Here is a 144,179-nt window from a genome sequence, read left to right as displayed (position 1 = left end):
TAACACATATTAGTCTTCATTAGCATGATTATGCCTATGTCACGGCGTTTATCACTCTTTGGTGTTAAACCAAACTGACAAAGGGTGAATTCATCCGTACATCCTTCCCTTTCAAGTCACTCTTTTACATTGTTAGTAAGTGGCAACTTTATTGATCTTTGCTGGATGCCCTTTTGTCATTTTCAAAAGAAAGGGGGCCATGCCTCCATCAATTACCCCATCCGTATCGTTAGAACAAAATAGAGTGTATGTACGATCCGAGGTATTCTCAATAGCCAGCTGTATACACTTTTTGTTTAGGATTATAGAAATCGATATCAACTTAAAGTCGTGTACTCTCTTCTAGTTTGATCTAGCTTGATCAGTTCATGAAGTTGAATATTATGACAGCCATTTTCAAGAGGCAAAATAATGCACCTAAATGAAAGAAGAAAACAAAAATCGATGTGTTATAAACTGAAACCATGATTTTTCTTCTTCCTATATTTTATCAACGGCGCCATTTTGAAACCTCACAAGCAATCTAATATAGTATCGATCGTTTTCGATCTATCGTTGATCATATCAGCGCACGCACGCAGCTCTGCGTGCGTTTTGGGTTGCATTTCGCTGCTCCCATTGTTTTCCCTCACTTTTATTGATTACGGTATATACGTGGTTCTGCGAAACTGAAAATCGTTGAAATCAAGCTTCCATCGCGGCAATGCCCACTGTACGCCAATATTGGACTCTCGTCAAAGCATAACTCGTTTTATAATGCTTTATAAACAATAGAAGCAAAAGGTATAAACGTATGACTTTCTGGAATGTGTAGTTTAGTTAATGGACATTGTAATTATAACACAGAAAAGGCAGAAACAGTATGAAATTGTATTTTTAAAGCCTGCAAATGGATGCGAGTAATAGCCTTTGGGGAACCGACTATATACGGCTCCCGTACATGAATGAGTTTTAGGGAACCGTATATAGCCGGCTCCCGTTGGCAACGGGTTAAGCAGTAAAAGGAAAAATAATGATACATATATGAATTTTGGCTAAGAACACTATTTGCATTGGATTTGTACACAAATTCACGTTTTTGAGTAATTTTGGGTCTGCATGCACTTACGAAATGTTGTGTAATTTTGGAACCGCGTACTCGGGGGTCACAATTTTGGTCTCAAAAGTTGCGCGAGACTTGAAAGTAAAAATTCAGCGAGCGACGCTGTCAAAAAATTTTGCGCAGCGGATTTATCGCGAAAAATGTCAAGGGGGGAATCAGCCCCCCCTCAGTCTTTTTAGGGTTAACCCTAAAAGGACTAGGGGCAGCCATGATGCCCCCCCCCCCCCTCAACGCTTCATGTGATATTTCCGAAACGCGAAAAGATAGCGCCGCAGAATTGAAACCAAATTCGCGACATACGGCTATAGCATCGCGACGTCAGGTGACTGGGAGGTGAAATTCATAAAAGGATGATTATTTTTCATTCTAATTGGTCTGCTCAATTAATTTAGGGTTTAATTTAGTTGTTAAATGGTCTGTAATAAATGAATAAAAGATGAAAAACAAATAAATAGATAAGAAATACATAAGGAAAAAATTGGCTTTTTCAATTTTTCTTTGTGGAAACCTTTAAATTAGATGACAAAGTTCAGATCTGCAAAAAAAGAAAATTTGAAGTGAAACTGGGTGTTGAATATGAAAATAATATTTTTCATGAATAAATTGGCATATTTCATTCCTAATAAATACAAACGAATTATGTTCAGAATTTTTTTTATTTGGTATTAAAGGAATGTGGGTGCCAAATTCTACGCGATCGCGCGAACGGCAGCCGAGATACATTTCAAATAGCCCATTTCTTTTAGGGTTAAGGCCATGTCGCGTTTTTCTGTGCAAGCCTCGCGCGTGTCTCCTGGGTGGTGTTTCATCAATATTTTCATCCGACCAGTTGTCAGATCTGACATCTTTCCCTGATTTTGATTGGCTGAGAGGCACTGTTCCTATGGTAACTGTCGGATAAAATGGGACTTGTCGGATAAAACGTCTGACAAGTCCTTTCATGAAACGCCCCCCAGGATGACTATTCCTGCTACATGCAGGTCGCCCGCATTGATAGTATCTTGCAAGTATCTAGTAGGCAGTTGAGTTGCCTGCAGGAACTCACGCATGTCTGATTTGGCCACAGAATTTTCTTCCAGATGAGTTGCATACCTGCAAGACATCCACCTTTAGACCTTACTTAACGGGGGGGGGGGCAATTTGACCCCCCCAACAAATTTCGTCACCATGCCATTGCACAAAATGTTTTGACCGCACCGCTCGATCACTGACTTTTTTACTTTTAAGTCTTGTGCATCTTTTGAGACCAAATTTGTGATGCCTGGGTACGCCGTCCCGAAATTACGCAACATTTTGTTAGAAGCTCCTTGGTTAGTGCATGTCAGACCCGAAATTGCTCAAAAACGTGATTCCGTGTACAAAATCAATGCAAATTGTGTTTTTCAACCAAAAATCATAAATGTATGATTATTTCTACTTCTTTTTGTTCAGAAAGATTTATTTCATGCTATTTACGATCGCAAAAGGGTCCCCGACAAAGTTCATCGGAAAAAGCAATAAAAAACAAAGGTTTGAAAAAACAAGGAAATACATAAGAATTTTAAAAACAATAAAATACATAAGAAATTTATTATATTTTTGCAATTTCGTTGTAGATGTTTGTTAGAAATGTAATAATTGATACTCCCACCAAAAATAAGTATTCTAGCAGCTATATAAATTGAGTTAAAGACAAAAATACTCAAAAAACAAATAGGACGATTTTCATACGCTTATTTGCATAATAAATTAATGAAAAATATAAACAATTAATTTTATTAAAATTTTACTACTCAGTCTTGTAGTTTACATCCAGCTCTGTGCGCATGCAAATTTTTGCGGCGAATGCGCGATCAGTGGCCGAGACCAGTATATAGGATGGGGGGTCGGGTGTCCGGACACTTTATCTTTTTGAAGCCTTCTTTTTGTCTTTGGATTACACTAAAAATATTAATTCAATACTGGTAATCATTTTCTATTTTGTTCTTTATAATTTTTCCTAACATTTTGTACTAAAAATTGATGAAACTTCGCTTGTAAATTTTTCAAATGACTTTCTAAAATTGATCGTCCGGACACACAACAACTGGGTAAAGTGGTCCGGCTTGCATAAGATAATGTGAAAGGGGCTCTATAATTATTTCATTGTTTATTGTTTTTATCAGTGAATAAATTATACAATTAGTAGTATTAAAATTGGTTACTGTTCCTTTTTGATAATTTAAAATATTCTAGTTTGATTAATAATACCATTTAAGTAACAATATTTGTTTATTTATGTTACTAAGTATTGTTATCTTTGATTTAGATTTTTGACTATATTTTCATGTATGATGTGATGATTATATAATATTGACTGGTCTTGAGGGGAACATCAAATATATTGCCAGCAAATGAATCATATTGGCCCGAGTCTTTAGACGAGGGCAATATGGGTCATTTAAGGGCAATATATTTGATGTTCCCCGAAAGAAGAGCCAGTCAATATTTTTATCATCATCCAAATCAGATATCTAGAGCAAAAATCATGATAATGGAGATATATTTCTTTTAAAAATAGAGTTCTATTGTGTCATGTTAATATCGGTCTAGGCTCTGCACTTTACCATTATGACGTACTTGCAAGCGCTCGGATTCAGCGTCGTCTTTATTATGACGTATATTGTTGGTGGGCGGATCCTTATGAAGCGTATTTCCTTATACGCATCCACAAATTCCCGGATGTGAGACCAGGGAAAATACAAAGGTATATTTTGCTTTGTCTCTGCATGCAAAGTAAATACGCGCATTGAGACCGAGGAAAATACAAACAATATACCTACCCTTCCCGATATTAAAAAAATGTAGGGCAATACGGTTTTGTAAATGACCAGCTCAGATGTCTGATACGGGTGATAATTTATGTTATTCTTTATGATTTCATCAGGTCATTGATGAAAAACAGTTTTATACTGATCTTTTGTACCTGATTAAATACGTTCTAATAAATAAATAATGACTTTATGCATCTTACATGTAGGTGACCCTCTCTGTAATACTTAAGAACATGTTCCAGTCATGTATATAAGTTTTTTTTAATAACCAGGGGCCCGTAACACAAAGCTAAGCAATGATCGTAGAACATCTTTCTACGATTGATTCCATTGACTACAATGTACAATCAATCGGGAAAATCAAGCATACGATTAATCGCTAAACTTTGTGTTACAGGACCCAGGTATGGAAATGTTTCCTGTTACTTAACACTTTTTATGTATTCTGCCATATCTACTTAAATGTTTTCTTTAAGTTAATCAGACTTTTTAAATTAGAACAGAAATGCCTACAAAATTGGAAGGTGTAAAAATCGTCAAGATCAATTTTTTTAAGATAACACCTAACACTGGCTACTTGCACGTTTTCTTCAGCCTTCATGTCCCTTTGAAATCAATGAATTTGAATTTATATTTAAGGAGATCCCTTGCAACTGCAGTTAAAAGCCATAATATGGCTTTTAACTGCAGTTGCAAGGTTATTTTGTCTCGTTTAAAATAATAGTTTTCTCTTTTTTTCAATTGATTTTCTTTTTGTTTATTTTTTAAGGCTGTTTCGAATGCCCAGAGTTTAATGCCTGCATACTAGATCAGTTCGTGTGTGATTACTCCAACGATTGCTACGGGGCCGCAGATGAAGCAGAAAGTCTTTGCAAGCACTCGGATTATATTAGTAAGACTCTATGGCCCGTTTTCTAAAGTCTGGTTTAACTTAGACCGTGGTCAAACTTCGTGCTAAAACTATGGGAAGCCCAAAATGTCAGAATTTGTTTACATTGTATCTTTCTTATGTTCACTGTGTTTTTTCCTAATTTTTGAATTGAGAAGACACTATCTTATTTACCCTTCCCAGGCAGTGAAGAATGATTTGAGAGCCAAATTAGCAGAAACATTGAACCTTTAACATGAGAGATTAATGCCACAATTGGCTATCCATAGTTAAACCACAACTTTAAACCAGAGTTTAAGTTAAACCTGACTTGAGAATATGGGCCCTTGAATTTATTGTACCTGTGTAGTATGCCAATAGTTTATTGTACCTTTATAGTACATGTACATGAATGCTTAATGGTGTTGCTAGAATAACAGTGGAAGATGATGCAGATGAAGCAAGTCGTTTTTCCAAGCAGTGCTCATCAAATGTAGCAGATCTTAGATATAAGCACATGAATGAAATTGTATTGGAAAGTGCATCCCTGCCTCAATGAGATTTGCCTTCCATTGCAACCAGCAAAACCAATCCAGAGCTTTCCATTGATTGTACGTGTATCACTTGTCTGTAATTATTATGTTTCCTCGACAAGATTAATGAATTTTTCTCATTTTTTAAAAGCCTATGCTTGGGATCAGCAGTACATGTACAACCAAAGAATAATCCATCAGAGAACTTTAGATAGACTAGACTAACAAAAATTAAATTTTCGAGTTTTCTAAAACAAGAATAAGGTCATTTGGGGATGAATAAACTGCCTGGTATCAACATGAAATTAACCAAAGTTCAAGATTTTGAGTTTCGAAGATAGTTTTGAAAGCATACAATCATTTTATAATTAGTGGTTATCAAGTATCAGTGAATTATTGAATGCACTTTCAGGTCCCTGGGTCAAGATCAAAAGTCATTTGGTGGTGAAGGTTAGGAAATCTGGTTATAATATAATAAGGATATAGGTATATTTACCCAGGAAAGTCACTACGGTTCTTAAAACTTTTATTCCAGCGGGCCCTGCTATTATTATTACCCCGGCTTTAGTAAGGGTGCCTAGGCGCTCAAGCATTCAAGGAATTTCTACCTACCGGGTACCTACATGTATTCACCTCATCTGGGTTGAGTGCAGCAATAATGTGGATAAATTTCTTGCTGAAGGAAATTACTCCCTGGTTTGGATTTGAACCCACGACCCTCTGTTTCAAGGTCAGAAGACTAATCCACGGGGCCATAACGCTTTGGGGATCACAGAACACAGCTTCTTGTTCCCACAGGCTGTCAGTTCCTCTCACCACTGCATACCGTCTTCCATCATCACATTTTTGTCACACCTTAGCCCCCTTACAAAGCGTAGCGATTGATCTGATCGATCTCAACTATGGAAAGGAAGAAATGCCCATCTCTAACATGCATTTTTGTTCCAGATTTTTGCTAACTATGAGGTATATTCTTACATTCATCATTTTCTTGACAATTTGGTGTGTTGGCCTTTGTTTAGAACCGACATTTTGCAAATTTTCTGTCTAAAAAAAATTAGGACACCAATGGATTTCTATGGAATTACGATTGATTGGATCAATCGTAACTCTTTGTAAGACGGGAGTTTAAGGTTTGTTATTACAAATTCCCTCTTTTTGTGGAAATTCCTCCACCCCCATGATTCCTTTTTTGATCTGCACATGGTTCGCAGCTCTGATTCACTCATCTCTCCCATGTCCTCCTCACAACTTCTTACCTGTCATAATTTTTGTCCAAAAATCTTTCTCAACTGCAGTGCGGGTGAATGTCGCAACTGACGATTGGGTCACAATCGTTCAGGAGAGGCGTTCCGAAGACCCTTTGGAAGATCGTGGCACACGAGCCAGCAAGTTCTACGACTTCTACCATTACGTCTTTGAGGCAGATCCTGGTACAATCCTCTATGTAGAACTGGAAAACATCACATGGTCTGAAAGTGAAGGTGGACTGACGCCATACTCGCGCTTCATCGCTGGAAGTGGTGATAACCCAGCAGACAGCCTGTCGAATAGAGCATACTTTTATTCCACTGGATATAATCACACTAGCACCTCATCCAACGTTTTCTCCCTAACCAACAGCACAGGCTTCGTTCTTCTTGCTTTTCCTAAGGATGCGGACGCTTATGTGGAGTTCAGAGTCACGGCTATCGGTAAAACAGAAAAGAGATTTTCACTTTCAAATCGGAAACTTAAACCAGCCTAAGCTTACATATCCTCTTATGGCAAAGAATGGCATTTCAAATGGATAGTTCACTGATGTGAAATAAAATGATTTGCTTCAATGTTAATGCTAGTTGTAATGACTTAATTCTTTATACGCTGGGCCATGAACCCCTCTGTGCGGAATCATTTTCAGGGAGGGAAACCTCGCATTGTTTGCTTGAGCGTGAAATGCGAAGTTCATGCGGCACTGGTGAAAAGTGCATGTGGAAAGGGTTAGAAGTGAGCTTGATCTGACTCCAATGAAATGACTACCGAAGTGTTTGTGTGTATAGCTAAAAAGATACGTGTACATGCAAAATGGTTTTGGAATAAAATTGTAATTGCGGAGGAATTGACAAAATAAACATTGCACTCCTGTCAGTTGTCAGGGTTTTTTTTTCCAAGCATCTGTGTTTGTGGTCTTCAGTGTGACCAGTATCAGATTGAAGGTCAAGTTCACCCCAGACAAATTTTGATTTGAATGAACAGAAAAAATCAAACTGGCGTAATGCTGAAAGTTTCATCAAAATCGGATGTAAAATAAGAAAGTTATGGTATTTTGAAGTTTCATTCATTTTTCACAAAACGGTGATATACACAACTCAGTGACACGCAAATGAGTCAGTTGATGGTGTCCATCACTCACTATTTCTTTTGCCTTTTATTGTTAGAATCATGCAATATTTCATTTTTTTACATATTTGACAATAAGGACCAACTTGACTGAATCATATAGTATGAAACAATGCTCATTCCACATGCTCAGGGAGGTGTTACTTTTTGTTTCACGTAACAATGAGGAGAAAATTAGAATATTTCATATAATAATATACGGAAAATACATAATAAACCTGTATTCTTTTGTCTTGCCTGAATGAAGTTAATGCAAGATCACCCACCTTTCCTGCTAGTCTGTTAGTATGTTTAAATATTTTCAAGTTTTTATTCAATTTGCTCTCATTTCTTTATTTATGCATGAATTATGTACATCCTTCATACCTATTATCCAAGGGTAATGCCACATATGAGCTCAAAAGAATGATGGGGTCAAAAGGAAAAGTTAAAAAAAAACACTTGCTCTCATTTCTTTATTTCTGCATCATTTGTTTTCACATTTGGTATAAATAATCATCGGATAATACCACACGTGTGATCATTGGGATGGCAAGGTCAAAGCATATCTAGGGATAAAAATATCAAATTGCATTATTTATTGATCGCGAAATCAAGCGAGACTCGTAGTTCGCGAACCACCTTGTATTTGTGTGGTATGTAAATCTGTTGTATTACTATTACTGTTTTTATAGTATGAGATAGTGGATGTGATCATGGTCTCTTTTTTTTCTTATTTCTTCATAGAATGTGAAATCTTTACTTTGCCTTGTTCTGGATCCCCTCATTGCTTTTATCTTGAGGAATGGTGTGATGGGACAGTACAATGTCTCGACAGTGGAGAGGATGAATATTGCACAAGTAAGAGGACAAGAACTACATGTATCTTAAGGCCACCGCACACCTTACGACTGTTCGCGATCCAATTTTGGAACAAATCGCATTTTGCTCATTTTGTGAAAATGTGAATGGATTTTATTTGTGGATGAAATTAATTGAAAGAATAGTAATATAACCATTTTGTAAGATTGTAAGCTTTTTTTTTGGAGTAAGGGCCAAATTAGTTTCAAATCGTAGCCAATCGTACGATTGCTATGACGTCATTATGACTGGGTATTAAATTTGCTTTTATTCTAAGAGAAGGATGAGAGCATAGTCACAGATTTGAACATAGGTATTCGGACGTTGATTTCAAACATTACACAGTAAGATATTCCAAGTATCAATATTAGCATCAAATTCTACTACGTTTTATTCCAAAATTGAGTCGCAGACCAGTTGTAAGGTCTTCCGTCTGGTCTTTATTCCAACAATAATAATACACTGTTCCACGTGTGCATATCTGTGCCGGCCGCGGGAAACGTCACGCCCGAGCACGCAAACAGCCTAGGGGGCTTTTGCGTCTAACCGAGGGTATTCAAGGGGAGCAGTCTAGGGCGTTTAGACGGGCCCGCAGTTTCCCGCGTGCTATATAATATTGGCCGTGCCCGCACTTACCCTCGGAAATCCTAGGGTACGTACATTGCACTATGTTTACATGTACATGTACTTCGATTATCTTGTGATAGACCATTATGTTTTTAAACTAGCGTGATCGGGATCTATTGTAGGTTGAATTTTTTTATTTAGATGCTATTTGTTTTCTTTTATTCTTTAATTTCTGTTTCCCTTTTCATTCTTTTCCCTTATTATTTCTTTCCTTCTTTTTTCTTTCCCTTCTTTCCTTCCCTGTTTCCTTTCCGTTTTTCTTCTGTCTTTGTTTCTTTCAAATAATGAAGGAATTATTTTTCTTTCGTTCTTCCCTTCTTTCTTTCTCTTTTTTCTTACTTTTCTCTTTTCTCTCAATATATTTTTTCTTTCACACATTCATTCATCTTCCCTTCCTTTATTTTAATTATTTCTTTCTTTATTCATTTCAAGTAATGACAGAAACCGTTATCTGTCCTTTATTCTTTCTTTCAACGTTTTAATCATACTTTTTCCTTTGAATTTTCCTTAATTTGTTCTTTCTTTCCTCTCAATTCATTTCTTGCTTCCTTCTTTCTTCCACTAACCCTCCCTTCCCTTTCTTGATATATTTTGTTAACAAGTCTAACATTGTGTGGCCTTTTTTTGTTGATTTTTTTGGCCTGGCTCGGTCGATCCTATGTAGTGCTTTGCCGATTGTCCCGTATTTAATTTTGTGAAATCTGGTCACCTCGGCTGGAACGTCGAAGCTATTATCGCAATGAATCTAAACTTTTCGACATATAGATACATGCATATACTCTCGGACGAAGGCCTTCCCCGAGTCTTGACATTTTTTCAGTGCTCATTTATCATTTCCTTTCGCTGGAATAGTCACAATGATCGTTGATATCGATACAACGTTACGACGTGTTTATGACATCGGTCATGCGCGAGGTCGACTCATGATATTTCACCGCCTCCTTTTTGTGCCACGATCTTTCTTTGATTTCTTTAAAGGGGGTTGTCGATTACGATCCGACGTTGGTGTGTTCTTTCGACATCACATCATGCACGGAAGGCAAGAGCCCCACTTATTGTCATTTTATCTCATTTCGGTATTGATATTTTATAAACCTTTATCATAATAAGCGGGGTATATAGGGGCCGGGGGGAGCAAAAAAACCCCTCTCATATCGGGGAAAATTGTTCTTTCTCACATCATAAAAAGTAGACGCGCAAAAAGCGAACCCCAGCAAAACTGGTTGTGCTCATCGATTTTTTTTTTATTTGGTTCTTTTGTTATTGTGCAGTCTGGGAGAGTCTTGCTCCCCGTCCACGCCGACCCCTCTCCTTTGATCACATCCGCTTCCCAATTTATGACAGGATGTTCTTAGAAATGGGGGGGGGGGTATTAATTATCTGATGCGTCAACAACAATGAATAAGGATATTCTTTTCAATTCGGTTCAAATCGGGTCTTTAAAACCCCCACCCTGTAAAAAGTATAAATTTACCCCAATGTTCAAGTTGCCGATTTAACAAGTTTGTCTTTTTGCTAAAACATCTGATTACATTATCTGCTCTCGATTGCAGTGTTAGTTACATCGGTAGATATTCGGATTGGGAAGATAATAATAATTAACATAATCAAAGTAAAGATTACTTGTCCAACGCATTTATTACGCGCAATTTTATAAAAAGTTATAGATGGGTTTAAAACGAATATTAATATCCTTGATACACTTATATGATGATCGTCGAAGTAATTTTTTTACGAACTGCAGTTTTTATATTGATAGATTAGTTGGATATCATTTAGGGTCTAGACATTGTTTCAATTATTTCATTTCAGTAAAACAATATTTTCCTTCGAATATATTTTGTTATATGAATTGGAAATGATAAAACGAAATCACAAAACCAAACCACAGCTTGATACAATACATAATTCAGTGTTATATGGAAGATAAAAATAATAATACATGAGATTTGTAAATCGCACTTTCCATCTTGATTAGATGCTCAATGTGCTCCAGAGCAGAACAACAAAACTATTTGCATATATGTAACTATGAAAAACTTTCCTAACGCATTTAGCTTAAATGCTTAAACCCAAGCAAAAGTATGTTTTTGAAAGCTACTGTGACGTGTTGTATGGAATGGGTACTTAACGAGTTAATTATCACTTGCCGACAAAGCAAGAATGGAGCTATACAAACCCTTCTTTTCTTTTATTAAGAATTTTAGCGGGTGCTCACGCAAACGCTAACTATCAAACCTAACTTCTTTTCGGGGAACAAAGGAGTTAGTCGAGCCAAGTTGAAGAATAAAAGCCCGTCCGGGTTCACCTCTATACAATATAGTCGAAAATCCCTTTAATCATCACGCTCGATATCCCCCGCTATATTTTCTCTTTCTCTCCCTTTCCCCTCCTTTTTACCCCCCCCCCCCATTTATTCACTCTTTTCCTTCTTGCTCCCCTTCATATTTTTCTCTTTTTCCCTCCTGCTGTCCCTCTATATATTTTTTCCCTTTCCTTCTTTTTTCCCTTTCCTTTATCCCTTCTGTTCCCTTTTCCCCCTTCCTTTTCTGTGCCCCCTTTCACTCCTTGATTTGTTTCTCCCCTTTATTTTCTATTGCTTTCCTTTCCCCTTCTTTTGTAATACCCGCTCCGTTATATTGCGAAACAACAGTTTCTTGTATTCTATAGAAATGTATAAGTAGCTTAATTTAACATAGCATTATATGTTGGGAAGAGAGAAAGAGTAGTTTTAGAGAGGGATTGAGAAAGAACTAAACGATAAATGAAAATAAATTTGATGATGAGAGGTGCATATGAAAATGATGTCCACAGATAAACATCGGGAATAGATGAGAGCTAGTGGTTGAGATAGATAAAGGTAAATCAGGAAGGGGAAAAAAATGATGAAAATTAGAGAGGGGTTCAAGTATTTTGATAAGAATAGTCGTATCCTTTTCTTTCCCTTTCCTTGTTTCTTTTCTTAGTCCCTTTCCCTCTCTCTTTTCGCCTTCAGTAACTTTTATCCCCGCTATTTCATCTTTCTCAGTTTTCCCTTCCTTTTAATTTCTCACCCCTTATTCCTTCTCTTTATCCTACTTTCTTTTATTTGCCTTCCACCTTCCCTCTTTTCTTTCTATCTCACCTTCGCTTTTTTTCATCACCTCTGTTTTCTTTCTCTCTAGGTTCTTCTTGTTTTAATTTCCCCCTTCCTTATCCCTTCTCCATTTTACCTTTCCCCTCTTTCTCTTCTTCACCCCCCCCCCCTCTATTCTCTTTCTCCCTTTCCCCTTCTCTCAGTCCGGGCTCCCAGTTTTCTATTTCTTTTATCAGCCTCTTATTACCTTTTGCTTCCGATTTGAAAGATAGTTTTCGAAAAGTTTTAGTGTTACAGTGCGGCCGCGGGAAACGTCACAGTGCCCGGGGATAGACGCGGGCGGTTCCCTAGGGCAATAATTTTCTAGGGGAGTGGACGCGGGCGTCTTCCCGCGTCCGCTCCCCTCAAATGCCCGCTACGGGCTACCGCGTCCGCCCTAGGGGCACTGTGACGTTTCCCGCGGCCGGCACTGTATATGTGTTGGTGATGTTAAGTGTGATCGTATTTCAGCTTAGATTCTATGATTTCACAAAGTACAGTTTATGTAATTGTACCATATCTAGATCCACGATGATATAGTCGTACTTAACCTTGGTTTTACAGACTTTCTCACGAAATTAGTGTTTTACTGCAACTACTTTCATTTAGATTTAAAGAATTCCAATGCTGATGCGCGCTTTTGTCACAGTGTGCGAAATTGACGCCTGTTGCCGTGGTTATCCACGCTATTTTATTCGTGAGTCCACTGTTTTAAGTCATGAGTCCACTCTTCAAACAGTAGACTCATGAATAAAATAGCGTATCTAACCATGGTAACAGGCGCCACTTTGGGTGCACTGTGACAAAAGCCGGCATCAGCATTGGACTTGTTTTATACATGCGCCTGATACATGCTAAATTTAGCATAATTTATACAGGAAATCTGCATAAACCATGGATTCAACAGTGGGTTCTCAAAACCATCTTTGTGAATTCAGGCCTACAAGTCTGAATCCTCAAAATGCCTAGTCATTCACGATGGTGTTAACAGTAGACAGTATACAGGTGTACCATAAATTAGTGACATAGGATATAGTTTTATCTGTGCTCGCAATAGATGTTACTTGCCTGAATGCAGCTAGAAGTGTCAAGACTAGATTCCTTTGCTGTTCATAGATTTCCATAGTTTTAACCATGTATGGTGATTGGTTCAAAAAGCATCATGTGACCAATTATATTCTAAGTATGATGTTGCGTGATGTCGGACCTTGTTATATTTTCCACCCTGGGAATTTCCGGTCAGATACATATGGGTTGAGTTCAGCACAATATGGATCAATTTCTTGCAAATGGAAATTAATCCATTACTGGGATTTGAATCCACAAATCTCTGCTTATAGCAATGTTAAGAAATCCTCTCTGGGCGAATAGGTTTGACCATGCCCCATTAAGCATTTGATATATTTGTGTACATCTTTCATGACTTGACATGTTTTGATTATTCTTTTATACAGCAACCACTCCTGCCACCAGTTCTACAATAAGTCATAATACAAGTTCTCCAACCAGTCCTACAACTACCCCTACTACTACATCCATTTCTCCAAGTCCTACGGACACATATGGTGAGTTGAAGGTTACGTGGCAATCTCTCTACCTTTCCCTCTTTTTCTCTTAATTTGCTGGACTTCGTTTTTTTCCATCTGTCACTCTCTGGTTTCTTTCTCTATCTCTATCCCTCTTTCTCCCTTCCCCATTCACCAATTTTCTCTCCACCCCCCCCCTCTTCCTAGCTCATTCACTCTCTCTCCCTCCCTCATTAATTCTTTCTTTCTAGATTGCTCCCTCTTTTATTGTATCTCCTCACTTTCTCTATCTTTCTTTGTTATCTTTTGATTTAATTTTTTATGTCTCTGTCCACCATAGTTGGTTGCCAGGGTCATCATGTTTTAAGGTTGTCCATCTGTCTGTCCGTCCCATTTTTTCTCTCGCAATAATTAACAAATCGTTTGACAGATAAAAAAGTATATATAAGGTAAACTTTATGTCTATGTGATTAATTTCCTTGCGAATAATCAAAATCATAGGTCATTTACCTACTTTAAATATCTCTTTCTTGCGATAACTAAAAAAGACTCCGATGGTTCATGTATGCATATAAGATGACGATGATCTGATTAGATTTGGGGTCATGAGGTCAAATGTCACAGAGGTCATTACATACTTTGAAATTTCTTGTTCTGCTGTAACTGAACCATTTCAGGGTTCAAATTCATACGTGCCAATGATCAATTCAGATTTTTTGGGTCCAAGGATAAGGATTCATTATTTGAAAATTTTGTTAGTTACATGTAAGTACGCATGATTTGGAGCACCTTGAGCACTTATCAAATTTTATATTATTATCAATCATATTTAACATATTATTGATCTAGTAATTGTTAAGGCATAAAATTAGACTCTAAGTTATCAAGAATTCATGTTTTTTTTTTATTTCTTGGGTACTGCATTGCTATTATCACAGCATATTTTATTACCATAATTTTAGGGATAATTTTCCTTGCCATTTTGGTTGTATCTGTCTCTGCTTGCTCCAGACATATAACATTTCTTGTGTTAGATCCCCCTTCAACTGCTGCAGAGTTTAATACGTTATCACTTTGCAGAAGTACTTGGAGTTCATTTCAATCTATCTCATTTCTCAAGATAATATACCAATATGTACAGGTATAATGGGGGGGTGTCACAAGGATTGATTTAGGATTTAAAGTCATGCTTAGCGCTGACATACACATGATTTGTAACACACAATCTTATTAATACGTAATTGAGCGCACCCTTTTAGCATGATTTGACCAATGAGGTGTTGCTTCTAATACAGCACGCAACTGGAAATTTAAGTGCGATTCCAAGGGATACGTATTCCTTGTGAACTACTCCCCTCAGATGTTGTAAAGCACAAGAAGTTTCTTAAGGTATTTCATTAGAAGTAGTTCATAGAAGTGAATACCCCCCCCCCCTCAAAATAAAATGCAAGTCATTACACGGTAGTAAATATTCCTGAATATGACTTAATATAATTAAATATTTATAACTAAATTTTAATAATGTATATATATATATATATATCAGGGCTCGACACTAGCGGCGGTCCAACGGTCCCAGACCGGTAAAAATCGCCGTCGGGCCAGTAGATTTTCAGAAATAGGAAGATTTACTGGTCCGACATGACCAGTAAAAATTATCATTGTCGGGCCAGTAATTTTTCCAAAATAGCAAGATGTAAGGGTCCAACATGACCAGTAATAAAAACCATTGTTGGGCCAATAACTTTTCCAGAAATGGTCAAATTCACTGCAAACCACTTCCCCTGCGTTAAATTCTGTCATTCACAGACAGAATACACACAGAATGAAGCGCACGTGTTACTAGAGTAGCATACAGTACAGTGCATGCAGTGCAGTGTACATGAAGCCAGCCACACACCCACATGGTACCTTCTCTACTGGCTGCTCAAACGAAGCTTGGCTAAAGTAAACTCTGGCAGAAATCTCTCACAGAACTATCAAAATTCACGGTTCATACTCATGGAAGGCTCTTATAATGTCCGTATTTCCTATAATTGGAATAACTCTATCATTTGTAAGCAGTAAAAGGAGATATTTTCACATCTGTTTTGGTTCAAACAGATCGGGTTTTGGGTGATATCGTCTGAAATATAGCCCCACATATGCATTTGTGTGTGTGTTGATACACTTGGTTTCTGACTTTCTTTCGTAGCTGTTTTAATCGAGCCAAAAAAGAAACTGATAAATCATTTAGGATAAAACTTTTAGCTTTCTTCCTCTGTTTTCTTCCTATCTTTCTTTCTTTTCTTCTTTTCAATCTTTCTTTGTTTCTTCCCTATTTCATTTTTTTTTTGTTACTGTCTTTTTTAATTTCCCTTTTTTTCTTTAATTAGTTCTTTCTATCCTTTTAAAAAATATTTTTTCTCTCTCTCTTTCTTTCTTTCTTTTTTTCTTCCTTTCTCTATTTCTTTCTTTCTTCCTTTCTTTCTTCCTTCCTTGTTCTTCTCTTCCTTCCTTCCTTCCTTCCTTCCTTCCTTCCTTCCTTCCTTCCTTCCTTCCTTCCTTCCTTCCTTCCTTCCTTCCTTCCTTCCTTCCTTCCTTCCTTCCTTCCTTCCTTCCTTTCTTTCTTTCTTCCTTCCTTGTTCCTTCCTTCCTTTCTTCCTTCCTTCCTTCCTTCCTTCCTTCTTTCTTTCTTTTTTAAAAATATTTTTCTTAAAGTTTATTTCTTGAGTCCATCCATCCTATATTCATCTCATCTCTTCTTCCTTTCTTTCCTCCCTTCTTTTTACCCTTTTCTTTCCTACATTGTTTGTTTCTTTCTCCCTTCCATCCATCATTTATTTACCCTTTCTTGTTTTTTTTATTTCTTCCTTCTTTCAGCCCTTTCTCTCTTACATTCATTCCTTCCTTTCTTCTGTCTTGTTCTTTCCTTTTTCCCTTTGTTAGATCTTTACCTTTCCTTTCTTTTTTTGACTGCTTGCTTCCTTTCTCTCCTTTATTCTTTCATTCCTTCCTTTCTTTGTCTCTCAGTCTTTCTTTTTTTCCTACCTTCCATCTATTCTTTTACCTTTTCTTTTTTATATTGCTTGCTTCTTTCCTTCCCTTCCCTTCCTTTTATTTCTTTCCTTCTATCATTTTACCTTTCCTTTATTTCTTCCTTAATTCCTTCTTTCAATCCTTCCTTCCTCTCTTTCTTTTGTCCTTTCCATCTCTCCTTTTACCCTTTCTTTTTTACTGCTTCTTCTTTCTTTCCTTTACAACTTTCTTGATTTGTTCTTTCTTTCTGTATTGCTTGCTTCATTTCTTTCCTTCATCTCTTTTTTCTTTTCTTTCATTTTTATTTTTGTTCCTTCTTTTTTTCCTTCCATCCTTTCCTTCTTTGGTTTGTTCTTTTTCTTCCTTCCTTCTCATCTGTCCTTTCTTTAGCTTTTCTTTTTTTTTTCCTTCTTCCTTCCTTCCTTCCTTCCTTCCTTCCTTCCTTTCTTTCTTTCTTTTTTTCTTTCTTTCTTGCTTTCTTTTTGTCCTTCATTCCTTCATTTTATTGGGGGGGGGGGGGGTAACGAAAGGCTAGAAAAATAAACTTGCACCTTTTTTTAATGTTTTCTTTAATTTTTTGGGACCAGTAGATTTTAGGTTCGGACCAGTAAAATTTGAAAAACTGGGTATCTACTGGTCCGACATGAATAGGTTGGACCAGTAGAAAAAATGGGTTAGTGTGGAGCCCTGTATATGTATATATATATATTATATATATATATACACCTATATAACCAAGTGTTAATAAATTATAAGCAAAATGTAACTAAATCAACTGATTAACTGATGGACAAGTAATTTGTATTTGAATAAAACTGAGTTTGACTGAAATGTAACCTAATGTAGCTAGTGAATAAAAACTAACATATTTTTTTATCTGTGTTGTTTATTTCCAAGTGAATGTACCAGTTGGTAGTGAGTGGCATGAAGTCAACAATGTCATTGGTGTTCTTCAGGAGAATGGTGATTACCTGGAAGCCATATGGCGATTCCACGCTCCCAGCGACTCCTACGTCCTCCTGTTTGAAGTGACTCCAGCCTATGTCCTTAGTCCTGGCTCTGAAGTCCTTTTTGGCACAGATCCATTCTTTGATCCTCATGTTGCTCAAATTATACATTTTGGGACTGATATTCCATTTGGAATATATGACTTCTATGTGCTAAATGATGAGGCTTTTGTGTCGATCATGGTACCAGTGGATTCATCAACGGACGAGACCAGTTTGCAGTTCCGCGTCAGAGCTGAACTACATGGTAAGAAAAATCCCACTTATTATTACCTGCAACTGTTAAAAAGGGGAGCCGATCCTGCCAACTTGACTTGAGTGTGAATGTAAGCAGCAAACTTTGGGAATCATTAATTAAGGTTTGATGAAAATCCTTTCAGGAAGAACAGATTGTCAGCAATTTTGGGATTTCGGGGGGAACATGTATCATGGCCTGAATTCACAAAGGTGGTTTTGAAAACCATTGATTGAACTGATGGTTAATGCAGATTTTCTGTATAAAGTACGCCTGATTTATATTTATTTATTTATACTTATTCTGATAAACTGTTTTGTCTTAGTGCACCAAATTGACGACTGTTCCCATTGTTTTGAGTGCTATTTTATTTATGAGTCCACTGTTTTTGAACAGTGAATTCATTAATTCTAAACAGTGTGACAAATGCGTGTATCACTGTATTTCATTTGGTAATTTTATGATATATGCAGTAAATTAAGCGTGATTAATACAGGAAAAACCATCGGTTCAACCAATGGTTTTTTTAATCCACCTGTTATGATTTCAGGTAAATGAAATCAACTTTAGTAAACCAGCATGAAATCAACTTTATGAATTCAGGTACATGAAATCAACTTTAGTAAACCAGCATGAACCAGCAGTTTTTTTCTTTTTTCGGTTTACAGATTGTGCAGGAGATCAAACCCCATGTGTTGAGTGCAGTGGTGAAATATGTTCTCCTGTATTGGATTGTTCTGTATCAGATGATTATCGGTGTCCAGATGTTTGACAACCTTCTCCGTGACTTTCACCATTCATGACAAGGATTTTTTTTTTCAAGGATCGTTTGATAGCCTTTTCTTCCTCAAATTGGCAACTCCATGCAGTGGTCAAAGAGTCAAAACTTCATTTTTTCCACGATGAACACACAAGCAGCTTTTCAAGTGAGCTATCCTCACATTACAACAAAGACAAAGCAGTGCAGGAAAGCTGCTTCAAATGAAAAGACGCAAAGCACCTTTATTGCCGGAGGCTTGCTGAAAGACGCAGCATGCACTTTTGACAAGGTGCCTAACACCCTTGCGTATTATCCAGTGTATATTTCACAACTGCTTTGTTTAACTTAAGTACCAGGGTTTAACACTGATGGTCATTATCACCTTTTCAATCACTGTTCTTGTAATAACCAAGTCTTAATCCTTTAGCACCCTTACTTATTGTCCAGTGTATATTTCACAACTGCTTTGTTTAACACAAGCACCAGGGTTTAACACTGATGGTCATTATCACCTTTTCAATCACTTTTCTTAGAATAACCCTGTCTTAATCCTTTGTCATGAATAAGGTAACTAATACTACACTACATTTATAAGTATGAATCAATATATTAACAATTCTTTCAGCTAATCCTGGAGATTTACTTTTGTTATTGGGCTTTGGGGATAAAAGTAGATAGTAGTTTAGATTATGTATGGCGAACTGAAATGTGTTTCATGTATTAATTTTGTTAATTGAAATAATTTTGTTAATGGGTGCTTTTTTCACAAGTAGTTGTTGAATTACATTATAGAAACTAACATTTGTCATTTAGAGTATGAGTTTTGTATTCAAAATGTAATTTAAGACATAATGGAAAGCTTATCGCACATTTTACCTGTATACAAAAATTTAAAAGAAAACAAAATGCTATTTACACTTGAGATTTTACATAGTTCTAAGAACTTTGGTTCTTTTTTTCTTCTGCTTTTTTCAATATAACATTTAATGCTTCTTAAAAAGATTGATAATAATTATACCTGTTATATAGTGTTTAACATTTACTTGATCAGAAGTCTCTAAGCACGTACTGTGTTTCAAGGAATACATTCTTACCAGGTACCCATTCACCTCACCAGGGTTGAGTGCAACACAATTCAATTTTACCATTCAAAGAATGAAAACAATAATAAAAAAAATGATTTTCTGAATTTTAGTTACATGGTGCTTGTAAACTATACCCGTATTTTATCATTTGATTTAGATTTTCTTCATTTTTATTTGTGAAATTCATGTGTGTTTGTAAACATTAACCCCGGTCTTTCAATATGTGTATGAATTGTGTTTGTATGAGAGTACTATTTAACGTTAATCAGTAAGAAAATATTCTTTTGAGATTTATTTTAAACTGAAATGTCTAGCTAAGGATTGTAAAAATTATGAATGTTTCTTGGTAGTATAAGATTGATATTTGGAACATCCTTAAAAGAAAAAAAATAATAGGAAATGCATACGTCAGAGGAAAAAGTCTTATTTTAAATTGGAAAAGTTTGGAAAACATGTGCAGTGCATATTGTTCCTGAGGTGCGTTTCATGTAAGGTCTTGTAGGACGTTTTATCCGACAGTTGCCATAGGAATTGTGCTTCTGAGCCAATCAACATCAAGGGAAGTTTTCAGATCTGACTTGTCAGACTAAATTTTGGATGAAATGCTCCCTTGTTCTTTGTAGGAATTCTGACATTTTGCACTTGCAGCTATTATCACCCATGTTCCTTTCTTAATCTGTTACCTACTTTAACCAATGTGGTGTCTTTTGCAAGGCATTTGGAAATTTGAGGAATCAGTAGTCACTGGGTTAAAATACTTTCTGGGGCCCATTTCATAAAGCTTCACAGCCATTGTAAGCTGGACTGTGATTGGCTGATGAGTCATGTTACCATGGAATTTGCCATGGTTGTAGCTCTTTATGAAACAGAACCCTTTTCTGACCAAGCCTGCCACTCTGTGATCATCAGAACAGTCTAATGTCTTGCCCAACAGGTTCACTAGTACTACATGGGTCAAGAGCCATCTATATTTCAGTGTATGCCATTGTCAGTTGGGTAATCTGTTTACGTCACCCCAACATCTTACATTTTTCATGTATCTGAAATTAAAAGATTTTTTTCATTTTATATTCTCATAATTAATGGGTATTTTTCAATTATTGCAACCCTGTTGAACCATTTCTTTCAGATGTACCAAATGTGAAAGGAGTGCATATGAGTTTGGGCTGAAAAAGAGTGGGTGTGGGAGAGAATGTGCGAGTGTGTGTACGTGTGGGGTATGGTTGTATTGAGGGAGTGTGTAGGATGTGGCAGGTGAGTGTGTGGGGGGTTAATGATGAGGGGGTGTGGGTGAGGGTGTTGTCTGTTGATCTGTGGATGAGTGTGTATGTGTGGGGGATTGATGTAAGTAGGGGTAGGGATGTGGGTGCGGTTGTTTCGGCATAGAGGATATGAGTGTGCATGGATGGGGGTGCCTGGGAGTATGGGTTTAGGTGTAGCCTACCGGGGATGCGAGGGTGTGGGTGAAATATCGACAAGGGCGAGTACAGGTTACATGTAAGGTGTGTTCAGGGTGAATGTATGGGGTATAGGTGTAGATAGGGGTGTGAAGATTGGTATGTGGAATATGGATGAGGTTCTGTGTGCGAGGTATGAAGGGGGTGCAGGGGGTATGAACTTTGTATAGACGCTGTTGTATATATTAGTGTGGATGGGTAGGCCTATATCTAGAGGATGCGAGGGTACGTGTGTGGGGAATGGAAGAGGGTGTGTAGAGGCGTGCATGCATGTGTGGGTATGGACGAGGGTGGGTGTGGTGGTAGTGAAGTTGTGTACAGGAAATGAGTGTTTGGGGTTATAGATGAGGGTGTATTTTGGACACGAGAGTGTGGGGGAATATGGGTAGAGCTGGGGTATGAGGGAGGGGATGCAAGTGTGGGTCCATGGGGAATGAGGGGGATGTGAGTGTGGATGTATAAGGGAGGGGATGTGAGTGAGGGCATGTATGGGTATGAGTTAGGGTATACAGGGGGTGTGATTGTAGGGTTATGAGGGAGAACATGTAGGATGTGAGTGTGGGGAATAATTGAGGGTATTTGAATGTGGGGTTATGAGTCAGGGGATGTGAGTGTGGGGGTATGAGTGAGGGGATGTGAGTGTGGGGTATGTAGGAGAGTATGCAGGGGATGTGAGTGTGGGTTATGAGTCAGGGGATGTGAGTGTGGGGGTATGAGTGAGGGTATGCAGGGGATGTGAGTGTGGGGCATGCAGGGGATGTGAGTGTGGGGTATGAAGGATGGTTTGCAGGGGATGTGAGTGTGGGGTATGAGTGAGAGGATGTGAGTGTGGGGTATGTAGGAGGGTATGCAGGGGATGTGAGTGTGGGGCATGCAGGGGATGTGAGTGTGGGGTATGCAGGGGATGTGAGTGTGGGGTATGCAGGGGATGTGAGTGTTGGGTATGCATGGAATGTGAGTGTGGGGTATGAGTGAGGGTATGCAGGGGATGTGAGTGTGGGGTATGAGTGAGGGTATGCAGGGGATGTGAGTGTGGGGTATGAAGGAGGGTATGCAGGGGATGTGAGTGTGGGGTATGAAGGAGGGTATGCAGGGGATGTGAGTGTGGGGTATGAAGGAGGTAATGCAGGGGATGTGAGTGTGGGGTATGAGTGAGGGTATGTAGGGGATGTTAGTGTTTTGGGGTATGAGTGAGGGTATGTAGGGGATGTGAGTGTGGGGTTATGAGTGAGGGTTTATGAGTGAGGGTATGTAGGAGATGTGAGTGTGGGGTATGAGTGAGGGTATGTAGGGGATAGTGTTTTGGGGTATGAGTGAGGGTATGTAGGGGATGTGAGTGTGGGGTATGTGTGAGGGTATGTGAGTGTGGGGTATAAGTGAGGGGATGTGAGTGTGGGGTATGAGTGAGGGTATGTAGGGGATGTTAGTGTTTTGGGGGTATGAGTGAGGGTATGTAGGGGATGTGAGTGTGGGGTATGTGTGAGGGTATGTGAGTGTGGGGTATAAGTGAGGGTATGTAGGGGATGTGAGTGTGGGGTACGAGAGAGGATATGTTGCCAAATAAACAAAAGGTAATGCACCTACTAGTAGTTGTATTTATGAACATTTTGTGTAACTATTCGAGGTTTGCATCATGTACTTAGACACAACATATGCGCCATATTATGTCTCATAATCATATACATAAAAAATGAGAGATACTTATTGAGATCAGGATGTTTCATTTTCACCGAAATGTTAACTATCCCATGACTAACACATTGGATTTATTAAGACTGTGATACGGCTAATGCATGATTTAAAAAAATACTTGTTGAAAACTTATGAGGAATTACAAAAGTTTTTTAGTACAGTAAGATCCTCTTTTATTCAGACGATAAGCCTATAAAGAGCTTACTCGTATTATTTGCTTTAGCTCGAGCCGTCGCATCTTCAGAAAAGGTATTATGAATTCGCTCTGCATTGAGTTACCACTGTGCTAGAATTTCCACCAAGAATTATAACTGTCCTTGTGATAGTTGTGATTTCTTTTTCTTCTTCCTTCTAGATCTTTTCCTAGCTTTTCTCTCGTTCGATGACATTTCTGCTCTTGGTGCATGTTTTTCTCCAGGTAAACCATTAGACATGTGACTCCCATGTGGTTCATACGAAAGTACCATTGACTCGTCTTGCGGACTTGCACTACGTATTTCAGTCTTTCTTTTCTTGTCCATCTCTTTTGTTTTGTTAGAGGTCTTCGACGATTCCTGTAGAGCCTTTCTCGAATCTCGGGAAAATAATGCTTCATATGGCGAAGTGCCGCTTATATCATCCCCACCTTGCGTATTTCCTGCAGAATGTTTATACCTCGTGCCATCTGGACGATGAAAAGCTTCGGAATGTTCATGAACACCTGTTGGATTTAGAGGGTCTAGCTTTCTAGAAATTGCAATGCTGCTGATATTATATAGTTCTCGATTTTCCTCGATGCTGTCGGGGTGTTCTATGCGCCTTTGATAATGAGGATTATTCCAAGATTGTTCTTTGGATTCTCGTTGTGTAGAATGGGAATGTTGATATTCACCGTCCAGCGTAGTTCTATGCCGCCTTGCCATGTTATGCTTTTGAGCCACTCTGCCTGTATCCTGAAATGAGTCAAACGGACGTGTAAATATATGTCTGATTATCGAGCTAGAAAAATGAAGGTTTAATTAAATTGTTTCGACTTATATTTTTAGAGTTTGTCAAGTAAGTGATAGTCATTGCAAATAATCTTTTTCTACTAACCTCTCTTTGAGAATGGGTGCTGGGGGTATGAGAACTTCTGCTAGTCCTTTTCTTATAATATCTCACGCAATGGGGGTTGCGAGAATCATGAAGGTTATCACTGTATTCTGGATTCCTATGTGACGCTGACCCCACTGGTGGAGAAACTAGTTGGGTATTTTTGGCACGTTTCCTCCCTATCTGCGACCATCCGTCCACCGTACCACCGTCATGATCGTAAGAACTAGGTCGGATCAAAGACCGATCTGTGGAAGATAGCTTCCTTGAGTTCTGCCTGCTATTCAAAAATCTTCTACCCTGTTCTTTTATCAGGGAATCGTTGCCGACCAAAGAGACCTGCCTTATTGGTTCTAGTCTCAGGTGCTCTAGGACAATGTTACCCTTTCTGAAACTTCTCTCTGTTTCGACAATACTCCCAATGTGATTCCCCGCGTGACCTGACCTAGAGGTTGACTTTGTCAGTGACCTTGTGAGTTCAAGGTCAAGGTCACTTTCTTCTATGGGTATAGACAATGTGTCCATCCTATCTCGAGGTTGAGCGGAGCCACTGCCGAGACGTCTGGAATCGGTGCCAATGGATGTAGACATTGTTCTTCGACTCTGATCCGTACTGCTCAGGTTTGTTCGCCGCCTCCAATTTTCTATTCGCCATCTGGATTTTGGGCGAGGCCTATTACAAAATCTTTCTGAAGTTATTGGTATTGAAACTCAAGGTTCCAAACTTATACATGAAAACCTTTTATTGACTAATTATCATAACCAAGTCTCCCAATATCTTAAACTTGAAGTCCCTTGTAATTCGTTCTTTAATTCACTTTCAAAACTATCGCTTGAATATTATAAATATGCAAAAGATTAAATAGATATATATTTATACAGTGCGTATCAATAAAAGGTTTACACTTTGAAAAACTCGTGGTAATTGAAAAATATACAACATTGGGATAAAGTTTGCATGTATATTATGGGATTGGGTCATCTATCAAATGAAAGTAAAAACATTTTGAAAGAATGTTACACTTGAGATGTAAAAGACTTAATCAATTTATCCTACTTTTTTATTATATTCCATTTTCATAGCTGCAATACACTCGTGGCGATCCCTGGGAGGGGGATATGTGCCTCCAACCGTTATCTCTTCTTTATTTGAAACAGGTATTTCCAATTAATATTCTAAATGCCAACCTGAATGCAGAGCTGGCACTGGTCGTTGCGTCGGATTTGATACGGCTCTGGGTATCTTCCCCCTTGGTAACGTGGCTCTTCCTGGGCTTTTTATCGTGATGATTTACGATAACATTCCTCTCACACGGTCGGATCCGAGAAGCAGACGTTGAGGTTGGTCCTGATGTTGCAGTCTGCTGTCTCTGAAAACACCAGGGGGTGGGGATGATAAATAATCGCATTACATTTATGAAACTCTTGTTGGAACGCTCCCCAGATAGTAGAGAAAGTGATTAGTTTGTGTGCGGGCATGTTAGGATCTCATGTCAGGGGCAAAAATATAAAGTGCTTAGAAACGTCGGGTTTTTCCGATGTTTTATATTGCTATATAGAAGCGGAATATAAAAAAAATAAAAATACTTTTTGATTGATTCTATAATTGAAAAATCGTGCTATTTTTATCAGACTAGATAAAAAATAATATATTCTACTCTGACACTTGTAATAGTGACATTGATAGCAATTTTTACTTTGCAATGCAAATCATAAACGTATTCTCAAAAAATGAAATCGAAAAGAAATTTTGAATGCCAAGGAATGAAATGTTTACATAACATACAGGACACAATACTGTCGTTTGATATGGTAAACAGAAGAAAGCGCCACCGACTGGTCAAGACAAATTAATAATTTCAAAATCCAGAAATTTAAACATAAGCGGACATGGTGGCTCAGTGGTAGAGCGTCCGCCTCATGAACGGGATGTCATTGTTTCGAACCTCGGCCGAGTCATACCAAAGACTTAAAAGAATAGTACCTTATGCTTCTTGCTAGGCGCTCAACATTTTGATTGGAGAAGGGTAATAATAACATGCAGTAATGTTATGCAGGGCCCGCTGGTAGAGCAGTTTCCTAACTGAAGTGGCTACACTTGGTAAAAAAAAGTTATTAGTATTATTATTATTATTAAGCAGGTTGAGTATTTTGTGGATTAAGAGTCAGTAATGACTTACCCAATTCTCTCTCGAGATATTAGAGGCATGTTTGAAGGCAGTTTTTAGTTGAGAACCAGATAAAGTTATGAGCGACAACGACCCCAAACTCTGAAAAAAAACAAAGAAATCACCTGACATTAGATTTTAATCATACATTTATTTTTATAATGATAATATTAATAATACTAGCAATCAATAAATTGGATTTATATTGCACCCAAATCCTTTCAGTTGACTGATCAAGACGCTTTGAAATATATTTGAAAGGAAATTTAAGAAAAGAATTAAAAGAAGTGCTTTATTTTTTAAGTCAGGAGTAAGACATTAGTTAATATCTTCAGGAGGGTTTTTCCATAACTTAGAAGATGAGTGCATTATGATCTCCTCCCGCTCAGTTTCGGGCGTTTTGTGGGTGAGGGGGAGAGACTGGAGGTGGAGGAACATCATGACGTTGAAGTGGAGTAGCTTTTGATTAATGAAATGAGATACTGCGGTGAAGAACTATGCATACAAAAGAAAGTAAAAAAAAAATCCTACTACTACCACTTAAACTATTTTTTTTTCTATTGGGCAGAAAACGAACTTTCTCCTGGTCTTATTCAATCAAACACGATCTACCGGAATGTCTTGGGATAGGTGAACCGGGATATTACTATCTAATGCAAATACTTCTTTAATTTAGGCCAATCTTAAAAAACTTGAGACAATGCTTGAATTCTTAAATGAAATCGTCTCGAATACCAGGGTACTAGTAATTTACAATGTATATCTTATCATGTTACTTTCCTTTTTTTTTTATCTAAGACTATCTTTTGTTTGATTGTTTGACTTTTCCTAGTTTTATAACGAGCTTTGTATCTTTTCAAAATGTAGATTCATGAATGAATACATTACTAGCATTATTCTAAGTCTTATTTTCTATCACTATCATGATCTATATGGATTTTTTCATTATAACCAAACTATTACTATCTTTTATTCGTTTTACCTGTGTTATTGCCAACGCAGAGTAGGTATATCGTAGGGGAGTCGTTTTGACTCTCGTAAGGTAGACCAGACCACATGTCCAGCATAGAATCAAAACTACGAGACAAAGGATGTTACACAGATCTCAGACCTGTATGCAATGGCGGATATTAAAGTTGGTAAGTATACTCTGTTATTGGTTGTTTCCCCCCGGAGGGGGGCCACTTACATTGACGAGTGGATACCATGCGAGACCCCAAACACATAAAAGGGATGTCTTTTTCAAGATAGGGCACGTTACGTGCGTAACGTGATAAGGGTGTCAAAAACACAAAAATAATGAAAAAATTGTATATTTCGCTAGGGAAAGTTACGTGTTTAGGGTCAAATTTGCGGGGATGATAAAACAAAATTAAAATGTTTTATAAAGGATGTCCTTTTTGCCCTGACATTTCGTGTTTAGAGTCCGATTTGCGCGAGGTGTGGAAGGTGGGGTCGTACTAAACCAAATAATGTGTATAAAGGTAAACCGACGACCGAAGGACCCGTGACATAACAATAAAATATTCCTGTACTTGTTTAGGGGTTCATTTCAGGGAATATTTGCCAAGAGTATCATTTTGTTTCCAATACTTGTTAAGGGTAGGGTTTTACACGCCAATACTTGTTAAGGGGTGCATTTTCAGAATATGAACATTACGTGTTTAGGGTGCTTTTCGAGACCCCATGGTCGCGCATGGTATCCACTCGTGAATGGAAGTGCCCCCCCCCCCCCAGCAACATACGGATGATTCAAGAACAGATAAGATGTATGGTCAAATGCCCGTCAAATGACAAAGAGCAACTAAGAAGACTTTGTCGAAAATTGGTGAACGAGAACAGCAATTTCGACCTAGCTTCAAAGCTGACAATAATTGCATTTTTTTTGTTTTAATAGAATCAAGGATTAAACTGCTGTTTTGATTCAACGGCTTTTACATAGACTTCTTTGGTGATCTTTGTCGTGAAAAGCATTTAACAAAATATTTACTCTGTTCTTGAATTCTTGGTAGGCCACTAACATGACTAAGCGGAAACTGTCTCTAATACACATCATCAATATATTATATATTAGTAAGGATAAACCTAGGAGGTGCCTTTTGAAGTGTTCTATAGGCATTTCTAATGGAAGCAAGTATATCATTACAAGTATCTTCTAAAATTGGTATGCAGTATTGAGAAAGTGATGTGGATTCTTATTTGATTAACCATCCTCATCTCAAGACCATGACAAGTCAAAATAACTAATCATGTCTAGTAATCACTACTAGTAGTGGTTCTGACTCTCGCTTTGAAAACAGGAAAACAGAGGGTCGTGTGTTCGAATCCCGCCGTGGTGTAGCATCCTTTGGCAAGGTGTTAATCCACACTTTGCCACTCTCGACCCAGGTGCTAAATGGGTACTTGAATGCGAAAGCCTATGTAGTATGCCTAGCAATTGAGTCTTGGAACTCTTGTTGGAATGCTCCCCAGGAAGTGGAGAAGGTGCATGCATTTTATGTGGGCATGCAAGGATCCGATGACCGGAGTAATAATGTGCTGTAAAGCGCTTTGTAAAAGTTTTGTAAAAGCGCTTTTTATAATAAATAGCTATTATTATATTATTAAATAATCACGTGATAGATTAGATCCAATTATGTGATCGGATCCATATCAACAATTTATAATGTATGGTTGTTATTGGAATATATTATTGCTATAAGAAATAATGATACAGTATGCACAGAGATTAAAGGAATTTTTTTCATTCATTTTTACTAAAAATCTTCTCTTCAACTGTACCTTAATCCTTTTTGGTAGGATCGTCTCCTGAAATAGCCTCTTGGAAATGTTTTTCGTGATTTTCGCAGATGAGGGTGAAGTCCGACCAACAAACAAATATTGGCCTGAGGTTAAAAAAAATTAGATACATTAAAAAATCAGTCATTTTACCGATTCTATTTCTCAATTTCATACATGAAACTCTTAAACAATAATAAAAATGCTGTACAAGGAATTATGTATACAAAATAACAATGAAAATAATAATACATCGTTGTCGTATTCTACAATGATCCTTTTAAAAACTTTTGATTTTAATGACAATAGTAGTTGAATGTTATCGTGTTAGATTACTGGAGTGGAAATAGGCTAATTTGATAGCTATAAATATAGAATAAATCAGTTCAGTTCAGTTCGTTTTTTATTTCAAATTCCATATAAAAATAACATTAAGAAAATACATATATCTACACACAATAGAAACAAGGATTAAACAATAATTTGGTATACATGGTATATACGAATAATGTTAACATATTGCAATTTACAGGAATTAGGGGGGAAAGCCAAAATAAAAGCCAGATGGCTTGTCGAGCAGGCTACCCTAGTAGGGGGAAATAAATTATTGTCAATATTGAAATAAAACCAGATATAAAACTATATTGAAATTAAATTAACAGAAGAATAGGACAGATACCACACAACCCTATACAAAGCAGCATATCTAAAATATTCAAGATGTCAGCAAATATTTCTTAAGCTTCCTTTTAAATACGTTAGTGTTTTACAAGATCGAATTTCAATTGAAAGACTGTTCCAACTTTTGGGGCACGATGTCGAAAAGATTGAAGTGTATAATTTTTTGCAACTGGGTATAAATGATAATTTTCCCTAGTTCTTGTGTTATAAGTATGTATATTACAATTTTTATTTACCATACATGAAACTGTGCTAGGAAGAATATTATTTTCATTTTTAAATATAAGTATTGCACATTGGTAATCATTTAGATTAAATATTATAAGTACATTCAGTTGAATAAAAAGATCTTTTGTATGTGCCAAATAATGAGAATGAGTGCATATTCTGACTACTTTCTTTTGGAGAAGATACAATGGTTGTAGTTTTGAATGATAAGTATTAGCCCATACAATATTGCAATAACTTAGGTAAGATAAGATTAATGTTTTATATAAAGTCAAAAGAACTCGTTGAGGGAGAATATGACGGAGTTTGCTGATAACACCAACATTTTTTGCTACCTTATTTGTAATAGTAGAAATATGAATACTCCATGATAATTTTTCATCTATTAAAACACCTAAAAACTTTGTATGATGGACACGTTCAATAATTTTATCATTCATTTTGATTTGAAAATTATCCAAAGATTGCTGTGGTGAATTTTTTGAGTTGATATGAAAATATACATAATTAGATTTTTCTGTATTCAATAAAAGTTTATTTGAAGAGAACCAAAGTGAGACTTTCTTCAGTTCAGTATTAAGTAAAATATTTAATGAAGAAAATGAATCACTGTAGATTAAAATGTTGGTGTCATCAGCAAACAAAATAAACTTGAGTTTGTCTGTGCAATATGGTAAATCATTGATAAAAATTAAAATAACAGTGGGCCAGAATGGACCTTGAGGAACGCCACATGAAATTGAACGAGAGTCAGACAGGGTTTCATTATACGATACATATTGGGATCTATCATACAAATAATGTTTGAACCAAAGTAAAGAGGTACCTCTTACACCATAACATTGCAATTTATACAATAATATTTGAAAATCTATACAGTCGAAAGCTTTACTAAGATCAAGGAATATACCAATAGTAGTTAATTTTTTATCTAAGGCATCAATAATGTAATCATGTAATTTTATAACGGCAAAGTCAGTGGAGGAATTCTTCAAAAATCCAAATTGAGACTGGTTCAAGATATTATTTTTACATAGGAAATCATACAGTCTGGAGTAAACTATTTTTTCAAGAATTTTAGAGAAAAATGGCAAAACAGATATTGGACGATAATTGGAGACATTATGTACATCATCTTTTTTATATATGGGCGTAACTCGAGCAATCTTTAAATTAGAAGGAACAATGCCTGAAGACAAAGACAAATTAAAAATATAACACAATGGTTTCAATATCAAGTATATAATTTTCTTTATGACAATAGGACTAATACCATCGATTCCACAAGAGGAAGTTGAATTTAAGTTCTTTACAACATCAAATATTTCGCTATCTGAAACAGGGTGAAGAAATAATGATTTATCACATGGTTCCGGAAGAAACTTTGTAAAAATATTTAAACCACCAAAGTTTGTAGAATTATTTGAAAGTAAACCAATGTAGCTCCTTTTTCACAAAAAATCATTAAAACATTGGCAATATTCTCATCACCATGGATTGAATCATTACCATTTATTATATAATCTGGTAACTTCTTTTTCTTTTGACCAAGTAACTCTCTAATAGCATTCCATGTTTTTTTAATATTTCCGTTGCATTCATCAAATTTGTTAACATAAAATTTCCTCCTAGCTTCTTTTAGTAATTGATTTAATTTGTTCCTGAGTATAACATGTTTCTTTTTATTATTTACAGATCTATTTTTACAATAATCTTTATAAAGTCTATGTTTTTGTCTTATCATTTTAAGTAGTGATGAATCAATCCATGGTTTTTTAGCTCTGTTTTTAGGTCTTGACTTTACATTTTTAAAAGTTGCATTATACAATAAAAGAAATTTGTTTAAGAAAATATCATATGCTTTGTTGGCATTGTCATAATCAAATAATACATTCCAATCAATATTTAATAGCTTTTCTTGAAATTCGTTTATAGTATTTTTATTAATGAGTCGTTTCACACAAACCTCATTTTTAGTATTGAGGCTATATTCTTTGGTAATCTGAAAAACTGGTAAATGGTCTGAAATGTCATTATAAAATAAGCCAGATGATATATCGCAATTTAGGTTATTGGTAAATATATTGTCTATAAGAGTATATGAGATGTTTGAAATTCTAGAAGGTTTGTCAATTAAAGGAAGAAAATTATTGGCATATAAGACATTAAGAAAATGGTTTGAACCCACACTGGTTGATTTGATAAGATCGATATTAAAATCTCCCATGATATAACAAGGTTTATTTTCACTATCAATTTTTTCTAAGCAGTTCTGAAATATGTCGTTAAAATGAGTAATGCTAGATTGTGGTTTTCTATAAATAATACCGACCAATATATTTTTTCTCTTTTTCAAATTAACTTCAATAAAAAGGGATTCATAATCATCTTCATTGGCAAGTATATCATCTCTGATAGTAATATCTAACTTATCATCAACCATCAAGGCCACACCACCACCTCTTCCATGTTTACGGTCTTTATTAATAAAATTATAACCTGTGATATTAAACAAAATGGGAGTGCTATTATTGATCCAAGTCTCAGAGAAACCATAAATAGTGAAACTCAAAGGTAATGCACTTATAAAGTCAGAAATAGCCTGAAAGTTTTTGGAGAGACTGCGTGAGTTAAAGTGTAACATACTAAAATGGTTATCAGAGCACTTATCCCTACAAAAGTCTTCAAATTCACTTTCGAGGTAGTATTTACAGTTAAAATCAAGGTCATATTGCACATCAAACTCATCAAAATCATTGGAAAAGCTATTTTTTAAGTTTTTCAAATCATTGATATGTTGATGGTTTAATAAGGCTTTAGTATCATTGAAGAATAGTTTAAATTCGTTATCATCAATACTACTAAAAGGGAATACAGAATGTACACATCTTGAAAACGTACAATTGCATAATTCTACATCACTGAAAGTTGAGTCAATACTATAAAATCGGTATGTTTTTTTTTGGCGGTTTCTGGATACTTTTGTCAAATTTCGGTTAAAAGTTATCGAAATTTACTTCCCAGACTGTTATAAAATTTGAGTACTGCAAAAACAAGGGAAAACTCAAATTGATTTCATTTGGCTATTAACCGGATTTCGCAATATATGCATACATACTCACCATAGTTACCAACGAAGTAGTAACGATTGCTGATACCTGTGCATTCCCTTGCAGCCAACAGTGACTGAAGGACAAAAAAATGAATATAATTAGAAACTTGTGTTTCAATATAACAAAATTTCGTTTCTTTTGTTTCTTTATAATTACGAAATTCTTTCATATACATGTCGGTACATTTTCAAGTAGACTAAAAAAAAACTTCAGAGTAGCTAGGCTATTCGGATCTTACTTTTTTCTTTGATTTTCACTATTCAGAATCGTTTTAATTACTTCTCACCGAGGAACATATTGTGATGTTTAGAACGTTTAAGAATACAGAACTGGCATCTTAGAAAAAACGGAAAATTGGTGTGTCTACCTTTAGCACTACTCACCCTTCTTGGCCCCCAAAATCATCGATCCAGAATGCAAGAGATACACCAATCGGTAGAAGAGGAGATACTGGATTTTTTTAAAAAGAAAACAATGGATTACCAAAAAAGTAAGGCTGTTTATTGTCATCGTGTCCACAAGAATTTTCTAAGGCAGACCTATTTAAGACATAAATATATATTGACTATTTGACGACATTACACAATATCATCCTTAAAAAAACAATATGTTTCAGTGAGATCTGATGTTGTATTGGTATTTAGGCAGATTTCTAGAAGTATTGCTCAATACGTGATATCTAGTCCCCTCAAAAAGTTTGACTCGTTACATACACCAATGAGAATAAGGGATCTTCAGTATGTATCATGCTCACCTTCAACATTTTGGCAAAAATAACATAATTCATTTCTTTACGAACTGGCGGATAAAAATGACAGAGGGAGAAACATTTAAACAATTCGAATAGCATCTGCAGTGATTATTTTGGTTTAAAAAAAATAAAATGAAAAACTTACTCCATCCAATAATTTGCCAAAGCCAATAGCGCACTGCATTCTGGCCTCCCCTTGTGGACAACTTCACACAAAGATATATTGCGCCCTCTACATTCTTGAAGAATTGGCAGATGATTCCGTAGTACGTCAGACCAGCCATTAAGTTACATGTCACCTACAACAATACATTCAGTGATTTAACATTTATTGTGTATGTCTTCAGGGAATTCAAATCATAAAAGAACAATATCATTAATTCATCTAAATAAATTATCGGGATGCATTTCTGGGACCATTCTCAATAATTTGGAGATGAACCAAGATAAACCCTTAAAGTTGGAATAATTTCTACTATGAATCAACTCGGCTCACTTGGCCCAAAAGTATGGCTTTGACTCTGGATATATAGTAAGTTTCAGAGAAAGGGAGAAGTAGAACACACGTAAACACTTTACTTTATTTAGGCTATTTTCGTTGCATTATACATTTTGCTTTATTCGTCACCAGTTTGATAATAATACTTGACTCTTATATTAAAGTGCATCGCACATAGCAGGTTGCATGTCCCTATGCGCTAAATGAGTTGTAAGAGCATAAAGTAAGAATAAAATAGCTTAGAAACAACAAGATATATGTAAATACATTTTTTTATAGAACACTGATTCAAGTTTGAAATAATTTTGTGTTGAATAAGTAGGCCTGTCTGTTTGGAAAAAAACTTTGAACGTTGACTTATTTTCGTCAACCAAACGGCACATCCGCAGACAGAATAGGAACCTTTTCTATTCGATTTTTTTTGCAATTATACTTTACTTACCCCAGTAAATATTTTGAGAGATGGCAGGATGATAGATGTGAAAGCCATGATACTGGCTATATCCTGTGAAACATGAGCACAAATTATTCCGCTATCGATGTATCTAAAGAAATACGTAGAACATTTGAAAAAAAAGACACGAAGATTTAATGAATTTAATCTGTTTATTCAATGTTTTATTTCTATTCATAATTTTCTTACTTCATACAGGGCATAGCTCTATTATCATTATTATTATCATTATTATTATTTGTTTGGTATCACCTGTGCCTGGGAGGCGAAAAGCGAACTGAATCACTATGACCCTCGGGTCTCTCCTCCCGATATAACTGATTGGGGGAGTGCAGGTGGACCACTACACCGGGGTATCCCCTTATCTTATACAAATAGTGCAGTGGGTTCTTAACGTGCAAAGGTGGTAACTCTCCTCTACACGGGGCCCATTTAATGTCCTATCCGAGGGACGGGGTGTTTTCGGAGCTTTATGTTTCATTCGAAACTAACCTAACCGGCCCAAGACATGTCAAACTACGTACGTTGTCAATGGAATACCATCGCAAATAGCGGTCGACTGGAGTTAGTTGGTACCTAACCCCTTTTGCAACCAAACTCTTCATGTGTCCAACCAATTTGGCCAGTGGTGGGGTTTACGGTCGGTATCAACTTCATATCATCAATTACCAGCTAATTTGTGCACCTCTAATGAAGCACTTGAATACCTCACAGAACGCCAATCGAGGACCCGGCTGTTAAAATATCACTCGCTTACTGCATGCTGCTGACACTTCCCCTGATGTGTGGAATTTCACTGGCAAACCGTGAACCTAACCCTGCAACATATATTTTTTTTTCTTGTTTGTTAATTTTGTACGCTATTGGCATAAATATTCGTTGTAATTAGATTTATTTGCAATACCTATAACCGAGGATAATCTGCGGTTGGAGAGTTGTCCTCGATTTGAATCCGATTGTGGGTGAAAACACACCACCTCACGCATAATCAAACACACTACACACGTAAGCCCCCACCTACGCACACTCACTTTTGCATGACCCGATGTTAGCACAAAATCTATGCCCCTTCTATTTTCTTCTTACCTGAAAACAAAATGCAGTAGAATGTCTACAACGAGAATGAAACATGCAACCCCTGACAAAGCAACATGGATGACGTCAACGCTGGTGGAAGGCGTGGCCTGCCAAGACAGAAGTAGTAGAAATAGGGGTACGTATTACGTTGCTAAAAGTTTCTTTACTACTCAATAACAAGCTCTCATGCCTACAACTACTATTTTTTATTGTTCAAAGCTGATGAAATCTTAATTTTGATTTTTTTTTTCAAATGTCTTTTTAAATGCCTATTATATTTTAATTCGAATTCAGTTCACACAGAAAGTACAAAGCATTACATAAATTGTTTTTGCATAAATGAAATATAGATCGATTCTACGAGCGTATAGGCACTTCCTGGGCTAATATTTTCTCAAGTTTGTCATGTTTGTTGACCTCGGTGCCATATTATTATTTGATTTTAATCTAGATATCATTCGACCTAGGGTTTGATTTTTTTAAATGTAATCGTTAATCGTCGGAAATTTGGTTTTACGAAATCTGCTCAGTGGCTGATGTCTTACCTGTTCTAATTCTAGAAGTGCAAAGATTGTCATGTGGTTGCAGCAACATGTTGTAGAGTGGTTGATCTTTGTTTCAAGCCAACAACCATCTGTTGACCACTCTGACTTGCCACTGGGAATATGGATATTGGAGGAAAATGATATACACTCTTATCTTTGGTTAATTAATAATTCTATCAAATCCATAACTATTTTTCCTTGCAATCATTATATTTATTTATCTATTCATTTATTTATTCATGCATGTTCACAATGTACAATGTAAAACAATACACAGATAAATATACAGTATAAATATATATAAAAACACACGTAAATAATGAACATAAAAAGGTGTTGAAACATAAGCTAAAAACTTGACTGGTTGAAACACTTTTAAACTGGCTTTGCATCCAAGAAAACAAAATAAAAAATGTAAGAATAGGGAAGAGGGGAATATAAAAGTGATAGACTGACAGGTTATAACATTTAAGTTTCAAATTTTTATATTTAGTCAGAATGACTCCTGAAAAATCTATTGAAATTAAAAGTAATGTCGAGCATTTCATTAAAAGTAAAACCGTATTCACCTCGCATTAATCTTTTTTTTTATTTTTACTGTTATTAGATGCAGTTAAACAAAATTCAATGAAATCTAAACATGATAAAGGTATAACAACTTGGTTTGAATTATAGACTTGCGGTTCTTCATTCGTTTAAAAAGTTTAAACCCTTTTGTCAACTTGAAAGCAATTTAACCTTTTTGGTTGAATTTCTTAACTTTTGACTAAAAGTTGACTAATACCTGATCAGTTGATATAGTAAAACATATAATAACTTATTCGAAACTTAGATTATTTGCCAGTGAAATTCACTGACCGCTGCTTCACTGAACGATTTGCAAAATTTTCTGTAAACATTTATGGCACCGAGATAATGTGTCAGATATTGATATGATTTAAAGAAGCCGACGTTAAAGATTTTCTTACGTAGCCGCTCTTGTAATGAATGCACACTGCCCGCTTCCATTTTGTTCCTACGAAAAGATAAATTCGATAGATGAGATTATATACATTAAAATACCAATATATTTTTCATGCAATAAAAAAATATGTAACTCATTACGAAAGATGTGTGCCTCTTTTATAAATTTCCTGAAAGCCAAAATTTACATAAGATATGAATGTGTTTTGAGTTTAAATTATTCTTAGGTCATTGATGATTTTATTTTACATGCACTATTATTTGTAAAATCATGGTAACTATTCGTTCACACATGGTTATGGTTTTCCCTTTTTTATATTTCAGATTAAAAATGTACTTTATGCATGGTATCTGTTAGAGAAATATGAGTGATTCAAACTCTACCTTACGAAACGAAGCCAATGATTTAAGTCATTGTTCATTTTCGTATTCGCTTATTATCCGTCACAATTCCAACGATATCCAGCCACAATTTCATCGTCCTTTTTTGCAATCGAAACGAGAATTTATCCCGAAGAAATCACACTTTATTTCATTTTAGAAAAAAGAAATGACGAATTGCCGCTTGTATATTTCGTCAAAGAGGAATAAATATATTAACTATTAACTAGTTAAGTAGTCATAAACAACGTGATTTGAATGTGAATGAACAACTTGCTTTTAGCTTTTAATCCATTATTGGATCTAAGGTATTGCGTTTTGTCGCGGAATTATAAATATTCTGTCCCATACTTTCGGATCCCATCTCTAGAGGTCGATAAACTATTGCCCGTAAAGGTCAATAAACTTTGAGCCTTAAAGGTCAATAAACTCAATGATTCATTTACCTGTTTGAATGTCATGCAGAATGGAGAACTGAATTGGTTGTTAAGATCACTGTTGCTCTGATGTATAGTCGAAGCGGTAACTACCGTTGAATGTAATCTAGATATGCTGGGATATAATGTAAATAATTTCTCATTGAAGAGAATCTACATCCAGAAAAAATATATACATAGATAGTAACACCTGCAACTGTGCAGTACATCACCCTGATATTGATATTATTATCATCATTATCATTATTAATATTATTATTATCATTATTAGTTTTTCATCAATTATTTATTATTTATTATCATTATTATTTATGCGGCAAAATAAATAGAAAATTGATTACAATTACAATCGAAAAAATGCATTTCCCTTTGAATACCAGGAGGGAGTTTCATAAAGCTGTTTTTTAAATTAAGAGCATATTTACGAACGACTGGTGGTTCCTTGTAGAAAATATCTCGCACCAAATATTAATTAGTTTTGATTTAGCGTGTTAGAAAGGATCACCAGTTGATAGTAAAGTCGGTCGTAATTTACGAATAGCTTTATGAAACACCCACCACAGTTTGTTTGAAGCTCCTTGGTTACACGAGACTTAATGCCCGACTGCAATATCATCTTTAGCACAAATTCCGCTAAATAGGGATATCATTAAGCACAAGAAGGGTCACCAGTCACACAAAAAATCATTCATTACTTCCGACCAGTTTAATGAGACGGGCCTGAGCTCAGGAGTATGATAACTTGCATAACATGATCGTCATAATATTTAGAGGTGTTCTGGCTCAGTGGATAAGCCTCCGGACTTTGAACCACAAGGTCCGGGTTCAAATCCCACCGCAGCACTCGCGTCCTTTGGCAAGGCGATTATCTACATTTGCTACTCTTCACCCAGGTGTAGAAAATGGGTGCCCGGTAGGAAGGAATTCCTTGAATGCTCGAGCGCCCGATTAGGGTACCCGTGCTAAAGTCGGGATAATAGTAGGCAGCGCTTAGAAACATTTGTATTAAGCGCTATATAAATGTTTCATGTCATTATTTTCATTATTATCATCATCGTCATGATTAGTTTAAACATGAATCCTTTGAATTGACAAAAGAAGATCATACCTTAGGCCAGCTTTTGTTGGAATCTGTTCCACCAAATCAGCAATAGTTGGGTAAAAAGCTATTACCAAGGTCACTGAAGAAGGAGAATTATAGAAATCTCATGATTAATATGTCAAGATAATAGTATGGGATCGCATACATTTAATCAAAACACAATCATTCGATCTCATTTGTCTTTTGACTGCATGGATGATTCCATCCGCAGAATTCCTGTTGTATATTTCAGAGGTATGTTGCAATACGCATGACTTTTATTTAACTTAACAAATTTAGTATTAATTAGAAAACTACGTTTAGTTACCATTGCGGTTTTCACTAGGAATCGATTTTTGTTGTTGCTGGAAGAAGAGAAAATCTTATTTATGTTATCAATAGAGACGCATGTCATTTTAAAGAAGTATAGACCACAATGTGAGATTTATCTATTGCAATCGATTTTGGTTTGTATTCATTAATAGCCACTCGTCTTCACGTTTACAATTTCATTCGACGAATGATCACACCTCTGGGTCCCAACAAGACGGCTTCTAGACAAGTTTCTTCATTCTCTATTTGTAGAGAAGAAGTATTTTGTAATGTAAATACTCTGAATAATTAAAGTTTGAAAAATACTTGAATATTAAAGGCTACGCTAACCACCCCCCGGACAGTGAGTTTAAGTAATCTAAATACAAACCTGTATCATTGTCTATGTAATTGAGAGAATAGAAATCAGAGTCAATAACTACTTCAGCATCGCCTCCCTTGTATTTACCACCTTCATAGGAACCCTTCTCGAATTGCATCTTTATGAAAACTGAGACAAAATAAAGAAAAGAGAATGAAGAACAAATAATCCGACTGATAACTTTACTGTGCACCCTCCCGCTGAGGCAAAGGAGTTCAGACACTGGCAAGCAAAATGAAACTTGTACCCTTTCTCCTGCTTTCAACAGCTGATATTCCAAACTTTAGTTCCACCTCCCCAAGATGTGCACCCCATTCCACTTGCACCACCTCCCCAAGATGTGCACCCCATAGTTCCACCTCCCCAAGATGTGCACCTCCCCATGCTCAAACCAGCCAACGCCTTGTTCGTCATTAAACATCACTGCATGATGAGGTCACCGTGAATGAGTTTGCTCTCTTCTTCCCCGGCCGGGTATACAAATATCTCACTTGTGTAAAGGTCATATTCTCGTCGAAATTATTATTAAAATATGACTCTTATTAACGAGCTATTGATATGCCGGATAGATAAAAAAACAATATAAAATAGCAAATATGTGATAATCAGCTTATACATTAAAAAACGCAATGGGAACCATCATGAATGAATTGTTTTGAATAATCGAATTTCCATTTTACCCTGTTTGATAATGACAATGCATGTTATTCTAGCTTGGTCACCTTTGTATTATTATACTGATGTTTTTTTTTATTACACAAACTTATATATGACGTCCCACTTTATAAGTAGGGGTGACTAAGTAGACCATTCCCGGCATCCCAAACATTAGGTTCGGTATTCGAATCCAGATAATATTCAATTGTTTTATCATCATCACATTTTTAAAAACTTGTTTTCGTAAATGAGTCATTCTTGATTCAAATGTTGTAAATACTGTTATGCGACATTATCTCTGTGTTTGAATTAAGTTGATTATTTCTGTTGATGTGCATGTTCATTTATATATGTAATCTTATTTGAAAACTTCATTTCCTATTTTCGGTATAAAGTATGAAAACTGAGGAATTCAAAACATTAAACCAGAGTTCAAGCATTAACATATAGTGATGGATATCTCATACCTATATTCTGGTAGATTCCCTCAAATGTTTTCACGGTGCCTGTAGGGTCCAGTGTGAGATGACATTCATTGCCTGAAGTTCTTGCTGCAAAGGTATCAACGGCTTCGATTAGTTTAACAGCTTCTTCTCCGGCCTGTGGAAGGAATGGTAATTCAAATATCTTATTTCAACAGTAATTGATAATTCAAGTTTATGCGTACACTAAACAATGTGGATATTTTTTTGCTCCACGACTCTAGGCGGATTCTAGAACATAGAAAATGTATTTTCAATATTCCCTTCATGACAAGAACCAGTCTTTGTTGAAGATCGGTGCAGCAGTTTCATCCAGGCCTCTGGACAAACGACACATTTGCGATTTTTTCAGCTCCGAAACCTGGAACGAAATTGTTTTCCGGATTTATTGCATGGGACTCTTTCTAATATTATTGTTAAATACATAAAAAGGTTGGATTTACATAGCTATTTCTTACATTGGATACAACGCACAACCGCTATTACCCCGGCCTTAGCTCGAGCTACCGCTTTATCAGCAGCGCTCAGTAAACTCAGCGATCAAATGAGGTACCCATTAAAGTCTGTCTCAAGTTCTTTACCCCCCCCCCAAAAAAAAAGGGGGGGGGTATTCCACTAATGTAATTCATTACGACATTACATGATAGGCTTATTGTATGTATATGTCCTAGAATTGTTATGCTGTGGATGATGTCAAATTCAAACTTTAATAACGAAGCAAATGACAAGAAAATTATTAATCATTTTACATTGTCAACATGCAGGGAACGATAGATGATACTCCAATATAATTTGTTTTTAAACCTGATTTAGGTAGGGACTGTCCATATAATAAAGATGCATGGTAGAAATAGGTTTATAGGTTTATATTGATAAATATAGCATTAAACTGAGACTCTTTTAGACAAGGATTCAGCTCTTCATCAAATTACAGGAAATATCTTCAGCTGAACTTACTTCAAGTCCTTGGCTCCATTTCTCGACGTTTGTCCTAAGTAGAAGAGCGTCAACTGCTTGCAAGAATAACTGCTCAAATAAAAATCATAAGTGGATTCAGTTTAGATATCTAATTTGCAAACAATGAGTAGTTAATTTCCTATTTAAGATCAAATACTACTTAAGAAAATATGGGTGTTTTGAATATACTAATCCATTTTCGATGGGAAATATGACAATGATATGCGAGATCACATTACGGTGTACTCTATATAACAGGGATGTTAAATTGATTCATATCTGCTGTGGCAGTGCACAGCAGTGACCAGTCCAGTTCGACATGTAATTTTAAATCTTAAGAATATGGAGTTTATCAATCTTTTATGGTTTTAATTCATTTTTTCAGCTTTAAAATGAAAATCCTTTGGGTTTTATAATGCACTACGGTTGATTTCAGAATGGCAAAATGGTGAGGTTTTGATTACTTCTTTTTCATCGGTGTTCTATGATTACATGGTAAAGTCATCTTACTTCCATCATTTCTGATTCTTTTTTCCCCTGTATTTTTGTTTTGTCATATTTTCTCCACTTTTCATTTCTTGAAAATCATAGGGATAGACCCCCTTCTCTACACACAAACACATCTACTCACAGCCCAGTGCTACCCCTGTATCCTTACATTTGCATACTCTAGCTGATGTTCAAACACACATCCATCCACCCGACTCGGTAACTCTGATAGGATCTGCATGGCTTCCACGTATGCAGGCAATAGGCTACTCCCTTCAGTGACGTCATAAGGAGAACTGAGCTCCTCGGCAGATCGTGACAGGCGATAGGCCAGTCGAGGCAGATCACGTGGTTGAACGGTTGATTGGTACGATACCGATATCAACTGGAAATCGACAATAAGGCAAGTAGCTTTTGAATCAAATTAAATACAGATGAGATAATGATCTCGCTGTTCAAAACCGTTTAAAAATACGTATTCCTATTTTGTGGTCCCCATTAACTAAAGATTATTTTCTTCTTTGCACGTCAATAATATTGTCCTTGTATATTTTATTCATATTTTTGTAGCAAGGTTTCAACTTAAACTGGGTGTTGCGGCGTGCGCCTGGAACCCAAGCTACGTTAAAGAAGTTACAAATTGACGCAGATGTTCGAGCCCTGGTCACGTCTTTTGGGTGGTGGTTCCAGACGTTTATCTGATTGATATGCGTCTGAAAAAAACTCAATTACACATACACTTGTTGTTCAATTTTCCTCATTTTGACACATTTGGAAAAATGAAATGAATCGACTATTTCAGACAATCTTTTAAATCTATTACAGAATGGATTTTCACTGGAGAATTATATGCATATTTTTACCTTAACAGCAAACTTTTTTTATTTCACGTGTCTTATTTGGCTCAATATGAATTCCTATTTCATTTATTGTACCTCAAACATTTAAAGATAAATTCCAGTTTTGGTAACGATCTCAAAATGACTTTTTACAGAATCTCATATAATGACCACCCAAGTGTCTGTATAAATAAAAAATATGTGCAAAAGGATTCTGGAAGAAAGAAATTGTGTAATTGCTGAGAAATAAGCAAAATAAGCGCGGATTCGGTCACTTCCGTCGGGTCTTTATTCGAGCAAAAAATAATACACTGTCCCACGTGTGCCTATCTGTGTTGGTGATCTTCGATCAGTGTGAACGTTTTTCAGCGTAGATTTCAAGATTTCACAAAGTTCAGTTTATGTAACTGTACCAGATCTAGATCCTCGATGATATACTGACAATTAAGCCTGGTTTTACAGACTGTCTCATGAAATCAATGTCTACTGCAACTACTGGAATTTCTCTTTAATAAACCAGAATTTCGCATGATGGATTGTGTCAATACAATGTACATTTAAAAACTCCCATGAATATGGATCTTTATATTTCGTAATAGATTAAGACGGAAAATAAGCATCTACAGATATAATAAGATAGATACATGTGTATAGATAAGTATAGACAGACCTATGAATACCTACGTTTTCAAGTTGCTGTCCAATTGGAGGTATGGCGCATGCGTGGACGTCTGGCTCCGCCCATATCCCAGATGTCCAGCATAATCGTGTAATAATTTCTGTAAAAATAATAAATTTTCTCATTTCAGGTTATATATATATATATATATATATATGTATATATATATTAAATAAACAACATTATTGAGACGGAGAATATAATGGAAGAAATGGGACATATGCAATTCACTCCGATTCAATCCGAGATATAAAATATATGGCGCAAATATATCACAGGTGGTCAGGATGAGATCTAGATGACGCCATTTTTCTTTCTAGATTCAATATTATTACAAGACCAAGACCTACTTTTCATCCTCTTTCCTTCTTTTTTATAAGTTCCTTCTTCCCTTCATATTTTTTTCACGCTTTTCCTTTCATTCTCATTTCTTATGAGGGTGGCCCACTTTAGCTACGGTCCTGACTGCGAGCGTTTTGCTTTGGTAAATGTCGGATAAAATATGACTTGTCGGATAAAACGTGTGACAAGTCCGCTCCCCAGATAAATACACAAACTTAAAATGTTGGGCAGCATACTGTCCACTCTGTCGGGTAATGTATGTTTGTAAAAAATACATATATTATGGGCAGTTATTATCCAATTGAGCAAATCTATTTCCCAATTATTAGTTTTTATTACCCAATCAGGACAGATTTAACCAATAGTCATGTAGGCAGTATGCTGCCCAGTGATGGTTAAAAACTCAGCCTTTTTTGCCAAACCTATTTAAAGGTCAAGTCCACCTCAGAAAAATGTTAATTTGAATCAATAGAGAAAAATCAGACAAGCACAATGCTGAAAATTTCATCAAAATCGGATGTAAAATAAGAAAGTTATGACATTTCAATGTTTCGCTTATTTTCAACAAAATAGTTATATGAACGAGCCAGTTACATCCAAATGAGAGTCGATGATGTCACTCACTCACTATTTCTTTTGTTTTTTATTGTTTGAATTATACAATATTTCAATTTTTACGAATTTGACGATTAGGACCTCCTTGCCTGAAGCACAAAATGTTAAAATAATGGAATTCCACGTGTTCAGGGAGGAATGAAACTTCATTTCACATGACAATGACGAAAAAATAAAAATATTTCATATTTCATATAATAAAATACAAAAGAAATAATGAGTGAGTGATGTCTTCAACTTTTTTGTTGAAGCTTTAAAATGCCATAACTTTCTTATTTTACATCCGATTTTGATGAAATTTTCAGTGTTATCTTTGTAGAACTTTTCTCTTTTTATTCAAATAAAGATTTGTTGGAGTGGACATGTCCTTTAAGGGCGCACAATAACCTACCGTATGGATTATCAAGACACTGTGTAGTTGCTGTATGGCCCATCAGAGTTTCCTCCCATCGCTGTCCTGCATATATCTCAGCCATGCATACCACTAAAAAGCAAAAATAATTAATGAATTCATCACTGTAACTTTCGTAATTCTATTTCACTATATTTATCAATTTCTTATTTACCTATCAGATGTTAAGATGTTAATGATATTTTTGTCGTTAATACTTTGCTGATATTGCTTTTATTATTTTTCTTCTCTTTTCTCATCATCCTTGCAGTTATCATTGTTGGTATCATTTTAATCGACAATGTTTTGTGTTAGAAGTGTTGTTGTAATCGAATCAGCATTATCGTCGCCATCATTGTCATAGTCGTCATCATCGAAATTCCTATTTTTAAGATCCGTCCTAAGCAACAGATTATTGATTATATATTACCCCTCTCCTTATCCCTGTAAAGTCTAAGTTCATTTTTCTTTAACTTATATTTTTTTCAAAGTTTATCACAGTCCTACCTCAAATATCATTTACTGTTTTTGTGAAATCCAATACAGAATGCAATTTTATGAACTTAGATATGTTCAGTGAATCATTTTTTATTGCGGTGAACCTCCTACCCCTCCAAAAATAATGATGATAAAATTTAATAAATGTATATAAATTGGAAAATAAATTATTTAATGACATAAAGTAGAATAAAGAATTGAAATAAATAAATATGTAAATACGAAAATAATTTATGAAATAAATAAATAAAAGAAATGAATAATGAAGTAAAATAAATAACAAATATATGATAATATAATATAAAGCATAAATATTTTAACTTACCATTCTGTGCAGTGGTGCTGATCAAAGGATCCTTTGTAGGGACCTCGTGTATGGCAGTTGATGTGCAGGTAGTTGGAAGTGTTTTACCAGGAGTGTAAGGATTGCAGTTGACGTTATTGGTGCTTGTGCTAGAAGGTATGGTGGTTAGAGTTGCCATAGTGGTAAGCCTTTGAGGGATAGAAGTGCTCAACTGAACTGCACTTTGAATTGATACTGTCTTTGAGTAAGGCGTCCCCCTGCTGTTTTGGTCTGGTGCTACTGTAAGAGACGGCGTCTGTGACCGATTCCTGATGACACCGGAAGTGCTAAAAGCGTGAGGGTTTGATGTAAATATTGTTGCCTCACTTGTAAGGAAGTCACTATATTGGGGAGAAGAAGGGACCGATAAACCTCCAGTATCCACCATGGAAGAGCTAATCAGACCAGACTGAGAGTTGCTGACAACTGTCTCCATACTCGGGCTAAGAAGTCCTCTTGTCCTGGAGGGTGCATCTGTCAAAGAATGTGCCATAGTGTCTTGCAGACTCTCTTCCACTCCGGAATAGTCGGTTGGAAATTCCAATTTCGACTGGGTGTCTGATATATCTATGAGTGATTCAGCTTGGATGAAAGAAGAGGATATCGTTGGTATTATGTCGCTTGAAGTGTTGAAGATCAAAGAATGTTCGAAGTTACTCTCTGAAATCTTTTGACTTACGATAACTGTGCTAGAGAAAAATCCTGATGCGTCATTACTTGATGAATCTATTAAGGATAAAGGGTCGTGTGCAGTGAGTGATGAATGTTCCACTAAAGGGATAATATCAGAAGTGTAGTGAATGCTTGAAGAGACTGCAAAGAGTGAACTATGTGACCAAAGTGGATAAATGCTAGTCCGACTTGACTTTAGATCTATAGATTCTGTTAAAATGATATTTCTTGCAGTCAAGGTGGCGGAAATCTCAATTTCCGTCTTAGAACCGTCGCTTGACAAGTGCATTGGTGAGTCTAATGGCGAAGAAGAAAGCCTGGTGGTCGTGAGCGAGCGTTGGGGAGTGATGTGCAGTTGCGTCTTTTGAGAATGTGCATGAATTTTTGTGGGTGTTAAATTAGAGATCAGAGGATCAGTAGAAAGTGTATTCGGTATCCCCAGGAACCTACCGTTTGTGGACGTTGATGGAGGTGTAGTAAAATGGAGGCTCGGGGTAGGTGTCCATGATGACGTCACCGGAAGCGAATACGACGGGGATATGTACAACGGTGTCGATTGTTCTGTCGACCAATCTACGGTTGTCGAAGTTGCGGAGAAAGCTGATGACGACATGGACAATTTAGGGTATGATGATGAGGGGGATGAGGGTGCCAGAGATGAAGTCATAGCTGGCATAGAAGTTGTCGGATCAGGGACGACTGATGTTGTGCTTTGAGATGCTTTCGGAAGTGAAGTCGTTGTTGACCGCTCCAAGGAGACGGCTATCGATGTTGTCATCGTGTCTTTAGTGGATTTGACTGTCGACGTGTTGTTTTCTGGTGGAAAAGCAGTAAGGACATAGCTATGTACTGAACGATTCTCATGTGTTGTAGGTACTGTTGAGATGGATGGGTATTTAGAAGTGGAAACGGAAACTGCTAATGTGCGTGTAGGAGAAATACAGGTCGACGGGTATTCCAGAGTCTGAAGGCTATCTCCTGAAGCTACTATAGAATGTGATATTTTCGAGCCAGACGGTATTGTGATCCAAGAAGTGGTTTTCAAGTTTGGCCCACCAAAGCTTGATGCACCGGAAGTAAGTTCAGGGATGGTGACCAAGGTTGTAACGGATGGTGCTCCCGAAGAGGAAAGCAGAGAGGTGGCAGAGAGATAGAAATCCTGGGCAGATTGGGTTGTGCTTACAAAAGTTGACAGAGGCCTAGCTGTCTTACCGCCGGAATCAAATTCACTTAGTGCCTTCGTACTCTGCAGAACGGTTGATCCAACTGATGTATTCAACGAACTCCCAATCCGTCCGGACGTTGCAATTGGTGGCAGCGGTGGACTCGTTTTTACCATTGTATGGATGACGTCAGACGTGGTACCGGATGGTCGTTGGGTGGATGGACTGGATAGGAAGCTGGATAGGTCACTCGTTAGGAACACAATAAGTGATGATAGATCAGTTATCGTTGATAGCTCATCTGTGGATGTAATAACAACATAACATTACTTTAGTCCTAAAATATGTCAAGGTGATTTTGGAGGAATTATATCCTATGCGTTTATGAAGAATAATGTAAGAAAGTAACAAACTTCATGATAACGTAATTGAAAAACTCTTCTTAAATTAATTTAGATTCATCTTCTGCTTAGGCCTCTGTATTATTTGGGTTCACCCCCGTTTCTTCCCCATCGATAATTATGCAAATCTTCAATGTATATTTCATTATGATAGAACACTGGAAAAACTGATATCATCTTACCTGCCATGCGGTATACCAATAGAAAAACATCATCAAATAAAAATATCCTAATGGATCTCCAAAAGGAATAATTAGGTGTAACGTTTTGAACATAAAAAAGTTGCTTACTACCTACAACTTCTTACTAGTTTCCTCGTTCCATATTTCTATTGACCTTAAATAGGGCCTATGTGATGATACTGGTATTGAATAAGTGCGTAGGCTCAGACTCTTCCCTTTTAATTGTTAAGAAAATATTCATTATCCTACCTGATCGCTGCTTTGATAGCCCCGCACCTGAGACAGGTGTAAAGACAGAAGTGATGTGCTTTGATCGTGTGGTTTGGAAACTGACAGAAAGTGTTATGTGCCTTGATAGAGTGTTTGGTGTTGGTGCCACGGTGTTTTGACCTTTGGGTGTTTCCGGGCTACTCAATGTCAATAATGTACTTTCGAAATTTCTAGATGGTGTTGAATGAAATGCGATTGCAGTGCTTTTGCTAGTGTTAAATGTCACCGGATGTGACGTATCAGCAGTTCCTTCGCCATACCCAGATGAATCCCTGGTCCCATCATAGCTTGGTGTTGGAAAGGTGTTTCCATCAACCCACGATGCTGGTACACTTGAACCATAAATGTTTACGATTGATGTGCTTATGATTTGTTTTGGTGATACTAATGTGCTTCCTGTTATGATGGTGCTATAGAATGGTACCTCAGGTTCGTTGTTAGTATGTCGATATGTTACCAAGGTGCTTCTACTATTACGTGGTTCATGTGATGTGGTGCTGGTGCTATATCCTGGTACCACCCCAAAACTGTTGTCAATATAGCTTGGTATAACTGAGGTGGTTCTCATATCTCGTGGTTCGCCTTTGCTGGTGCTATATATTGGTACAACACCAAGTTTGCTATCAGTATGCATTGGTCGTACTGATGTGATTCCACTATATTGTGGTTCCTCTTTGTTGCTGGTATCATATTGTGGTACCATCTGAATTGTGCTGTCCGTATACCATGTATACCGTGATGGTACTGTGGTGGTTCCATCATAATACAGCGTGTCTGGGTTTATGGTACTAGATCCTACTACTGGAGACGTATTCCTACCATAGGTTGGTGCGAGTTTGGTACTCTCAAGGCTACTCTCAAGGTTCCAATTGTTCTCACTATACCCTGGTAGTACGGATGTGCTTTTAGTGACATATGGGGTCAAAAGAGTTCTTTCAAGTAATGTTGGTGTGGCAAGGGTGCTGAGCATGGTTCCAGGTGTCAGAAAAGTGTGATGGTTCGATTCCTCAGTGCTTGGTGCAATTGTGGTGCTGACTGAAGTTTCTGTAATATCATACGCAATAAAGCAATGTCATCAATGTATGTATATACACCAATGGCGGCAGCACATGGGAGAAAGGGGCGGTGCCACAATGTTTGTTTTTTTCTTCAAGTAGTATTAATAAAGGGGAACGGGGGGACAGGGAGAAAATGGATGAAAGATTTAAGAAGAGTATAAAAAGGAGATATATGTGCCGTTTAACTTTTTAAATACCCGATAATTCAATCATTCAAGAAAAAATTACGTCAAAGTCGCCTTGCGCCACCCCTTCCCCGAAAACTATCCTAGCGCCGCGCCTTTAATAGGCTCAACATGATGAATATGACAATATCTATTAAAAAAATATACTTATATTCAAGGAATATTCTATCTGCACTATAAACGTGACGAATTAAGCAATATAAAGATAATTGTATTCAACATACCGTCAAGTAACATTTAAATACTGCGTAAATATAGTGAGCGTTTAATAGAATGTCACTATTCAAGTGTGTGGACTGAACTCTATTTAAAATCCTGGCGTCGGCGTTATACATTATTCAGGGTTGACAAGAGTCCCTGACAAGAGTGTGAATGTATAGAACTTAGAAAGAGTGAAAAGATTTATTAGCCGGTATTGTAATCAGAAGCATGTTGAATGATGTTTTGATCATACAAAACGATTGCCTCATGTCGTGTACAGTCGAAGTCAAAAGAAAATAATTGATGAACTGGAGAATCATGCACGGAGATCTCCACTTTTCTCTTATTTTCCTACCTCGTTCCTTTTCGCATATGAAGCCTTGTCTGGCTCCACACCATACATCCCTCCACACACCATGGGCCTTGTAATCACCTGCTAGTAAATCGACGCAGTGCTCCATCCCTGGCAAAATTGAATGCAGATAATTATGGCATATGCAATGACATAAAAAAAAATGTAATCATAATTCATAATTTCAGTCATAATCACGATTATGATTGTAATCATTAATGTGATTATTATAATCTTGATCATAATTGTAAACACATTTTACAATCATGATCTTGATAATAATCATAATTATAATCACAACTGTAATCACAATTACGGTCTTAATCGTAATGATAACCCTTTGCTATTAAATCGAAATAATGCTCTAGTCCTGGAAAAATGAACGAATATAAATTATGTAAGGATATGATCATATTTATAATTGCAATCAGAATCATGATTATGATCATTACAATCTTGATGATAATCATGATTATCATCATGCTCTTTATCATAATCATAACGATAGTCAATATCTTGATCTCGATCATAATCATAACTACAATTATGATTGGAAGTGGGATATTTATCATAACGATAACAATCAAAGTCATAAGCATGATCATAATCACGTGCTAGTAAATCGAAACAATTCCCCATTCCTAAAAAATGAATGCAGATATGAATTATGCTAGGATATAATCAATATTCAATTTCATTATTCATATTCTTAATCATGATCATGATTATAATCTTGATCATAATCATAATCCTATTCATCGCAATCAGGATCTTGATCTCGCTCATAATCATAGTTATTATCTTTATCATAATCACAATGATACTGTAATCAGGATCATATTCATGATCGCAATATTAATCGCAATCATGACCATGATTATACTGATTATAAAATCGTTATATTATTCATAATCACCTGCTATTAAATTGAAAAAAAAAATGTTCCTTTGCCGGTAAATTAATGCAGACAAAAAATAATAATATCATATTCATAATCAGAATTCTCACTCAATTCGTTATCGTAAACATGATGATAATCAAAATGTTATAACTAAAATGATTATACTCATTGCCATGATCATAATGAAAATAATGATAAAAATTATAACCTCATCTTTAATATCACTTTAATCATACATGTAATCATTATTATAATCACATGTTAGTAAAGTAAAACGGCACAAAGCTCCTATACCTGAAAATGTGAATAGACATGTATCAGACAAGGGTAATATAATAATCATATTCAAAATCATGTTCATGATCAGAATCAGAATCAAATAATCATCTCACAATCACAATAGAACTGATCGTTTGTTTATAAACGCCATGTATGTATATATCTGGGTATTTCCTGTATGAATGATATGGTAAAATGTGTTTTATGTCGCAGAACCTTTATCAAATTGGAGAAACACGTTTTTTCATTGGGATTTATTAACCTCATGAAAGAATAAACTCACCGAAATAGTTATTTGGCTGCCCATACTCCCAGTACGATACATTGTCGAGTAACTCCACCCCCGTTATCCAGTAATATCGTCCATCGGAGTCATAGTTACCGGTGAGACCGATCCAAAGGTACGCTAGCGGAAAGGGGGGACTTATTATCCCATTGATGAACCTTTAAAATGCAAGATACAAAAATATTAACATATATTAAGTATGAAATCATAGGCGGGCTATGCTAATTGAACTATTTCTACACTCTTAAAATGTTGGGCAATATACTGTCCACACAACAATTGGTTAAAACTTTATCAAATTCTGGGTAGTTTTAAGCCAATAATGTGTGCCTTGGGTGAAAACTACACAGTACTGCTTGAAAACTACCCAGAGTTGGATAAACTGTTTAACCAATTGTTGTGCTGACAGTATTTTGCCCAATAATTAAAGAGTGTAGTCAATTTCAGGTTGCCTGTGTGTTTGCCATGGCTATTATAAAATTAAGGCTTGTCCAAGGACGATAGAGTATGTTTAAGAATTTGTCGCAACTTTTGTTATGGAAAATGGTGAAAATTATTCTTTAATTTTGAAATATCCTACATATAATTTTAGTTAACTTTTGATAGGTAGGGCGATAGTATAGATTGCCAAACCTACTAATAGGCAACATAAATCCAATCACATCCCAACCATTGAAAATTTTTATCTTCCATGGTATAATGATTTTGTCTTATTAATATGTAATAAACCTCATACTGACAAGATATTAACATCTATAGATATCGAATAACTCGAAAGATGGATAAAAAACACGGAAGATATCACTTAGAATAAATCCCATACGCACTGAGACACACAGCAACAAATAATAACTCTCGAGTTTTGTTTAGGTAATTCCTCGTGTAAAGGAAATATGCAATCATGCACTTCAATTCTCTTTCGTTTCCTGTGTGAAATTCGATACCATTTTTTTACACAGGTTCGTAGAAAAATCGTTTTCAATATAGAGAGCACATTCGATTCGAATACGCGAAAGTTTAAATATGTAATATGACTGAAGGCACTTATTTGCCTTTTTTATATAAATCTGAGCTGCACGGTTCCATTTTTTATCTCTGCCTGTCATATGTTGTAAAAATGAAGCCCTGAATAAAAAAACATTAAAGGGATGGTCCAGACTAAAATATTTATTTCTCAATAAATAGAGTATAATTCACAAAGCAAAATGCTGAAAATTTGATCAAAATCGGACGATAAATAACACAGTTATTGAATTTTAAAGATTTGCATTATTCCAGTGAAATAGTTCTAAGCATGTCTTTATGAATATTCATTAGATGGGCTGGTGATGTCATATCCACATTTGTTCTTTTATATTTTATTATATCAAATTAGGTATATTCAAAATGTTTCTACCAAGAACTTAACCAATTCGATTGACAACTGATTAAGTGCATTAGTTATTTATTGCCGCAGCTTATTTCATCACAATGGAGCACATCATTTACACATGTATGATAAAATCAATTATGATTTAATGTAATAACATAAGAAAAATTAAAGTGGGGATGTGACATCATTAGCCCACCTAATGAATATTCATGACGATGTGCATATAACTGTTTCCCAAAATATTGATAAATTTTAAAATCAAATAACTTCGTTATTTGTTATCCGATTTTGATGAAAAAATTATCATTATGCTCAGTGAATCATATTCCATTTATTTACATGTAGATATAAATATTTTCAGCCAAGGCCATCCTTTTAATCATTCAATTAAAACGTGACACATACAGAGGCCGGAAATACTATCTGGAGGCCGCACTCTGCAAGCTCCGCTTTTAGCAGACACCTCCATTGCCAACCTGCTTGTCTGATAACCTTGAGTATATATTTTTTTTCTTGACTATAAATTGTGAAAACCTTTTTATGTTTAATACTGCTTAAATTATTGCTTGTATCGTTTGATTGCTTATATATTGTTATTGCATGATGTAAAGGTTGTAAATGGAAATAAATGAAATGAAAATGAAATGTACTAATATTAATCTCGCCATTAGATTCATTAAATTCTATTTGTTACGGATATCTCGATAGTGCCTGTGCGATTTCTTTTCCATTTTGGGTGTTTTAATCCAAAGTATGTTAGTATAGACCTTTGTAATGTTGATCAATGTTTTTTTCGTGTTGTCCAATTAATAATGATAATAATGATGATGATGATGATGAATGATTATAACAATAATAATGATAATGAATGATAATAATAACGTCATTATCATTATAATTATTATTTTCTTATCTCATCATATCCTGTTATCATCCATCTTCATTTGTCTATTAAGGGGTCGATATGTTAGAAATGGTTATCAATATATTTAAAAGACATTATATCGTTTTACATGAGGAAAGATATGAATAATTTGAATATAATAGATGTTTTGAATTATGTAACACTGAAACTTACTCATTTATTAAAGGAAACATTCATCAACAAGCCATATATTTTTCAGAATGTTCTCATATCCATTCATTATGTTGTACTGTTTTTCGATTTACTCTTATTTAGTTGTTGAAAAATATAAATGATATAAATTATTTATCAATCAATCATTCGATGTCTAAAATAAACCGTTTCATACATTGGATTACCACTTACATCAGTTCCCCCTCCGTTTCCATGACAAGCAAATCGGCCCCAGCAACATCCAGCCCACATTGGTTTCGTGCCTCACTCCAGTTAACAGATGTGTTAAAATCGAAGAAATAGCAATGGGAGTTAAACTCGAGCCAGTTCGATGGACATTCTTCCAGCCATTGTGGGCGAGTTACATCTGGACGATAAGGGATGATTTAATGTCACTGCAGATTTAGCATTACCTCTTTAGAACATTAGATTATTCAAGAGAATTACCGTTAGATACTCACAAAAATGCTAAGCAAAACTTACTTTTTAAAGTAATCATAAATGCATTTCACATACAAAGGAATGATTAACGTGTATATTTAAGTACGTGCCCTCTTTTATGGAAAGGGGTAATATTTCAAATAAAAAGGAATGATTAACATGTATATTTATATACGTGCCTTCTTTATGGAGAGGGGTAATATTTTCTACTTATCGCAAAGTAAAAGTGAAAATATCATTGTAGGCGATGCAAAATGAAACATGCTCAAGGGTGTGTTACTTATTTAGAAGTAAGATGTATCTAATTTGTGATTGATTTTGATGGGGTAAATTATTGATAAAATATTATTGTTTTTTGTGAGATTTGATCATCTAATTTTCTCGTTTTCTGTAAGGAAGCATCGATAAATGTCTTATTTTCCCCGAATCTTATCTAATCTTACTCGGGTTTTATAGCATCCTGACTTTTTGACAGGCTCGCCCATAATTTGCGCAATTAATCCTTCTACTCATCTCCTCTAATACATGTAACTGCTTCTTCTAAATCTTGCTCGACTGTTAAATCTTCATTAATCTTCCTTAATCTGCCTTAATCTGCCTTAAACTCAAACCTTTGAACAAAACATTCCCTTCTCAATTCATTTTGATAGATTTGTAATAAATTTCGTCTGGGGGCAACATTTTTATACTATCAAAGCAAAAGTAAATCAAGATATCAAGTCAGTGCAGTTTATAAATATTGAACATCCCTGGAAGAATCAATGAACCAAAAATAAAATTTCATCCGCACATGCATAAGATATCCATGTACCTTAACCCATACCCACAAATAAAGACTTTAACAAAGTATCAATACATGAAAAAGGAAACAAATAAAATAATATACACTCTTAAAATAGTTGGGCAAAAAATACCCAACTTTAAACCAATCCCGGGCAACAAGAAACCGATTCCTCAGATCACTTCCTAGTCCATAAGATTCGACTTAAGACGCATACATTTTCTTTGGGTTGAATTCCACTGCCAGTTTGAGGATTGAATGCACTTTCAAAACTTCTCTGACTTCATCAGTAGTGAAACAACGTACTGTCCACACAATTATTGGTTAAGATCTGCCCAAATTTGGAAATAAAACCAATAATAGGATTTTTTTTAAATTGCTGTATTGGAAATTTTTTTACCAACATACATTACCCAACACAGTGGACAGTGTGTTGCCCAACATCCTAAGTGTGTACATGTATTAATTAATGAATAATGAAACAAACCTGTAAGTATTTGGAGAAAAAGCACAGTCGAAAAAAAGCTCCTCATTCTATAGGAAATTATCTCCATGCTGCATCTACTGATGTGCATGCATAGTCGGTGATTACAACCTGGTTTTGATGGTGGTGGTGGTGGCAGCGGTGGTGGTGGTGGTGGTAATGCTGGTGATGCGATGAGATGATAATGATGATGACGATGACTGGATTGATGGTAATAGCAGTGATTACGATGATGATTTAGGATGACGACGGTTTTTTGGAGAGTAGAATCTATTGCAAAGCGCTTTGAGCATGTTCAATGGGAAAGCGCTACATAAATGCTCAATGTATGGATGTATGTATGATGACGATGATTGTTGATGATTAAGATGATGACGACGACGATGATTACAGTCGTGATGGTGGTCGTGGTGGTGGGGATGATGACGCGATGATCCCGCATTTACATTCCGTCTTTATTTCAGGAAAATCCTCAGCCAACCGAACCCATCCATATGTTACTTAATTCAGGGCTTTAAAAGTAATTAGGCATGTGCAGATTTCATTTTTTAAGATCACCATGATCACAATATATGCTAAGTACCTCACATCATTATGCTAATCAGCTGAAAATTTGTGAATTCCTATCGCATTTCTCCGTGGTTTTCTTGGGCGTTCATCTTCATCTTATGCTCGATTCGCGATTAAACTTTTTCCCAAGGAGATCGATGGCGACGAACGTTGTGACGCTAACTGATCCTCTCTTCTAAAATTAAATACACACTTTCTGATGATGCAGCAGAAAGAATGAAATCTGCTTTTAAGATGTTAGGTAGTGCAGAATAACAAGGTGTAAACACATCACCAGGATGAATTAAGTAGAGTATGGTATAGTCTAAATTGGCAATCCTGTATACTCCTGCCTGTTTCCAATGATTTGCTTCTCTCTACTGGTGGCTTGGAGGACTGATGATGGAAACTATAGTATCAGCCCTTTGCTTCAGGTCAGTCACACCAAACACATCATATATTAAAACGATGAATACTAAAATGGATGAAACTGAAGTTCGCTTTATACTGCTAGTACAAAGCATACTTCAGCGACGACGACAGCAATTGCCGCTGCAGTACTGCAACAGTATTATGCAACTTGGCAATATCATCAGTTACATACGACTACGATTCTTTAAGATTTTCATTACTATTGTCCTCCTCAACATCATCCGCTTTCTTATATTTCATCATCGTCATCATCATCATAAACATCATCATTATCATCACCATCATCATCGCTACCACCACCATCTTCTCTTTCATTATCACTGTTTTAAAGAAAGAAAGAAAGAAAGAAGGACAGACAAAAAAGAAAAAAATGAAGAAAATTCTTTACTTTGCTCTTATCGGAGATGTACAACACTGTCAAGTTTCATTTGAAAGTATTTTGAATAAGATACGAATTGAAATTTAAAATTTAATATATATATATATATATATATATATATATATATATATATACTTTTATTTATTTCAATCCATATTTTATTAAAAAAGAAAGGATATGTGTGTGTGTTCGTGGGTCCGTGTTTTATACTCGGATATTACTAGTAGTGTTATGAATGGGGGGTTTTCTTCCGGTTATTTTAATATAAAGCGAGGGGTAAGACAGGGGGATCCCCTCTCCCCATATTTATTTCTGCTTTGTATTGAAATACTTGCTCTGGCAATAAGGAAAGACAGACAGGTTGAAGGAATTCAATTTCAGAACCATGAAATAAAGCAAATTTTGTATGCTGATGATATATCATTGTTTGTTAAAAATACACACTCTTTAGATCGTCTTCAATACCTTTTTGAAGAATTCGAGAAAATTAGTGGTCTAAAAATAAACAAAGGAAAAACTAATATTTTGTGGATGGGTCGGGATAATGACAGACCTCAGACACAGTTGTTTGGGAATTTTGTTCAGCATATTAAAATTTTAGGTGTTTACTTTTCTCTTAATGTTATAATAAAAGAAGACATGAATTACAAAGAAATACTTAGTAAAATAAAAAGACTGTTGGGATGGTGGAAACAAAGGGATCTTACACTTATGGGGAAAATTCACTTGTTAAAGACATATGCATTGTCAAGGCTAAACTTTGTTTCGTCACTAATATTGGTTCCTCAGCGGTTGTATGCTGAGGTTGAAAAGATCACATTTGAATTTTTATGGTCGGGAAAAGATCGGATAAAGAGAATTATAATGTACCAGGATTACTCACAAGGGGTTTATAAATGATGAATTTTAAGTTGTTTGTAAAGTCTCAACGTTTAATGTTGCTTAAACGATTACTTTACGGAGAACGGGATGCAGGATGGAAATTGTATTTTGATTTTTGTTTTCGATCAGTTGGGGGAGATTTCTGTTTCTATGTGACTTTGACACTTCAAAATTAAATATAAAAATGTCCCCATTTTATTCAGAAATGATGAAGGCTTGGCAAGACTTAAAGAAATTTCGTTATTCTGAAGAGGAAGTTAACCCTATTATATTCAATAATCAACATATTTGTATAAAAGGTAAAACAATTTTTGACAATGATCTTTTCCATAAAGGAATATTTAGTGTTGATCAAATCTTTGAAAATGGACACTTAAAGCCTGTGACTTTTTTTTAAATCTCGGTATTACCGCAAATCAACTTCTCCAAATAATAGATATTGTGCACGTTATACCAGCAAGCTGGAAAATTTTTAATAGTTCAATAGAGTTTTAAAAAATTGATTTCGTAGACTTTGGGATAAGTATGAATATAGGAAAACATGAAACAGCTTTTGAAGTAATTAAATCAAAAACAATTTATAACTTGTTTATTACTAAGCTACAAGAGCTCTACAAATTAACACTCAAGGATGGTCACAGTGATTTTTATTTTACTGATGTAGAAATTTGTAAATTATTTGAATATATCAGGAGTACAACTCTTATAAGAAAACAAAGGGAATTTCAATTTATGCTTCTACATGGAGCAATATATACAAAAGAACATTTGATGAGATTTGGTTTCGTGGGAGATAATTATTGTTCGTTTTGTTGTACAAAAACTGAATCATACTTTCATATACTCATGGATTGCATAAAAGTTAAACCTCTTTGGCAATTTTGTATTGATCACATTTGTTTATTGAATTGAATTGAATTGAGCTGGTTTATTAAAAAAACAAAACATGCAGCCCCAAGGCTGATACTGCTTGCTTTACAAATAACAAAATCAGCATGTCATACAGAAACTGAATCATAATATAATACAACACAATTAAATGACACATTACTTAAAAAGTTACAAAATTAAAAATTTAGTTGTTGTGTTAAGGAGAAGGGAGGAGAATAGACTGAGAATAAGGGACAGGAAAGAAAAGAATATAGAAAGGGAAGTATGGGAAAGATAAGAATAAGCAGCATTCATTGATAATAAAATGTAAAAATAGAGACGTGCATAAATATTACATCCATATAAAAATTGACATTACAGTCTACATATTGCACATAAGCATGATAAAAATAATTATAACTATAACTGGTTAAGAAGACGCACTACAGAGGGGATAGTTGAGGAGCGGTATCTTTCAGTTCTACACCGAGGCACAGTGATGTGTTGTGAGTTCCTAAGCTCACGGCAAGAGGTTTGGCGACGCGTTGGAGGTAGAAGATCACAATGTCGTGCTGATTGAACCAGTTTAAGAGAAAAAGATTCAAGAAGGGTGAGACGGCGAGAAGAAAGACTCTGGAGATTGAGGTGAGTAAGAGCGCTTTCATACGAGTACTGGTATCCAAGGATGATACGGCACACGCGTTTCTGCACTTTCTCCAGACTGGAAGCCAACTGTTGAGAGATTGATGTGGACCAAGCTGGAGAAGCATATTCTAGTAGAGGTCGGATGTAAATCGAATAGATGAGAGCCAGATCATCACATGAAACAACCATTTAGCTGAATTAAGAACTTTAAATTGGAGGGAAATATTCTTAGGATTACCTGGAAATTCTAGTAGAATTAAATGTGTCAATTCTGTTATTCTTTTCATTAAATATGCAATTTTTAATTCCAGAGCTGAAGGCCGGGTACCGTCATTTATTAAAATACACAAATATATTACGGGTTGTATAGAAGAAGAAAGACGCCTGGCAACGAAGTCAGGCAAGTTAAGTTTACATTTACAGAAATGGGATGAACTGAAGGTGAAAAGGGATTTGAATGTGAACAGGTAGGATGTGTCTAGTGTGGTGCGAGTGTGAATCCTGGTGTGAATGTTGATGATTTTCTGTTTTTTCTTCTTTTTACTAGTTCTTTTCAATTTCCCCTTCTCTTGTATTAATATGATTGGCAGGTTTTTTTTTCTTTCTGTATCCTATTGCGCCAAAACGTTAAAGTTCATTATGCAGATTTGTATATATTATTTTGTTTACGTATGCATGGTATGTGCATGGTTGTATGGGTGTTAAGGTGGGTGTGTGTATGTGTGTATGATTATGTAAAGTTATGTTGAAGATTGATTTAAAATGGGATACAATAATAATATATTTAGGTTGATTTCTGTTTTCCTGCAAATCATTTATATAGCCATTTAATATTAATCATTATCAAAATACATAGAGGGTTGGGGACTTTTTTTGGAGTTTCATTCCGTCCTTATTTGCTTCAGTTCTTGGTAAATATATATGTACTTTTTTTGCATATCCTTGTTGATATGAAATGAAGATTTGTACTTTGTATTTTTTTGTATTTACCTGTAATTTATGTACATGTTATTCATTTGAATGAAATCCTAATAAAAACATGTTGAAAAAAAGTGTGTGTGTATTAATACATATAAAGGCATATGTATTAATTTGCAATTTTGGCGGGAGTGTGACTGTGCCTCGGCTGCATTCACTGAGCACACGCACTGAGCATGCTGAGTTTGATGGAGAGGAGGCGCCAAGAACACCTGCTCGCCAGGAAATAGGCGCTCCCGCTATTCAAAGAGCTTTCCATTCAAAAGATGAGCTACTTCCAACAGCCTTCGGAAAATTAGTAACATGTCACTTTTATCAATAGCATCTTATTTTTTTTTCTTTTATGCATCCAAGTTTCATATGGGCCATCTATATGAGGCTACGCAGTGAGGTAATATCCACCTCAAATATAACTATTTTAGGGAAGAAAACCGTTATCAAATTATCTTCGGATATGTAAGTTTAAACGTACATAGACATTGATAAGCCTGTCTTATTTTCTTTTCCATTCGCAATAAGTATAAAACGTGAATAAAAAGCACATGCGTTACAAAAAGTATACATGTTGACATTAGATGATACGGTAAAACAAATATAAGTTTTTAATCACAAATACAGCCCAAAGGGTAAAATCAAATTCTATGTGAATTTTTTTATAACAATTATATCATGAGAGGGAGACGTGGAGAGAGGAAGATAAAGAAAGAGATACTATACACATGAAAATAGAAAGAGAGATAGATAGATAGATAGATAGATAGATGGATGGATGGATGGATGGATGGATGGATGGATAGATAGATAGATAGATAAATAGATATGTAGGTAGATAGATAGATAGATGGATAGATGGATGGATGGATGGATGGATAGATAGATAGATAGATGGATAAGAAAGAAAACATGAAGAATAGAGAAATTAGACATAATGAAGATAGAAAGAAAAATAGTGTTTATGCTGCATACATGTGAATGTAATATGATGCGAAATTCCTTACCTTTAGATCATTCAGAAGATTATTGAATTGCAAATTTTAAATCAAATGTAGATAAAAATGAAAAAGTATTTGCAACATGATACATGTGTGAAAGATGTGCTCTGAATTATAACATAAATTCATAAACCCAGACGTCAAATTAATGTTAACCAACACCTTAAAGAATAAGTTTAAGAGAAAAGGTTCATGAGATATGCAAAAGCGAAAATATGCGCATTTTTTCAGTAAATATCAAGGTCACATGAGAAAATCGCTAATTGCCTGATACTATTTACCGATTTGAGTAAGTAAATTAAACGTGTCGGCCTTTGAACAGAGTAAACGAAACTAACCACTGGAAGTTTGATCCGGATTGTAAGACTTCATTGTTTAATCTAATATCAAATATTTACATGAGAGGGACCGCTGAAACTTAATGGGCGGATATAATTGGGCATATTTGTGATTACTTTTGTTTAAACTTCTTTGTTTTCAGCTCTGGTTAAAGACAGGTTCTCTAATTAATGGGTTGTATGTACATCTTTTTATGTGGTTATAATATCTGTTCAGTTTATTATTTCTATTATAGTTTAGCAGAAATGTCATGATCTTATCCATTGCACGAAATACACAATAATCCTTCATGATCCAATTTTAAGATATTAATGCCACACCTTCCCCTACAACAATGCACACATACACAATGAATGAATGTATATCTACTTAAATATTGATCAATGAATTCATAAATACATAACAAGCAATAAAGGCTTGAAATCAATCCCGAGAGCAAAAATAGAATAAGTAAATAAATAATGAAAATTTAGTCAACCGAGACCATTGACATAAATACGTTACACTGCGGTTCTTTTCATATCATTAAACAAAATAAGAAAGCATATATCATATAGTTACCATTTCATTAGCAAATTTGATATCCCTTCATCATTTTTATGAGTATCATTTGATTTGATCTGATATATAGATTTTTTTTCCAAAGAGGTCCTCGACCGTCGTGACGTTGTGTATGGCCTTTACTCAAAAAGCGGAACTACTTATACGAAATTGCTTTATCTGCATAATACGATTATCTTTACATCGAACTATACTGCACGTGACATACTCGTTGGAGTGTTGATGGGTGTGGAGATGTCCTAAATTGTGCCCCAAACGCATAGGCAGCGGAAGCGGGGGGGGGGCGGGGGGAAGTGTCCCCCCTTAATTTGAGGTGGGGGACGACCCCCCCCCTAAATTTTTTGTTGATGACCGTTTTTTTTATTAATTGTTTTGCTTGTTTGTCCAAAATTTAGGTTGTTCCCTCTCTGAAATTTAGGAATTTTGGTTAACCTTTTATTTTTTTTGCTTGTCAATTTCGTTTCCCGCCCCCCCCCCCCGAAAATTTTTGGCTTCCGCCGCCAATGCCCAAATGTACATTTTTGATAAATTATATCATTATTTCCTGCTCTTCAACTATGCAAAGCAAATTATTATCATCAAATCGTAGGTTTAATCTACAGGGAAGTCAAGACATGACTGAATTTTGAATTTCTTTCTCTAGCTTTCCGATTTGTTTCAAAATGAATATCAAATGCTCATCAAACTCAACCCTCTCAAAAATCTTAGTTAGAAATATCATGGGTTAAATCGCCATTAATGTTTATTCTACAGCAGTTTATCTAATGTATTGATTAAAAATTGACATTTGCCTATGGTGTTGTAACCTAGATAATTTTGACACTGCCACGAGGGCGGTGAGGGGGGGGCGACCACCCCTCGTATTATTTTTTTCATATTTCAATTCAAATATAAATTAATTCTCTTCCATTTCACAATTTTTTACACTATTTCAAACATTAATTCATACAAAAATCAGTATGTCGTGAAGAATATAAATATATACATGTTATGATAAGTTTATATATAGAAGAATGAGTAAGGCCCCAAAGGCAAAAGCTTATGACGGGATACGCCTGTATATATACATGAATACAAAACAGTAAACAATAGAAAGAAAGGACGAAGCGCTAGGATTTAATATGCACGTGTACTTTTTTCCCGTTTCAAGTAGGCCAATTGAAAGAGGGGGAAAGTGGGGAAAAAACGGAGGAGAAAAAAAGAAGAAAGAATAAAAGGTGTGTTATAAGCCGTACAATAACATGCATGTATTACCCTTGAAAATTCGATTGAGAAAAGGTTGGTCGTCTAGCCCCCCCCCCCCGCCCCGAATGAAAATACAATACCATGACCCCCGCCGCCTCTGTACTGCCATGAAGTGGTGCGCAAAGGTTATCTACTGTACTTGCCCTCGGTATGGGGGAGCATTTGATTTTTCGGGTTTCTTTTACCCCTCGGACTATATAGTACACTCATCGACGCAACATGCAGGCCTAATCGTCTAAAATTTCGGTAAAATATCCCACAGTTTGAGCCATAATAAAGCATGGTACTACTACCAACTCTAATTACACCAAATTGTAATGAGTGTTTCGTTATTTTTTATTGATGAATTGTGTGTGGAATTGTAATGACCAAATCCCGTGGTAACAAATATGTTGTCATCCTATGGTAAGATAAATAGTTTTATTAGGTCGAATCAGGGGCGGAAATCTCTCCCAAAAGGTAGGGGGACAAGGGTCTGGAAAATGTGACGAGCCCAAAAAGGGTATTACCTAAAATTAAAGGTCATTTCGACGAAAATATATTTGACAAGCAAAAAAAAAAAAAAAAAAAGTCATCTCGTCCCAAAACGCGCGTTTTATTCCCATTTTCAGGGATATATTTCTTAGCATCACCAAAGACCCAAAATAGTAGGGGGGACATTTGATATTGTTCAATCCCATGTTTCAGATGTGAATTAATTCTCCCAAGAATAGTACAATTATTTACACTATTTTTGCATTAAGGCTTACAGACACAAAGCGACAGGTCATGCATGTGACTCGGCCATTTCCATTTTTCTTGTAATTACTATTTTTATTATTATTCTTAACGATTTTCCTTCTCCTAGAGAGAAGTTGGGCAGTGATATCCCGAAAAGACACGGGGGCGTTTTTTCTGCCACAAAACTTCCCAAAACGGAACTTCACTTCTAACACTATTTAAGTGTGTGTTGTACCAGTGTGCGCCCGGAAAATAAAGTGGTCAACTGGTCAAAGGGGATTCCCCTATTCCACCGAATGGGGCGATAAGACTGGAACTCTGCCAATCCTTGGAAGGGGTCAACAATGCCAATAGTTCATAAATCTAAAGTTTATCGTTTCTTGCGGTGATAATAGGCCTCCACGGTCTGCTGACAACAATATGAAATCTTCTTCGGGTAGACTTTTACCAGCGCGCATAGTGAGCAGCTCTCGCGGAACGAACAGATTTTGTACGTGACAATTATTTTCATTTTTATCATAATATTAGGATCTAAACAGGAATAAGCACTTGATATCCTCGTTCAGTGGGCCAGCTCAATAATTATTACATGATAAAGTCCATGCCTTGTCTCGTTATCATGGTTATATGTTGAAGTGATTGGAGTTGCATGCGTCTTCATGAATTTAGCTTCTTGTCGGATTTTATTGACGTTTAATTTCACCGAAATGAAATATTCTAATAAAGTAATATCCGTTATCATCATATTGTCTCATTATACTTGCAAGCATGGTAAGTATTTGCCTCTTCTGTTTTGTACATCATTTCATTTTTTAAATATCTTTTTGGTCTGATAATGTTCCAGTCAAAATCAGGTGAAATGGCCGGAATTTAGCCCAAAATAAACCATTACTGGAATAGCTTATTAACCTTTTTTTTACATCATAGAAAAGGAAAGTCTTGGTAAGACACAAAGTAATGAAATATGAGTTAAATCATTCTTAATGACTCAGTCACATTTGCTCTATGGCGGCCGTACGGCGAGTCGACTGAAACAGCCGTTTTAACATTTTGAATACAAATTAACAGAATCAACAGTCGTTAATCAATTAACGACTGTTTCCGATTAGTCTTGCGGCCGCAAATGACGAGCAAATGTGACTGAAGTTAAAATCTGTCCATGTTGGGAGCTAAAGGAGATGTTTTGGTAGGAAGTGAGGTCCATAGCCGTGCTGTCTTTGGTAATGTACGAGGTCTGGTGGGGGTGGCGTGTTTAAAAGTAAAGTCCATCCCAGAAAATGTTGATCTGAATCAATAATGAAATATTCTGAATAAAAAACAGAAATCAAACAAACATTAACACTTTTTTTGTTTGTTTTATTGTAAGTTTGAAATATATGATACTTTAATGATAACTGATTTACCATCTTGATTGAATGAATCACAGCATGTTAAAAAGATTGGCAATTCGACATTTTCATGGAGGAACAAAACTTTGTTTCACATAATACCAATGATGACAAAATGTAAATATTTCATATCTCATGTATAATACAACAGAAATTAGTGAGTTGGTGACGTCATCGGTCTGCAATTTCGGATACCGACCAGGATGTAACTGTACTTGAAACTGTATTATGAAATTAAACCAAAATTTAAAAGGACCAGTATCATAACTTCCTATATTATTTAACTTCCGATTGTGATGATATTTTCAGCAAAGTATTTTTTTGTCCTTTTTTTATTCAAATCAACCTTCTGTCGAAGTGGGCTTCAATTTAAATGTGGTAGTCATGTGACAAACCAAGGGGTTAGTAGCTGGACAATATGGGGCAGGTTTGACTGAAAGAGTTGCAAGCAAATCCAACTCTAAAAATCAAACACAATTTGATTTTCAACCAATCAAAAGGGCGCATTCGGGACTTAATATTGATTTTTCGACTTAAAAAAAAACGTAACGTGTCCCACATCACATGGAATGACAATGATAGCAATGACAGCAGTAGGCTTAGCGTACAATGCTCAAAAGTTAGTGAACATATTAAAAGTTTTAATGAAGTTCTCCCGTGTGTTAGATATCTAACTGTGAAGTCAGGTGATAAAATATTACATTGAATACAGTTTGTTTCTCTGGGCTCGCCTCACATTGTAGTGTTGTGGTTGGGGTTCACTAGCTTTTGAGCACAATTGTATAAGCCAGTCATGATGTGTGATTGGGGTGATGGAAGAGCAGTATCGGACATTTGAAATGCGGCATACTCATCATTGCGTTTTGGCATTGAGGCAGAAAAGTAATACAGTTAATGGGTCCAAAGTACCTGTTATCAATTAAACTGCGTACAATGATAATAGAATGAACGAAATGTGGAATTTGAAAACTGCATATTGCTAAAGAGCAAACATGCTGAATCTATCTAAACCAAATGCATGTTGTTGTTGGTTTTTTTAAATAAACAATGTCGATCTGCTCTTTGCGTAATTCTGATCAGCATAAATATTGGACTTGACTCATTTAGATGTAGAGCATTTTAACACTGGGTAAATATAAGCCTTAGTAAGCCCCTACTGGGAAGCGACAGGGTTTTAATGGGGGAGGGGGAGTAGAATACAAAAAGGTAACATTTTTTTTATTGAATGATAGGGATATTATTCAGTTACACGACACTGATAATATCTTTTTATGCTCTTCTTTCTCCGTTTCTTCCATCTTTATTATTTTTTTTCTGCACTTGCCTGTTTTTTTTTCTTCACTAGTTCCGGGAATCAAGAGTGTGTAACTAACGAAAATTGTTTGAACTGATTTAAACATGTTAAAGGTTCATACTGGTTTGTTGCCGAAATACTAGAAAAAAATAAATAAAAATTTTGTGAAGGTTTGAGGAAAATCCATCAAAGATTTAAAATGTTATAAGAATTTGAAGGCTTTGATTTTTTGTACTTCATATACAAGCAAGTGCCCCATATTTTATGTTCATATAAAAATGCAATAAATTCAATTTTGTGATGGTTCATGGTGACTTCAAAATTTGTTTCTTTCAGGATCGGATGTGAAATGATTTGTCAGTTGATACACTGAACGTACAAGAATTTATTTTATTTTTGTTGAGAAAATTACACATTTATTTCTATTGTTTTACCAAATGATGTATGGGGAAGGTGATCTCAAAAAGACAATAAATGTGACATATGATAGTTCTTTAAAAAAAGAAAAAGAAATCTCAGAATGTCATTTGTCATTGTAGTCCCCCCCCCCTCTCCCTCTCCCCCCCCCCCCCCCCCCCTCTCTCTCTCTCTCCCCTCCATATCATACAGTGCGTATTAAAAACGGGACAGTTTTGAAAAGTCAATCAAAAAATTGTTTCAAAATATTATATCTATATTTTGATGTTAATATATGCTCTGAGATCTTATCTTTGAAATGCCATTTAAAAAAATAAATTTTGTTCATGCTTGAGCGAACACGGGACGTTTTTGTCGGGGGTTCAAAAAGAGGCTTGCGCCAAAATGGCAGAAATTAGAAATTTGACGATTAGGCTTTTGGCTAATAGGAACACTTTCTCTTAATCTTTTTTATTGTCTTTGCCATAATTTTCGAATCATGCTGTCAAATTTCATTTACAAATTTATTTATTTACCTGAATTATTTTGTTTATCATTTAAACTTCTTTTACCTTTGAATTTTTCTTCATAAGTAAGAAAATAAGACTTTTTGTCAACCCAAGTAGAAAGATTTGCATTTTTGATTGGGAGAATTTGCAATTTCTTATATTCTTTTATTATGTGAAACAAATCATGTTATGGTACCTATAAAATACATGAATCCTATTTTCAAGGGGTTATTGAATCCTTCAACAAGTTTAATTATGTGCTTGATAGGGCAAACAGGAAAGGATCAATGTCTTTCAATGGCAATGGTTCATTGAGTCAATTTAAAAGGAGCAAGATATGGCAGATCGAATAAAATGTATTAAAAAGTTGTGAGACGAGCAAGCAAAAATTTCCATTTTTTCATTACAATATATAATTTTGTGATTTTGACATAATATTCAGAAAATGATATCATATTTCACTTTCCATGTTTTCTGTTATTTTTCTTTGCACTTTTTTTTCTTGGTCATGATTTTTTTTTTTTGGGGGGAGCACCTCGAGCCCCAACCCATCAGTATGCCACTGTTCAAGCACCATAACCTTTGTAGCACACAATGAAAGGATTTGAAAAAAAAACACTCTCTCATACAGTCCGATCATCATGTTTATCATTTGATGCCATTTTGGCGCAAGCCTTCTTTTTAACCCCAGACAAAAACATTCCGTGTTCAATTCTTTTTTTTCAATTCTTTTATTTCATTTCCATTCAAAACATAATACAAAGTAATATAAAACAATACAAATCAAATACAATTTTACAGAAGGGCATTCTTACTTCGTAAAAAACATAATATATAATTATATAGAGCATAAATGGAAATGGAAATGAGGGGGATCCACTAAAAAGCAAAGCTTGTAAAATTGTGGATCCCCTTGTTCGCTCAAGCGTGAACGAAACTAAATTTTTTAATAATATTTGAAGGATAAGACCCCAGAGCATCTTTTGACACCAAAATAAAGAGATCATAATTTGAAACAAAAATTTTATAGACTTTTCAAATCTGTCCCGTGTTTTTGATACGCACTGTAGTATAGTATCAATATCGAATACAGTAATGATACTTGAAATAACAATAACACTGATCGAAAAGAATGACGTGTGTGTGGTAAGGCACTGGCCTGAATATAATACTCTTATGTCAAGGTCAATAAGTTGACCTTCATCTATCTATTACTAAATATCTTATGTTTACATTATGAAATGTAACTGCACTTTTGTGATTGATATGGGATTTGGTAAATAAAGAATTATTTAATCAATTTTTCCAAAGAGTAGGTTTGGATGAACATGTAACTGGATTTGATAAATGGGCTACGAGATGAGTTTATCGATCGAGTTTTCTTTTCCTAACTTGTTTATATTGTAAATTGCTGTAATAATTGAGCAAATATGGTTAGAGAAATAAAAGGAAGTATGGCCGTTTGAGTTAAATTATCACAAGGGTAGGTCTATATAAGGAAGGCATGGGTGTGAAGAACACTGTAAAAAATATATTGGGTAATATTCTAACCAGCACGAGGGCAACTATGTGTCCAACAAATTTGGGGCAGTGTTTTACTCAATGCGGAAAGTATATTGTCCAGTAAGGTTGAATAAATAAGCAGCAATTACTTTAGAATGGGCAAAATTTTCATCACACTGGATAAATAAAAAATGCTCAAACGAAATGCCTAATGTTGGTTGGACACATAATCTTTAGATTATTTTAAATAAAAAACTGTAATACAATCCTAACTGTAACCATGTGCCCTATGAGACATCAATACCGGAGCAGAAGAAGCGTAATGTCGCGTCAACGGATCAGACAGATGGATGAAGGTCTATTTTCTTTGCTCACACAGTAAAAACGCTTATTTAAAAAAAAAATTCTATACATCACTTTTCACTTAATGAGTCTTTAAGTAGTCGTTTAACACCTTAAACAACCATACCAATTTATTGAGAATTAAGTATTGCACATTAAACTTTAAATTTAAAAAATTATACATGCACTTGTTTAATCTGTTTAAACAACTGCGTTTATATGGTACTACATAGGGTCATAGAGTTAACAGCATTGTTTATTACAAATTCACTGTGTATAGGATAGATTAAAGTGATTGCATGGTATTTACACCATCCCTTCATTACTGACAAAATTTCATGAAATAAAATGTTATATACTGCAGGTATAATTTCAGCGAGATGTGCCAAGCCGGATGCTATACCTAACACCGTCACACCATGGGCTAACCAAACACTGGACACAGGGTCCTATATCAGATGGGAGTGCAGTGCTGGATACGTCATGCAGGGTAACACTAACACTGTTCTTTGGGTGTGCCTCGAGAATGGGACCTGGCTTGGTCATGATCCCAGTTGCACAGGTCAGGAAGTATCTTTATTATTATTATAAGTCATGTTTGATGTCGCAAGTACAGAGTGTATTATGCTTCATTGAGGAGACACATTGCTCGCTCTTACAGGCAAGCGAAAATAATTTTACATTTTGCGATGTTTCTGGAATATGATTTGAAATTAATCGATTGGCCGCATTCGAACAATCTTGGCTTCATTATTATCTGCGATAGCCTTTATTATTTCTACGTTTCATGTTGCGGAAAATTGTCAAAATGTTGATTTCAAAGTGGTTAAACTCGATGGTTTTTCGCGTATTGAAACTATTATCGTATAATACTTAGTCAAGTGTCAAATTACAATACGACTTTGATGTGGCCTATGTTTGACTATGTGCTTAATATTAATGTTTTTGTTCAATAAAACGATACATAATCCCACTTATCTAATTTCAAATAAATTCACTTTGTACACCTGGTAACAGGTAGATCTTCATCACTAGTTATTAAAAAAAAAGACCAGTATATTATTCTTCAAAAAGTGGGAATCTGTGTGTCACGATCTGTGTGAAACAATCGTGACTTCGTTCTAAAAATACTCCTTGAATTTCGTTTGACCATTTTTTTTAAAGTATCGTCATTAAATATTAAAGATTAAATATTAATTTTCTTTATTCTCATATCGTTTATCAGTTATTGAATGCCCTTCGCCATCCATCGCTGCCTATTCTGTGCTCGAGACTCCATTAACAAGTCCTCCGGTGGTTAACCAGACAATAACATATGCTTGTAGCAGCAATGATTATACGCTGATGGATGGTACCGGAAATAGATGTCTTGTGGACGGTACATGGGAGAAACAGCCTCCAGTATGCAAAAGTACGTATTCTAAGACAACTGCTGTAGGAAGAAATTTTCCCTGATGACTTGCTTGCAATTTTCTCTTGGAAGACTTGCCGCTTGGGAGGGGCATTCTCTGGGAGAAGACCTATACAGTCAAACATGTATACATGTATAGTGGCTACCGAAGAGGAGCAAAAGTATTGGTCACCTAGCTTAGACAAGTGATGGTCATTTTGAATTACATGTAATTGTATTTAAAAAAAATAATAAAAATTTGAATTTATTGTAGATAAACATTAAAAAAAGTTTGAGGTTCCTCCATTGGCATGATAGGTAATGTTGTAATCTACGGTGTTGATTAAACACCAGCCCGGAATCTATATTATTTCCACACCAGAGAAGTATTGAAACAACACCAGTTTGGAATCAAACCGATGCTGTTTTAATACTAATTGGTGTTGTATAAACACCTATCTGGTGTTAGACCAAAAACGAAACTGGTGTTGTTCAACACTTCTCTTGGATGGACATAGAGATTCCGGGCTGGTGTTAAATCGACACCTGAGTTTTTGCAGCGAAATCTTTAGGGATATCGCGTGGAGGTTATCCTCCCGGGAGGTTGTGTTTTTACGATTTTTTTTTCATTTCAAGAATTTAAACAATAACATCACATGTGTAAAGTTTATCACAATTTGGTTTAAAGAATATTGTAATTGAAAAGATTACAGATGTAAATATATTTCAAACAGGGAGAGATGGTTCTTAGATGATGTCATTACAGAATTCCCACTTCACTCATATCACAGTAGCGTACATAACAATGGGAAACCTGTGCATTATACCATATGAAAAAAAGATTACCATGATTTTATGCACAGGTGTTCATATGCAACATATCTGGGAACACTCTGTCATGTCTGAAGTTTGATATAACCCCGTTTATGAAGAATTCTTTTTAATTTTTGTTTTTTTAAAGTAAACTGCCAGACGAAAAGTTACATCAGACGTTATTCTGATCTGGTTTGCTACCGCCGACGTGAATATGACAACGAAAGAGAATGGGAATCATCATTTGACCTCTGTCATATTAACAGGAACTTTCTTGCCACTGTGAAAGATGCTGAGACACAGTCTTTCCTCGTCGGATTCGTTGGGCAGAGCATTGGTGAAAACACTTGGATCGGTGCAAAGGAAGGACTAGATTGGAAGTGGAGACATAGTAAGTAAATCATCTCATAAATCGTTAGAGTCTGTATTATCTCCGAGCGTAGGGAGCTATCAGGTTATTATTCCATCCTTTCCATCCTCTGCTTAAATTAATTGTTAGGATTATCCCCATTGATACGTTCGATGTTCTAGACAAAATGTCTTCAGAGATATGCATGTCTAAGCTCATACAGTGTCTCAAAGGAATGATTTGTATACTACATACAACAATGAATATAAGAAGATGAACCAAGATGGGACCAAACAAAAAAATCCTAACTGCTTTTATGAAATATAATGAATTATATATTATCTGAAAGAGGTAAGTATAAAGCATTCGTTTTGCACCAAGTTACAATTTTCTGCATGAATCATTATAATATGCAATATGCCTAATGCAAGTATTCAGACCTGTTGTGCTCTTTGAAGCTCGCAATGCTTCAGTGTTCATGACTTATTTCTTATTTTCATATTTTTCACTTGATATGCAGTTCGGTGTGTTTCAATAAATATAATGACATAAAAATGATATTGGCAAATAATATAGGATTTGTATAGCGCACGTATAGACCTTGTTGCATCTTTTCGATGCAACGATACAGCCGATATTACTTTATGGATCTGAAATATGGGGTACAAATGTTATAGACATGGAAAAAAATCTACAATTAATTGATGGGAAAACAGGGCTATATTTTAAACATGAATCTGAAAAGGTGCACATTCAATTTTGTAAATATATTCTTGGGGTAAACCGCAAATGCAGTAACTTAGCAGCGACAGCTGAAATTGGTAGATATCCAAAAGTCATCCAAATTGCAATAAATATACTTAAATATTGGATTCGAATACGTAATATGGACGAAGATAGTTTGGTTTACAAAGCTTTTGTAGAAAATGTAAGTCTATTGAATAACGGAAACAACTGCTGGCTTAAGACAATTCAGGATATTTTTAACATATTAGATATTTGTCGGAAAAATGACACCCCCATACTCGATCCAGAAAATATACCAATTTCCCAAAAAGAATTTATTACAATATGCAAAACATCCTTGGAACGGAGATTTGATGAACAGTTTACATTACGATTTATTTAACGACAGGGACAGTAGGGAAGGGAATAAACTAAGAACTTTTAGGCAATTCAAACTCAATATAAGGCAAGAAAATTATTTATGTTCAATACACAATGTCAATTTGAGAAAAAATATAACCAAGCTCCGACTGAGCGCTCATAATCTACCAATAGAAACAGGGAGGTACAAAAGACCGGAGAAGATACCATCTAACCTGAGATTTTGTGAGGATTGTAATTTGAATTTGGTGGGGGATGAGTTTCACATTATAATGAAATGTAATAAATATAATGATTTGCGCAAAGATTTTTTTGAAAAGATAAGTACCCTTAATATTAGGTTTTCTGAAATGGAGTACCAGGAAAAATTTATTTACATCATGAAATTGGAAACTGATGCATTAATTAAATTATTTTGTTCTTTTGTCCAAAACATAATTAATATTAGGGGGGAATTCTGAGTACTAAAAATATCAACCGGCAAACACTTTGAATTTATACACTCGCAATATTCTTACACAATAAGTTTACATGTGATGATGCCATTCTTCTCACTCTTCCTCTCTCCCGTCCTCTCTATTTTCGAACTTCTTTCCTCTTTATTTCCCTCTCCTCTCCCACTTTCCTTGTGTTTTCCTTGTCCTCTCTTGGACATCAGCTTTTTTTTTCTTTTTTACTCATTGTTAAAATGAGTACCCGAATAATGCCTATGTTTATGGTGTATATTTTTATATATAAGTTGCTTTGTTATATTTTGTTTTGATTTTGTTTTTGTTTGACAAAAAATACTATTTTGTCTTTGTTTATCTGTTTATGTATATATTTTCTTGTTTTGAACAAAATGTTGGCAATTGCCGGTGACGTTCTGTAATAAATTCAATTCAATTCAATTCACATTGCTAGGTGCTCAAGGCGCTCTGATATTACGCATTTCGCAAACGACTTTAGACGAACTGATTTGTGACTGCTATTACCTCATTGACTTTTTAAAAAGGGGCCTAATTCGATTGCTGCTGATACCAATAAAACACAATGTAAAATGAAGGACGGTCTTCGTATTGCACCTATTTCCAAATAGTGATCGGTTTACATGAATAAATATGGATCATTATGTGCGATAATGCAATATTTTCAGACCATGCAGCATGCAATACATGATCATGAATTATTTCATATTTTCGCATAAATACTGAAAATAAATTGCCCATAATACAATATCTTAGCGACATAATGGGAAGGCGGGGTAAATTGAGCCAAAGGGTAAGTTGAGCCACCACCCAAGACCAGTTATGAATAAGTCGGACGGTTACACTTCGTATTTCCGAAGGTTCGTTAGTCCGAAAACTAAATGAGGTTCGTAATTCCGAAGGTTCGTTAGTCCGAAAACGAAGTGAGGTTCGTAATTCCGAAGGTTCGTTAATCCGAAAAAGAAATCAGGTTCGTAATCAAGCTATACTGTTGGGGCGACACATTCCGGTGTTCTATTTGTTAGCTATTATCTATAATCATTGTTATGTTTTATTCTTGGTTTCCCTTTTTTCAAGCCTTTGAGGCTTTTTGGGATACCTTTTTCTTTCATTATTTTTTCTTAATCTCAATGATTATATTTGTATATTTATGTTCAAAATAATGTATGATATTTGTATGTTTTTACTTGTATATAATATTGAAAGAAATAAATGAGAGTATTTCTGCTCTCCCACAATCACAATCAATTCCGAAGGTTCGTTAGTCCGAAAACTAAATGATTAACTAACCTTATTTCGTTTTCGGATTAACGAACCTTCGAAACATCGAACCTTATTTCGGATTATCGAACCTTCGGAATAACACCACAAATGTTCGGATTAACCTACCCTTTTACGTTTTCGAATTAACGAACATCGAGGTATAGGCAATTTGCGTGTTTCGGAATTACGAAGCTTCGGAATAAAGAACCTTTGGATTTACGAACCTTCGGAATTACGAAGTGTAACCGTTTTCAACATTGAAACAGAGACTCTGACTAGTAGGTTCATGCTCAGAGAAAAAATACAAATTTTAGCCAAAAAAAGTAAGAAAGTGTGAATTAGATAAGTGCATTTAACATACCTGCATCTTTAAATATAAGGACATTAGATGACAATAATTTTAGTCCAGGTATGGATCCTTATTCTTGTCACTGAGTGTTTTAAATGATGGGTACGTAAGATGTGTGGATGTGAAAATATCCCATGAAGTGCGGACTGGGGTAGGTTGAGCCAGACAACTTGAGGCAAGTAGTGGTAATGTAAAAAAAAAATCCTTAAAAGACAATTCATTGATATGCAGGCAGAAGGGGCCAATTTCGCTAGACAGTTGTTTAACTTTTAGTGGATGTTAGTATTCATAGAGAATTAGCAAGTGGAAAGACTTGAATAATAATAATAAAACTTTCACGTTAGTTCTTGTCCCATAGCTTTTTACATTGATTTTGTAGTTCAACTTACCCTATAAGGTGGCTGAACTTACCCATGGGTGGGGGCGTTGGGCGAGTTGAGCCATTTGACATCTTTTGTTTTAAAAGTGACGGTGTTTTTCAATGTGGGGGTAGAAACATATAGGTAAAACAATGTTTCCAAAGAATTAAATTTGAAGGCATTGTACTTATTTCTAAATTATTAGAAATTTTTCCTTAAAACAAAAGAGGTTCCTGCAGCAGAGTCTCGAAAGCACCTGTAATCTTACCAGATTGCGTAATGTTACAGGCAATTGTTTGGTGTATGGAATCTTACAAATTTCCTTAAATAAAACACCCTTTTCCCCTTTTTAAACAGATCGGTTCTGTTAAATTGCAGAAAAATTCCTGTTGTATGAATTTACAGAATGATTCTGTTATTGCTTTCTGCAAAATCTTCTTTTTCTTTCTGTAAAATCGCGTTTTTTTTTAACAGTTTAGATTATTAGTATATAGTATATCAGTCCCAACATGAAAAAAGCATTTTTTTCCAGAACAGTGTGCAAAAACGTAAAAATGACCCAATTATTGTGATTTTTTGCATGGTCAGCCCCCCCCCCCCAATTTGAAAACCGTTCCGCGGCCCCTGTCTTACCTTGCCACCCCCTAAATATTTCGGAGGCGCTTGGTATATCACTTTACATCAAAAATAGAAAACTTTTGTTATGTCGTAATTAATGAATTTTAAATGCTGGAAATCTAGATAGATGCTACGTGAGTAATCATATTATTGCTAATAAATATTTTTTTCGAACATTTTTTCCTCAGGCGATGAATATATCAAACGCTTCTTTTGGAAAGATCCATTTCCAGCTGCGTCTGCGAGGGATTGTATTGAAATGTCGTTTGAGGATGGGTCTTTCTCATGGAATCCAAAGTCATCTGGTGAAAATAATGGCGTAATCTGTCAGTACGGTAAATTTATAGGTTTTCACTTTTTTCCGAGGGGGGGCATTAATTCGTCCCCCTCCCACTACGTACCTACATGTTATTGATTTATCACGTGTTCCCCTTTCCCCCACGGGAGATTGGTATAGGAACTTTTCGCCTGAAAAAATTATTATTCATTCGGTACATTCCGAGATACATATACGAAATATAATTTCTTTCTTAAAATGTCATGAACAACGATAAAATATCATTTTTTTTAAAGTAACATCTCATTATCATAATGAATTCAGTACTGTCCCCCCCCCCCCCTGTAATCGCATCCAACCCCCAATTTCTGGGGAAAGTAAAATATAATGCCCATTACATTGTGTGCTACAGGCATATTGTTAGTGTAGGAGTATGCAAAAGAAAAAAACCCATCAAATTAGGCTGGTGTTCAGACGTTTAGGCCCATTGCATATGCTGTGTTCATATCAACGCATGCGAAATGGTTTCGGCTGGAGAGGTGATCTGACCCATGGAATCAATTGCCAGTGATCCACCAATAATCCACATTAAATGCAATATCGATTCGATGGACTGTAATGATATATATATAAGAATTAATTCAGTAACTTTTTCCCCACTCAATATCTACCCGATTTGTTTGAAAAAACACTTTCTTATCCATGTCATAATCTATTGTAGGCCCTGTATTTCGAATATCTCCATCCAGCTGTCATAGTAGAGGCTCACGGGGCATATACGATGATGACCATCAGTCGTAATGTACATGTATGTATTGTGCGGGTGTCGCGTGACAGAATTTTGCACACGAAAAGCAGATCTATAGGGCCTGTAACACAAAGCTTAGCAATGATTGTCAATCTTAAAAATCAAGTGTATGATTAATCATGTTAGGGGACCCTAATGTTACCGTCCCTGAGGTTTGCGAAAGGTGGCTATTATCAGTTGGAACACCACTCACCAATTACAGAGAAATTAAGATAAAAATAAAAACAAATGTTTGAAAAACCTCGAAACAGACGGATGTCGGCTGTCTAGAATCAAGGGAGCTACTCAACTATCCAGTGTTGTTAATTGGTAATTCAATGCACAGTACTGGACAATTTTTACTATTTTGATGTTCTTACTATTATTATTGTTATTATTATTATTATTATTTATATTAAATGATATTATTTATTAATATAAATGATATTTATCATCATTATTATTATTATTACTATTATAGTAGTAGTAGTAGTAGTAGTAGTAGAAGAAGAAGCATGGGCGGAAATCCCATGGGGGACGTGTCCCCCCCAAAAAAAAAAATAGTAGGGGGGCACAATATCAAATGTCCCCCATACCATTATTGGTCTTTAATGATGGTAAGAAATACATCATTCAAAATCGAAATAAAACTTGTTTTTTTGAGACGATAATGACCTTACTTTTGGGATGATAATTTGTTTGCTTGTCAAATTTATTTTCGGCGAAATGACATTAGGTTTTGGTGATTATTCCTGCCCCTTGGCCCCCCCCCCCACCTTTTGGGAGAGATTTCCGCCCCTGAGTAGCAGCAGTAGTAGTAGCAGTATCCATCATATGGTTATTTTAAGGTGGTGGATTCTAGGGTCTTTATAGTTTCAGTCTCAATTTTTTTTCTCATTTCCAACAGAACAGTACAAAAATCCATATATATACAATGATAAAAAAATTGAGGTACGATAAGCAAACTGAAGTCTTGGGTCCATAAAGGGAAGGAAATGGATAAACAGTAGGCACATCCATGCCCCCCCCCCATCGGTGAAACGGTGTTCTACATATGGACCAGGAATTTACCTTCTGGTCGGCTAAACCGATTAGTTTAGATAGGTTGAAACAAATAATGAATGGTTTATTTATGCGTGAAAAACTACGGGACAATTATAATGGGAAGGAATTTTCGTTATATATCGCTTAGAATAGGATTTATAATTGTTTATATTTAGGTCAGTCTTGCCAACATGCCGGGCTCAACCAATCGGACACAGTTCTAGATTACATGGTATCTGTTTTCAGTTCATGGATGTATCAAACAATTGGGACGATGGAGTGGAAACATGCAGTCGGAGCGGGGGGTTCTTGGCTGAAATACTCGATATTAGCACAAATACATTATTGGTAGAACGCGCCCTTGATCTGAGGAATAATATTGGAAACACGTCGTGGTGGATAGGTGGATATGACACAGACGACAGCGAAAGATCCTGGTATTGGTCTGACAGTAAGTAAGATATGATTATGATTTATCTGCGTTCTCAGTGAAGATCGTAAATATTAGCAGCACTCAGAGAGCCCAGTTTGCAACCAAAGTTGTGTTTGTTTTATGTCTCGTTGTCTTTCTACAAAACATTTTGATCCGGGTCTGGATCTTGTGGCATACAAATTAATATGATGCGTTCAAAGGTTCTAATTTGCAGTATGTTGAGATTTATTGCGACATGTCCTAATTTCATAGGGTAAAGCTCAGACTTGACTTAAACACTCCTTTCTACATTAACTATGGCAATAATCTATAAAAAAACGATGGTAATTTTAGCAATGAAAATAATGATGATAATGATATGAATAATTAGCAATGTTAGTAACGCTGATTATCATTGTGATAGTAGTAATATCATCAATGAAATACACCAATAGCAACGATGATAACAATAATTTCCAGATATTTATCAATATTATTTATCAATATTATCATACATGATCATATACATTACTATTGGAAATACTTTATGATATCGATAATAGTATTGATTTCAGGTGGATATGACCCAAACCGATATATTAGCGTGATATCACATTCACAGAAGACACGATTGCGATATCATCTTAGACATTGGCTTACATACAGGTTTATATCATATAAAAAAGAATGATTTTGCACAAGGTATGTCCTCAATCGTTTTCTCTTTTTTAATCACTTACTTTGTCTGATTCAGAAACTCGAGTCATACATACCGCATGGCGCAATAACAGACCAGACGACGATGATCGCCATTGCGTAGAAATGAGAAAGAATAATAATTACAAATGGGATGATTCATCTTGTGGTGGAGACAAAGAGACATTGTGTCAAATAGGCAAGTAATGTAACAATTTTTTTTATTATGTATCAAAGTATTTATCTTAGCTACGATCCAAACCTTGGGGTGTCGTGGTCTAGTGGATAAGACCCTAGTCTTTCAATCTGAGGGACGTGGGTTTGATTACCAGCCATGGCGTGTTTTTCTTCAGCAAGAAATGTACCCATATTGTGCTGTCCTAAACCCAGTGAATGGTTATCCAGTTGGAAGAACTTCCTCGAATATTCGAGCGCCCGATTAAGGTAGCTGCTATAGCCGGGGTAATATTAACATCAAAATAAGCAGGGCCCACTACGAGAACAGTTAAGAAACTAAAGTGGCTACCCAGCGTAAAATTTGACGTTATTATTATTATTTCATTATTATTATTATTCATTTATTAGCTACATGTATACATCATTGTTAAAATGCTATTATATAAGTAAAATAAATGACTATGAGGTGGTCGAAGTTTCGCGTCCTCCTTTATTAGTCTAGCTTTTGATCATCAATGATCTTCCTCAGGATGAATGATGGAGGTCCAGGTACTAGTGGGTTCGCATATGCATGTATTCTTTTGGAAAAATTAAAATAGTTTCCAAGGATATCTTTAAAACGTGTCAGAGGCCATGGCGTCATGTTTTGGTCACACGATATACCTTTATGCATTAATTGGATTAAATAATTGTTTGCAGGCCTTCCTGCCTGCGGAGACCCAGGTCAACCTTTGCACGGGAATCGTTTACCAGATGATAGGACGACTTACCTGGACGGAGCGACTCTTCATTTCAGCTGTAACGAAGGCTTTATATTATCAGGGAAAGAGATCCTAACATGCATGACGAGTGGATCATGGGATCACCAAATACCATTTTGTCAAGGTATATAAAGTATTTTCAATTCAGGCAAACAAACAAAAAGTATTGAAGGATTGCAGTACATGTTTACTCAGGAAAAAAGGATTCACTATTGAAATATCTTTCCGCAAGTGCATGATCATGATTATGTTTTATTATTTCATTCTCAAAGGGTACCGTACTATCCTATCGTTATTGATGGCGTAACTTTGAATCACCAACAACGGGACTTTTTTTACAGAGGAACGGTGTGGGGGTAAATTGCCACTTCGTCAACTGCCAACACTGCCAATGGTCTATACCTTCATTTCGTCTAATGTCATTCCGTCCATCAAAATTTCGTCTAACAACCATTTCTTCCAATCATCACAACGTCTAATCACCAGTTCGTCTATTACCATTTCTTCTAAAAACAGTTGGTCTAATACCAATTTTGTTTTCATTCATTTTGCACAATGAACACTTTCGAATAATTAGACCAAATGGTATGAGAGCGAAATGGCTATAGGCCCAACTGGTTATCAGACGGAATGGCATTAGACTAAATGAAGGTAGACCATGTGGTGATTTGACGAACTGATGGTAGACCAAATGAAAGTAGACGAGTTGGCATTGGACGAATTGGAAATAAACCGGTGTGGGATATTGCTATGCAAACTATGATATTAAACTAATTAGTAACACCAGGCACGTAACCAGGATTTTCTATCAGGGGGCTCCGATTTATAAAGAGTTTACCTTTCTAGTTCGTGATCATTTCCGTTACTCCCTGGGGCGGATCCAGCTTTTGCCAACACGGGGGGGGGGGGCGCAGAAAGTAATTAAGCATTTTCCTCGATCGACCGCTTAATAAATAGGGCAAGCTCATTTTCTAATATTTGATGTCTTCAGACCTGAGAAGTAAGCTTTCAGAGCAGGAACGGAGAAAGTATTATCAAAGCAGAGAATCCCTTGAATAACTTATAGTACATACTCAATTCGTGCAAGTAAATCATATCATATGCTTGAAAACACGATTTTCTTCGAGCAGTAACTGTTCTTAAAATAAATTTGATAAGAATAAAAAAGTTGTGAAGGTCTCCAAGATTAGAAAATAGAGTATTTGAAAATGAAAAACAAAATGTTGACCGATATGACCTGGCAGTCTTAATGTAATTAAAAAAAATAGCCAATCTTCTGACGATGCACGTCTCTGATGAATTTCTAAATTTACATTTTTCTAACAAAAAAGCTGTTAAATGTGAAGGAATGCCGCCAAATGTTACTCGAGCATCAAAAAGCATGGTAGAACCAGCATATTACCGAGACACAACCGTATACACCTGTGATGACGGTTATATTCCTGACAGCGAACCAATCAGCTTCTGTCAACATACAGGCAATTGGAGTATTCCAAACTTTACGTGTTCAGGTAAGTCCGTACACTGCAAAAACTCCGGTGTTGATTTAACTCCAGCCCGGAATCTATTATGTCCACACCAGAGAAGTATTGAAACAACACCAGTTTGGAATCAAACCGATTCTGTTTTAATACTAATTGGTGTTGTATAAACACGTTTCTGGTGTTAGACCAAAACGAAACTGGTGTTGTTTAACACTTCTCTGGTGTGGACATATATAGATTCCGGGCTGGTGTTAAATCAACACCGGAGCTTTTGCAGTGTACTATTATGTTGGAAGCATTTCATGAAACAAATAAATTTGGTTCAAAAAGAAACTGATCAAACGTTTACAATGGCACTGCACAAATTCTACTCGGTCAAAATGAACAATATCTTCACACAAGCTAGTTTCATTTATTTTTACTAAGCACATTTTTAATAATTAATCACAGAAGGGCTATAGCCCCTCTCCTCAATTGTGTTCTGAATGCAAAGTCACACAAATGGAAAAAGGTAGACCTGTGAAAATGAGATGTTATCAATCAAACATTAGACTTAAGCCAAGGAAAGAAATTGTTATAACAATGCAGCTACCGCGAAGTTTAATGAGGCGAAATACTACTCTCTTTCACCTATTCAGCACTTTCTCGCCTATCGATTTTCACTAAATACTCTATTTCTCATCCATTTTCACTGTTTTGTCTTCATTTTCCTAATCGACTAGTTCTTTTCATTACTACTTACATAGTGAACCATTAGCCTCCGTGCAAGTAGGCTAATTATTTGTTTTATTTCCATACCAGCTCTTAGTCCGTGTTACAGCAACCCCTGTTTAAATGGAGGAACATGTAATATGAACGGATCGTCATTCATTTGTACGTGCCCTACAGGATACATTGGAACAACATGTGATGAGGGTAAGATCCTTTAAACATGGATAATTATATATATATATATATGTGTATATATATGTATATATATATACATGTATATATATATATATATATATATATATAGGAGCATCTTGGTTTTCCACGTATTGGCAATATCAAGATTAATCTTCCCTGAAGAAGGTAGAGCTAGGTCTGCCGAAAATTTGAGAGTGAATAAAAGAACTTAATTGTTGGCATTGCAAAAACTGCATTACTCCTGAATTTGTTTCACATTCCTCATATATATATATATATATATATATATATATATATATATATATATATAATGTGGAGCGTTGTGGCCCAGTGGATTAGTCTTCGGACTTTGAAACAGAAGGTCGTGGGTTCGAATCCCAGCCATGGCGTAATTTCCTTCAGCAAGAAACTGATCCACAGTGTGCTGCACTCAACCCAGGTGAGGTAAAAGGGTACCGGTAGGAAGTAATTCCTCAAAAAGCTGTGTGCGCTATGAACGCCTAGCTTAGCCGGGTAATATAGGAGCGCCTTGAGCACCTAACAAGGTGGATATGTGCGCAATATAAATACCCTATATTATTATATATATTTATATATATATATGTTATAGATCAATATATATATATATATATATATAATGTGATAAAATGGTGACTTGGATCATAATCAAATGATTGATCTATAACATCACCAGTCATTTATTTTAGCTGTAAGGAAAAATTGGCTAATAACTGATACCAATTTCTTGCTCTATTCACGTTCATTTTTTTTCTTTCCTTTTTTAGGTAAATAGGGCTTATATCAATGACATATCTTTTTTTTCAATTCAATTCTTTTTTTTATTTCATTTCCATTCAAAACATAATACAAAGTAATATAAAACAATACAAATCAAATACAATTTTACAGAAGGGCATTCTTACTTCGTAAAAAAAAAAACCAGTATAATATAGAGCATAAATGGATATGGAAATGAGGGGGATCCACTAAAAAGCAAAGCTTGTAAAATTGTGGATCCCCTTGGAAAAGAAGAAATTATAGTCGATTTACTATATGCGTACATGCATGTATTACAGGAAAGAAAAAGAGAAAAAGAAATCATATTAACGGAAACATAAAAACTGAACAAATGCAAAGCTATTCACACAAAGAGGTCTTCGTTGCAAAGGATATGTTGCGCAAGACAGGAAAAAAAACAGAGAGAGATGATGACAAGACGTAGAAGACAAGACAAAACAAGAGACAGGACAGTACAAGACAACTAGTTTTTAAAAAGGAGTAAAACTAAGAATGGGAAAGGGCTGACCATGAACCAGCTTGATCTGGTGAAATAACAAAGGATATGACTGGACAATATAGATGAAAAAAGATAAAATAAAAGTGAAAAATGTAAGGATTATAATCAAGATAATGAAGTGTTAGTTCCGTTGAGAAGAATTATAGGAATTAAGCAGGATACGTTTGAGTTTACGTTTGAATGAATTCAAGGAGACACTGTCTTTAACATTATTAGCGAGTGAGTTCCAGAATTTAGGACCGTTGAATAGGAATGTATTTTTGGCCAGTAAAGTTCTGTAAAGTGGGATGTGAAGTTCGTCAGAGTGTCTCTTGAATTTGTTCATTTGTTACCGGTTTCTATTCTTCGATTGTTACTCAATCGAAGATAATAATGATAATATCATTAATGATGCAAAGTATTTAACAAGTCATACAGTCACAGTCTGTATCATTTCGTCATGACAGAGTTCAACCCATGTGATAGCAATCCATGTATGAATGGTGGATCGTGTTTGGAAAGTGGATCATCGTTCAGTTGTACATGTTCATCGGACTATACTGGTCCAATGTGCGATGAAGGTAAGTCACTAAATATTTTGATTGATTGATTGATTGATTGATGGATGGATGGATAGATGGATTGATTGATTGATTGATGTATGGATGTATGGATTGATTGATTGATTGATTGATTGATTGATTGGTTGATTGGTTGATTGATTGATTGATTGATTGATTGATTGACTGACTGACTGGTTGGTTGATTGATTGATTGATTGATTGACTGACTGATTGACTGACTGGTTGATTGATTGGTAAACTATTGAATTTATTGATAAATTGATAGAATGATTTGTTGTGTGATTTAAGTTTTGATCTAGTAATTCTGCTTAAATTCTAGTTTTACTATCACCCCCTAACACCTCCCGAACCCCCCCCCCCCCAAAAAAAAAAAATCAATGAATTAGTAAACTTCCTTGTCCCTTTATAAATAACATTACCCCCATCCGGGCCCCGTTGCATAAAAATTACTATTATGGTAACTTTGCCATCCAATGGTAACTTTCGTGGAACTCTTGTTTTGATTGGCTGATGAGCATTGTTACCATGGTAGTTACTATTGGGTGGCAAAGTTACCATAATAAAAGCTTTTGTGCAACAGGGCCAATGAGAAATGAATTTGAACCACTGATCCTAAAACATGAAACAAATATGAGATTATCATTTCATCATAGTTTTAGTTTGTGTCACATATAGTTTACTAACTCTCTCAAAGGTATATTTTATTTAGATTTTTAATTTCAGTTCATACCGTTTAAGAACGGGTTAACATATGGAATACATGGTTTCATCGCAGACCTTTTTTATGTACTCTATGATCACAAACAATTATTTCCCAAATCTCATTTGTTTGCGATATTTGTCCTTTGAATTTATTTCCAAAATAAATTTAGCTCTTGGATGTGTGGAAAAATAATATTAAATCTGCACAAAACTTATTTTAAGTTTCAAAATCGTTTTTATAACTAACATAGCTACCACGTTTTCATAAGCCAGGGGCTGCGGAACGGTTTCAAGGGGGGGGGGCTGACCATGCAAAATATCACAATCCTGTGGTAATTTTTACGTTTTTGTACACGGTTTTGGAAAAAAAGGGGTCGTGAAGCCCCTCCCCCCTTCCCCCGCTTCCGCGGCCCCTGTTAGCATATTCTAACACCAGGAATGTTACCATACATTGTTCCTAATATTGCTCTAGAAATACCAACGACACCAACTGTTCATTCATCGACTTTATCTTCTATCTCAAAGTTTACTCAAACCACTGGAATACTCACAGGTTAGCATATAGTTGCATTATACATTATCTTTCTCATTGGAACACAATTAGAAGATCATCCATAGGCTCAATGAACAACTTTTTTCGTCTTCCTGTCGTCATTTAAATTTACCACTATGCTCAGATGTAATAGATAGTAATAGTAATAGATTCAGATTTCAAATGATATAAAGAGAAGTAAAGTCAATCTTTCCTTTTCTTGTGTGTGTGTTTCATTCTTATGGTAAGTTTTATGTTAAAAAACACATTTTCTTAGTAGAATTCTTGCCTGCATCATCTTCCTTATTGATTTAGATATTTTTCAATCTTAAAAATGAAATATCAAATCAAGATTTAAAATATTTTCGGAGTGACAACCTTTTATAAATATTGAATTTACCCATTTATATGGCTCGGCCCAACATCTAAATTGTTGGACCGAGTAAACACATATTTGTACCAAATTGTTTTTAAAACGACTTCTCTGTGGTCTGTAATCTTCAAGTTTTCGTATGATGCCTGTATTGGCCCTATATTTTGCGAATAATAGAAAACAAACATGTGCAATCTTTTAGCATGATGCTATGTGCTTTTATTCTTCAAGTTATCTTCTGATAACAATCATGCATGCATTATTTTCTGAATTGTTTTAGAGCCTATTGCATCACCGATTTATTCACCAAGTTCGCTTTTAACATCATCAGCTTTCACCACTTGGCTTTCCACAAAACATGCACAAACAACTGAAGCAATAACAGGTTTGCGTGTAATAGACTGTATTCTCTGAATTTTAGTCTGAACTATATTCGGACTACAGGAATTTTCGTTACACCCTTTCCAAAAATCTTATTTAGGCTTTGTATTTGATAAGCCTACCTGAATAACCACGTCAGAGATATGGCAAAGATCTTTACTTAGCTTCAGATAGGTTTCAAAATCGGTAACTTGAATTTCATATCGCCAAAATCATCTTCAACTTTCTGGTTTTCACTAATTAGAAATATTATTACAAAGGGTCTCATTAAAACGAGACCAAAAATTGAAAATACATTCATGTCAAAGACTGAAAGTACCTTTGCAGTCGTTATTCTGAAGTGAATGTTTGTCAGAAGCTGGCGAATCTCATTCAAGCAAAGATTGAAGAAACCCGTAAATGTCCGACATACACACATGACAATGGTGACACATGGGCTAATGTGATAATTGTATATCTATATTATTGTATTGGATTCAGGCTGATAATGACGAGTTCATGAAAAGGGCTCCTAGTTCTATGTTTCTTTTGCTTTTACGTATTTTTTTCTTTCCACTTTTTATTTAAAAAATTCCAGATGGAAATCCAGCCCCGCAGGGAGGTAAGACCTGTATTCCCTTGCTGCCCATATTTCGTTATTAACATCCTTCCTATTATATTTTTTTATTAATATTGTCATTATTATTATTTGATTATTATTATTATTGTCAATATATAGCACTTCTCATTAGATCCATATCGAAGCTCTTTACTATGTAGAGAGTTTGAAACATACAAACAAAAAGTGGAATGGAAATTATATGACAAAATGTAAAAAAATATCAAGGTCACTGTAAATGGATCTATGTTGAAAATGTTTTTTTATGAGATAAGTCTTTACATTTGATGTGAATAATGTGACATGAGGGATAGAACAAAGGCAAGCTGGAAGAGAATTCCATCATTATCATCATTATTGTCATTATTATTATTATTATTATTGTTGTTTTTATTGTTTATCTGTAATAGCTCTGCAATAATGTTAATCTCTTACGACTCAGCATCGTGTATACTATCACGGAAATTTTATTTTGTTTATATTATTATTATTATTGTTGTTTTTATTGTTTATCTGTAATAGCTTTGCAATAATGTTAATCTCGTACGACGCAGCATCGTGTATACTATTACGGAAATTTTATTTTGCTTATATTATTATTATTGTTGTTGTTTTTATTGTTTATCTGTAATAGCTCTGCAATAATGTTAATCTCTTACGAGGCAGCATCGTGTATACGATTACGGAAATTTTATTTTGTAGTTAACTACCAATAGACATGGCAAAAGCTAAAGCAAGAATGTTGGTAAATATCCTATTGGCATAATCAAAGATCAAACCTACCCTAAAATGGGATTGTCTAAATACGATACTGTTTTTGAGTGAGTGTCCGACCAAAAATAGAGTTCAAACTCAACCAAACATTTGATTTTAGCAAATTATTTCATTGATTATGAACATCTTCTTTGCCATGTTTGGTGAGATATATATTCGCCAAAACAATGATTATCTTGACCAATACTTTTAAGAGTATATTGTGTTATTTGATTTTATTTATTTATTTCCACATTCCAATAAGAAAAGTATATACAGGTGCAATCATTATTTTTCTTAGCATTACATAACAATAAGCAAATGACATAATGAATAACATATACATACAATATATATACATATAATATACAAGAAACTTATCTTTTAGTCCTCTTTTCACCAGGACAATTACAGATTTTATTCCCTCAATCGCATTATACCCACAGGCCTCCAACTTCATTGCACTCCCGGTCTCGGTACTCTCACACCTGAACTTCGCAAACGCTGGAACCAGACCTTACATGGAGCTTCAGTTCGACTAATTAACATCCTCTCTGAACAGTGTATTGCTTCTCTTGATTCCTTTTCAGCTGACATCAGTAGCTTGGAAGACGAACTACGTTCTTGTTGTACCCACACCCAGTGGCTTCAGTATAATGATGAAATTGAATCTGATCTCTCTAAACACAGGTCTCTCCTCACTGAACGCAGGAACAAGAAAATAGGTAACCTCACAAAGAAGCGACAACGGTCAAACAGATTTAGACGACATACCAACAACAATGATGCATCCCCCCATTTGGTTGTTAATCTCTCATCCTCCCCTCTCTCCTAAGCAGAAACCTCTCTTCTCTCTAAAGGACTCAAGTTTTGCCCAACGCCACCAGAAGTTGAACAGATAGCTCTCAGCCAAGACCTCTCTACATTTTATCGCAGGATACGTCTCAAAGAGTTCTTTTTAGATGAACCCCCTTCTTTTCCCGAGCCCTTCTACCGGAAAAGCACATGGACTCCGCCCAAGAATAGAGTTCCTTCCCTTGAAACTTACATTCAAGCTGTCTCATCCCAAGTTTGCTCCACAGATACCCTCGACACCAGAGCACATGACAACCTCCCTCGAGAAGAACGCCAGGCTCTCTCATCACTCAAAAACAGGTCCGACATCATCATCAAGCCTGCAGACAAAGGATCAGCCGTCGTCGTCATGGACCGCCAGCAGTACATCGATGAAGCCATGAAACATCTCAATAATCGATCTCACTATGCACTCCTTGATTCTGACCCCACTTGTAATTTCTCCCTACAGATCCAATCGACACTGAATGACATGAAAGACAACAAGCATCTCTCCGAGAAGGCCCACAAATTTCTCTCCCCTACTAATGCTAAACCTGCCCGCTTCTATCTCCTCCCCAAGATCCAAAAACCTGGCAACCCTGGTCGACCCATCCTCTCAGGAAATGGTTCCCCAACAGAGAACATCTCCCTTTTTGTTGATTACCACATTAAACCCCTTGTCTCACGTGCACCCTCTTACATCCACGACACTCCAGACTTTCTCAGGAAACTCAATGACATCAAGGACCAGATACCAGAGACTGCGATCATCGGCACTTTGGATGTTTCTTCAGTGTACACCAATATTCCCCACGATGAAGGTATCAAAGCATCATGTGAAGCCTTGGCCGCCAGTGGCCATTCCAGTCCCCCCATTTCCGATATCAAATCTCTGATGTCTCATGTACTAACTAAAAACAATTACACTTTCATTGACCAGCACTACCTACAGATATTCGGCACAGCAATGGGCACTCGGATGGCTACTCCATTCGCCTGTCTCTTCATGACCAAGCTGAAACAGCAGATGTTAGATTCAGCCCCCTGTCGCCCATGGATTTGGTGGCGTTACATCGACGACATTTGCTTCATCTGGACCAGGGAGGAAGATAGCCTCCACACATTCATTGACCACATAAATTCCTTCCACAGGACCATCAAATTCACTTCTGATTTCTCCCAACAGGGAACCCACTTCCTTGATGTCACAGTCCAGAAAAAGCCTAACGGTATCACCACCACCCTGTTCACTAAACCCACCACCCACCAGTACCTCCACTCATCCAGCTGCCACCCCCGTCACTGCAAAACCGGCATCGCTTACAGTCAAGTCCTCAGACTTCGCCGCATCTGCTCCGAGGACCCTGATTTTTCCTTCCATACCAGGAATTTGCAGAAACATCTCTGTGCCAGGGGCCACGGGGCCAGGGCAGTCCAACTGGCAATCAACAAAGTTCGTTCTCTCCCCAGATCTGAAGTTCTCAAACCTAAAAGTGACAAGAAGACTACCGACAGAATACCGCTTGTGACCACCTTCCATCCCAATCTATCCCCTCTCCGCAAAATCCTGTGTGATAACCACCACATTTTACACACTTCTGATCGTCTCCAACAGGCCGTTCCCGATACTCCCCTTCTAGCATACCGACGCCCACCGAATCTCAGGGACCTCATTGTTCGTGCTGAATTGTCCTCCCTCACGAACCATTCTTCTCCCATACAGCATGGCACCTTCAAATGCACCAGCAACAGGTGTATCATATGTGAAATACACATTCACGAGGGCGACACTCTCACCAGCAACTCTACCAGCCTTTCTCACCAAACCAAGGGCAACATCACATGCACTACCACTAATGTTGTATATCTCATCACTTGCAGAGTTTGTAGGGTACAATACGTAGGGGAAACCAAGACCACACTCAAGAAACGATTCTACGGGCACAGATCCACCGTCAACACAGCAAAGCTGGACACCCCAGTTGGCAGCCATTTTAACCTTCCAAACCACTCCATCACTGACATGATGCTACAGGGCATCGAATCTTTAGGTACCCGTCCTGGCTCAGTCCGTACTAGTAGAGAGAAGCTCTGGATGAGACGACTTCGCACCATCCAACCTCATGGCCTGAACATAGAAGAGGGGAACGACTGATTACTCCTTATCCACTTTCCATTTGTGTTCACATTTTTTTCCCTCAGCTTTTTTAGATTAGTCACATTATAGTTTCTTCCTCTACTTTCCTCCCATATCTCATACAAGCTCAGCTCCAATTTTTTCTCCCTTATTCAGGCAATATATTAATCATATATTTTCTTTTGTTTTCTCTCCACCCACCTTTTAGATTTACCACTTAATTATTTTGCCTTTTTCATGTTTTCTTAATACACCCCCTCTCTCATACAGCATCAGCTTCTTTATTTGCTTTCGCCCTTTAGGCAATTAGCTTCCATTCCATATATAGGCCTACAGGTTTTTTTTGTTTTTTCTACTATATAGTCTGCTGTTTTTCCCCCCACACCCAGCGGATCACTATATCAGTTTTATCTACCATATGTATATACATTTATATTTTTCACATAGATTTCTTTCTGGATATATTTACATACTTTTATACTTACAGATTTATCTTTACACTTACTTTCTTCTCTTAGTTTGTTTTTTGCTCTTTCATACGTACTTATGTCTTTTGCACTTGTTCAGTTGTTCCCCATTCTTTCCCTTTTTTCCTCACTCTTTTGCACCAGTTTATTATGCCTTTCTTTGTTACCTGTTTGACCCACCTCTCACTAATTCTCTTGTTATTCATCTCTTCCTCATACCCTCTATCACTGTTTTGTTCCAGATCCTGTTTGATGTTGCCTGCCCCTATCTTAATCCCTCTTGGCTTGAAGTCTTTCCTTGGCCTTACTCACACCTACTTCCCTTTGTGTCTGCCTACTCCTTTTCTTTCTTCCCCTTCATTAACCTGATTGGTCATCTCTTCTCACTAATGCCCCTTTTGTCTCCTTGTTTCTAGTGTTGCTGTTGGATGTTTGTGGTGTATATCATGGTTGTTCCACTTTATATGTTTGTCATTTTGCCTCCGACGAATATTCTGCTAGGATCGAAAGCTTAGGCCCCTTTTGACTCTCTAATACACAAAATAATAGAAATATTACCAAAAAAGTAGATAGGGAAAGAAAAATTCAAATGAGAAAGTTATGATCATGTTGTCATTGTTTTTATCGTCTCTCTCTCTCTCTTAAAGCTATCGCAGTTGGCAGCTCAGTTGCAGTACTTTTCATCATAGTGGTTATTATCTTTACCGTTGTCTTATTTCGAAGGTAAGCTATGACATGTAGGAAGGGACTGACAGACTCCTAAAAACCATTGCTTAATTTTGATATTAAATGGCGCTCTCTCATTAGTAAATTTCAAAATATATACCCTTTTTTTTACAATTGTCATCCCCAAGAAATTTAAAAAGATATCGTTTTCATTAGATTTTCTAAGGCCATGGAGTTCCCTGCCAAATTCTTCAATGTAAATGCAAATTATATATTTTTCTGAAAATTAGTTTGATGACTTCCCTCGCTATTTTACAAGTCCTGATTTTTCCGCCGAACATCATATCTTTGAAAGCTCCTATCTTTTCAAATATCCTGCAATTTTCGAATGATTTTTTTTAATCGCCGTGTTAAGGGGCATATGTAGCGTTATAACGTCATAATCACATCTAACGTTATATATTGTGTAAAATAGTAATATTTTACCAACTGCAACGGATTTAAGTACACAAGCCCATGAAATGAAGAACACCTGGGAAATCCTTGTTTTAAGTTGGCTAACCGGAATAACCGTTTCGTCGTAAGTTTAGGAGCTGACAAAAAATTGAAATATGTCGTTTGTCCGGAGTCAAGGACGAAACGGCTGTTATGATTCACCAATCTTTCGACAAAGACCCGTATTCTGAAGTCGGGTTTAACTTAGACTCGGGTTTAAAGTTGTGCTTTAAGTATGGCGAGCCAATTGTCACATAAATCACTAACAGTAGAGACATCATACTTCAGCTCATTTGGCTCTTAAATCATTCATAATTGTCTAGAAAGTATAAAAAAAATATTGGCTTCACCATCGATGAATCAGGAAAGAGCACAGTAAACATAAGAAACATACAACTTAATAACAAATTAGATACGTTTGGCTTCCCATACTTAAACCACAACTTTAAACCTGAGTTTAAGTTAAACCCGACTTCAGAATATGGGCCATAGACTTCTCGGTTGTGCTTTGTCATGAAGGGTATTTGTCAATATATTTTCTATGTTCTTGAATCGATCCATCCTGTGTATAGTGGAAGCGAAAATATCTCTATTGTGTCTCGATTAGCACCGATCGTTCATCTTGCATTGTTCTTTAATTTCTTTCCTGCAGGCGTCGAATGCCAAAACGTATTGCAAAGGATGACGCAAACGAAATGGAAGACTACGCTGCGGTAGCAAACTGCTACGAAGAAAGCAAACCGGTAAACGGCACTCCTCACGAACCATACTATCTAACGCTAGTACCCGAAAGTGATCAAAATGGCGGATCCGTGGATCACGTTGCTACGCAACCGCATCTTGGGAAGGGTGGGGTCTGTAAGGACAAAAATTCTTTCGTCAAGGGCTTGAATGGTTGGACTGCAACTGATACCAAGGAGGGTTTTGTTGAAAATGTCTTGTATGAAGCGAGTGATGAACCAACAGTGAAGCCGTCATCGTTGAGTTCGAACTGTCATAAAACATCAAATAGCCAGGGCAAACTCTTATCAAATCACGTGATCGATGAACATCATGGATCACGTAATAATAAGAGCGATGCAACAAATGAGGACGAAGATGATTACATGATTGAGAATGAACTCTACAACGCACAGTCCCCGACAACTCCCCACAGCCTCAAACTCGAGTCGGCGGATGATCAGGGGACTGATGACGTTTACGAGAACCCTGATGAAAATATTTATACAGACTGTAAAGATGACGATGTCCTGATTGAAAATGAGCTCTATGGCGTTCCGTCCCCGACGACCCCTCGCGCTCACAAACGCGACGCCGTGGTCGATAGCGTCAATGACGCCGTTTATGAAGACCCTGACAAGACTACCTCGATGGTAGAGAACGGTGCTGCGACCCCGGCCGCTTATGAGAACCATACGGTCGTTGATGAGGTGAATGATGGGGTTTATGAAGAGCTAAATGACGATGCTGCTACACCGCGTACTTATATCAACGAAGCAGTCGATGATGAGGTTTATGAAGCAGTGGGTGATGACGGTGCAATGGTTGACAACGAACTCTACATTCCTGCAACATAGGTCATACCCGGGGGCCGGGTCGATGATCACGGATCTCGTGGCGTTTAGTCCTTAGAGGTTGTTGTCGACGATGAAGTCCAGTTGGCAATTAAGGATACGGGGCTGTTTCGCCGCCAAACGACCGTACCGATGAGATAACTACACATTCGTTGATGAGCCTACTTGGAGACAGTGTGGTCAAAGGCTATGGTTTTCACAACCCATACGCGGACGTTTCTGGAACTATTTTGAAGTGCCCACCATGACAATGAAGTCTTTGTGGAGGATGGGTGAATCAAAATCCTCGTTTCAATCGTGACTCTGGACAAACGGCATATTTTCCCATTTTCTTCAGTTCTGAAACTTTGAACGAAACTGCTTTTCCAATTTCGTCGACAAAGACCTCTTTGTGACTTGACTTGCATTTTAAATTAATGAATGTATGATTCATTCTGCGTTGCTCAGCGAAAACGGTATCAACGTCAAAAGCGAAACGAAGTGAACATGTGCTAATATTCTCGATGTTTATGAAAACTGTTATTTACAAAAGGTGTATTGAATTCGAGTAAGCGACTGTATCAGGGGCGTCGATCCATTTTTCAGATGGGGGGGGGGGCAAAATCATAAATCAACGTTCCAAAATCGCTCGATCACACAAAGCAAACAAACTCACCCACACACACACACATAGGCCTATATATATATATATATATATATATATATATATATATATATATATATATATGACTCATGAGAAAGAGACACATATCTCACCAACATATTAATATGCGAGCGCGAAGCGCGAGCTGAAATTTTTTTAGTACACTGACCTTGAAACAGAAAAAGGTACCTGTTAAGGACTGTTTGTAGTAACTCATGAGGAGGGTTATATACATGTATCTCACTAACAGATAATAAGAGTGCCGAGAGCGAGCTGAAATGTATTTATATACTGACCGGAAAGCTTGATATTCTAAGCATGTTTGGTACCAATGATTAAGATGGGTATCTATACGAGCGCGAGGTGAAAAATTTACTTTTCGATCTGACAAAAAAACGACAGTTTAATGGATGTTTTTAATAAGGAACAAGATATATACCTAACAAACGATTGTTGGAAATCGAAGCGGGAGTTCTTTTGAGGTTTAGATCTAAAAACGGGACAATTTCATCTATTTGATAACGAAAGGTATGGGTTTTGCTAAGAAATGATGCGAGCGCGAAGCACGAGCTGAAAAATTTTGTATTCCAATTTGAAAAGCGGACATTTTGAGCACGATTTTAAATAAAGAACAAGTTGTGAATGTCAATCTGACCTGCTTATTCCTGTGTAACGTTACAATCTCATTATTTTATTTTTGCACATGCGGAATTATTGGGGGGGGGGGGCAAAATGTTTGCCCCAAAATATTTTCATTGGTGGGGCGATCGCCCACCCTGCCCCTGTTACACCCACAAATGTAATAATCGCCCACAAATGTAATAACGCCCACAAATGTAATAACACTTTACCCACAAATGTAATAATTTTTGATCGCCCACAAATGTAATAACACTTTACCCACAAATGTAATAACGCCCACAAATGTAATAACACTTTACCCACAAATGTAATAATGCACTTTACCCACAAATGAAATAATGACTTTACCTACAAATGTAATAAATTTGAAGTGATTTTTGGCGAATTCGTTCTAAACTAATATCCTATAGTAATGCGTTCATATAGCACAAAAGTTCAAAGTCTTTTTTCCAGACCCGGTTAATGAAATATTACAGTACAAGTCCAAGTCTTTCTCCAGACCCGGTTTTTCAAAATTATAATATACGTCCAAAGTCTTTTTACCAGACCCGGTTGTTTCAAAATTATAATATACGTCCAAAGTCTTTTTTCCAGACCCGGTTAATTAAAAAATTATAATGCAAGTCCAAAGTCTTTTTTCAGACCCGGTCGTTTCAAAAGTTATGATATACGTCGGTGAGGGGTAAAGACAACACTCTAAGCCCAAGCATTTTAAGTGGGTTTAATTTTGAAGATTGGTCTCAGCTGTCATTTGTCTGGAATAAAGACAACGCTCTAAACATGTGCTTTTCTACATGCATGGTCTTAATTTGGAGGATTGTTGGTTCTTAGATTCGTTGTTGGGGGTTGAGTTTTATTGATTTTTTATTCCTGAAATAATTGTGTCTGGAGGAAAGTCGATCTTCGACAATCGGTCTTCATGTTGTTCCACAGTAATTAGATTATTGGGTATTCGTTTTAGAATATTTGTAAAAACTATTTACTTTTTCAAATAGTAACCAAGTCTGGAGAAAGGATGTCTGCTTTACCCACGCGTTATTACAATGTTTTGTAGGGGTAGTAGTATTATTTAAAAAAAGACATATTTTTACTGGGTGAAACTTTGGAAATTTGGTCTTAGATTCGAAGTTTTTCAGTTACTTTTTTTAATAGCCGGGTCTGGAGGAAAGAGTACGTTTTAAAACTCGTGTTATTCCACGAGAATACGAATATAAGGTCTTATGTTAGAAGATTTTTTTTCGTAACTGTTTTAGGTCTGGAATAAAGACAACACTCTAAACCTCTTTTAAAACAGGTTCTGAGGTTGAAGGTTTGTTTGGTCTTAGACTTTGATTTTTTTTTAATTCTTACTTTTAGCGTTTTTTTAAAGAAAAAAATGGTCGGGCTGAAAGACTACGCTATATCCAGCATTAATAAGATAATGGGTTCGTTATACTGTTTTTAAACTGCTATTCATAATGTTTAAATAACAGGTAACCGGGTCTGGAGAAAAGACTACGCTTGATTCTCAATTTACTCTAGTGCATATATTCACAATATACACCGTATAAGTTGAAACAACAACAAAGACATTAATTCCACCAGTTTTAAATAACTGGGTCTGGAGAAAAGACTAAGCTCGATTCCCATTTTTTAAATTAAAAAAAAGATTCCCATTTTTTAAATAATAAAAACAATGAATGGAATGGAATGGAATTTTCCACATGAATATCATTATCGTATCTTAGTTTGGACTTATATTATAAATTTTGAAATAACTGGGTCAGGAAAAAGACTTTGGACTTATTAAAATTCTTGAAACAACCGGGTCTGAAAAAAAAGACTTTGGACTTATATCACAATTTTTTAAACAACCGGGTCTGGAAAAAAAGACTTTGGACTTTTATTATATTTTTTTAAACAACCGGGTCTGGAAAAAAGACTTTGGATTTATATTATAATTTTTGAAACAACCGGGTCTGGAAGAAAGACTTTGGACTTGTACTTTGATGTTTTATTAACCCGGTCTGAAAAAAAGACTTTGCACTTTTGTGCTATATGAACGCATTACTATAGGATTTAAGTTTAGAACGGATTCGACAAAAATCCCTTCAAATTTATTACATTTGTGGGTAAAGTCATTATTACATTTGTGGGCGATCAAAAATTATTACATTTGTGGGTAAAGTGTTATTACATTTGTGGGCGTTATTACATTTGTGGGTAAAGTGTTATTACATTTGTGGGCGTTATTACATTTGTGGGCGTTATTACATTTGTGGGTAAAGTGTTATTACATTTGTGGGCGTTATTACATTTGTGGGCGTTATTACATTTGTGGGTGCAACACCCCCCCCCCCCCCAGGATTGACGCCTCTGCACTGTTTATATGTAATCCGTCCAGAATGTATACTTTGAATTGTGATAATATAATTAATTCAAATTATATTCTGGAACCCTTATTTCTCAATTGTACATGTAACGGCAAAAAGTTCGATTTTCTTTTGTGCTTTCTTGTGTCATATGCTAAAACCGTTATGTGGACCTCTCTCATATCTCTTTCCCTCGCTTGCTATTCAGTGTCTGCATCTTCCATTTTCTCTGTTATTATTTCTCCATCTTCTCCCCCCCCCCCACCCCTTCTTCTCCTCACTGTTATAACCTTCTCCTTCCTCTCCATCCTCCTAATTCCTCCTCTTATTTGTCATCTTCTTTCTCGTCCTTTTGTTCCTTTTCCTCCTCCTCCTCCTCTTCTATTACCTTCCTTCTTCCTCTTTATCCTCCTTCCTCCTCCTGTTATTTGTCATCTTCTTTCTCGTCCTTTTGTTCCTTTTCCTCCTCCTCCTCTTCTTCTTGCCCTTCTCCTTATTATTCTTCTTTTCCTCCTTCTTCATATTCTTCTTTTCCTCCTACCTCTTTGTGGTATTCATCTCCTCATCTTTCTTCTTCTGCTCCTCCTCAATCTTCCCCTATCCCTCCTCTCACACATCTTTCTCATTATTCAGTACTAAAAAAACCTAAGCAGAAATAGATTAAAAGCAACTAATTCAGTAGTGTTGTGATGCCGTATTTATTCACGTCATCATTTGCCATTTTCATTTTGTACGAAATAACATATTAAGTCAGCGACAGTACTTTGACAATATCTTTTTTCTATGTACAAGTTCATTTACAATATAAAAAAATGAAACTGGCATTAAAAAATAAACTTCTGTAACAGTCATTTGTGTTCAACAAAAAGCAACAAGTTTGGCCTATAATTATATCAGTATAAATGTAATAAAAATGCAAGTTGAAACATAATTTAAAAGTCGATGGGAATTTTGCATTTTGTTAAGTTGTGGTTTACAGGTACTTGTATGTACGTGATGCATAAATTAAGGAAAAACAATGCAGAAAGTATTTCCACTACTAATCTAATAAGGATATCATGAAGGTTGCACAGAAGAGATTCTGCTTGAAGTTTATGCTTGTACATGTATAATGGTAACCTAACATTCGAGTTGGAAAGAATTAGGCAGAAAGGCATAAAAGATAAGCATGCCCTTAAATATGACCTTTTAACTCGTAATACCATTGTGAAAATAGAATTGTGACATCAAACATGAAACCATTCTCTTGAGTTAAACAACCATGTCATTGGCAATGAAATATTTCATCCATGTTTCTTCCAAATTTTGAGTACTGCTGTAAATGCATCTTAACAAATTACATGACATTAAATTTCATCATTAGTTTGTGACACAATCAAAAATTACAGGACATATCCACATCAAGTAAAAACAAACCAAGCATGAAAACTAAAAACTATTCGAAAAATAGATGTTATGAGCCTTCTTCACATAAAGAGAACTAAAAATTCATGAGTAGCCACATAGAATAAACAAAAAGAAGCATTAGACATAAATAAAAATGTATGTACCCTGTAGAACGACTTTGGCACAATATATTAGAGTATGTTCAATTTCATCAGTCGCATCAAAATGTTTTTAAAAGACTTGATCAGGGTCCCGTCGCATGTAAGTTACCATTATGGTACCTCTGCCATCCAAAGCTAACTATCATGAAATCCTTGATTCTGATTGGCCGATTAGCATTGTTACCATGGTGTTACCATTGGATGGCAAGGTTACTATAATAGTAAGTTTTATGCAACAGGGCCCAGGAAAAGAAATGTGATGGAAATTTGTCTTAAAAATATCTCCCTGACTGACGTATTGGACTGTGTGCGATGCAGGTCCACACACATATCAAAGGTGTTTCTGCATCAAACTTTTTATTTTCAAGGACGGGTTTCTCAGGATGGTCATCAATCTGACTCTAGGGAACTCCATAGGAACATGTGTTATAGAAATAACACATTCCTATGGGATATTTCCAAAGTTATGAGTAATGACAGTGTCGTGAAACTGACCCCTATCTTGAAGAAAGCTAAATGGGAACTTCTAGTTTTGGAAGAAGATTATAAATAATAACAATAATAATTGGATTTATGTCGTGCCAGCACTCTATAGGGTGCTCAAGGAGCTTTTCAAAAAATCTGAAAGGAAATAAAAACAAAAACTGAACCAAAATCTTTTGTTCAATGATGAGGATCATTTTTTGTTAATGAATTATTCAGCAATCATAACATTTAAAATTCATTCTACCAAACTTAAGTGAGTAATATCATCCTCTGTTACAATTTAAAAAGACAAAATACAAATATGACCTGAATTCTATGGAAATAAAAAAAAACAATTGGGAAGGTTTAATGCCAGTTAAGTCCTCTGTAAGAATGCACAAGTAAAATAAATAAATGATGTGTGCACAATCTCTTTGCACAAGATTTTTTTTTATAAATCGTAATTAGGGCACTTGTTTTGAAATTTTACTTTAAAAGTGGTGTGACCATTTTGTTTTGTGAATTCTAATTATGTTATCAAAGAGATATTGATGGACATGAAATGGACCTGCCCAATTTTCACTCAAAATTCATGCTTATCACTAGAATGCTTCCAAATTTAAATACATCTAAAAAGGATGAATAAGCAATCAGCGATGCTGTACAAAAAAAGTAATTTAACACTAGCATGTGTGACCCATTGAAGCTGTCCTTCAAAAAAAAAAACAGTGAAAAATTTGTCTGTTTATCTTTTTCTTCAAGCCATTTAAATAAATGGCTAGGAAACAGTAAATGTTATCCATTCAACTTTCTCGAAATCCTAGTACATAAAAATACTATAAAATTGTGTATTTGTACCCACAGCTGTGCCCACTGTGAACGATAACCTAGACTTTATAAATACATTTCTTTCAATATATGTATATCAAAGTACTGATTTAGAATGCATGATTTGTGACATCAGCAGCCGAATATTTCAAACAATATGAGCCTGTAACACAGAGCTCTGCAATTGATCAGAGAACAAAATTTTATGATTGATCATGTAGACTACAATCACTTGTGGAAATTAATCATAAGATTGATTAAAAAGTTTTGAATCACATAACCCAGGAAATTTTGTTGTGTTCAAGTCACAGGATTCAATTTTTTTCTTAGTGATTTTGTATACTCAAAGGCTCCATTGTGTTTAACTGTTTAATTTATCTAGCATATTGCTTGTGAATGGTGAGTTTAAGCCCATTCATCATGCCTTCCTTCATCTAAAATATTGTTTATGAGAAAAAAGAGCCCTTCCTTAATCTAGGGGATATCACACGAAAAAAATGACTTTCTAAATGAATGAGACATCACGTCACTTAAAATCTAACTGAAAGGTTTGGTACAAAAATTGTCATCAGTCAATTATTAGGAATTAGAAGGATGTAGGAGTAATGAGATTTTACAATATGAAGAACATGTGACATTTAGATGTCACATTAATGCAACATGTTAATATGTCACTTGAATGTCATATTGACATTCAGCATCAATATAACCCACTAGCATGTCACATCAATGCAATATATTAATGTGTCACTTGAAAGTCATTCATATGACACACAAATACATCTGATGAACATGTCACATTTATACATCACTTCACCATGTCACAATAATTTGTCAATATATTACACATTGATTTAAGTTATCAATTAAGATACAGAAATCAGGGCATTCATATCCACTACTGACTAAGAAATAAAACTTGGATAATAAGACTATTTAGTTCTGGTCATTGTAATTAAAGCCCATATTACAATATAATTTAGAAGTAATTTGGTCCATTATTGACATGATCCGATTGATATATTCTGCCTTTTCTATGGAATCTCAGCACATGATTTGGAATGAGCAATAAATAAATTCTAAATCTACAAAACTAACAAACTCTTCGTAGCAAAAGCATCTTAAGCATAGATGAAAAACCCCAATACCTCTTTCTGTATGGCAAGCACAAGACATTGATAATATACACTGTGATACTTGATAAGAACAGAGAGTGTAGACATCGACACATTCTTACAAAATTGAAAAAAAAAATCTTTTTCATTGTCATGAAAATTATCACCAATTTTGTAAGCTTTCACTTGCAAAGGTGAAAGCTTCGTCGTTGATAGCATAATTGCTGATGCAGCGCAACGAGATTCGGGGCAATCACCTCGACGTATAATTCCACTATAAAGACGACTACGCACCTTTACGATTGGTCTGTGACACGATTTAGGAATAAAAGTGTAAAATTTAATGCCAAAATTGAGACATGGGACATCTTGCTGTGTAAAGTCCTAAATCATGGTACGGATACCTCAGTTCAAATCTGACTAAGCTACAATCCTTATTAGAATAAATGCGAATTGGTTGTCCCATAGAATGCAGTTTAAAACATTTGTACAATTGGCTTCGATTTGTAACTAATTTGACCTTGACTGCTAATCAAAGTTTGCTACACATGTATCATCAACAAATTTGATATTGGCATTCTTTCAGTTCATTTGAACCTAAAATAAAATGAGACTTTTCATACAAATTTTCAGAAAATATGCAAAATGCATTTTGTTCCAAAATTTGGATCGTGGATCACTTAAGGTGTGCGGAGGCCTTTAATACCTGGTCATCCTGCATCAGTAACTATACCATCTAAGACCAAAGGTCTGATGAATCTTGCAGCCTCACAAGTGATTGCATAAAATAATGAAACATTTCATGGTATGCTACAAAAAACCTGTTCTGTCACCACGCCCATCAAATAAACCATATTCAGTGATACAAAGATGTTGAAAAATGTCTAGTAAGGAAAAGTTATGGTAATATACTTTACGTTTCTGATTAATTATTCAATGTTTGTTTTAAAAAAAGCCAGGAAACACTAAAAGTAAACTTGAGGTTTGATGTTAAAGGCCCAATTTTTTTTTCAAAAAAAAATTCTGAAATCAAACACAACTCTGCCATGGAAGAATCAAATCGCGTGATTTCATTAGCGAACAACATGTATTATGAGGGCCAAATTGACAATAAAGTTGCTGTTTTGCAGCAGATTTAATTTCCGTCCCCTGTGTGGGTCTTTTTTTTGGGGGGGAGGGGCAGATAAGCTGTGTCTAAAGGACCTTCCTGTTATAAAAAGAAAAGAATTCTTTGGAAATCTCTTTACTTTGGAATTCATTTCAGAAGAAAAAGTTTTGTTACATGTACATAAAAAAGTAATTTACGGTTAAAAGGCAAAGATTACGATTTGGAATCATCACCACAGCAAATACAGGGTTCCCACAGAAATTTGAAAACAGGATTCCATGACTTAGTGTGACGTCCCGGGAGTTATGTAAAATTTGGGATGTCACAAAACTGGAAAAAAAATAGAAATCATGAACACCAATTATAATGGCAGAGTGTGATCAGAGAGTTGCGAGACATGATGGGAAAGCTGCCATAGCCAAGAGGAAAATTCAATTCCATGACTTCACAAATTGGCAAATTCCCTGACTTTCCATGACAATTTTTTTCAGGATTTTCCATGACTGTGAGAACCCTGAAATATGAGGAAACACATAGTTTGAAACTGATTGGCAGGCTTTACATCTTGCTTTCTTTAAAACGTGAAAAAACGTCATGTTTTTTCCTTACTTTCAGGATAAACTTCAAACAAGCCTGTTTGCCTTTTGTGGTCTGTTAAATAATTTTTTGGTCACTACGACTGCATCATTTCAATAATCAAGGAGATAGACCATAAAAACACAAGAAAATATGTGACATTCAAAGGATGTGTCATTCAACAAAATGCTTATCAAAAGTGAAACCTTGTTGGCAGGACAGGCTGCATGAAAATTACTTAAAAGGTATTTAGAACTTACATCGAAAAAACTAAAATTGTCATACTATATGGTATAATCCTCTCACACAGTGATTGTGATATCGCATTTCCATTTTGACATATCATAGAACATTTTGAAACATAAACTTTTCATGCAGGTTTCTGGCTAATTACACATACATGTTTCAACAAAATGGACCTGGATAGTAAGTTACAGTCTTACATTGTGTGATTTTGTTAAAACAGAAAATTACGGATCAAAAATATTCTTGATGCAAATTATTTTTCAGTGAAAAACTTGCTTTAAAAAAGATATAAAAGTGGCAGAATCATATAGAAAAAACTTATAAAAACAAATGAAATGACTAAAATCCATTCTTAATATTACTAACATTAATTTCATGAAACTATGCACACAAGCATTTTCAAACTGATAAAAACTGTTGTGTATAAATGAGCAGCTTAAGGTCTATTCCTCAGGAGCAAAATAAATTCTCAGGTTTTCCCCTGAATAAAAAAAATGACTTGCTTGAATACAGGTCATGTGACTTGATAAAGTCATGTGACAGAACAAGGGTGCATGCAAATGCATGGTATTAGAATACATTCTGATTATCAGAAAAGCAGCAATATTTTTAATGGCATAAAATAATTTTAAGATATTTCTTTTTTGAGGGGAGGGGATCATAAATAAAGGATCAGTTCAAGAAAAATCTACCACAAACCTACAACAGTAATTTCATGATTATGAATGAACACTTGGGAGAGCAATCTTTGCAGCTTATTACCTACTGGAAATATATATTTCTCAAGTTTTAACATAGGTTAACTGAAACTTACCACAATGAGCATTGCGCTGTTTATAGCAATTCTATTTCCTTCCTTAAACCGTTTTAAAGCCATTTCGGATTGGTTTTTGAAAAAACAGATAGAAAAAAGACAAATTTTTGTTATTTGGATTTATCCATAGTTATTTAAGACCCCTGTTACATCTGAAAGTTTCCTACCCGAGAGCCGACCGAGTCCACTTGCAACCTTGACTGGATTATTGGTGGATTAGCTTCACGAACGGACCGAACCCCGAAATGTGGTCTGTTTACATCACAGCGTTCATTCCCTCCCCTATCGGTACAGTTTCGAGCGGTATCTGATTGCTGACACCAAAGGGTGCTCTCGATCTAGGCTCTGAATAATTTGCGCGCGCTAATTGAAGTTGTTTACATTTCTTTACACTGATGATCCCAGCAGTCGTTGAAGATATAATCGACTTGAAAAGGATACGTTTAATATGCTTCCTTCTTTCCAGTCAAATCAAAAGACTTTATTAATCACAATTCACATGTCGCATGCCGCAAAACATTCGAAGAACGACGGGGCTGGGGAGGGGATAGCGCGCGCTATGACGTAATTTGACAGCTGGCGAACGGACCGAGATAGGTTCGAAAGCTTGTGTGCGTTTACATCTACGAATTGGTGGACCGGGGCCGGCCCGATACCTACCCGAGACTACCTCTGGATGTGGTCTCGGGTAGGTTCGCTAATAGGTGGCCCGAGGTAGGTTTGGGATGTTTACATCTGATTTCTTTCTGACCCGAAGTAGGCCCCAGGCCGGCCCGAGGTAGGGAATCTCTCAGATGTAACAGGGGTCTAAGATAATGGCTACAAAACAGCATTTTTTCCACTGTGCTAGACATAGAGATTTTTTTTTGCATTTACCAAGATAGTTCACTTCAAGTTTTAGCTTGGAAGCAAACTGATAATGGCCTGAACCAAGATCCATATGCCAGTTTGGTCTTATCTTTCAGAGAGTTAAAGGCAATACGGTGTCTTATAAGTGCAGACTTGTGACCAAAGTGATTACTTGAACATAATACCTAAATTTTGTACTAACAAAATTGATCTCTCCCTTGGTTTTACATTTATTGCAGAATTTAAAAAGACTATTTCATTTATTATTTCTTTTTTTTGGCAAAAAGGGATTTTGCTGAATACACTGATCTTTAGGACATACATGTAAGCTTTCAGACTTCACATTCCAAAGAAACATAATGGACATAAGACACAATATACTATAGCTTATATAGGAGCAGTGGTGCTGTGATCTTGATTACAAAAACATGATATCCACAAATATCCATTAAAGATAAATTAATCATCATTTTCGGGTCCCTTAGAAAGAACCTACAGCAGAAGTTCCCCTCGTAAGTGACTGAGAAGAATGAACGCTTTCACAGAAGTCTTGTAGAATAAACCACAACTGAAGTTGAATACTTGGAAATTGTAAGATGATGGATAATTTGTGTTTTATCACTGATATGTACCGGTTCATTTCCTGGACAATATTAGGGACGAGGACATCAGGAGATAACATATTACAAACACAATATGTGAGGAAGCTTAAAAAAACACCTGAGGTGGTTTGTGCAAATATACTGTATGCCACAAAATCACTTTCCAGTCCAGGCTTACAGAAAAAAAGGAGACCACCAGGACATTCCCATTCCAGATGGAGAGACCAAGTCAGACAAGATGTGGGACTCCCTCTAGTGGATGCTGAAGACCTAGCCCAGGGTAGAACTGAATGGAAAAGGATCTCCCGTAGGAGAGCATAGGGACACGCCGTCCTATTCACCATAGTCAGTAAGTCAAGTCATATAATAAAGGACTAGATGATAAAACTCGAGGATATACTGGTGTGAGATTATGGCAGTTCTTGTTACATGTGATAAACTCCCATATATGACATCGAACGTGACATTGGTTTCTTGAGTTTCTCCAAACTTTGTGATATGGTAGGGTGATGGCCTGAGACACAGCATTAATCCATATTTGCCCTCCCATACCCAGGAGAAAAATGAGGACAAAGGGCCCATTTCATAATAGGATTTACAATCATGGTTGTGTAGACATTATGATAAGTACTGTGGTCACAGGGCTAAGCTGCAAAATCAAAATCAATGTTTCCCAACACAGTTTCTTTAAGAAACTGGCCCTACTTAGATGTTGAACTCCATTGCACCAATTACTCGTCATACACACACCAATGATGGGCAAATCCTTAGAATATTCCAAAGGGAGTGGAGAGGGTGCATGTTGTACATGAATTAAGCAATTACCAGGGCCAAGTATACACTGAATACATCAAGTAATCACATGGCGATGCCATTTTTACCTAATGTACTTGCTGACAACTAAATGTACATAAGGAACTTTTCATGAATATGAGGCCCCAATATTTGTAAAGCGCCAAGTGACAGTAAAAAGCATGAAGTTGTCATGACCGTTGGTTTCTCTTCCAAAGTTTGAGAATGATAGCTAAAACACTTCCTTGTCAATGAATTCATCCAGGCAGATTGAAGAATACTCTGTTACCACGGTGACTCAGAATACATATGTCAAAACTCTTGACAACATGGCTTCTTCGGTATATCTCCCTCTCTATGTCTTTGATCCCTGTAATAAAGTCCATTTCTCTCAGACGATGGCTTCATCCAACAAACTATCAATCCACCATCCCCGAATCACTACCCAGTTCTAAATTGGTGGAGAGGTCATCGTCTTCATCGTCATCGTGGAGACTGTCCCCGCCGCTCGCTCCTAAGTTGTCAAGCGACGAGACCGATGACGGCGACCGTTGCCTGACACCAAGCATTGGTGACATGCTGTCGGAGGATAGATGTCTTACACTGTCTAATGCGCTGCTAGAGAGGGCAGCAGACGCCTCATCATCCACTGTAAAGGAAATAGATAAAAAATTATAGTCAATGCATAAGCTCCTTTGAAATGCAGGCTAAGAGGCTTGGAGAATACAGTCCGACCTCTCTTATCCGGACGCACACTTGCCGAGATTTTTTTTTTTAATCTATTACCGGTACATGTACATGAGGAAATAAGATTTCAATCTAAACTCAATCCTATACGTAAGCTCACTTTGATTACATATATATTTCCCAACATAGTCACCCTACACCAAACATATTTTTCATGAAATTATCTCACCCAAATCACCAAAAGAACTTGAGGAATGATACTTTCCAGTTAATCAGGGCGCAGTGCAAACATTTCATCACGTTTCTCTTTTTGCTTCGCGGGAAAAACAACACATGTCTTGCTAGCTAACTTTAGGCCTCAATACGGACAGCGCCATCTATCATGTTTGAGCCTACAGTCAGTGTAACAATGGCTGACATTGCGAAGCTGCGATACCCGCCGCGATGATCTTATTTTAAAACTTGGTTTCATCGAGCCATTCTCTTTCTTTCGAGGTATGTTCAATGTATACCTCAGTCATTTTAGCAGGTAAATTATCCAAGAGTTTTGGCCATCGATCGATTTCATTTCCATTAAAACACTGCCTATAATTTGCACTGACTCTGCAGTGAATATTGTCTTTACCGTAATAAGATATAAGATACAAGCCCACTACAATAGTGTAGCTACAGCCGGTGGCCTGGGGAGGCAGCGCAGCTGCGTGTATTAAATATTGGGTCTCCCAGATCCAGATAAATATCCGGATTGGTGCTGGTCCCAACGTGTCCGGATAAGGGAGGTCGGACTGTATTTGGTTCCATGTTTTGTTTTTGTAGTTTTGTAAGTCAAGATTTTACAGTGAATGAAATGATTTGTCAGTAAAATCCATCCCTTATCGAAATTAACTGAACCCCATAAAATGTGATCCAAAGTCCTTTGGAAGCACATACGGAGGTTCTATCATAATATGTATTATTATTATTGCTATGCAATCAAATTGATCAGCAGTGACCAGGTCCCTCAAAAAGGACATTTAGCCTTCGATCCTCTGGTTGCCAGCTTACAAGCATTGATGCTTTCTTAGCAGTTTGTACTGGCCACAGAGAAACACTGTTAGAGGCCCTGTTGCAAGCGATGCCTAATGTCACAATAAAACAATATTGACATTTTGGATCAATGTTTGGCATCACAATCCAAAAGATGAGACTAAGTCTAACATTAGCGCTCTGGTCACGTCTTTCGGATGGTGACGTAAAAGGTCGGTCCCAGACGTAAATAATCATATCTGATTGATACACGTCTGACAAAACTCAAAATACACACACACGCTCTGATAGCACAAACAACGTTTACATTTCTGAGCAGGTAAAATATCACCACCACCAGTGTAATCTCTGTAATAAAGAATTAACTTACAGCTTCTCCTGTCCAATGCATTAGTCCCACCTGCTGTCGACTGTGTTACTGTTGTCGTCTGACCAAGTTGGGCTAGCGACTGGGGCCAGAATCGTTGAGTTGATGGTCTGTTCTGACTCTTTGGTTTCTTGTTCTTCGTGGCAGCTTCGGGATTACTGGCATCTAACATCGGCTGTAAGATCCGCCTTCTTGCATTGATGAACCTGGAAAATGTGAGAAAAAAATAATGTAATACTTTCATGGAAAAATCTGGCAAACATGAACAAACTTGCATAGAGTTGTAATGCTATTCAATTATGATGTAAGCAGTTCATAAAGTGAAGTAAGAATGGTGTATTTACAGGGGTCTGACATACAAATGGCATATTATTTCATGAAATTGCCTGATAGTGTCTACAAACATTTAAGTCAAAGAAAATGATTGAAAACTTCATTGGAAAAACCCATTAATCATGGGAATAAACATTCAGATTTCTAGCAAAGCTAGGACTACAAGTCATAAAATGAAATAAGTTCCAACTTCTTGCTTGGGTATAATTATAGATGTACTGAATAAATTAATCTTTCTATATATACTGTCCTATCATTCGCTGATAACAATATATGAAATTAACATGAAAATCTCTATTTCAGAAACCTGGCAATGCAAGCATTCTTTTATAAAACATACAAAAAGAAAGAAGACAGGAAAATAAATCAAATTATCTCAACATGCCAAGTACTTTCAGAAGTAGGTTGTTTTAATGAAATAAAACCTACCAAATAAAGATTCATTCTAATATGTTCTGTCAAGCAAGTGAAATAATTTCATTTACCATTAATTATTGTCTTGTAAATTAAATTTTAGGGGATATAATCATCTTTATATTGACTTAATCACTTATCAACCCTTTGCAAGTTGTCAACGTAACTTACCAATTATTAACTTGTAACATAGTAAGGTTGGTTTGAGCTGCTATCATTCTCTTTTCATCTTCACTGGGATACGGATGCTGTAAGGTAATCAAAATATAACTTGTCATACGATGATTACAAGAGATAATGCCATAAAGATTACCAGACTTGTGGGAAACTAAAACAAAAGTAGTACAAGGATTTAATGACAGAAGATGTGAAGAAAAAAAGTATTTTATTAATCAAAGTAATAAAGTAATTATGTCATGAAACTTAGGAATATGTTCATAAGTTAATAAGTTAATTTTCACATTCGTACATAAAAGATGTCAAAGACATCCTTACAATAGAAAATCACAAAACATCAGCATTGTACAAACTTGACAAAATACAATACAACAAATATAATGTATCTAGAATGTGGGGGGGGGGGGGCAACAAAGGTCAAAAGACCTATCAAAGCTGCTCCCAGACCCATATGGTTAAAAAGATCAATATAACAACATAATATGACAACGTTCTTGTCAATGGTAATTACTCTTAGAGTTGGGATAGGGTAATAATAACATTATCATGTCATGTCAGGGCCCACTGGGAGAACAGTTTTCAGAACTGAAGTGGCTACCAAGGGTAAAATATAACATATTATAATTATAATTACTTTTAGGCTCAGCAGCAATAAGAATCAAGGCTAACAAAGTACATACAATTGATGGGGAAATTATCTTTATAATTAATTTGAAATAACTGGGTCCAAGATCTTAAAGGGGAAGTTCACCCTGAAGAAAACTTTGTTGTAAAAATAGCAGAAAAAATAGTAAAAAATATTGGTGAAGGTTTGAGGAAAATCCGTTAAAGAGTCAGAAAGTTATTAGAGTTCAAAGTTTTGGATTTGTGACGTCATAAACGAGCAGCTGCCCCATGTGTTATGTAATATAAAATGCATGAATTTCAAATTTTGCATGGTTCCTGATGACTTAATTTTGTTTTCTATTCATGATCGGGTGTGAAATGATTTGTCTATTGATATACATAAGGTACAGTGAAAAACCATTTTTAATTTTCTGAGAAAATGAAATTTCATTTTTTACCATTGGCTATGTAGGAATGCTGCTCGCATATGACGTCACAAATCAAATAATTGAAATTCTAATAACTTTTTAATTATTTGATGAATTTTTCTCAAACCTTCGGCAATATTTTTTATTATTTTTTCTGCTATTTTTACAATAAACTTTTTGTCAGGGTGAACTTCCCCTTTAAATAGATCAATATTCTTCTGTCCCATAGACTTTATGTGGCAGCGGTGGGATGTTTTTCACTGGTAGGACCTCTTCAGTCTATTTTTAAAAGAAATTACAATTGGACAGCAATGGAATACCTTTATTTTGAAGCTTGCCCCAGTCAAAATGTTGCATAAATATGACAATTATTCAAAAAAGTCCCTTTATTGTTTTTGTTTTGTTTTCTTAACTATTTTTTGCCAGACATTTTTTTACTTCAAGCCCCTTTTTTTACACACAGCCAAAAGCAGGATGTTTTTATTTCTAAAGGGGTAGAATGTATAAAATGTTCAGGAAAACATACAAGCTCCAGAGTGAATCAACCAAGAGTTTTACAAGAGTGTTATTTGTATTGTTCCATTTCTTAGTGAAGATCTGAGGGGGTTCAAATTAACCACCGCTCTCCCCCCCCCCCCCAAAAAAATTTCAGATGTAAGAGCGCTAACTTACCACTATGTGTTGGAACAGCCATGACCTCATGACGGTGGTTGCATGCTTCGGTAGCACCCCTCGTTTGGGCTTCCTCTTGTTGAGCAGGTCGTTGACCTCGGCAGCATCTGCCATCGCGACCCTGAGATCCCCTTGGCTGAGAGAGAGCATGCTGGGAGGTTGCTGTTGACCCGGACTCTGACCCTGATGTGAGATGCCGATCTGTGAAAGAGGAGTAGAACCATGTATGATCGGTACCACGTGTTGTTGTTGTTGCTGCTGTTGCTGCTGAGGAGGTTCAGACTTCTTCTTGTGGTGGTGGTGGTGGGCATTGTTGCCTGGAATGGACTACAAGAAGGAAAACAACCAAGTTGCCTAGAGGATCTACTGTAGAGGGCTTTCGCATCATAAGAGTGTCATCAAGGTGCAGTCCACCTACAGCATTCCTTCAGGAATTTCAGCTCGGGAGAGCTTAACATGATATATAATGTGGATTTAACTGTTTTGTGAAAAAGTAAATGAAACTTTGTTGTGAGTTTCTTATTTTACATCAAATTTTGATGAAATTTTCAGCATTATGCTAGTTTGATTTTTCTCTATTGATTCAAATAAACATTTTCCTGGGGTGGATATGACCTTTAAAGACCCTCTAAGACATCACTCTACATTAGAAATTACACATTTAGCATGTGTACCAATTAACAGGTGCAGTCAAGCATCCAAAGCAGTATCCAATTTTGTGACCGAGGGTTGTAATGGTCTAATGGTTAAGACTCTCGTCTTTCAATCTGAGGGACATGGGTTCGATTCACAACCATGGCGTCGCGTGGTTTCCTTCAGCAAGAAATTTACCTGCATTGTGCTACACTCAGCCCAGGTGAGATGAATGGGTACTCCATAAGAATAAATTCCCCAAATGCCGGCTATAGCCGGGTAATAATTATAACATTGTAATGCGCAGATTACTATATACATGAAGAAATTGGGCAATATAAATGTACAATTATTATTATTAATGCTATTCATATTCAACGTATCACCTCAAGAGGTAAAATCATTTTTTGCCCCATCCTGGCCGACAGTAACCAGAACAGGCTAAGGAATGTCTGGTTGACACTTCACAGCATAACATAGTGCAAGTATTTTCCGTGCATTTCATACCATCTTGGTCCTGTTTCATATGCACATTTTCTAAAACAAGATTAATTATAGGTCAATCAGATTGGAAGGTTTCAGTAGCTTTCAACTGCTACTGCAAATTTGTTATTAGATTAATTTTTATGAAATGAGCCCTTTAGTCTCCGCCAATTATAGACTACCCCAATAAACTCTCAGTTATACTTGCTTATATAGCGCTTTACACTTCTCAAGTCTCCAAGCACCCTAAAATAAATGCAGCATTATTAGCAGAGCTGTTGTTAAATAGTCGAGTGTTTTTCAAGGAATAAATTCCTGCAAGGTCTCTATTCACCTCACCAGGGTTGAGTGCAGCATCATATTAATGAATTTCTTGCTGAATGAAATGAAGGTCTGGAGTATGATATGAACCAGTACACAAAAAGGCCTCCATCAGGCAGATTCTCATAATAGGTTTCAATTGTACTCTGGTACAAAAACCTATAGGTAGGATTATGCAGATATATTGTATTATCACAATTCCTTTTTAGCATCCTTTGCAAAAATGCATATTTAATTAGATTTTTCTTTAAAGTATGCAATGAAATAAGTGTAAATACATGTATGTACACAAATCTGCAAAGTCCATGGTTTTGACCCATGATATAATTGAAACGGGTCGTGTGGTCTAGTGATTAGAGCATAACACTCATGATCCCGAGTTCTCATCCCTGCTCTTCCATCGTCTCCACTTTGATAAATAGAGGGTAATTCCTGTGGTCTATAGGGTCAGTTACTCAGCCTGTTTAACCTGACATAAATTGTTTATTATGTCACTGGTAATACTAGCTTGGTGTTATACAAGCAGAAACCTGTGCAGTAGAGTTCCTTAGCGAGTTACCACAACAGAAACCTCTTTCGTTAATGTGATCCATAGAGTCTTAACTCACCTGAGTTAATAATCCCTGTGGTGTCACAACACCCTGTGGTATAACTGGAGTGTAGACGACCTGACCCGCAGAGTTGACTACCGTAGCTGCCTGATACTGCAGGGGGAAAGACATAAGATAATTGTGCCATGCCCTGAATAACCAGCAAACTAAAACAAATACTTCACATTTACATATTAGAGATATTGGAACGAACGAAAGTAATTTAAAAACTATACAATAGTGTATGGGAGGCCAGTGTAATGAGTAGAAGAGTGGTTTTGAGAAGTGATATATTGTAACTTGATAAATGAGGTGAGCTGCCCAACTTTGAAGCCATTGAATGTGCTCTAATTAAGTAACAGGATGGCCATTGCAGTAATCTAAATGGGATAGAACTAGAGAACGAAGTGCTTTATCACAGGCTGATTGAGCAATATATCTTCTAATTCAAGAAACGTTCCTTACATGAAAAGTTACAGTAGTACTTAATTCTTTTTTTTATTCAATTCATTTTTATTAACCTTATAAAGATATTCAAATTCAATGTAAAATAACAATTAAATGCATAAATGTAGCAACACATATAAATATACATTCACATAAAAAAATCAACATATGGTAAAAGGCAACCAAAAAATCAAAATCATGCAGGCAGGTGCCCCTTTACAAGTATTGTACTGAACACTAATAATTCAATTTAAAGCATTATCATATAAGAAAAATTGTCCATCATTGCTATTTAGTGAATTTCAAGGGCTACTTTTCTGCAACAAGCGATTATGCTGTAAAAGCTTTTCTCATTATTCTACTTTTTCATTTTCTGAACTTTGATATTTTTTCTGGCTAATCTTGGGGTGACTATTGAAGATATCATAGCCCCAAAGTATCCAATTTGGGGAATCTTGGGGCGATTAAGGATTTTGTGAGGGTAACACTCCCTATCGCCCTCACATATTTCCGACGCTGATTACTATTCCATAAAATAGAGCTAAGGTTTTATTCAAGAGGGTACTTACTTGATTTGCCGGTGAATGTGTTCCATGCTGTAATATAACAGGTTGGCTGTTTGGTGTTGAGGTGGGATGGTTCTGGATCTAAAAAAAAATGAAGAAAAGGGGAGAAGGAATAAAATAAAAGATTTATTGCAATAGAAAAGGCAATTGGAAAAATGACAATCCATATAATGGATTTAATAATCAATTAACATGTAAGCTAAGCACAGCCTTTCACTGATAATACAAATAATCATAATAATGTACAAAATTTATAAAGCGCTTTATACAGAAGTTTCAAAGTGCTATTAGCAAAGAAAATAAGAATATACAAGCAAGCTAGGGGAAGAATAAGAAAGAATACGAGAGTGAAAACATCATTACAATTTATTAATTGGACATAAGAATATAGAAATAATCAGAAAATATACATTTTGAATAAAAAAGAGTTGATACATGTATGCATATAAATTCAAATAATCCTGACTTGTGATGTACTACTTAGAAGCTATTGACAATTCACATGGGTCCTATACAATAACCTAATACACAATACATGTAACCTCAAATCTTACAGGAATTATGAGACCTATGTTAATCATTCAAATAAGAACACGTAGTAGTATGACAACAGCTCGCGTATTCGTCACATTACAGTTAAGGATAGGGAATGTTTGTAAAGAACACATACCTGATTATGTTCCGTGGGCGGTGGTTCTAGATCTAAGAGATCTCCGTTGGATAAGTACTGACTATCAAACTGAGTGGCTTCTCCTCTAAAAAATGAAAAAAGAAAAGAAATAGTCAGCGGTTACAAGTATAAGATATTAAACAGGAGATACCTAGTTAAGCTCTGACTTGAGTGGGGAATTGCATGCTAAATTCAAGTTGACTGAAATAAATACAGTAACTTTAAGAAACACAAAGGAATTTCATGAAAATCATAAACAAATATATAGAATTTTGTGAATAGTTATAGGCAAATAAGCCCTTTGGAATATTCAAATCTCTCATTTCTTTCATAATGTATGAAAGATGGAACATGTTATTATTTCACTGATGTACATAAAGAATATCTCCAATTGAAATAAAAAAAAGTTTCATTGAAGACCCATCAAAGGACTTTCATTCGATGTTGGGACTTATGTTTAGTTTGGAATTGAATGTAAATTTCTATCAACATCGGGCTTTCAGGTATGGTTAATTACACACTAGGGAAATGAATTGACCCTTATTCTCACCTCAGATCTAAAATTAAGGTTGAACTATGAACAGCAATCTATGACAAATATCTAAAATAGTACAAGTTCAATTTATCAGTTCACTAGACACTCAATTCATTTATCTCTGTCAGGAAATAATAAACAAAATTGTTTCATCCACTATTAAATGCATGAGAAAAAGAGCAAAGTAAACATTAGAAAACAAACAATATACACAAACATTTGATAATGATGTTTCAAACTTTCCATAATCTAAACACAGAGTTAGACAGTGGTCTAACTTAAGCTGGTCTTCAGAAGTAAGGCAACTGTAACACTCTCATGAAGTAAGAGGCAAGTTTCTCTACTTTTGACAAAGTTGATCGATATCCCTTTAAACTTACCGTTCATCTCTCAATAAATTCTCGCTATGCATCTTGCTCTTCAAACAAGTTATATATCTATGACAGAAGTCTTTACAAAGTTCATTGACCTTCTCCAGCTCAAGCAGGTGTATTCTTAGTACTTGGATTGCTTTGATCATCTAAAAGATATAAGAAATAACATTCATACAATTATACAAATTATGAGCAATAAATGGGTGCTATTCTGATAATGAAACCTAGGTTTAACCACAGTCTAACCTGGGATTTTTAACCATAATTCTATGGAATGCTGGACATCATAATATTTCTTCCATATTGTGGCAACTATTCATTAATTCATCCGATTCATTGTGTTTTAGTGTTTTCTTATTCTTCCTATTTCATGGCTCAAATAATTGTTGACAACTCTTTCCAACAGGATAGGAATAATCTTTAATTGGTGAATTAGTTGACAAATGGCACTCCATAAAAGTGTGGTGTATTAAACTTAACCCAGGTACTACATATGCTGTACATATAGATGACCTTGTCCAGGGAAAAAAATTAAGGCCTGCATATGATCAAACAAACATTAGAATATACCCATTTACCTTTGTAATGAAAGATTATGTTTTTATAGAATTGTCATTTGGAGAATGGTTTGAAAATCCATCATCATCTTATAAAGTACAAGCAAAGTACATTGTATACATTATGAATACAACATTCTAAAAATGTTGCAGAATATAGACAAAGCTGAAAAAATTTCCCTGAATTGTTTTCACCATTTGTGCCAACCCAATTCAATGATCAATAATGGCTGAGTGAGTCACTTCAACCACAATACTCACTAATGTATCAATTTCTGTGTCTTCAATAAAGAATGTGCTGCCCTCTCTCTTCAGCCTGTTGACAAACTCCTCGATGTCGACATCGAAGCTCGCCGACGTCGGTGGGTCAGGTGACTGGGTGGCCTGTTCACACTTCTCAAATAATAATGCCATGAGTGGGAACAGAGGGTGTCTAGAGATAAAGAAAAAATAATGCCTTTGTTAAAGTTGGAGCAAGCTGTGTGTGCCTTAAAATAGGAGTGCCTTGAGCACCTACATGTAACAAGGTGATACATGCGCTATATAAATCCTATATTATAATTACATTGTACCATCAAAATGGATATGATGCGAAAGATGCAAAAAGAAAATGTGTTAAATTGCATAAATTTATCAATTTTACACCAAACACTACTTCCACCAGGTGCCCATCAAAGTAAACTATCCACACATTGTTTGTCTTGTTTATATAAATCCTTCTCAGGAATGGAATGAGCTGAAAATTTCAGGATATAATCTTTGTCTGTAGCTTTCTGATATTCAAAAACACATTTGTAAAGTAAGAACTTAAAAGTCTCTCACACCTATTTTTTAATGAAAAATAGAAACATTAATGATAGAGGGTACTGTACTTCAATTCTTACAGCTGAAAAACCATCAATGACCACTACACTTTTTTTATTTGAATATCAGAAGATACTCAAGCCACAGACTTCACCTCAGAGCACTTCTGTAAAATTTTCATCCTTTTTGTACATGCGACCTGCATTTACTTCATAAACTGATCAATTCATGATCATTTGACAGCATCACAGACTGTACCAGAAATCAGAGACAGACAATTTCATGAAGGTCTGACATACATGGGTCAGACATACATATTTTAAGGAATTGCCCATCAGTGACCCTTACTGGTTTAGACATACTTTAAAGTGAAGTACATGTATACTCTGGTATTATATTAGTAATAATCATAGTTTTTTGAAGCAATATTGGAGGCCTTGTATAGCTATAGAGAGTACTCACTGATATACTGCTCGCTTATCTTTCTCTAACTGGACCTGCAGTTCTTCTGCTTCTTCGGGAGTAAGGTTCCCAACCGATTCCGTGCCTGCCTTGAGGATGCTAGCAGGTACTGTCCTAGTCCCGGCAGGACGATGCTTACTCTCCGACTCTTCGCCGCTAGACTGCTGCATCCTGATTGGTCAGGTTGCACTGGCCTAAAATTAAGAAATGAAATAAACAATAATTATAATAACAAGATCAATGCAGCCACTACATTAATGTGCTGTAAGTATATTCTGAGAGAAACCTCTGTTACTTGTACTTCAAAATTAATATCGTACTAACATTTAATATTTGAACATTTATCACAATATGTATGTCAAACGTACCATTTAACTCATGCAGTGTAAAAAACAAAAGGATAGTCATGCAAGGCTAAGCATATTGCAGTATGACTTATACCCTTTCATACTGCCCTCTTCATTTTTCACCGGCGAACTTCTCCGCCTCGCATTCCTCACTTCCCTGCGAATAAAAAAATGTACCCTTTCGCACTGACATTTCTTCCCCGGCGAAATTCAACAGGCGATTGCAGAACAAACGAAAGAAAATTGTAAACATTACTTCTTACTTAGTACAAAAGGTATAAAAAAAAATAATTACAATATGTTTTGGAAGTATTACGAGAAAAACAAACAATATCACCTAGTTTTTACATTTTAGAGCATTTTATACGTGTAAAAATTGCTTTTTAATAAATAGTTATAAAAGAAAAATTATGTTCGAGGGTATCTAGTTGGCCATAGCATTCAGCTGAGCTTGCAACTATCGCGCGCGGAACCTTGGTACAGGGGACTTCGGGAGGGAAAAAAATGACCTCTGACGTCATTAAAGAGGAGAAGTTCTCCGGTTTGCTTAAGTAACTTCGCCGGTGAAACAGTTTCGCGGGCGAAGTTCTCCACCCCTAGAGTTGGAGAAGTTCGGCGGCAAACTTCCCTGGTGAAGTTCTCCTGTATACCTTTCATACTGGACACTTTCGCCTTCGCCGGTGAAGTTCGTCGGTGAAAAGCGCAATATGAAAGGGGTATAACAGGGAATGTGGCCCATTTACATTACAAGGGGGAGAAAGGCTTATTTCTTCCCAAAACACCATCCCATATAGAGACATATAAGAAATAACCTGATGTAATTACCATTTCGCCTGGATGGAAAGTAGCAAATGAAATTAAATTTCTCTAACAAAAAAGGGAAAAATATAATACATGTATGGTGGCAGATTTTAACCACCCCACAGATCTACATGACAAAATCAGTTGCCGATGTTCGAACTAACCATTCCAAGAGACACAGAAACAAATTTGAGATCAATTATTGTGAGATCATCAGCAGTTCAGCACACAATGAATGCACTTTCAATAGTTGGGAGGATTCAGTCAAGAGTTTTGAATAAGTATATAATTATTACCATTCCCTTACTACGAATACTCAAACTAATCTAGAAAGTTTATGTTTTCTGTAAATGTCGTCAGGAACAGATTCTGCTATGCTCGCCCACGCTTTATACATGTACACTTTCTCCGCACCCAGGGGAGTATGCCGGGGGGGAGGAGGGGACAGTCAAATGTATTGCTGTACACATGCGTGACCAAATTATTTCTGTGTGTGCAAAAGAACCCGCACATTTTGGCCCCATAAGTTTGTCGCCAGAATATGAAAAAACATACCTAACCATGTTTGGCTCATCTTAGAGAAAAAAAGCTTCAGGAAAAAAAAAAAAATATGTTTGACCCCGCGATTGACCAATGACCAGTCTTTTAAAACCACCCTTTCTGGAAAATTTGTGTTTTTGATACCCTTAATGAGTGCACCCGCAGCCCGCATTAAAAACACCTCTTTAAACGCGGTTTTGGGGTCACACATGTGTATATACAGCAATGTATTTGACTGCCCCCCCACCCCCCGGGGGGGGCAGTCAAGCATGCAAACGAAAGTTTACACACTATATTATTCGGCATGATTACGAATTATTCCCTGACTTTGAAAAATAAAACTGTACATGTACTTTACTGGAAACAGTTTGTTTTCAATTGATATTCCCAAAATATGCCTGAAGCCTTGAACCACGCTGTACACTCTGTGACATTGACTGTGTGTACATGGGTCATAAAAAGTGCACAAAGGCGCCTTTAGATGCTGGTATGCGCAAACAATAAACCAAACAATGGAAACGTCAATCATACACATATGATTCATCACGACACTCCCAGCCACTCTCTCTCTCTCCTTCTCTTTCATTTTCACTTATCTATCATAGTTTGTAGTTGCATGTTTTGCTTTGTGTTATTTACCTTCCGCCCATCAGTTCTGTCTTCACAAATATTTTTTTCTCTCGAAGAAATCCTGATTCTTCTCTTTCTCTGTCTTTTTTTCTCTCTCTCTTTCTAAATTAATTTGTTTCTTTTCCTCTTTCATTCTTTTTAAGTGTCTCCTTGAATAGATGACAACACTCTCAGCCTCTCTTTCTCTCTCATTTTTACTTTTCTATTATTGTTTGTAGTTGCATGTCTTTTTGCTTTCTATTATTTACCTTCCGACCATCCATCCCGTGTCTTTACAAATAGCGCTTTTTCTCTCGAAGCAATCCTGATTCGTCTCTTTCTTCATTCTTCCTCCATCCCTCCCTCTCTCAATTATTTCTTTCTTTTTCTCTTTCATTCTTTGTCTCCTTGAATAGATGACAACATTCTCAGTCTCAGCCTCTCTCATTTTTACTCTTCTATGATCATGTCATCTCCTCGCTTTCTGTTATTTACTTTACGCCCATCCATTTTACAAATATAATGCTTTGCATTATTCTCTGGAAGCAATCCTGAATCGTCTTTCTGTCTTCATTCTTTCTTCATCCTTATCCTTCCCTGTTATTTCTTTTTCTCTTACATTCTTTATATGTGTATCCTTGAAGAGAAGACAACACTCTCGATCAGCCATTCTCCCTCTCTCATTTTCACTTTTCTATTATCGTTTGTAGCTTCATGTCTTTTTGCTATTGTTTACCTTCCAAACATCCATCTTGTGTGTCTTTACAAATAATACTTTTTTCTCTCTTCAAAGCAATCCTAATTTGTCTCTATCTGATTTTTCGTTTTCATTCTTTCTCTAACAATACTCTATTCCTGTTTCTCAATTTATTTAATCGCTTTCTCTTTCATTCTTAATATGTGTCTCCTTGAAGAGATGAGGGGATTGGCAGTACGTTAGGAAATATGGGAGGGTATTGGCACTGGGTTAGGGAATTAGGAAGTCAAGCCCTCTCTGAAGTCATGCCCCTCAATAATTTGAGAACTGCCCAATGAATAGTATATAGTATACAATTAATGCACATTTATGAGTGTGTTATGACGATGCAGCACACTCGAGGGTATTTACAATTATGCGAAAGCAAGAGGCGCTTGCGCCGAGTGCTTTTGCATAATATTGTGAATGCCCGAGAGTTGCTCGCATCGTCACTAACATCACGAATCTTAAAATGTGCATTAATTGTTTTATAAAACGGGTCGGCAAAATGGATTTTTCATGGAAATCTTGTTCAAATCCCTCCAACTTGTTTACGATCGCACAGCTACAGACGAAGAGATCACAAGATTGTCAATTATGACATCACAGGCGTATCTACTATGCGCGCCTAAGTAAGCACATCAAAATCCTAGCCAGCCTCTTTTACTGAACGCGTATCAGTTTTTACGTGCTATTGGAACTAATGCTGCACAACAATTGCACAGTGCTGCACAAAAAATGCACAGTGCTGCACGAAAAAAAGCATGACTGGAAGGCTGCGCATAATTAAAGCATGAACACGTGACTTGAATACGCACTCACCATTGGCTACATCCTTGAACCCGTTTTATAATATGAATTATAATGTCTGTATGAATATGCATTTTGTATAGAAAACATTTTCAACATTTGTCCATTTTATATGTAGATGTTGGTGGCTTTCCATAGTTGTGGTTGATTGGATCAATCGTAACTCTTTGTAAGATGGGACCCTTAGCTACAAAGTTTCTGATGCCCTATCAAAGCTAAATTATCTGCGTTGACAAACAAGAAAAGACAATTCAGTCATATAGTCAACAAAATTTATTATACATGAAATAATCTACATTTGTTTCTTAATTGACTTTACCAAGTGAATGTAAGTTAAACTAGAAATGGGAGACCAATATGCAAATGTGACATTGAGTTAAAGGTCAAGTCCACCTCAGAAAAATGTTGATTTTAATCAATAGAGGAAAATCAGAGAAGCACAATGCTGAAAATTTCATCAAAATCGCATGTAAAATAAGAAAGTTATTTTCAACAAAATAGTTGTATGAACGAGCCAGTTACATCCAAATGAGAGAGTTGACGATGTCACTATTTCTTTTGTTTTTTATTGTTTAAATTATCCAATATTTCAATTTTTACGAATATGACAATTAGGACCTCCTTGCCTAAAGATCAAAATGTTGAAAAAATGGAATTCCACGTGTTTAGGGAGGAATGAAACTTCATTTTACATGACAATGACGAGAAAATCAAAATATTTCATATTTCATATAATAAAATACAAAAGAAATAGTGAGTGAGTGATGTCATCAACTCTCTCATTTGGATTTAGCTGGTTCGTTCATATAACTATTTTGTTGAAAATAAGCGAAACTTTAAAATGCCATAACTTTCTTATTTTACATCCGATTTTGATGAAATTTTCAGTGTTGTGCTTGTTGAATTTTTCTCTTTTTATTCAAATCAAGTTTTTGTTGGGGTGGACTTGTCCTTTAAACATAGGCAGCTCCCGTTTTCACTGTAAATAAAAAGTCCTCAATGACTTGTGGGGAAAGCTCATTTTCTCTCCGCCAATAATCATATTAAGATCGCACCTCACATCATTTCGAGTAAAATATGACATTTACTTTTATTTAATTGTTTAGTAGTACTCAAAAGCAAAATGTGGAAACTGGAAATGGTCCCTTAATAAGGTCTATTTAGTCAAATCTATACTACATATACTACGTATACTTTAGTGATGACAACTTCCAAAAATTAAATGATTTTGTTCCTTTTCTCCTCGCTTGTTTGCTTCCTTCCTTACTTGTTGCTTTGCTTGTCCAATTACATGTACAACGGGTGTGTTGGCTCAGTCGGCAGAGCGTTTGTTTGTTTGTTTGTTTTATTTATTTACATACGGTAAAAACCTGCTATCAGCCGTCAGGCTGTTTTTCAGCAAGTCCGTAGAACATAGTACAATAATATAAAAACAACAAAAACAAATTTATACATGAGTGAATAATAAAAGCAAAGTGACTAGAATAACATATTTCGCAACTTAATTACACACACGCAACCCCCCCCCCTAAACCACCAAAAAATATACACACGTGTAGTTTAATGATAAAGCTAAAATGTCATGGGAAATAAATTTGATATGCTTCGGGTAAAAGAAGAAAGAGTTACTTCATTCCGGACCAGTTGAGGAAGTTCATTGAAAATATGCGATGCATTATACAGTGTACTTAATTTCAAAATATTTGTGTTGGGTTTATCTAAAACTAGGGTTCTTTCAATATTTCTTAGTGAATATGAGCTCGTTTTGGTACATAGTCTGGAACAAATAAGAACTGGTGCTAGATTATTTAAAAGTTTGAAAATTAGAGTTACTAAGTCCTTTTTTATTTTAACATTTAGACAGTCAACCTTAATCCTCTTGAATAGTTCAACTCTATTATATTGGAAATCTACTTGTAACACAGTACGCAAGGCTCTGTTCTGGATTATTTGTAATCTTTTTAACAGATGGGAGTTTGGATGCATCCATATGATGTTGCAGTAATCGAAATGCGGGTGTATCATTGTTTGATAAAGAATCATCGCAGTTTGTTCATCAATGTACGGTCTTGCTCTTCTGAGCATAAAAAAACTTCGAAGCAATTTAGACTTGACATTGTCTATTTGGCCTTTCCAGGACAAATGTTTATCTATCACAATGCCTAAATACTTGCATTCATCGACAACCTCCAATGGTTGACCATTTATGTGAAAGAAAACATCTCTAAACGATTTTAGTCTGTGTCTTGTACCTAATAACATGACCTTACACTTTTTAACATTTAGCAAGAGTTCGTTATGCAACAACCAATTATGAATAGACTGCAAGTCAGAATTTAGCATTGTTTGTAACTGAATAGGGTCTTTGGATGCTAAATACAAACACGTGTCATCAGCATAAAGCGACATTGTGCTGTACTTGGTGACACGAGGAATATCATTCATGTAGACAATAAACATCAATGGGCCAAGAATGCTCCCTTGAGCCACACCGCATGTTACAGAAGATTCTTTCGACCTATTTCCATTGATAATTGTAACCTGTTTTCTAAGGTAAAAATAATCCTTTATCCATTTGAGAACAGTGTCATCGAAACCATAACATTTCATTTTCTTTAAAAGGATTTCATAGGATACCATGTCAAATGCCTTTTCCAGGTCTAATGTTACTAAACCAATGACATGACCTGTATCAATTGCTTTATTTAGATCTTCTGTCATATTCAACAAAGCATGACAAGTTGAAAAATTTGGTCGAAACCCGTACTGATTATGCGCTAAAATGTTCGATTCATTCAAGTATTTATACATTTGTTTGAAGACAATTTTTTCCAAAACCTTCGATAACACGGGTAGAACCGAAATTGGTCTATAATTCATTGGGTTAGTCGCATCCCCACCCTTGAAAAGCGGAGTGATTCTAGCCCTTTTCCACTCTTCGGGTACATGACCATCCCTCAAAGATAAGTTTATAATGTGAGTCAAAGAGTCAACAATACTTGGAGTACAATCTTTTAAAATACTGGAGGGAATGTCATCAATACCAGTAGCCTTTTTACTAGGGATTTCGAGTAAAACTTTTTTAACATTTTCACAAGTGGTCAGTTCAAAACTGAAAGATGACTGTACTTGTTCAACATATTGTTCTGGATTACTTTTGAAAATGGCAGTTTCTTTACGGGTTTTGGCGACAGTAGAAAAGTACTCATTTAGGACACTTGCTATATTGATGTCACCAACATATTCCCTTTCATTGTAAATTATTTTCCTGATTGATGTAGATTTGTTTTTGCTAGGAATTAAAACTCGCAATAATTTCCACATTAAAGGGGAGTTTCCCCAATTTGCCTTTATGCTTTCGGTGAAATAAGTACGCTTTGCGGTTCTTATTTTAGATGTTACATGATTTCTTAATCTTTTATAATCATCCCAATCATTTTGAGATTTTGAATGATCTGCCGTTTTTTTAATCCTATTCCTTTCACGTATTAAGGCCAAGATCTGATCATTCATCCATGGCGATTTTCTACGTCGAACTCTTTTTCTTTTTATTGGAGCATGATTATCAAGTACTGCTCTAAGTTTATTTATCCAGTTTATGTATGCGAGTTCAGTATCAGTTTCGAATAGCACAGTGTCCCATGATACCTTTCTAATGTCTTCAACAAACTTCGTAATGTCAATTTTCTTTAAATTTCTAGAACAAACGTAACAGTGATTATGGGGAGACATGGGCTTACTTCTTCCCCAAGATAAGGCAACCATATAATGGTCACTTAAACTGAGTGGTATTACATCACAGTATTTAACATTGTCACAATTAGAAGAAAAAACATGATCAATGAGCGTTTCCGATACTTGAGTGATTCGAGTTGCTTGTTTAACACACTGTGTAAGATTATATTCTGTCGCTAGTCTTAAGAGACGTTTCGTATGACTTGAAGGGTTTGTGGACAACATATCACAGTTTAAGTCACCAATCAATATGTATTCCATAAAGCGTGTTTCAACACTTTGTAAAACTTCTTCAATTGCATCAAATATTTGAATATTTGAATCAGGAGGCCTGTACCAAGGTATCAACATGAACGGTTTTTGTTTAGAAAATTGAATTTGTATACAAAGCAACTCAAGTCCTTCAGTATTTACATGTAATTCTTGCACAACGTGATAATTCAAAGATTCATGAATATAAGTAAGAACTCCTCCTCCATTCCTGTTCCGATCCCGTCGAACCACTCTGTATCCATTTACATGGATTTCATCATTTGTTACAGATTGGTCTAGTCTAGTTTCACACAATGTAAGGATATGAATTTCATTTTTATCTAGAATATTCCGAATTTCATCAATATTTTTCAACAACGAGCAAACATTCAAATGTGTAATGGTAATTCCTTTAAACTTCTTAAGAATATCATAAATACTTTCATTATTATCATTATGGGTATTATCATCAGAGTGTTCATGCAAGTTATCATCATCAGTTGATTGATGATCATCCATAGATAGTTCGTCATCATGATAGTGATTTGGTAATTCATTTAACTGACAGAGGTCACAAGTCCAGTCTGAAGTAGAATTGAAAAAGTCAAATCCCAAGGAAGAACAAGATAGGTGTATCCATCTGTCACATCCACAGCATAACATTGCATTCTCGTTTGATTTTACAGTTTTGTTACAGGAAATGCACGGATATTTGGGCCCCATGAAAATAATAAACAGTGCTAAGTAAAAAATAGTTTAATTCGAATTCTTACAGTTTTTCAATGTCCTTCTCACTTCGTATGGATATCTTCCTCCCGTCTTCCACGAGGGCTGTGATTCTTCCATCATGTGTCCATGTTTTTTTTACGTTGTCATGGATACGCGCCTTGTAGAGAAGTTCGGATCGTTTCGCCGTCAAGTCCTCGTGGACGTAGATATTTGTCCGACGCAGATTTACCCGTGCACGATATACCTTGTCACGCTGGTTGTATCTGGTGAACTTCACGATGATGACCTTCGGCGGATATCTACCGTTGCCGTCCCTTGGAGTTCGATGAGCGATCCGATGAGAGCGGTCGATGTCGATAGGGTCCAATTCGATTCCCATCTTCTCTTTGACGAGATCAATGATAACTGTGTCCGTGTTTTCATCAGCTGTTTCAGGCACACCGTGGAATTTAAGGCAGTTTCGTCTACTGTACTGCTCCTGCTCATCGATGACTTCGTTGATGTCGACAATGTTTTTCTTTAGCTTTTTTACATGTTCATCTAGCTCATGAATTTGATTCATTTTGGAGTCTATATCTACCTGAAGACTGTCATGTAGTTCGTTAGCAATCTTTTCGTAGACAGTATTGTAAATAGCATCGACGATGACTTTCACTACAGTTGGAGATCGCAGTGCATTCAATAATTGGTCCGTCATAATCCCTTTGATCTTGGCGGGAGGGTTTGAATGAGAAGATCCGTCATGTCCGCATACTGATCCGCTTGGTTGATCAGCGTCAAGTTCTGATTCTTCGCTGGAGCTATCACGCGGGGAACTCTCGGGAGGGTTTCTCTTACGAGTGGCGTTCAATACCTTCCCGCCACCTGCTCCTTTCCTCCTACTTTTTGTCTTCATTTCTTCCTGTCCACGCATTACGATATGAATTCAAAATCAGATCAGAATATATCCAATGTAATCCTGAAATATATCAGTGCAAACAATATTCACTGAGATGTTTCCAAAAAGAGAAATTTCAGGTAAATCTTTAGAGTCCATAGATATATGTTGTAGTCCGCTGTAGTCCGCTATTCGACAGCGAGCCTCAGGAGGTTGGGGGTTCAAACCCCAGCCGCGTCTAGTCTGCTATGCAGACTCTGAATGGCTCGTGAGGTGGAGCTGCTGGTTTGCGAAGCGAAGTAAACCAGCCTGAAAGGGCGACCGAAGCGGGCCATTCCACTTCTGCAGTAGACCTAGTCTGCTATGCAGACTCGTTGAATCAGCTGAGGTACACACACTGCACTAGGCCGCGTGAGACCAAAAGACATTAAAAGATGGGAGTTGCTGCTACCCTGTTTGGCGTTCAACAATTAAAGGGATAGAGCCTCATCTATCTGGCACTGCACAATGGCTGCTGGGCCAACGATCAATTGGGCAAAGCAAATTTTCGGAGTATATCATTTCATGTCTATTTCGAACAATAAATTATGGATTTTCACTTTCATTTTTTTTTTCATGTAAGTTCTTATTTTACCAATCTGTTTTTCTATCTGCTTTTTTAAAACTTGGGTAGAGTTTATTATTCTCTTTAAGTTTGCAGGCTACCAGCATCTTCGGACCAAAATTGAGTAGGTCTACTGAAAAACAGTTCAAGTCCAAGGCAGGTCATTTCTTGATGAAAGTAAAAATGAGCAGTAATTGCTTACACATATCCCATGTCACATTTCCCCGGCAATGGGAAGTTGATATCTCTCCTCAAATCAACTTGACCGATCTCAACTACCTGCAAATCTAATGGGCTTGTGCCTCTTCTAAAAACGTTATTTAAAATTTTTGTACAATGCTATTTGCTATATGAACTTTACAGTAGTTGTTTAACAGTTTAAAACAATTGTCCTGTATAAAACATACATTGTACTAGCACGTATTCTGAAGTCAGGTTTAACTTAGACCATGGTCGATGGAAAGCCAAAAATGTCACAATTTTTATTATGTTGTATGTTTCTTATGTTTACTGTGCTCTTTCCTTATTCATCGGTGGTGAAGACAATCATATATTTAAATACTTGCTAGGCAATCATAAATGATTTGAGAGCCAAATGTGTTGAAATATGACTCTACTGTTAGTGATTTATTTTATGTAACAACTATCCATACTGAAACCAGAACTTTAAACCTGAGTTTAAGTTAAACCAGGGACGTGAGAGACTTCATAATAAGGGCCACTGTATCTTTATTAGTATTATGTTTATCTATCTCTGGATCATGTGCTGAAGATTTGTCGAAGGGCAGGAGTCAGTAGGCCCCGGGGGGGGGGGGGGCAGTCAAATATATTGCTGTACACACGCTTGACCAAAAAACATGTTTAAAGGGGTGTTTTTCTGTTTTGGACGCGGTCCGCGCGTAGACTCGTTAAGGGTTATAAAAAACACTGATTTTCAAGAAAAAGGGTGGTTTTAAAAGACTGGTCAATGGTCAATCGCGGGATCAAACGTATTTAGGGTCTGTTTTTTCCCCATTTTTTTTAGACTAGCCAAACTTGTTCAGGAGGTTAATTTTGCACAAAGAGAAAAACTCATTTAGGGGGTGTTTGGAAATTTCTTGGTCACGTGTGTATACAGCAATATATTTGACTGCCCCCTCCCCCCCAGCAGTAGGCCTACAAATTATACAATTTTTCACATGAAATAGGAGGCATGTATGATGGCGGGGTAAAAAGATTTTGAACATGATGCAGTTGAGACTTCTTCTTTATCTTTTCAATCTTTTCCCATCAAAATCTGACTGAACTTGAGCACAAGAATAGAATACCTTAATTTCAAATTGGCTTTTCTATGAAACTAATGTAGGCCTACATAGTTTGCCCATGGAGGTATTTTTATTCAAGTACACTCCATGCTCTGACTTGCAGCCTAAAAATACCCTCCTGAACATACATGTAGTCTGCATGCACAGACCCATGATTTATTACACAATACGCAGAGTGCATAATGCAGAGTCTGAAGTGTGAGACTATATTCACGATGCACTGTGGCTGGCTCTTTGTTTGACACAGACAGAAAGCTTTCGTCTAGTCTCCATTCTAGAAATAATTAGGTATTAGGTACAGGTATAATTGGTTTAAGTGTCAAAGATGAGTCTGGGCTCGCAGACTAAGCCGAACATAAGGTTGTGTGCCAGCCTGCATGGCCAAGGAAAAGGGGGTGCTGTAAGCCAGCTAAAACAAACAACTAAACAATAGAGCTGCCAATCACTGGTAACGTGACCTTTTACATGACCTGGCCTGTCACTCAAGTGAGACCTGGCCCTATTAAACCACAATCAAAACACACCAAAAAAAAATTGAGATGCAACAAGCCTTGCTAGACCTTTGGTGTAACAAGCATGAACCTAAAAAACAATGTATGCCTAATGGCTGGAAGCTTCTTGGCTGGCTAGACATTTCAAGAACTGGCAGTGGTAATGATGAGGAAAACGGAAGTCAGAAATTGTGAGCTACCATCTACGAGCAGTGCCTACAATGTTACAAACACTCATATACACTTTAAAGTCCTATTCACCACATAGACAAGTTGATCTAAATCGTACTAGAAAAATCAAACTTACATAACACTCAAATTACATCATAATAGAGTGGAAAATGAGAAAGTTGTGACATTTTCAACGATTCAAGTTTTCCGAAAACAATAGCTCTGGGCTATGAGTATATAATCAACAAAACAGCAGCATGCACATGCGATTCGATTCCACTGGGCCTCAATTGCTTTTCCATTTTAAGGCATAAGAAATATGACAAAACAAATATTTTTTGTCTCATATGACTATGATTTGACTGCTACCTGAATAAATGTTACTGTAGTGTTATTATGATCCTTTGAAGAGTTCTGGATCAAATATTGAAAAAAAAAAATATTCTACATGTACATACAGGTTTCTTATGACAAGCACAAAAGATTATTAAAGGTAAATGCTAGTTTTGGTAACGATATCAAAATGAGTTCGTACAGAATCCAATGAAATGACCACTAAAGTGTCCGTTTGTATAAATAAAACGCATGTGCCAAAGGATTCTGGAAGAAATTGTGTAATTGCTGAGAAATCAGCAAATAAGCACGGGATTCGGGTAGGGCGTCGGGCCCGACGCCCTAAGCAATAATTATACATTGTCCCACGTGCGTTTATCTGTGTTGGGGATTTTCGGTGTGAACATTTTTTAGCGTAGATTTCAAGATTTCACAAAGTCCAGTTAATGTAACTGTACCAGATCTAGATCCTCGATGATATACTGGCAATTAAGCCTTGTTTTACAGACTTTCTCATGAAATCAGTGTTAACTGCAACTACTGGAATTTCACATTAAGGGAGTGTGTGATATTACACTTGCGCACTGCATGTTGTGCCTGTAGCCTACTAGTTTGTAAAATCTATTGAAACTATCATCTGTTTTTGATGAAGCATTTTTATAGCTTCATGCTAAAATGTCTACATTTCATATCAATAATATGCATAAATGTTAGATTAATTTATACTAATATTTATGCATAACATATTTAAAGTTAAATGATAGTACATGTAGTTGCAGTAAAACACTAATTCCGTGAGAAAGTCTGTAAAACCAAGGTTATAAGTATGACTATATCATCGTGGATCTAGATCTGGTACAGTTACATAAACTGAACTTTGTTAAATCATAAAATCTAAGCTGAAATACACGATCACACTAAAGATCGCCAACACAGATGAGCACTCGTGGGGCAGTGTATCATTATTGCTGGAATAAAGACCAGACGGAAGTGACCAAATCTGCACCTATTTTGCTTATTTCTCAGCAATTACACAAATTCTTCCAGAATCCTTTGGCACAGATTTTTTATTCATACAAACAGACACTTGGGTGGTCATTATATTGGATTCAGTAAAAAGTCATTTTGAGATCATTACCACAACTGTCAGGTAATTCTTTCAAAACAAGTTATCTTTAAAGGGGAATGAAACCTTTGAAACAAATAGGCTTGTGTACATGTAGAAACAGAAAAATCAAAGAATAAGAATAAAGAAAGTTTGAGAAAAATCGGACAAATAGTGAGAAAGTTATGAGCATTTGAATATTGCAGTCACTAATGCTATGGTGATCCTCACTTTGGCAATGCGACAAGGATGTGTGATGTCACTGATGAACAACTTTCCCTTTGGTGGACTATAAAATACCCTCAAAATGTAATTTTCACCCGTATAGGGGAGAGGGGGGGGGCAATTTGAGCTCCGGGTAATTTGAGCCCCCTCAAGAGTTTTTGCTCACTGCTGAAATCTGCCAAGGCCTAACTGGCCATTACTTGGGTGGTATGTTGGCCAATATCTCTGCCCCAAGCTGCAGTATAATGTGTCTCTACATCCCACAGCACATAGCAAGGAGGTGCAGTTAAACACATACACTACAATGTAGGACTAGAAAACTTCATATTGAAAGTGGCTTGTTCGCTTTGGAAAGATGAGCATTATATCTACCTCTTTAATTGGATTGTTATATTATTTCTTGGTTGTGTTGAGTAGTCATAGTGAGTGAACATTATAAAGTAATTTTAATAAGAATCATTTATATTTTGTCCCTGGGTGTGAAAGTGTGTAATAGTACCCCGTGGGGTAAAATGAGCCCCCTCTGTTGTATATGGATTCTGGGTGCTGTAAATGATGAATTGAGTAAGATATTTAAATAAAATTCATGATTTAAACTATTTGATTATGTAAACATCTGTATTAAGTGATATTCAAGTAACTAGGACCACATTTAAAGGCAATATCCTACATGTGCAGATGTGCAGAATGTGTGCAGCGTCTGGAGGAGGAACTTCAGGTGAAAAGAAGGAAGAGTGAAAAGAATAAAAAGGCTCAGAAAACTGAAGGAAAGCAGAACAGAAAGAATCAACAGCAAAGAGAAGAAACAGAATGTTTCTGATGAACCAGTTGAACTTCCACTATTACCTGATGTATTATAACATGTAGGTTCCAGCATGTTTTATTTTGTAAGATATTTTTAAAAATGTTAAAAAGGGGGCTCAAATTGCCCCCCTCTCCCCTACATTCGTAATTCTGAAGCTTCTTTATTCCGAAGGTTCAGATATTCCAAACGTTCGTTAATCCGAAAGCGAAATAAGGTTCGTTGCTCTGAAGGTTCGACAATCCGAAAATAAAATGAGGTTCATTGTTCCGAAGGTTCGTTAATCCGAAAATGAAATAAGGTTCGTTGTTCCGAATGTTCGTATCTGAAAACGAAATGAGGTTCGTTGTTCATTTAGTTGTCGGACTAACGAACCTTTGGAATTACAAACCTCATTTCGTTTTCAGATTAACGAACCTTCGGAAGTACGAACCTCATTTCCTTTTCGGATTAACGAACCTTCGGAAGTACGACTCTCATTTCCTTTTCGGATTGACGAACCTTCAGAATTACGCCACAAATGTTCGGAGTAACGAACCCTTTTTCGTTTTCGGATTAACAAACATCGAGGTATAGGCAATTTACGTGTTTCGGAATTACGAATCTTCGGAATAAAGAACCTTCGGAATTACGAAGTGTAACCATGGGGCCCCATCATGTACTCAATCATAAAGAACAAGGATACATTCAGGAACATATGCCTGTACATGTATATATATATATCTCAAGATCAAGAAAGGTATTCCTTGTTTCTCATTTAGAGAAAAACCCTCAACCAGACAAGTACGATATAGCCATGCATGTCAATTGAGAAATAATTATGGACTTCTGTTTTTCAACAGACGAGGGTCATGGCAAGAGAGGCTCTTCAAAGGGATAAATCATTGAACATATGTCTTCTTTTTCTTTTCTCTTCCTCTCCATTTTTTCTTTATTTTCTTATTTACACAGCTGTCCAGAAATTGTCAAATGTAATTTCCAAATATTTAATTTCCTGTGAACTGTGTTTAAAGGGGAAGTCTCCCACAACAAAATTAAAAAACTGATTATATTTGCTAACTTCAGGGTGCAAGCAATGTGTACAGATGGGAAACTTAAAGAACAAGTCCACCTCAACAAAAAGTTGATTCGAATCAAAAGAGAAAACTCCAACAAGCATAACACTGAAAATTTCATCCACATTGGATGTAAAATAAGAAAGTTATGACATTTTAATGTTTCGCTTAATTTCACAAAAGTGTTACAAGCACATCCTGGTCGGTATGCAAATGAGGAGACTGATGACATCATCAACTCACTTTTTTTTGTATTTCATTATATGAAATATTCTAATTTCTCCTCACTGTCAAGTGAAGCAATGATTAATTCCTCCCTGAACTTGTGGAATTAGCATTGTCTAGTATATGGTTATTTCAAGTTGGTCCTTATTGTCAAATCTGTAAAAAATGAAATATTGTACGATTCAAACAAGAAAAAACAAAAGAAAAAGTGAGTGAGGGACATTGTCAACAGTCTCATTTACATGTCACTGAGATGTGCATATCACTATTTTGGGACAAGTAAGCGAAACTTTGAAATGTCATAACTTTGTTATTTTACATCTGATTTTGATGAAATTTTCAGCATTATCCCTGTTATGCTAGTTTGATTTTTCTCATTTATTCAAATCAACATTTTTCTGGGGTGGATTTGACTTTTTTTAAACAGAGGTCAGGGGATGTCGTGACAAATTTGCACCCCATATTCCCCTAAAATATCCTTTAAAAAATAATAGAGCAATTGAAACCCCCTTATATAGGGTCCAATGCAAACTGTAACATTAAAGCAAATTTGCACTGGTGGTAAGCTAAAAAAAAAAAGAACTTGCCCCTGAAAAGTCAAAGAAGTTGAAAATGTTATTTTCTAGTAGAAGTAGGCCTAATACACTCAGATCATGGACTTTGCGCAGATCAAATGGGAATAATTGAGTTAATTATTTCAAATTTAGTTCTTTCCAACATCACTCGATGAATTCATGACTTATTGAACATTAGTACATAATATGTATATATGTTTTTTTCATATTTGTAATTGTTTTAATAAAACAATCTACATGTACAAATCACAAAGTTTACAAAAAGGACATATTGGTGAAATTGTGTACAGTATACAACAAACATTATGAAAATGGAACATAAAAATGATTTATAATACTTGGCACAGAAAAAAAAAGATAATTTAAATTTTCATAGCAAATAACATTTTCTTGAAAGTGGTTCAAAAATGTTTGATTTCAAAAAGAGATCACTCTAATACTGAAAAATCACATAATATATGGTTTGTAATTTGAAAGTCTCTTACAGGATATATGCAGAAGGTGTAGTGCTGAAAAATGAGCCAATACTTGGAAATAATTATATTTTAATAAGTTCCTATTCATATAATGGTTTTCAATTTTGTTTCCCTTAAGTTGATAGATCTGAAATTTTTATACTATTAAACCAATCACCCTTTAAAATTATATAACAAACACAGAGCCAATGTTTGAAATGATGTTCAAAAATGTATTTATTCATTTTGTATTACTGATGCTTTGATTCAGTCTCTGTACTCAATATAGAAGCTTTTTAATCTTCATTAGGATTTCACATGGTCCAAACATTCCCTCAACATCTTAGTGTTATTAAACAAGAGACAGAAAAACTGATGAACACAGAGTAAAACATTAAATAAGAAAATGCTCTGTAAATTTATGTTTAGTAAAACTCCTCAAAGAACTTTTTCTTTCAAAGACCATCACCTACATGTACAACAGATTTTAAGCCACTGCATCTCTTTTTCTGCTATCAATTGTCAATCATATTCGACTGACCTCAATGCCTTGCACCTGATGTTTAAATGATTAAAGATATTTGATGGGAATCAAACAGAAATCTTTTTTATTCATCAAGTTTAGAAAATGATTTTTATGTTGGATAGCGGAGCATAGGATTAAGTGTTTATGCACATTTTTTTCCTGACGCAAAAAATATTACCAAATTCTACCTCTTTAAAGCCAGTCCAATTTTTGGTAAAGGTTCAATTATCAGTACCTTGTTGGACTAATGTAGTCATATTCGACTTCAAACTCATAACGACGGTTTAATCCATTTATTCTCTGTAAAAACTTGATATTACGATTGACGATACGAGACAGTTCCAGTTGATTTACAATTTGTAATTTCATATTCATTTCTGAAACTTTGGTTGCACTGTTTATTGAATTGATGATGTCTAAACTAATTGTGTTGTTCCCATTTTAGGCAATAGGCCTATTGTTGACAAATATATCCTGTAATTTAAACATACATGTACATTGTTACAAAATTACTGATCATTGTGAAATAAATAATATTTCGATGTGTTGGAAATAGACATAATTTCGTTCCCAGCACAGCATGACAGGCTTCATTATGCACTGTGGTTTAAGGTTTTGATCTGTCACTCTAACAACAAGTTGTTTAAACTTTTAAACAGTTGTTTAAACTTTTTTCTTTCATTTATACAACTTGTTTAAAACTGTTAGTTGATAGAATGATAGGATTACCAACATACTTAAAATTTTTATACAGTGTTTTTACAGTGTAGTAGATGATTGGTTGTTTACATTAACAGTTCAAATTCTTAGAGTGATGGGCTGAAGCAACATTGCTTATGTTTTTAGCTGTGAAGATTGCTGCTGGAGATTATACCCTTTTACACAGGATTTTCTTAGCCCCGGACTATCGCTAACCCCATACTATCCTTAACCCCGTACTATTTTTTTTTCCTTTTCACACATGCCAAATTGTTATTGCTAACCCCGGATAAGGAATGCTTGCTTTTCACACACGAAACTCGCTAACCCCGGACTAGTGGTTTTTGTCGATCATTCGTAGTACAAGTACTTCACTCGTACTTTTTTACACACGCTAAAATTTCCTTAACCCGTACTATAGGTGGGGCTAAATTGCCATTTAGCCCCACCTATAGTACGGGGTTAAGCTTTAATAGCCCACTTTCGTTTTACACTAGCGATCTTAACCCCATACTATCGCTCTTAGCACCGCAATTGCTGGGATAACCCTGCTTTTTTGCAGGGCCAAATAATCCCGTACTAAAGGTGGGGTTAGCCCACTTTGCAAAAATGCTGTGGGCTAAGCTTAACCCCGTACTATAGGTGGGGCTAAATGGCAATTTAGCCCCACCTATAGTACAGGGTTAAGGAAATTTTAGCCTGTGTAAAAAGGGCATATGATGCTCTGTTGCAGGCTTTAACATTTTAAATGTTTAACTTGCAAAACTTACATAATAATAAAAAATAATAATATAGTATCTACATGTATATAGCACACGTTCCACCTTAATTGTTAGGTTCTCAAGGCGCTCCCATAACTCTGGCTAAAATAGACTACCACAGCTTTCTGATATTGCAATCACTAAGTTTGTAAGATAAGTTAAATGAATATATTACACTGTAAAAACGCTGTTTAAAATTTTAAGCACATTGTTTAAGCCCGTCACTCTAACAACTATTGTTTAAAAAATTTAAACAACTGTTTAAACATTTTCAACAACTGTGTAAACTTTTTAAACAAGTTGTTTAAAAAGTAGAAACAATTATAAAAAAGTTTAAACAACTTGTTGTTAGAGTGACAGGCTATAACAACGCGGTATTTTTTACTGTGTATTATAAAAACAGTATAGAAAGAGAGGGGGCTAAATTCTAAAAAAATTACAATTCAAATATTTTCATGTACAAAGAAACAGCGAAGAATAGAGTAAGCATCCACTACACTTTGTTAAAGGACAATTCCACCCCAACAAAAATTTGATTTGAATAAAAAAGAAAAATTAAACAAGAATAACACTGAAAATTTCATCAAAATTGGATGTAAAATAAGAAAGTTATGGCATTTTAAAGTTTCTCTTCATTTCACAAAATAGTTATATGCACATCTCGGTCGGTATGTTAATGAGGAACTGATGACATCACTCACTCACTATTTCTTTTGTATTGAAATATATTTATTTTCTTGTCATTGTCATGTGAAATGAAGTTTCATTGCTCCCTGAACACGAGGAATTCCATTATTTCAACATTTTGTGCTTCAGACAAGGAGGTCCTAGTCGTCAAATTCATAAAAATTGAAATATTGTATAATTCAAAGTTTCAAACAATAAAAAAAACAAAAGAAATAGTGAGTGACATCATGACTCTCTCATTTAGATGCAACTGGCTCGTTCATATAACTATTTTGTTAAAAATAAGCAAAACTTTGAAATGTCATAACTTTCTTATTTTACATCCGATTTTGATGAAATTTTCAGAATTGTGCTTGTCTTATTTTTCTCTATTGATTAAAATCAACATTTTTCTGAGGTGGACTTGACCTTTCAAATTTGTACAAGTGTGTTGGTGAATACACTGTTGCAGGCTTTAATATTTTAGATGTTAACTTACAAAACTTACATAATAATAAAATAATAATGATATACACAATGTAGGATATAGCATACATATCCACCTTAATTGTTAGGTGCTCAAGTCGCTCCCATGTAACTCTGGCTAAAATAGTATACCACAGCTTTCTGATATTGCAATCACTATTAAAGTTTGTAAGATACTTTAAAGAATCTATTATTAAGAAAATGAAAACAGTATAGAGAGAGAGGCGGCTAAATTTTTGAAAATTACAATTCAAATATTTACAAAGAAACGGCAAAGAATAGAGTCAGCATCCACTTCACTTTATTAAGATTTTTTCAAGTGTGTTAGTTGATACAATATACAATCATTGACCCTTTAAAATACCTGTAGAATTTTAGATAATTCCAAAAGATTTATCTCCAAAATTCAAAGCAGGATTTTGTGAAGTGGTAACAGAAGAAACTGTCAATCATAGTTGTTAGAAATGTACATTCAGCATTCTATACAATATGTGTGACTTTTGGCGTTCCATAATCTGTAGTATGGCAACAGACCAAGATGTGCATTATGTAGCTGTTCTGTGAAATTAATTGAAAGTAAAAATGTTAACTTACATCCAATTTTGATGAAGTTTTCAGTGTTTGTAGTTGGATTTTCTCTCTTTATTTAAATCAACTTTTTGTTGAGATGGACTTGTCCTTAAAGGTCAAGTCCACCTCAGAAAAATGTTGATTTGAATCAATAGAGAAAAATTAGACAAGCATAATGCTGAAAATTTCATCAAAATCGGATGTAAAATAAGAAAGTTATGACATTTCAAAGTTTCGCTTATTTTCAACAAAAAAGTTATATGAACGAGCCAGTTACATCCAAATGAGAGAGTCGACGACATCACTCATTCACTATTTCTTTTGTTTTTTATTGTTTGAATTATACAATATTTCAATTTTTACGAATTTGACGATTAGGACCTCCTTGCCTGAAGCACAAAATGTTAAAATAATGGAATTCCACGTGTTCAGGGAGGAATGAAACTTCATTTCACATGACAATGATGAGAAAATCAAAATATTTCATATTTCATATAATAAAATACAAAAGAAATAGTGAGTGAGTGATGTCATCAACTCTCTCATTTGGATGTAACTGGCTCGTTCATATAATTATTTAGCTGAAAGTAAGCGAAACTTTAAAATGCCATAACTTTCTTATTTTACATCCGATTTTGATGAAAATTTCAGTGTTATGATTGTTGAATTCTTCTCTTTTTATTCAAATCAAGTTTTTGTTGGGGTGGACTTGTCCTTTAATCAATACTACATGCCTACATTGCAAATTTGGAGAATTTTTAAGCACTATCTCAATGACATTTACCAGACACTATTTCTTGTTTTCATTACAGTTTGGTACTGTAGTTTGGGACACAACTCATTGGTTAAATCATGGACCTACCACTCTGACAGAGTGGTAGGTCCATGGTTAAATAAACACTACCAGGCTTTGAGTAAGCAGGAATTATTTGTCTGTTGGACTGGCATTACTATAATTTACTAATTTACTATAAATTTTGCCAGTACAACCGAGGATGCATTCCCTCTATACTTTCAAAATAAAGGCCTGGTATATTTGTTTTACATGAATATCCTACATTAATAAGTTAGAACAACAGACCTTGATAATCTAGTTCTTGTGCACGAAGTTCATCTTTTTTAATCTGAACCAAAATATAGATAACGCGCTACACTGACTCTTCCTGAAACTACGCGCAAAAAAAGCAGAATGCGGATTTGTGCCTGTGCCCGAGAGATTGTGCGATCTGTGCCAAAGATCTGTGACATCATGGATAGTGCACTATTCCATGACTGACGTCGCAGAATAGTAATTTTTCTTTAGTGGGCTTTTCATTTTCAACATCGCAAAATAGTGAAAATATGTTTGGTAACATGATATTTAAACCAATCAGCATACATGTACATGATTTAATTTATGTAGAACATGTATTTAAACTAAATATGGTAATTGATTGAATATCAAGGATTATTAGAGACATTTCTGTTTCTGAAATTCTGTAATTCTGTTTCAACTTGATCTATATAAATACAAAAATTCTGTTTTTGTCATTGAAAATGTACTGTACACAGCAAAAACCTGAATTCCGTTTTGCAAAGGTGAACTCCATGAATTTTTACATGAAAAGTATAAAAACCAGACAGAATTTCCGTTTTTATTTAACGGTAAAACAGAAAATCACTGTCCCTAAATTATCAAAGACCACCTAAACTGTCAAAATAAATAATGGTTAAAAATTACAAAATGTACATATCAATCAATTTTTCATATTTTCAAAATATATTTGGCCTTTTTGATACATGACGTTATATTATTGAAGTTGGGGGCGGCAATAGTTCACCCCCTCCCCCCTGAACATAAGGTTTGCTGCTCGAATTTATGCCAGTGACATGCATATATTGTCCAATTTGCAAGTTAGCTGTGCCAAGCAGTGCCCCCCCCCCCCCCCTTCACTCTGATCTGAAGAAATGTTGCCTATATACTAGCCTGATTTTTTTTCAAGCAGTGGGTGCAAAAAGCAAATAGCTTTTGCTTGATATAAGAATCACACAATTTGCTCCTATCGTGCAATACAAATTACAAACAGCCTCCAAATAGATCAATCCAAACCAAAATAGTGACACAACAAACAAGCCACACTTTTATCAAAATATTGTCTACAATTTTCAATTGTATTTTTCAAAAAAAAATGTTGAAGCATGGTTGTGTTCTGTGTGCAGGAAAGCAGAGGTACACAACATAGTTTGTAAGAAGCAATTTCATAGCTAGCACATGTTATCTGAAGAAAACTTCACGTCTTGTTAGACAGCATCATATATATACTACATGGACATCATCTCTGTGAACTTGCTCACACATGCATAAAATACGGCCACACAACACGCATACACCAAAGCAAACGCGCCGTGGTGATAAACGAATAAATCATACAGCAACCTCGCCTTTCCACACATAGAACACTCCCCAACACAAAAAAACGGGCGTTATATACGGCTGCCACTCACACACACTCAATATTGCTATTCCCACTCACAACAAAGAAATCCCGAAAACTGCGCCAGAAATTCCTCCCGATTTCAACGAAAAATTAATCGTTATAGTCATATCTAAAAATTTGCGAGGGTTAGGATGAATTCTAGATGTGTATTAGCTTGTTTTCTACGAGTAAATGTGGGTGAATTAAAAGTGACAGAATAAGAAAGAAATTTTGAGTGACATACCTTCGAAGTGTCAGTCAGGCATCAAAAGCGACCAAGTTAGATTATGGCGGCGGGGCCGCTATACAACAAGGCTATGCACTGATTGACATACGTCACAGTACTCATGCATAATGCATAAAATTCTAATGTTTTATTAATGTTGGGCGGAGTCTGGATCTTTTCATTTTCAAAGAGGGGATAAAATAAAAATACAAATTGGTAATCTGAGACATAGTCATTAACAATGATTCAAAACTAGATTAAAATATTTATTTATTACTATTTATAGAGATTTCTTTATTTACAAACGGGCTGAAACGAAATTTTGATGACACTACCAAATATATGGTAATATTTTCCCCTACAAAGTTATCGACGAGTCGTGACGTCATAATCACCTGTGTCGAGCAGCAGGTGAATTTCGTCGAAAGGCGCTGATATATCACAAATTGGTCCTAATCCAGATTATACCACCTATTGTGCGAAAGTAATATTCACCAGATTTTTTTTTTGTTTATGTATGTTATTTTGCTAATATGCCACCCATTTTGGTGTCACTTTCCATAAAATAACGCCTATACCTGTGCGACAGAGAAATGAGTTATAGAATTATTAGTCTATTCTCTATTTCATGATAACATCCTATTTAACTTGAGATTCATTTCACCCCATCGACAATCTTGATTTAAATAAGTCAATAAAAATAGATGAGGCTTAACTTTTATACACAGTTACACTGGTAATATGCAAATAAAAAGCCGATGATGTCATACATTCAAATTTGTTTTATAAATGCCTACATTCAGACTCGTAGCCAGGGGGGCGGTGGGGGCGGTCGCCCCCCAAAAAACGTCACCAAAAAGAAAAAAAAAGAAGGGAAAAGAGAGGAGGAAAGGAAAAGCGAAGTGAGGAAAGGGAAGAAAGGTAGCTTCATGTTTTTTTTTTCTTTTTATTCTTTTTTTTCTCAAAAGATAAACTCCATCACTCTTGCTCTAAATTTATATATGAATTTTGCTTCCGCGCTGCGCACGGTTAAATGACAATATTGCAGTTCTCCATTGTTTCTCCCACCCTTTCTCTAACCCTGTTTTTCCACCTCAGGTATGTGTGTTTCTTGACAGTTAAAGTTCAAATGTATACATTAGGGCATGGAATTAGATTAAGGTTAGGCCAAAGTATATTAAGTTATCTCCTTTTTTAATTGATCGCGCAACTTCTGGTCGGGTCGGCTCCGGTCGGGTAAAATTTTTATATCAGTTTCTGCCGTCACCTCCATTAAGTCAACTTATCCTGCTTTCCAGCTCATTACTAAACAACCATACCTTTGGGGCAAACAGGTTCCTAAAATTTGTGTCGTATTATACATGTAAAAAGAACAATACGGCCAATGATATAACGCTTTAGCTTCCGCGCTTCGCGCGAGGTTATTATTTCAATTTCCTCCATTGTATTCCTTTTTTGTGCGTTCACAATCACTTTTTGAAAACAAATGAAGGTTCATGAAAACATTGTTCAAAATCACAATAAAGTCATCTGTATTGGAGCTGATATAGATAGTAGAGACAAGAGAGACGGCTCCTTTTCATTTCAATTTATAAAACACCAAGAGTTTCGCGCGGGAGGGGGAAACTCCCCCTCCCTGCACCCACCCCCTAGGGAGCGCGCTTCGCGTGCATTTACCGCCCCCTCCAAAATGAAATCCTGGCCACGCGGTTGCCTACATTTACAAGAAAATGGATATGAAAGTAAAAATTTTAAATAAATCGTCATTAGGAATGGCACTCCACTGAACTATTCAACACGTTTAACCAATGAAACAATAATATTTCATAATTAAGTACAAAAGAAAAAAAGTGAGTGACTGACATCATGAATATCATATGTTTTCTTTATAAGTTGAAAATGTAAAAAAAAATGTTATTTCAAATAAATCATTGGTTAGGCCTCCAAAGTTTCACTTTTGTAAGGAAAATAATTATCTTATGTATCTTGTCCGATGTAATTTGATCATATTATTACGGCGGCTAGACATTAAAAGGTAATTTGGATTTATTTCTTTGTAGTTCCCTTATGATAAAGCAATGATAAAGTTAACACTAAGCCACATGTGTAAAATTTGTACCAATTAATATAATGAAAACTTAAGGCACCTGACTGGCAGGCGCGCCGGAACACTTTCAGTTTTGGGGGGGCAAAATCCCGAAGGGGGCACAATATTTTTGACAGCGTGAGATACCGAAGCGATCGAGCGGGAGAGGCTATAGGACC

The 144,179-nt window shown here is 35.8% G+C and overlaps 6 protein-coding genes and 1 pseudogene across 7 annotated transcripts in view; 3 read left to right on the top strand and 4 right to left on the bottom strand.

Annotated features, from left to right (window-relative positions):
• Positions 1–20,955, top strand: part of LOC121419553 — a 126,043-nt gene extending 105,088 nt beyond the window's left edge. Inside the window, 6 exon segments of the mRNA XM_041614009.1 lie at positions 4,664–4,786; positions 6,594–6,989; positions 8,401–8,514; positions 13,711–13,821; positions 17,698–18,054; positions 18,711–20,955. Coding sequence (XP_041469943.1) covers positions 4,664–4,786; positions 6,594–6,989; positions 8,401–8,514; positions 13,711–13,821; positions 17,698–18,054; positions 18,711–18,814 — 1,205 coding nt within the window. The 3' untranslated portion in view covers positions 18,815–20,955.
• A 2,108-nt stretch (positions 20,956–23,063) lies between these two features.
• Positions 23,064–25,465, bottom strand: LOC121420751. Its single transcript, XM_041615395.1, has 3 exons — positions 25,296–25,465; positions 24,111–24,762; positions 23,064–23,968 (listed from the first exon to the last, which is right to left on the bottom strand). Exons 2-3 carry the CDS (start codon positions 24,696–24,698, stop codon positions 23,342–23,344), a joined length of 1,215 nt encoding a protein of 404 aa, XP_041471329.1. The 5' UTR covers positions 24,699–24,762; positions 25,296–25,465; the 3' UTR covers positions 23,064–23,341.
• Positions 25,466–33,454: 7,989 nt separating this feature from the next.
• Positions 33,455–38,293, bottom strand: LOC121419552 (adhesion G protein-coupled receptor E5-like). Its single transcript, XM_041614007.1, has 7 exons — positions 38,192–38,293; positions 37,370–37,416; positions 36,402–36,513; positions 35,866–35,963; positions 34,768–34,870; positions 33,972–34,125; positions 33,455–33,525 (listed from the first exon to the last, which is right to left on the bottom strand). The coding sequence occupies exons 1-7, from the start codon at positions 38,204–38,206 to the stop codon at positions 33,455–33,457; spliced, it is 600 nt and encodes a 199-aa protein (XP_041469941.1). The 5' UTR covers positions 38,207–38,293.
• Positions 38,294–41,046: 2,753 nt separating this feature from the next.
• On the bottom strand, positions 41,047–56,482 carry LOC121419551 (mucin-5AC-like). Its single transcript, XM_041614006.1, has 11 exons — positions 56,359–56,482; positions 54,842–55,016; positions 52,197–52,357; positions 50,737–50,844; positions 48,917–49,981; positions 46,232–48,385; positions 45,409–45,501; positions 44,066–44,160; positions 42,712–42,927; positions 42,054–42,122; positions 41,047–41,214 (listed from the first exon to the last, which is right to left on the bottom strand). The coding sequence occupies exons 1-11, from the start codon at positions 56,444–56,446 to the stop codon at positions 41,047–41,049; spliced, it is 4,392 nt and encodes a 1,463-aa protein (XP_041469940.1). The 5' UTR covers positions 56,447–56,482.
• An 8,889-nt stretch (positions 56,483–65,371) lies between these two features.
• Positions 65,372–86,855, top strand: LOC121420135 (annotated as a pseudogene).
• A 6,041-nt stretch (positions 86,856–92,896) lies between these two features.
• On the top strand, positions 92,897–95,650 carry LOC121420136. The gene is made up of 2 exons (XM_041614673.1): positions 92,897–93,001; positions 94,092–95,650. The coding sequence occupies exon 2, from the start codon at positions 94,099–94,101 to the stop codon at positions 95,014–95,016; it is 918 nt and encodes a 305-aa protein (XP_041470607.1). The 5' UTR covers positions 92,897–93,001; positions 94,092–94,098; the 3' UTR covers positions 95,017–95,650.
• An 8,670-nt stretch (positions 95,651–104,320) lies between these two features.
• Positions 104,321–142,011, bottom strand: LOC121420134 (homeobox protein PKNOX1-like). 2 transcript variants are annotated; one of them, XM_041614670.1, is made up of 11 exons: positions 141,933–142,011; positions 118,744–118,937; positions 117,739–117,910; positions 116,927–117,066; positions 116,012–116,096; positions 115,345–115,422; positions 114,347–114,442; positions 112,302–112,628; positions 110,590–110,666; positions 109,675–109,877; positions 104,321–108,240 (listed from the first exon to the last, which is right to left on the bottom strand). In XM_041614670.1, exons 2-11 carry the CDS (start codon positions 118,911–118,913, stop codon positions 108,011–108,013), a joined length of 1,578 nt encoding a protein of 525 aa, XP_041470604.1. In that variant the 5' UTR covers positions 118,914–118,937; positions 141,933–142,011; the 3' UTR covers positions 104,321–108,010. The 2 variants fall into 2 exon arrangements, with proteins under 2 accessions (XP_041470604.1, XP_041470606.1); XM_041614672.1 differs by lacking the exon at positions 141,933–142,011 and having other exon boundaries at positions 112,302–112,502.
• Between the last annotated feature and the right edge of the window lie 2,168 nt (positions 142,012–144,179).

The sequence above is a fragment of the Lytechinus variegatus genome, chromosome 8 (assembly GCF_018143015.1).
Source record: "Lytechinus variegatus isolate NC3 chromosome 8, Lvar_3.0, whole genome shotgun sequence".
Lineage (NCBI taxonomy): Eukaryota > Metazoa > Echinodermata > Echinoidea > Temnopleuroida > Toxopneustidae > Lytechinus > Lytechinus variegatus.
Note: the sequence above shows the minus strand (reverse complement) of the source record. Positions and strands in the feature narration are given on the sequence as shown.

Bases quoted from the DNA above. Each gene is read 5' to 3' on its own strand.
- LOC121420136 (XM_041614673.1), top strand. From the start codon at position 94,099: ATGCCAAAACGTATTGCAAAGGATGACGCAAACGAAATGGAAGACTAC.
- LOC121419551 (XM_041614006.1), bottom strand. From the start codon at position 56,446: ATGCACATCAGTAGATGCAGCATGGAGATAATTTCCTATAGAATGAGG. The intron at 48,386-48,916 runs GTAGGATAATGA...TTACATCCACAG, and splicing joins GCTATCAAAGCAGCGATCAG to ATGAGCTATCAACGATAACT. The intron at 44,161-45,408 runs GTAGGTTATTGT...TTATTTTTACAG, and splicing joins GTGTCTTGATAATCCATACG to AAATTATTACACGATTATGC.
- LOC121419552 (XM_041614007.1), bottom strand. The intron at 36,514-37,369 runs GTAAGAAAATCT...CCATATTCCCAG, and splicing joins TTCATTACAAGAGCGGCTAC to TGGCAAGTCAGAGTGGTCAA. The intron at 34,871-35,865 runs GTAAGAAGAAAA...GTATTTCTTTAG, and splicing joins CTACTGCATTTTGTTTTCAG to ATACATCGATAGCGGAATAA.
- LOC121420134 (XM_041614670.1), bottom strand. From the start codon at position 118,913: ATGCAGCAGTCTAGCGGCGAAGAGTCGGAGAGTAAGCATCGTCCTGCC. The intron at 117,067-117,738 runs GTGAGTATTGTG...TATATCTTTTAG, and splicing joins ACACAGAAATTGATACATTA to ATGATCAAAGCAATCCAAGT. The intron at 110,667-112,301 runs GTAAGTTAGCGC...ATTACCTTACAG, and splicing joins GGCTGTTCCAACACATAGTG to CATCCGTATCCCAGTGAAGA.
- LOC121420751 (XM_041615395.1), bottom strand. From the start codon at position 24,698: ATGTCTACATCCATTGGCACCGATTCCAGACGTCTCGGCAGTGGCTCC. The intron at 23,969-24,110 runs GTTAGTAGAAAA...GACTCATTTCAG, and splicing joins GCACCCATTCTCAAAGAGAG to GATACAGGCAGAGTGGCTCA.